Here is a 130,198-nt window from a genome sequence, read left to right on the forward strand (position 1 = left end):
CAATCTAGATCCAGGAGTTGCAGCTCTGAATCTAATATTTCAGAATGAAGATGAAAGTTAACTTTGTAGTACTTGTTTGTGTGTAAATGATTCCAAAGAGTGAGATTTATACTAATCAGGTGTAAATAAAGAACTTATAGACACTGGTTAAGAGCTGTAATTTTAATTTTAAGGCAAATCTAGCCTTCAAAACAGATACTTAAAGCAAAAAAAATAAAACTTGGCATAATTATACTATCACTGCATTTTCTACATCATGTAGTCATCTCATACATGAAAACACTAGCAGTTGTCATGAATCTTTCAGTTTTGGTGTGTTTTTTGCCATTCCCTTTGCTGCGCCATTTGTCCCCGGAAGCATTTCAGTTTGGCTCTATGTCATTTTTTATATAAACGCAAAGCTGATAAGGTAGAATTTTTTTATTTTGCTTTGAAAAAAAAATAATAGAGTATGCAGGCCATTTTTATGGTGCTGTCTTATATATATATAAACTTTACTTGGTCAGATTATTCCAATGCATGAGGAAATAATGGCTCTTTAAAAGTTTGCGGCTTACCGATTGATGGAAGTGGCTATTTCTGCTTTTTATGAAAACGCCACAGGTGCTTATACTCATTCGAAAACACCATAGGTGCTTATACAAATTCTAAAAGTGTTTAAAATAGCATTGCCAAACTTTCAGTATGTGTTGCATACAGCCTGAAATTGAACTATAGGAGTTTTGAATTCTGTTTTTGCAAAAATATTATATAAAAATACTGTTTTGAAGAGACACATTGTAAGCTCAAGGTTAGTGTCTATATGACACATATAGTTAGAATAACTGTGGTCTTAGGCCATATTTACATATTTGTAACAACGGTGACTTCATTTGTTAGTGTGATAGTCTCTTCATCTGCGTCAATGTAAACAAATTGACCCTTGTTTATTATATTCTGAGTTAGGTGTTAATCTGTTTCAGATCGGAATTCATCACTATAGTACCGTATTCACCAGTAAGGTTTTATCCAGGATACCAGAGTGGCATCTGGGATTGATCTCTTCAGTAAGTTGGATTCACCAGTAACGTTTAATCCAGGATACCAGAGTGGCATCAGGATTTGATCACTTCAGTACTGTATTCACCAGTAACATTTTATCCAGGATACATGAGTTGGCATATGGGACGATCACTTCAGTACCATATACCAGAGTGCATTATGTATCTTGGATCGATGACTTCAGTACTGTTATCATCATGCACAATTGAAATAAGAGACAAGAATTGCATATGTATCAAATGCAGAGAAATGTGTCAATTTTCTTGCAGAGTATTCCCCTATCAAAAGATCAATACATCATAGTTCATTACAGTCATCTTGTCAGTAGGCTGCTAAACTCTTGCTGGGGGGGGGGGATTTACCATGTCTAAAATACAGTGACATTGTTAAAATTAAAACAAAGCCTAAAACGTTCTGCACAATTAAGTGTATTGCCAAAGGATAAACATTTTGTAGTTTTAAACTGAATGAGCTAATGTAAGCATAATTATAGTTCATTTTTGTTCTGATAATGTTATGGACTGTTAAATTGTGGATATATTACAAGTTTACCATATATATATATATATATATATATATATATATATATATATATATATACTTAAACTCGCCAACTTATTGGGACTATAATCCTATCCATATTTATTGGGACCTACTAGATATAATAGTGATACAGGCGTCACTGTCCTATATACAGTATAGATTGACTGTTGGAATGCTATGTATATCAATATACATCAGAAAATCTTGAGACATAGGTACCTTTTTAGTGTCACCAACTTCTTGGGTCAGACCCATCATTTTACTGGGGCTTTAGACCCAATATGTTATATATAATATATAAAATGCATTAAGCTATTGGGTCGAATCGGTATGATTCCACGCTTATCTTTGACACTAGGGCTGAATGAATTTAAAATTTCAAAATGTATGGATTTAGATATAACATGTCTTACTTCTAGTAGACATGATGATCAGATCTGTTAACAAAATTGGATCAGGAACCAATTTCCAAATTGGCCCACCAAGAGGCTTAAGTCGTTTCCTGAAAGTGGGGACAGTTGGAGGCAATCAAAAACTGACAGCAAGACATTAGTTTTTTTTAACTGAATATTGTAAAAAGAACTTCTGGATATAAAGAAGTATGAACAATCAACCCTGTAACCAATTTGATATGTAAATAGTTTGGACCCCGTCGAGACAGCATCTGTAGTTGTTTCATCAGGATCCTATTTATTTGCTTTGAAGGTTTATATCACTTTGAAATATAAATAGGTAATTTTGCCTCCGACTTCTAGATAAAATAGAATGTTTGACAATATTGACAATATTGTCAGAAAAGAGCATCAAAATATTTTAGTGATAGTTCTATTATCAATTTTAATTATTACATAATGATTGTCCAATTTGTAGGGCTGTGGATCGCCGGTCAAGTGGCGATCCAATTCGATCCACGAGTCAGAGATGACGATTCACAGATCGAACCACGAATCATCAGCATTAATTAACGACCACATAAACACCTTACGAAAATCATTTTCTTTAAATTTGTGTTGTAAAATAATATCTATTTTGATATTTGTGTTATAGCTTTCATCATCTGTTCATCGAAATTCAGTTTGAAAACTAGATGGGTGTTGTTTTCGAGCATAGCGTCGAAAACAGATGTCTCCCCTAGCATATGTTTGACCTAAAGAATGGGAGACAACTTTGTCATGAAGTAAATTAGAGTAATGGTTCCTGTACAAAGCAATCCCTCTCATTGAACTTTATCATTCTATGAAGTTTTATCAAATTACATCCAATACTTTTCATGGTATGCTCCAAATAAGAAAAAGTAGCAAAGGGAAATAACTGTGTAATTAGGTAAAGTAGAGTTATGGCCCCTGCATAATGCATTTCCTCTCATTGAGCTTTACCATTCTATGAAGTTTTATAAAATTCCATCCAGTAATTGTCATAGTATGCTCTGGACAAAGTTTACACTATTTAACTATTGAACAAGGGGAGATAACTCTGCAACAAATTGGCTTAGAGTTATAACTCTTGCAGGATGCACAACTTTACATCGTCATCTATGTTGCAAGTTTCAATCAATTCCTTAAAGTAGTTTCTCAGTTATGCTCTGGACAAAGTACACTATAAAAATATTGAAAAAGGGGAGATAACTCTGCAACAAAATGGCCTAGAGTTATAACTCTTGCAAGGTGCACAACTTCACATCGCCGTCTATCTATGTTCCAAGTTTCAATCAATTCCTTCAAGTAGTTTCCGAGTTCTGCTCCGGACAACAAATTCCCAGAAGAATAAGAAGAAGAACTAGATAAGAAAAAGTAACAAAGGGACATAACTCTGTGATTATGTAATTAAGAGTTATGGCCCCTGAATAATGCATTTCCTCTCATTGAGCTTTACAATTGTATGAAGTTTTATAAAATTCCATCCAGTAGTTGTCATAGTATGCTCTGGACAAAGTTTACACTATTTAACTATTGAACAAGTGGAGATAACTTTGCAACAAAGTGGCCTAGAGTTATAACTCTTGCAGGATGCACAACTGCAGATCGCCATCTATTTATATTCCAAGTTTCCATCAATTCCTTCAAGTAGCTTCTGAGTTCTGCTCTGGACAAAGTACACCATTAAAAAATTGAAAAAGGGGAGATAACTCTGCAAAAAAATGGTCTAGAGTTATAACTCTTGCAAGGGGCACAACTTCACATCGCCATCTAGCTATGTTCCAAGTTTCAATCAATTCCTTCAAGTAGTTTCCGAGTTCTGCCTCGGACAAAAAAAATCCCAGAAGACTAAGAATAATAAGAATAAGAATAAGAATAACTACAAATACAATATGTCTCCCCCTTTCAGAGAAGGGGAGACATAATAATAACAACACAGCAATGGAAAGATAGCAAATACTAGCAATACCCTTATGACTGTTCTTACTCAGTAGTTTCTTTCTCCTAGTGAATAGCTCACATACGAATCATTTAAGTCAAACGTTAATGCTGGCAAATTATTTATTTTACAAAGCGTGTGTGTATCAGTCCTGTCAACCAATAAGCCCGATTTATTTATTTATTATTTTATATCCATAAAATTATAATTAATTTCTTGTTCATTGTCATTCTGATTTAAGATTTAATTTCAAAACATGTTTTTGTGTTTTGAAAATTCATACAAGAATATCATCGAATCTTATATAATGACAAAGGTTCGTTGCTACCTATAGATTGATTCTTTACTTTCTGTTCAGAAATGAACAGTTTAAAATGGCAAGATAATGAACAAAAACGTTATACTTTGTATAACTTATATAATGTGCAAAAGATTGCGATCCACCGATCTCGGCAATGACGAATATCCGTACACGATTTTTAGGCCTGATTCACGGATATCCGAGTACTCGGATACTCGTAACAGCTCTACCAATTTGGATGATTGGGTTAATCAGTGCAGATAATTCGAATTATGTATACTTTTTATCATGTTTTATACGTTAATAATTGTTACTGTATTGGATAGGGTTAGTATTAATGAAGCTCGTTGTGTTAATAAATCGCTAAACAATAAACATAACTTTTTGTCATTATTATCAACACCTAACCTTAATACGTGTACCACAGTATTTAACCTTTTAATCAATGATGCCATTAAAAACTTTAACAAACTAAGAAAATCCAGCGTTTTCAAACATTTTGTGGCCATTATACATGTATTTGAGCGTTGCAAATACCTACAGATGGAAACTTTGTGAGACACCGCCAGCTGTGAGAGTCCCAGCATCCAAACTATTTTGCATAAGAATTGACACATCCCATAATTCAATCAGTAATACCAAACCGGAACCGGAAGAGTTGTCAATTTAATCAAGTTCACTACTGTAACCATTATTTACCAGCAAACATTAACGAAACATTAACTCAATGTTAAGGAAATTTCGAAGTCCCTCTGTAACAGTCCCTAGGTCTTGAATGGACCGCTATTCTTGCACACAGTTTGGAGGTCTTAAGAACCTGTGTAAATTACATCGAATGATATCGAGGGATTACTGCCAGAAGGAGCTATGTGCTTCTGGCAGCAACCCCTCGATATACCGGTATAGTGGTATATCATAACAGCGGTAGTAACATTTGCTAGTATAATCGTGAACTTGCAGTTAGAATGAGGTAAAATATGAAAGAACCATTTTAAAAAAATAATTCGGTAATCACTTAACCTATTCATTAGTGATTGTAATCAGCCCCCAAAAAGTTCGTCGATTAATCAGTGGTCAAAGTTGACGATTAATCGACTAAAGTCAACTAAAAGATACAGTATTGTTATCCCCCGACACAAAAGTTGGGGGTATATAGGAGGATATAGAGAACTTATAGAAAAATACTTTCTTTCAATTAAAAACTAGTGATAAAAGTGCAGTATTTTTTCGAAGGCAAAGACGCATGCCTTCTACAGTACTAATGAAGCATTTTCGGGTTTGGGCAAATTTCGTCAACGAATATTTGCGGCCGTCATCGTCAAGTCAGAGGGCTACTCGTCAACGATTCGTTGACTTTCTGATTAATCAGTACATCACTACTATTCATGCCTGAATTAATAGTGGGATTTTCCAATTTATTCCACGGAACAGTCTATTTTGATACAATAAGGACAAACTTTCCAAAGTGTTAAGATTTTTGATTTTTTTGGAAATTTCAGGTTGAGCAAACATAGTCCGCTTATCTGGGTCTACACCATTTGCCTATGTCTACTTTTGTCGACTTTAGGCATAAGTGCGTTAAAACAAAAGTGCAGATAGTTCCTTGAGCATTAGCCTTAAAATGGACTTTTCCATGCGATCTATAAAGACAAATTCAGTCTGAGATTTTGGGGGATTTTTTTGAGAAAAAAATATGAATAAATCTAATTTTTTTACAAAAAGTGAAACCCTGATCAGAGGGCTCCATCAGGAGCCCTCTGATCTGGTTTACACGTTTTTGCAAAGGACGCTGAAACTCGTCGCTAGGGCTGAATGGGCTAAGCGAGCACGTGTCACACTGACCGTCTACGCAGTTTCATTTTTTTTCAGGACACTAAACATTTTAATGGCTTAGCTCTACAATAAGCTGAAAAGCACAGGACTGCAGATCTAAAACGGCTGAAAAATGACGTTGTGTGGGAAAAGGACCTTATGGAGGGACACAATGTGCAAGATTTGACCAGACGCCTCGTTCTGCCCGGCGGCTGATCAAAGCCTGCACTTTTTGTCACATAGGACTGTATAGTCTAGTAGAAAAACATTTTATCACTCTGTCTGCAGTATAAACTATAAATATCAACATAAACGTGTGAAAGCAGCTGCTTTATGACGTACGTCATGGTTTGTTCAGCAATAAGGTCCTTTTCGCAGATGACGTCAAATGTTTTTGTCGCTATATTAAGAGGCTGCGGCCACACATAATTTTGCTTACGATAGTTTAACCCTGAACCCGCCGATAAAATTATCGTCTGCTTAATCCAAACTGCTTCAATCTAGGAAATTGTGGAAATATGTCTTGGTATCTGTGAAGTTGCATAGGGGCATTTTCAATGCATCTAAAAACAAGAAAAATGTGTTTGTGAAACACGAATGCCCCCCAGGCGGCACTTTTGTAAAAAAACTCAAAATTTCAAAGGAGCATAACTCCATCAAAATTGCAAACAGAGTTACAAACCTTGCACAGCTGGAAAGCTCGTCACAAGGAAGACACATGCCAAGTATTAAAGCTCTATGATCAATGGTTGAAAAGTTATAGCCAAGGTTAAGTTTTCGGTTAAAGGGGCATAACTCCTTAAATATTGCAGACAGAGTTACAAATCTTGCACAGCTGGAAAGCTCTTGTCACAAGGAAGACACATGCCAAGTATGAAAGCTCTATGACCAATGGTTGAAAAGTTATAGCCAAGGTTAAGTTTTCGTGACACAGACAGACAAACAGACAGACAGGGCAAAACCTATATGCCCCCGAATCACAGATTCTGGGGGCATAAAAAGAGGTGGCGCCCACGTTTACAGGCCGTGTGACTATGATTGGAATTTTAAAAGTCTTCTTACGTGAGCTAGCCCCTTGAAGTACGTAAGTTCGGCCACCTAAGCTATAGCTAGTTTGTTTATTTGCACATGCTCGTAAGCCATGTCACCCTGAAATAATTGACCTAAACATGGAACAAAATATCAATTATTTGTCTAAATAGATCTAATAGTGAAGAAAAAAAAGCTTCCGGTCGAGATATTATCAATAGAAAACATTATGAGCAAGTTTGGCGACACAAGGTTCTAAATTCTGGCCTATAAAGTGGTTATTAGGTTATTAGCAAATTGTTGACCACGCTCGTTCACAAAAGCTCACCCCGAGCTGTGCTCAGGTGAGCTAAAAAAATAAAATCGAGAAACGCATTATGGACGGATTTTCCGGGGCAAAAAGAAGGGTCAAGGTCAATGTCACATGAAAGGGACTATCCAATGAAGCAACTGTCCAAATATGGAAGCAATCCATTGAAGGATAAAATAATTATAGCACTTTTACCAAAAGGTGGTCCTGTGCGGACGCCCGCCCGCCCGGACATCACTATTTTAATAGACGATTTTTTTCGTTGAAAAATCAGTCCAAAAATGTTTGCATGGGTCCTACTTTTTAAAGTCATCAGATGTGCGTTTCCTTCAGCTAGACTCTCAAAGTAAGAGGAAGTCAGAGGTAGATTTTAATCTTGCTTAAAAAGAAACGATCTAGCTTTTAGCAAAATGACCTTGCTTGCCTACGAAAGATTATTCCCCAACCTTTCCAAACCTAGGTGCTAGTTTTAAGCGGTCTGTAAACCTAGGTAGGGACTGGATTTCCTAGCCTCAAGAAACACACCTCCAAGTTAATAATACATAAAATTCAAATGATTTGGGAATAAATCAGACAAAGCTAAAATTTCATTTTAACTTTTATTCTTAAAGAACTCTTTTATGAACTAGAAAACGTGTCCATAGGACACAGATGCCCCCACTAGTGCTTTGTCAAAAATGCAGATTTTTCACTAAATCAAGGCCCATAACTCCGTAAAAATACATTTTAGCTGGCTAAAAATACTCAGGTGCACAAATTGACACCCTGAATAATACATCCATGCAGTTTTAAGTCACTACTACAAACGCTTTTAGAGTTATGGACGACACAAACTAAAAATGCCGCTTTTTCACTAAATCAAGGCCCATAACTCCGTAAATATAAATTTTGGCCGGATAAATACCCAGGTGCACAAGTTCATACCCTGAATAATACATCCATGAAATTTCAAGTCTGTACTACAAATACTTTTAGAGTTACGGATGACACAAACTAAAAATGCCGTTTTTTCACTAAATCAAGGCCCAAAACTCCGTAAATATAAATTTTGGCCGGATGAAAATACCCAGGTGCACAAGTTCACACCCTGAGTAATACATCCATGAAGTTCAAGTCTGCACTACAAAGGCTTTTAGAGTTACAGATGACACAAACTAAAAATGCCATTTTTTCACAAAATCAAGGCCCATAACTCCGTAAATATCAATTTTGGCCGGATGAAAATACCCAGGTGCGCAAGTTCCCACCCAGAGTATTACATCCATGAAGTTTCAAGTCTGAACTACTAACGGTTTTTGAGATACACGCGACACAAACTTTTCGGAACGTACAGACAGACGGAATGACAGACAGACAGACAGACAGACGGACGGACAAAGGCAAATCTATATGCCCCCCCCCCTTTTTTAAGAGAGGGGGCATAAAAATACATGTTGTACCATTTATACAACAAAAAGTAACAAAGAGCAAAGCTCGCCTAGAGCTAACTGTTTGAAATAAGTACATCCCCTCCATGTCTAGGTTTTTTGCCCTGGAGTTAGGCCGGACAAAGCTAATTTTGCCTACTTTAACACATCAAGGGGAGATAACTCTGGTCAGGGTCATGTGACCCGTACCAAATTCACAGAGGCGAAAGTTTACAACATGGCCATTAATTTCTGAAAGTTTGATAAAGATTTGTTGAATAATAACAAAGAAGAATCCCGGACAGGGCTTATTTTCCCTACTTTAACACATCAAGGGGAGATAACTATGGTCTGTAGTGGACATGGTGTTTATTATATTAACATATGATAATAAATATCATGTCCACTACACTGCTCTGTTTGCAACATAAAATATTGTAGTCTGGATATTGTTCTACAAATTACAAGTATAATTCACAAACTATGAAAATGATCCAATAATATATGCATAGTAGGCAGAGTTTTTTTTACATGAACATTAAACAGGTAAAGGGTTAAAATTTGGATAAAACATATTTTCATCATCTTTAATTATGAAGTATCTATATTCAGCCTTCCATTGCATCTTCATTTCAAATATAAGCTCCCTACAGCAAATATTTCAACTATCAATCAGATTTAAACTAAAAATGACTCAGTTCAAATCCTGTGAAATTTGACTAAAATTATCAATTGTTTGAAACAGTATCTATGCAGAATCTATGTTCAGCATACAGGGCACTTCCATTTCAAATATGTGACGTCGTCTGAGAAAATGGGACCAATTGCGGAAAACATGGTGACATTATATATCAGCTGTTTTCACACATGTGTCGTTATTTTTTAGTTTAATCTTCACACACACAGAGAGAAAATGTTTTCTCTACACGTCTATGGGTGACAAAAAGTGCAGACTTTGATCAGACGTCGCGCAGAATGAGCGGCGTCTGATCTAAGTTTGCATTTTTTGTCCCGCAATTGGTCCCATTTTTTCAAACGACGTCACATATAAGCTTCCTAGGGCAAATATTATTTCATGGAGCAACAGTGCATTACAACACTAACCCCAAAACCTTAACAGATTTCAGCCAAAAAGAATAAGTCCTATAGGCTATTACAGGTGTAATTATGAATAAAATTTAAAACTTAATTTCAATTAAGAAATGAACGCCTTCTCGCGTCTGTTCTCGGGTATATGAATACAACAGGTCGCGTGCAGAGTTCGTAAACCCCGAAGGGGTTTACATTAACTATGCATGCGACCTGTTGTATTCATATACCCGTTGAAATGTAGCGAGTAGGCGTTCATTTCTTATATTTATATTATCATTTATATTATTTCTAATTATATCAAAAGAATAATAGTCGATTTATTGGATGCCTCGAGCGATCACAGTAGCTCATCCTGAGCTTTGCTCAGGTGAGCTAAAACGCGTGACATGAAAAGTGTGACGGACAGACAGATGGACGGACTGACGGCTGGACAGACGGACTAAGACAGACGCCAGAGAAGTGATCGTTTAGTGTCACCTTCTGCCTACAGCAGGTGACACAAAAACCCTAGAACCATCAGTACTTCTGCCCCAGCTCCTGACACAACAAGGTTTTGTTATTATGGGCTATTACTCAATAATCGTCTTGAAGAGACAATTCAAAACTATAAGTCCCGTGCATGGAGGTCAACTCTCGTCTATTATTTCCCAAGACCATAAACATAATTCTGACAACAAAGCATCACAGAGTTATGGCTCTTGGTCAGATTAAAGCCCTTGTGATTGTAAACAGCTGTGTGAAGTTTCATTGCAGTAGCTTCAAGAACAAAGAAGTTATAGCCAAGGTTAAAGTTTTTCATGCCTACACCAACCATGACAATGACGACAACAACGACAATGCCAACTCCTATATACCCCTTCTCGAACTTGGTTTCTGGGGGTATAAAAATAAGCATCAACTACAGACCATGATCATCTATAACACCACATAAGGTAGTCCTTAGCTGAATGCGTTTCAATTAATGGTACTGACTAGATTAAAGATCACGGTGGCGATGACCTATTGATCGAGTTATTCAAGTTACGGTATTGAGCAGAAATGTTTGAGTGCACAGGCATTCTATATATCAGATAACTGTGACATTGACATTGATTTGGTCCCTAATTAAGTGTTGCCTTGGTGCCCGATAACATAACCTTCAAATTAAAGATAGCTACTGGTAGTATTTGAGATTGGTGACCCAACAATGTATTATACATTTTTTTATATATTCCATGAGAACTCTGAATAATTGTTGGGTCATAAAACAATTGACCCAACAATGTAATATATATATAACTTGCAAAACTCCAAGAATTGTTGGGTCATAATTTTTTAATCCATGGTTGCCCTAAGCTGAATAGTATTAAAGTTATTGAGCGGACAAGAATGGCTAACAGACAAAAAGACAATGTATTATACATTTTTTTTTATATATTCCATGAGAACTCTGAATAATTGTTGGGTCATAAAAAAATTAACCCAACAATGTAATATATATATAACTTGCAAAACCCTAAGAATTGTTGGGTCATAAATTTTTAATCCATGGTTGCCCTAAGCTGAATAGTATTAAAGTTATTGAGCGGACAAGAATGGCTGACAGACAAACAGACAGAGGGATGGACAAGCGGAAGATGCGCCATAACAAAATACAACCAAAGTTTCTTTGGGCATATAAAAAGAAATGATTAACAAGAGCTGTCACAGTCACATGACACATGCCCCAAAAGGACTGGGTCTAGCATGAAGGCACTTTTTCACAATTGTGCATGCAATAGGGGTTGGGAGTGCCCATTTACGCACTAATGTCAAAGGTGAAGGTTTGTGATTTTTTAAGATTTAACTTACTGACCTACTTTATGACCTGGCCCCACCCTTGATTGAACTTGATCAAGATATTATCAAGAAATAATCCTGAGCTAGTTTCAGGAAGATTGGGTAAAAAATGTGGCCCTTAAAGCCTAAATAGGATTTTTCAAAGATTTGACCTACTGACCTACTTTTTGACCTGGCCCAACCCATGGTCAAACTCGATTGAGATATCATCAAACAAATATTCTGACTGAATTTCAGGAAGATTGGGCAAAAAATGGGGCTCCTACAGGGTAAACAGGATTTTTCGAAGATTTGACCTACTGACCTATTTTTTGACCTTGCCCCATCCATGACTGAACTCGATCAAGACATCATCAAGAAAAACATCCTGAGCAAGTTTTTGGCCCGAGGTCTGACCAAAACTGTCACTTTTGTTTTGGCTTAAAGGGATTCAAAAGAGTTCCTATCCAATTTTGTCTACTATATATGATCATTTTCATCAGGTTTTGCAAAAAAATTAATGACCCAACAGTTCTTAGGGTTTTGTAAGTAGTATATATTACATTGTTGTGTCAATTCCATTTGGTTAGCACTGCCTGATACTTCACTAGTCTTGGTCTGAGATTAAACTGTCTCACTAGTCTTGGCCTGTGAGTAAACTGTCTCAATGGTCATGGTCTCTATGGGAACAGGACTTGTATGAAAACAATTTATGACCCAACAGGTATTCATGTATAATATGTTGTTGGATCACTGATCTCCATTACAGCTTGTAGCTTTCTTAGCTCTAAAGGTAACCTTAAGGGGCATCTAGGCAACATTGTTGGTTAATTCGGAACCATATTAACTGCCACTTTTGTTTTGGCTTAAAGGGACTCTTTTTGGGCCCCTAGCCAATTTTGTCTACTATATATCATCACTTTCACCAGGTTTTGCGAGAAAATTTATGACCCAACAATTCTAAGGGTTTTGCAAGTAATATATATAACATTGTTGGGTCAACTGTTTCCATCTGGTCAGCACTGCACTGCCTGCTGCCTCATTAGTCCAGGTCTAAGATTAAAATGTCCCACCAGTCCTGGTTTGAGAGTTAATTGTCTTACAAGCCTTGGTCTGAAGTTCAAACTACATTGTTTAGTGAACAGGGGTGCCAGGGGGCAAAGCCCCCGAAAGCTCCTGGGTTTAAATGGAAATCAAGACTCAAAATGCAATCTCCTGCTACCTTTTGAACTGTCAAGTGTTATGTATTCAGTTCACAGTTGGGACTTTTCAATCAAATGAATGAAATAACCATTTTGGTAGAAACTGATAATGATTATCAGCTTCTGTTCGAACGTTTTCTCCATTCACACAAGACTATTCCAAAGTCTTAACACTTTACTCCTAGGCCTGCAACAATACAGGTACTTCTCGGTTCGGTTCAGTTTCGATTATTACCCTCTCGGTTATCGATTATTCGGTTCGGAAATAGGGAACACAAGATAATTATAGAAACACTTTAAAACAACTCATTTACTTGCCAATATTCATCTAATAAGACTAATATATACATCTGTCAACTGTATCAACTATCAAGTTATGCTGCAAGCCTTCTTGAAGAAGCCGAAATGCTTCCAAAGTGCCGATTTTAAAGCAGCCAGTGGATCGCACAATTCAGACATTTTTACCTAACAACGGTAGGCAGAATATTATCGGCAAGCTGATTGGTCCAAATAAGCGGTATAGTCTAATGGGCCGTCATGGCCGTAAATTGACGCACCGAACCGAAATTTTGCGGCGCCAAACCGAAAATCGAACCGAGAAAAAAGAATCGAAAATAACCGAACTTCGGTGAACCGTTGCAGTCCTATTTACTTCATACATTAATTTTAGATCATCACTTCATTTTCTATAAATTTGTATTGTTTACAAATTTATAGAAAATGAAGTTAAAAAAAAAGAGCACAAAATGAACTTGAAAAAAATGATGGTCTGAATACCTTTAAAAATATCATGGGAAATGGAGCATTTTGCTCTATAGGAGCACATACTCTAATTTCATTTAAATTTTCAACCACTTTAAGTTTCAAAGGTTTCAATAGGTGCACTGTGCTTGTGTGGAGGAAGGGTGAAGTCTGAGCATGCAAGAATAAGAGACCTGGTCCAAATTTCATAAACAATATCCGACTCAAGCTTATGTGAAAACTTTATTTGAGCTGAGAAAAAAACATAATTTGTTTTTGACACTTGCCCACTAATTCTTAATGTGTTTTAGAAACATATTGAGAATGAGTGGGCAAGTGTCCAAAACATTTTTTTTATTTTTTTTGGACACTTGCCCAAAATCCGGAATTCTGGAATTTTGTCACCCCTGAGTGAAACAAGCAGAGCAGACCCAGATCTTTAGGAGCTGCCTGATCTGGGTCTACTCTGTTTGCAAGGGCGTGAAAACACGTGATAAACAGGTAAATGGTTGAGAAAGGTGCTAATGAAATTTTCACATGATGTCACATCGTCACCTTAAGTCCACAAAAATGTTACTCCTTCAAAAATGCGAGGGCGTTACATCTTTGTGGAATTATAAATGCGACAGCATGTTGTTATAAAATAGGCACAAGTGGCTAAAACTGCTTCTGGATAAGAGTGGGTGTATCCTTGAAATGTTCTCGAGATATTTTTATCCAGTTTTGAAATACTTTAAAATATGATTTAATAAAATGGAAAGCTTTCGTAACACTGACACGATACTACCAGGAAACACGCTGATTAAACCCGGAAGTGGTACTGTGGCCGTATCTGCGATGCCCATATATTAGACATTCCCCCTGTTCTAGGAATCCAAACATCCGGTTGCGATTCTAATAAGTGGTCAAACATAGGAATAGATTGAGAAATGGATATTTTAGAACATGCAATACACACCTTATCTTAAGCTCTGATTAATTATACACAATTGCTAGTCAGGACTCGTCAGGATTTGTCAGTGCTTTACAAACATCTTTCACAACCAGACAGCAGTGTTTGGAAAATTTAAACACATACACACTTGTTGACAGTTGTTAGATAATACTTAGTGACGACAAACTTGCTTTGCCTATGTGTTATTTTTGGTTGTCTTCGTCTGCTTTCGGATTATACACTGACGAGCAATGAAAACGCAACAAAGAATATATGCTTCAATATCTTTTGAATGCAAACATATACACATCTCTTAAGGTCGTCATTTCATCTAGCAAAGTGTTAAGATTTAATGCCTGCAGAAAAAGAATATTTAAACAAGGCATTGCCTGAGAGACGGGTGTGCAAGATGTGGTACCCAGAGCAACACAGTTACCACGCCTGTGTCAAGCTGACTGTAACTTCAATACGATGGCTACGGCGCAACACGACAATTTGCAAAGCCGATGACAACTTCCACCGTAGTCCCTAAGTCTTCTTGACACAGTTTCCAATGTTTTGGTTTACCACCGTGTCCTGACCAAGTCTTCTGTCGTCGATTGGGCTGCAAGGAATCGATTACGTTAACGTTGGTAGACATTCTGTCTTGACGGCGTTGCACGCTGTGTACCTTGTCATGGACAGTCTGAAACGGAGCCCGTGACGTTATACCGTTCAATTTGAAGACTGACTTTTCGATTGTTTTATCGTGTCATTGCCTATTTCTTAGAGATTTGCTATTTCAGGTGATTTTCATAAAGTAAATCAACGCACACGTGCAATAAAAGTAAAAACGAATTTTAAAAACGTCGCTAAGAAAGCGTGCGCGTCGCGGACGTTGAATACGCAAGAAGTCCGGCCGTAGTCAGTCATGGTTGATTTCAGAAAACAAAACCCATTTCAGGGAGTAGCATAGGTAACTAATATGAAATATGTCTTGGTCTGTTGTCTACGAAAATGCACGTTTTGTAGTTACACTCAAAAATACTTGTTGCATTTTCATTGCTCGTCAGTGTACCCACTCCCCTATTGTATGTTGATTGTTAACTCATATCAGAATGTCAACCAGCTTGGATCCGAATGGGACGTCCAATTACTCGGCGTCTCATTTGGATTCAAGTTGTATGCTTATGAAGTGATACGATGATGTACGGGAAAGAAATAAAAAAATAAACCATTATTTAGCATTTAAGAAACAGATTTTTAGGGAAGGAGCATTAAACTTCATAGAAAGTAATATTTAGAAAGTTTTCTTGCACTAGAATGCCTGATTTTTTTCCTGGGATCTATACTGGCTGACATAGGAGTTATTCTATGAATTAAATTATTTTGAGTTACATGTTAATGTTCACATCTACCCAATAACTGATAGAGACACATTCTAACGCATCTAGAGAATGTAGAATGTGATATTTAAAAACACGATGAAACATGGAAACTTTGCTCCTAAGGAGCAAATTCTCCATTTTACATCATATTTTCAAAGCTATTCACAAGCAAAAAAAAAAAATTGAATTATTTATAGAAAATGATGTCATCATCTATATAATAGTACATCAACTAAACGGTTAAGGTGTTATATTGCTACGTTAAGGTTTGTTGTTACTGTGTATGGAAAAAAATAAGTATAACATATACCAATAACGATAGCTTTTCCACTTTATTGTGATGTCCCAATATATTGCAATATTGGGTCAAAATATATAATATAATATACAAATATACACGAAACACGGTGCGTGTATATTTGGCGACCCAACAGTGAAATTGCGACCCAATAAATGTGTTTAGGAATACAGGTTGCAATCACGTATTTGACCCTGCAGATACATTTAAAACAAACAATTATGTTGGGTCCTTATATGTTGGGTCTTTGACCCAATATTGAGGTATGCCCCAATAAATACACCGTGGACCCAATAATTCGGGTGTAAATATAAACAGGGCCCCAATATTTTAGAGGTTTTAAAACTATATATATATATATATATATATATATATATATATATATATATATATATATATATATATATATATATATGAAGATGTTGATTTGTGATGATCACAAGTAAAATAAAATGAGTTCTTAACCTGAAATCCTGTTTCTTGTATGCTTACAAATCATTAAAAATCTTTTGAAGATTCATACTTTCTTGAACTTGGTCATAGAGAGTAACTGCAGTTCAAAAGGTTGACAAATAATCAGAAGAGCATCATTGAGTACATAATTCACAGTGAAATGCATATACACATGAAATTGAACACATCAACTGTTAGTGTTAGGCAAACCTATATCCTTGATGTAGGAGTAATGTTTAAAACTGACGTCGGCCTGTTCATCCGATCAAAACCATAATGCAGTGATAATCGATACCGAGAGTTTGCCGTCCGACAGGCAACAGCCAAATTAAAACGGCTGAAAAAGAATGAACTTTCAAATAAAACAAAGTTTTATGATCATAACAAACGTGTTAGCCAGTGATATCATGATCGTACTTCTGCATCTGATAGTACTTGGAAAGCATTACATCAACTTTATACGTTTGTAATCAACATCCATTAAGAATGCTGAACACATGATTTCAGTCAAAAACTCGGAACTATACAACCTCTACTCAAACCTCATTAAATGTGATCGGGTGGCCGGAAGCTAAAGACTAAAGAATCTAGTGCTGTTGCCATCAAGTGATTCAAAAGCCTTTAAATCGTTTTGTATAGCAAACCACGCATCTAATGCTTCTTCCCGCTAACATCACTCCACTCAACCAACAAAACCCTCAAGCAGACTTCGGTTTGTGAAATTCGAAAAGGAAATAATTTTATACTAAAGAACTATACACTTGGTCGAAATAGAAGCAGCAGAAATGTTTGATTGTAGGTGATATATAATTGCTACACATGTAATCAGCTGAGGACGAATGTGTTTTTGAACCCCTATGCCACGTTCCGCAGATATTCAAACTAACCTCTAACAAACGACAGTGGCATCTGACATGGTAATATACGTCTGGGTGTTGAAGCGTATATCAATCAATCGATAAGTGAAACTAAATATTAAGCAGGTAAGAATGTGTGAGGTGACATCACGTCGTGCTTACATATATTTACAGGAAATATAATATAATGGCCATGTTTAAGGACTGTGGTATTTATCTAACGTTCCTTACAGCTTCACTCTCTCTCAACTTGAAAATATCTCTTCTCGTTTCTGTGTATCGGTGTGTTAAGCAAATTTAACATACCGACCAATTTTATTTGATCAAATCTGAATGTTAATACTTGTATTCTATTTTTAATTACATTTTGAGTTTATGTTGACACATAAAAACCGCCTTGTCTGGCCATGATATCAATAGTTATAAATGTGTTGTATTAGCATCTTAAAAGCAAACACGGATTGTTGGTTCCACTATTTTGCCCCTAACATGTTCAAGATAATAGTTAAAGTTTCGTGATTTCTCAAATATCGAAGGTTTTCCTTTTTGGTCAATCAGTTTGTGTGATGTGAAATCCGAGGTATCTTTTATTACCCAATACATCATTTTTGAATGCGTATACAAGTCAAAAGTGCAGCTGCCTTCTGTCTAAGGGCCTATATAGTTACATTTTTCTTACCAACTACCGCGACGTTAGCTAGATGAACAACTTTAAACTATCAAATGCCGGTTAATTTCCAATTCATACTATATGACGGGGAATATGTCGCTGTGATGCATTACATTACTTTGTTTATTATTATCAAATCTTTAATAAATCATTTGTAGTAGAATCGCAGTGTTATTGCATTTAATAAAATAAAGGGGTACATCGGTACAATCTATCAGCCTTTAAATTTAAATATATCATGTTTAAAGTCCAAATTAATACCAAACAAGCACACAACGCTATCAAAAATCATTGAAAATATTTGGAGAAAAGGTATTGACAAAGTCAGTAAAACTACGCGCTGGGGTACAGGCTTTCGAATTTACAATTGCCCAAGCATTGATTCAAACGTGTAACATGTAGGCCTTATTACAGTCATTTGAGTTACCTTAATAAGACGAAAGTTGCCACAATATTCAACTATTAGATATAAGACGAAAGAGACTTAAATCAATAGTCCCGATAATTGATATATATATATATATATATATATTCATAGTGTGATAGTGTGATGGTGTGTGTGGTAATATACAGAAATAAAATAAATGAATAATTGCAGAAAAGATACCAAGTAAAATATTTCTGATAAGCAAGGATCATAAGTGAGCTCTAAGTTCGTCTATATCAAGTAGACATTGGGTTGTACAATAGAATACCTCAAATAATTAAAGTATATGAAAAGAAATGTAAAAAAACTTACCGGATGCATCTCCTGGTCAAATTCCTCTACGGACGCAAAAGCATCCACCATTTCCCTTAACTCATGAAGAGCTAAGGACACAGATTTATTTTTACGAGTATCACTAATATGAACATAGGTTACCCCCCTAAAGGAGTTAGCCGCCATTTTCTTCCCCTGTCCTACATTCATTAGTAATCTGTTTTCTTGACTAACTGGTGCCATTTTGATAAAAATGAATGATGATGAGAAGAGATGATGCGATTTATAGGACTGTTGAAAAGCATCAGCAAGGGGGGCGATCATTTTGACCTATGGATTGTGAAGTGTGGGATGATGGGTGGAGCTGTCATCACGATGCTTTGTTCTTAATACCTTATTAGCCAATAATAACGCTATGAGAGAATTTTGGGTACAGTTAATTGATGTTTATCTACGCACTATTGATATTTCTCTTTACTCTACACTACGCTACTCAAAAGAAACAAAGAACACTTTGTGTACTCTAGCATAGATCTAACTATTGAGGACTTTGACCCAAACCTCATACGTATCCAAATAATTGGATACGGGTGACTGTTATTACAGATGCAAGTGTGTTGTTATCAATATGATAACGCTTTCTGTATCTGCACAACCACTACCGTCACCACCTTCTCCACCACCTCCCTCAGCTACTCCACCACCGCCTCCACCACCTCCCTCAGCCCAAGCTTTGAGAAGATCGGGAAGACGAGGGAAACTTCCACAGAGATATTCCCCATAGACTTTTTTATTCTTTGTTGTCTACTTCAGATCAGGGAGTCCAGTGAATCGAGCGCTGGCATTTGACAATGGTTTAATAAGTGATTTGTTGTGATAGCTCACCACAATGGAAGAGCTTTAGTCACCCTGAATGATAAACTAGATGTATGATAACGACAATCTCGTCTTTTGAGCTGTCAGCAGCTCATTTAACTGTCTTCACTTTTAAGTTATTACAATGGGTACGTTGGAGAGTAATTGGGTGGCTATTAGATATGGTGTTGTTGTACGAATTGACACTAAACAGGCTTTAGTCTTTAAATTCCTTGAAATCACTTTCGATCACGCGATGGCTGGGTTCTGATGAACTTTTGTTTGTCAATGACCTGTGATCTTACATATAAAAGAATCCGTTTGATCACATATAAAGATGGTAGAGGTTATGATAAGTCCATCGTCTGATGAGGGAAAACAATACTATTAAATAGATTCTAGGTCGATGACCCTATGTTAGAAACTTTGGATGAGTTGTCCTTTGACATACAATACACTGATCTGATTAGTGTGACAATGCTATTGTTTATATCCCTTCTATTGAAAAGAATACTGTTAATCAATGGAGAACCAGTTAAACAATGACCCTTTGTCTTGGATTTCAAACAATGGTTAAACATGGCCGCTAACGCGGGAAACCGTCAAAACTGGCCGCGAGAGTCCCATGGCCGTTAACGCGGGAAATCGCCAAACATGTCCGCTAACGCGGGAAATCGCCAAACATGACCGCGAGAGTCCCATTTTTACCTTACTGTTACTTAGTATTTTAGTTTAAACTCTTCTGGCTACGCACATTTCAATGTCGAAAAGTCACCAAACGTTCGTAAACCATGGCCTCATTACGTGAATGCATGGTTATTATTAAATGGTTTCAATTATTGTTTCCAGATTTTTTTTCAGTTGTTTTTCTGGGGAGCAAAATTGTTTTGACCTAATGAATCTACCAATGGAAACCCTGCCAATGCTAGCCCTGCCAATGCGACTCATTAATCGTTATAGACTTACTTATTAGAAAAGAAATTCAAGCAGGCGGAATGACAATGCCTTAGATTTAACCTCCGTTTTAAGACCTTCATATATCGCCTTAAGGCCATATTACTTAATCAAAGTGTGTGCACCGTCTTATTACACATACAAGTTTTCGTATAAACTAGAATTAACTTAGGTATTAAAGACGGTTTATATACGTTAGTTGAAAAAAAAGATTGATATGAACCTTGATTTAAGTCCCAATTGACTTGCAAGAATATTAATAAAACCAGCATTTCGACTGCATCCAATAAAAACAAATGACTTAAATGTACTGGGAATCAACAAACAGGCGGTACTATCAAATCTTGACCTTCCATTTGGTGTAAGTTTGTTAGTTAAACCCCTTGAAATTCGAGGTTATCTAGACGATTTTAATTTTAGTGTGGCCCGCGAGGCAAACGATTGTGTCATATTGTCCTGAACCTTTCACACAGTCTTCACCGAAATTAAAGTTCATTAATGTAGATAAATTTTGGACCTACAACTGTGCTTATACCTTGGCCTCGAGATTCTTTCGCGCAAAACGATAAATTCCTTAATTTTAAGTTTTAATGTTGGAGGTTTTTGCGCAATTTGGGATGCGTAGTTCCTTGTTATTGACATTATCCTAACAAGATAAAAATACATTGAGTGATCGATCTCCAGTCATTATTGTGCTTTGTTTTTCTTTGGACAAGATATTCGCTAAAACAGTGCTTATTGAGATGGTTTTATGATGATATGTTCTGGTTTGAAACGAAAACAGAGTTGTTGTTGTTGTTTTACGTTTGGGATAACGCACGGTATGCTTAAACAATATTAAAATTCGGCTAGTTATTTTTGTCTTTACATGGCTTTTGTCCCATTGCTTAACAGATTGTCTGAGAACAAAAACCTTCAGTTGTTTACCGACATTATGTGCAGTGGAATTGGTTTGCGGGTGTTTTTTGCGGCAAATAACTTCATGAGATTTCTTTCAATTGCATCGGAATTGCGCAATTGGTAATGTTCTGCAGCCGGCGGTGTGAGACCGATTAATTATTTGGTCAAGTTAAAGTTTAAAGTCAATATATTTATTTGTTGGTCAATTTTTATCAAATAATGACTGCTGACCAGTTCAGTTGTTTGTACATGCAAACTGACCAAAATATAACATGATGATAAGCTATCCAGTTTGATACAATTGACTCCATATGGATTTTACTTTTCCTGAGATGGTTCCAGTTTTTTTCGCTGTAAACTGGGTATCGCCATTGGGTCACAAATGAATCATGTTTCGTATAGATAATTAAGCGTTGATACATACTAAAAACGATCAGCTAAATTACCGCGGGTAATGCAGCTTCATAGAAGCTTTGTTCTGGCATGTATGCTAGTCAATATATTGTTTTAAGCATTGCACATTGACACACATGCACACAGTTGCTAGATCTATTTCACGCAAAGAGTGGCAGAGATTCCACCAGGTAGCACAATGCTTACTCGTGCACAGATTTTTGTCGATTATCTCCGAAATAAAAGTACACGAATAATATGGTTGTCAGTGTCAGAAAATAAATGTAACCTATATATGTTTCAACTCTAAGATTTGGCAACTATATTTGAATATATTTGCTAGCTTGGCGTTCACAAGATATTACAGGAAACCAAAAAACAAAACTCGCATACTTCGTGGCATTCAAATACGTTAACCGCCTTCTCGAGAACAAGGTTGTCTATAATCCAATGCATATTTTTCAGTATTACCATCTGTTGCTAATAATTACTATCAAGTCTGCTTCTCTTTCCTAGGATTTTTTGTGTGGGTACCGCGTTCGTTAAATTACCGTTACAAAACAAGAGCCAGAGATGTGCAGCGTTAGCACATTTTTGGTTGCAGCGCTATTGGGGGTGAGCATCAAATGAATCAAATGGATAATGAAGGTGCTAATGCACCTTGTCACACGTTGTGGTAGAGATGACATCGTAAGCATAAAAAAATGACAAATTGACAAACCCATTGACAAACAGTAGTTGAATAGTTTTAGCAAAACATATTTTTCAAAAATGGGTGTTAATATTTAGTTTGCTGAATTTTCAATAAACATGTTGTGCACCTTACTGTAAGTCTGCCTATTTGCATTAGGCAAAAACGTTTAGCTTAAATAATTACTTTATAAACACATATAGACCTATGAAATGCTGTGAATGTTGCAAGTAAGTTACATTGCTTTAAATATGTTGAAAGAAGCGAGGCTCAACGTGATGCCGGGCTAACTTTTAATTTTTGATACATAGATACATTTCGGCAAGATCAGCTTAGTTTCTCTTCGCTTTACATTGGCGTCCGGCAGCACTATTTTGTTTCCAAAATATTGCGACAATAAAACAAAACAATTTTATGTGCTTTCCGAGCATCGATTTACCGTGACGGAATGCACATCTCATTGCGAATATAAAACGATATCTTTTCTGTTGAAAATTACTGTAAACTGATAATGACTCCTTGACAAAGGTCAGCGTTAAGTAGGTTCAGACGTTGGGAAGCTCCAATTTGAGTTTAAACGGGGCGGAAGGAACGGACGGCCATGCGTAAATGGTCTAGATTTTCACATCTTTTCCACGTAAGCCTGCTTTAAGCCTAGAGAAGACCAAAGTCCATGTGTGCAAGATTCGGACTGTACGGAGCGTATTGAAGTATGTTAAAGCCCAGAAAATCGATTGTGAGCAGAGTTTCCTGACTGCGGTAAGCTGGTGTATTATCTTGATGAATCAACTAAGCATCCAAATTCATTTTCTTTCGAAGTGCATTCATCAAAACTCGTCATATTAGCTAAACATTTACAGACGCATTTAATGGACAATTTAACACGATATAACAATTTTATTCTTTTAGAATATGCTTCTCTTCTGAACAAGTTTTGTTTTTACTTATATCTAAATGAAGTAAAAGAAAATGATTAGAAGGCATGAATTAGTTTAATACTTTTTGATAAAAAGCCGCATTTATATATCATAAAGTCTCTGTTTAGAGCTGCACTCTCACAGATTGACCGTTTTACAACTTTTTTTCTTCCTTTTTTTGTCATAGAATGAGCCATATTTGCGTGACTCTCATATAATATTACTGACATCCGATAAGATCACAGTTTTTAATATAAACGTTCGAAAAATTTAAGGCTAAAAACGTTACTAACGGTTTAATGAAAATGAAGTTTTCAGCAGTTTTTTAAACAATTGAGATGTGTTTATTTTGTTATCTTATATGACTTAACCGAAGATTGATTATGAAAAAAAGATAATGTCAAAACTGGTATTTTTTTGAGTGCAGATTTAAACAGAGAATTTCAGTTCCATTGTCGCCTTCTAAATAATATCGCATAGTAGTCCAGTCATATAATGACAAATATTTACCAAATTGTTCACTTTCGGTTAAAATTATAAGACTGCTGGTCAAAAAAAGATCAGGACCCACCTATATTTTGTCCAAGATGGCCCCCAAAATCCAAGATAGCCGACATCACCCTTATAAGTATGAAGAGGAACAGTCATAAATTAAGTAATTGTAATATTACCACAATCAAGACGTTATTGAAGCTGAATTATTTTTGTTAAAATCTTTTAAAGAAATCCTATAAAATTCAAATATTTTTTTGAATAAGGTTTTTTGTTGCCATGATAGCCATTTTCCGCATGTAAAGGTTTGTTCGCCAATGCAATGGACCAAAAAATGCTCGAAATGCATTTATTGATTTTTTTTATTTTTTTTTAAACATGCGCTTTTCAATATTCTTTTAAGTCTCTGATAAAGAAAAGAATTATGAAACGATTGAAATAGCAACAAAAAGTTTTTTTCATCTCATGTTTATATTCATTAGTTAAAATGACATCACATTTTGATAGTGACAGTCAGGCCAAAAGTTGCTGATTTAATGAGTAAGTGACAAGCAATGTTATATATCAACATGTTCGAAGTGATGGCATAAATTTCCAATGCGTGGTGTGGTTTGATAAATCCTAGATGGCGTCAAAAATGGCTGCCATGAAATATCAATTCAGTAAAAATGTTATTCTTAAATATAACATTTTTTTATTGAGATAAGGATGAATATCTACATTGATATTATTTCTCTCCCATAGTACTTCAAACATACATACAACATGGACCACGTATTGGTAATTGTCCTATCAAGGCCATAGTAATACCTCACATTTTCCCCCACATCCTTTTCTTTTTTTGTCTTTTAAATTTTAGGTTTTGTCAAAAGTGGGGATTTAAATAAGTATTTTCCTTCAATTAAAATAATATTAAGGGTAAAAAAAATAAAATAAGATTTTTTCATTGATTTTTAAAAAGCCAACGTTTCAAAGGATTACAGCACGCCTAAGGTGGTCACAACATTGCTATTTTTGTAATATTCTTATAGATAATTTAGCTAATGTCAATTAAAAGCAAATCTGTATCGCAGAGTCTATTTCTCACTGTTCTTAATGGTGACATAAATAACTGGGATCTTTTATATATAGGACAAGGTCAATGCAAAAAAAGGCAATAAAAGATTTTGTTTTATTTGCTTACACATGGGTCTGTAGAAACTGGCAATTCATGAAACTCTCTACAATCTTCTATATTCGGCCAATTTTTAATGAAATACTTAAACAAAAATGGAAACAATTTAGTGTTTTCCATAGAGATGTTACCCAAACCTATCGCCAAAAAAGTGTTGTTTCAAAGAAATTTAAATTTTTACTGTTTGACTCTTATATTGTAACGTTTATAAAACGATATTTTACCCTTAGGGGGAAATTGACCCCTGTGGGCTTTTGAACCCAAGGTGAAAATATGTACAAATTAACGCAAATACCTATGGGGGTAAATTTACCATTGGGCACAAACTTGCCCCAAGTCTGGAGGTCGTCGGGTTAATTATACCCGTAGCATTTCATGCCAGATAAGCACAACATATTCATTTTTGAGTATTTGTTTAAATTTGCATGGCTTTACAGTAAAAAGTAAAGAAGGAAAATCGATATTACAAAGAACTGAAATATCATGTTAATGTTTTTATTTAAACGCTTGTTTTCAAGTTTGGAGACACATGTAATATGTTAGTTGAAACAGAATATGTTTATTGAAACAGACAATATGTTTCATGCGCATGCACAATGATTGTATATTCTGTATCTTCTGTTAAAAGTCTTCAGTATTAAACTTGTAGTCGTACAGCACACTTGTGTGGTTATATCTCATTTGAGTTGTATCTATCATCTGCATTTAATTGATACTCACCAACACAAACACGAAAATATTACAACACATATGCTATCCAAATGGAAAGCTAAGCTTTCAAATTGATTTATTAATTAAACCTAATGCACTCCTATTTTAGCTGATACTTAAAAGTTACCAACTCAACACATGCTTTTCATTTCGAATATAATAGACGTGAAAACGTGCAGATAAAATATTTTCTAACAGTATGACATTTCTATTTTTAAAAGACAGATATTTCTTTTTTATTTTACTCTACCTTCCTTAAATTAACGCAACATGATATCGCTCAGTGAAAAAGAGTTTTACTAAATACAGAATTTGATATTTTAGCAATATTAGATTCATCACTGCCAAATGTTATTTTAACACAAACTATTTGAATTTAATTAAATAAATTTATGTTCAAAATTACCATATGAATACGTCCAAAGAATACCCAAGGTGAAAATTTTCCAACGTCGCATTTAAACTTATATTTTTATGGATATATGATATAACTGTTTTATGATGCATCTAAGCATTTCAAAATGAAGATTAAAATCATTTAAATGTCAAATATGATTAATGTCGACAGAGCCATTACATATTTCTTCATTTTATTTGAAAGGGCATAACGTTAATAAAATCACAAAACATTTTTATTACATTTCATCTCTTTCCAAATATTAAAATCTGATTTATGGAGTGATTTGCTTCGGTTGATGTATTTTTTATCGCCCATTAGTATATGCAACTAGCTATGTAAGAAAGTTAAAAGGCAACTTGAGATCAACAACGCTCGTTTCTTTAATCTTTAGCTCCCGGCCACCTTCTCCTATTTAATGAGGTTTGAACAGAGGATGTATGGTTTCGAGTATTTGACTGGAATAATGTGTTTCGAATTCTTAACGAATGTTGATTGTAAACGTATAAATTCATTTAATGTTTTCCAAATATTATCCGGAGCAGAAGTACGATCACAGAGTAGAAAAATAATTATAAACACGTGTGGTAATGTTTATTCAACTTGGTTTTAATTCAAACGCTTATACATTTTCAGCCGTTTATATTTGCTGTTTCCTGACGGATGGCAATCGGTCGGCTTCAATAATCATTGCTCTGTGGTTTCGATCGGATGGCCTAGCCGCCGTCAATTTTAACACCACTCCTTTGCCGGGGATATAAGTGTTCCTAACATTAACAGTTGATGTGTACAATTTCATGTGTACATGCATATTATTTATCACTGTGAATTATGAATTTCATGATGCTCTTCTGATGATTTGTCAACCTGTTAAATTACAATTACTCCTGATGACCAGTTCAGGAAAACATAATTCTTCAAACGATTTGTTTATAATGTTCTATAAGCATTAAAGAAACAGCAATTGTGATGATTTCTGGTTTAATTTTATCAATGGTCGTCAAAAAATAACATTTTCACATGTATATGAATGTAATGTTCAAACGTACCTATGAAAATAGGAAATTTAAACAGGGCCAATTTGCGAGTATGAGGTACCTTGTATTTTGCAAATGTAAACTTAACACAATTAATGTAATATGCTATGATCTTAAAACCTTTTTAACCGTTATTAGGCCAGCTCTTCCGGAAATCGGAGTTCATTGAAAAGAAAATTTATATAGTATAAGGAGTAACCGCCAGTTTGTAGAAATGGAAATTCAGGCCGAAGAGAATATAATTCCCCTTTAATCATTAACGATGTTGAACACACATTTACATCGACAGGAAATGAAGGAATGATGTACGGTGAACTAATTCAGACGAAACTCGTATTTATCTCAGGTTGTCAGGCTTTTTATCCATGACAATAGCTATGCAGTTTAATCGACTACGACCTAGTCTATCTATAACGTAGGAGAAAAAATAGATTAGGCTTTTAAAATATTTCACAAATCTGTCTATTTTTCATAATGTAACACACATCCGAAATAATGCCTCATTATAATGTTTTCTATATTGTATTCTGCTGTTTGCACATTAACTCATATATTATTTGTTGTATCAAATTTTGTTCAAATAAATACTGATCGAACTGAAGCTACAACATTTTTTCTTGTTAAAATGCCTTATAAAATTGCTATGCAATACAAAAATACCACGACTTTAATCCTAGGACATTTTCGATCAAGGTTTGATCTTATGTATAAAACAAAAAATGAACACATAACGAAGAAAAGGCCCGTTAACAACTATTACTATTTTTATTAGATTGATGTGAATATTTTCATCATGACAAACTCTATACTTCTTAGGTAAACAACCCTAAAACTTAAATTAAATACCCGAATGACCATGGAGTTCACATTTCGTCTTTTATTACATATCCCAAAGACGCGAGAACAATTATTGGAGGAACAAGACCGAACTTCGTTTGTAATACGTTTTGTTGTATCTGCCGTCTCCAGACAATAGTATATATTCATGGTCATCGCGTTTGTTTATACTAATGTGCACTGATAGCAATTATTGGTTGGACTGAAATTTTGCATTCAATTATACTATCAATATGTACTATTGGAAACCACGCACTATGCATTCATTCACGCAAATATCACTTCGTTAAACAACAAACTACTCAAGCAGACTTCGGTTCGTTATATTCGAAACGGAACTGATTTTATACAAATGGACTATAAACTTGGTCGAATAGAAGCAGCAGAAATGTTTGACTGTAGGTCAAATATAATTGCTACATATGTAAGTAGCTGAGGATGTATAGAATATTTAACCCCTATGGCATACATCTCACGATTAATGTGATATTCCTTAGGTTTACAAAATAACCTCATACTAACGACTGTGGTATCGAAAATGGTTATAAACGTATTGGTGATAAAATACATCAACCGAAGCAAATTACTCCATAAATCAGATTAAATATCGATACTTAGTATAAAATTCATTAAGCAGGAACGATTAATTCTAATATTACAGCACGTCACGTTTAGATATAACTGAGAAAACGTAATGGTCATATTTAAGTAAAATGGTATTTATTTAACGTACTTTGCAGCTTTACTCTTCCTAGTATTCGTACAATCTTCTGAATAATCATTTTTGTTTCTGTGTATCGGTGAGTTCAGCAAATTAATCATACCGACCAATTTTATCTGATCAAAACTGAATGAACTTGTATTCTATTTTTTTGTTTACATTTGACACGTACAAATCGCCATGTCTGGTCATGGTATCACTAGTTATAAAAATATTATGTTCACAAATTCAGCCTTTAAACCATAGTAAGGATCAACCATATTAAAATGAATACACGGACGTCTGGTTCCGCTGTATCTTTCCTATCTTGTTCATGGTTATGGTTAATGTTTTGTAATCACGAAATGGACTTCCTTTTTGGTCAGTCAATTTGTGCGATGTGAAATCCGCGGCTTCCGGTGTTGTAACAGAATAATAGAGTAATCAATTTAGTTATTCAAACAGTAGCATAAGGTAATTATATTACCAAATATGTCTCTTTTATGGCGTTAACAAGTCAAACGTGCAGCTGCATTCTGTCTAAGGGTATAAACAATCTACAGGTTTCTGACATTATTCTTACCAACTACGGGGACGGTAACCAGAATAACAATTATAAACTATATCACATGCTTGTTAATTTTCTACTGGTACTAGAGGATGAGAAATGCGTCGCCAGTGATGCACCAAAATACATTGCTTCTTTTCAAAGCCTTGCATCGATATTTTGTCCTATGCATGGAAATAACATAAGCAAATATATTTGTACTGTTTTATATCAAAACAGATTTTATATAACATGGTACTTTCAAGTTGTTAAAATGGTATCGTGGTAAAATCCATCCGGTTAACACCAGGGTTTGTGAATATTTCTACAATATATATTAATGGGATTGGATTTAAACGAAGCAATCTTATTGTACTTAAAAAAATACGCCATCAAAATAAAAAGTTGAAGGTGTATTTCCTTTTTCTAACGACATAGATTGTCATTAAGAAATCCAAAATGGTATACACACACATTAACGAACATGCAACTTATCTGCATGAAGTGTATTATGTATTCTAATTTGTAATAAAAGCAATTATATGTCTTTGACTTTGTATTTACACGGAGCAATTTCTAAGAGGTCCTTACATGTATACATGCTTAAGGCGCTATAGTCTTTGTCGTATGCTTTCAGAAAAATCACCAACAGACTAACATTGTTTCAGGATAATCCAATGCGATAAGGAAACCGACAATGGTATTGCTTGTATCGATGGCTAATTGTTATATTGAACGTTTTGAAAACTTTTTTATTTATTTTTTCTTGGAACGAGCCAATTCTTTCGAAAATGCATGGTAACCAGTAATATAAGACTGCTGACAAAAATTAGATCGCAGATTTTTAAATTTATGTTCAAAAATTGATGTTTCATGCATTTTTCTTAAACCGCTAGTAACCGTAAGTAACGGTATAAGCCATAAAACATTAATCATCGAACGGAAATTAAGGCAATCTGCGATCTGATCTTTTCTCAGCAATATTTTTGCATTGGTTTGCAGATATTTACGCAATAATTCGTTCTTTAAGGACAAAACATAAAAATGTGGTAAAACGGTATATCTGTGAGAGTGCAGCTTAAAACTTTATCAAAATATGGTTTAACGGCACAGGGGTCAAGTCCAAATTAATACCAAACAAACGACACAACGCTACAAGTATCAAAATATCATCATTGTTAATCTTTGAAGAAACGGTATTAGCAAGGTCAGTAAAAATTACGCAATCACTCACTTCCGGTTTCAACCCGTTTACTGGCTTTCAAATTTACAGTTGCTCAAGCATTGAGTCAAACATGCAAGAAACAGACTTTATTGCAGTTATTCAAGTTACCTTAATGTGACATGAGTTGCCACGGCATTAAACTATTAGATACAGGACAAAAATACCGCAACTGAAAGTCAAAGTGATATACGCAATGCATGAAAACATTTTAGAAGCCCTAAGCATATGAATGTTCATGTGATTTTCTATAACAAAAACAAGGTCAGTAATAAATGGTAAGGGTGGCCGTGACAGGTTTGCATGACGTTTGGACCAAATAAATTTGTCTTTCTTATCAAAGGTTGTGACACACTATATCGTGTTGTTGTTTTTTTACTTGAATGCGGGACCGACAACCTGCGTCATGATTATGTATATAAAAGCAGTATAATATATGACTTTAATGTCAATGGTTATCTTTTAAAGATACTGCACTTGTATGTTGTGTTTTCATTAAAAATAAGATAATACAATATGTCTCACACAAAACCTGGGTTTATTCTTATACTCATGCCAAACCTAATTCAATAAGAGAATTGACAGTATTAAAGAGGACATATTGAACTGTAAAATGTAAATTATCCTCAATGAGGCTAATATACCACGTCCGTCGGCTTATTCGTTTCCGTTTCTAGAACAAAACAACATTCAACAGGAAATGAACAAACCTGGGAGAATTTAGCAGGAGACAGAGTGTAGTAAGTTGACACTTGGGAAGAAAGACAAAACTAAATAGGATTTTAAATAATGGAAAATACCTTGTTACATTTTTTACGACAGCTGCGAAATGGAGATATTTTCTAAATTGTGACTCATAAAGGGCTGGTTCAATGATTTCAGCATTAAGCGTACAGGAACAAAGGTGCAATGGACAGTGTGTGTGATATCCCGAAAAAGTGGTTTATTTAAGTATAAAATACAGCATTGTGATTTTTTTTCAAACTAAAAGGAGTATAAAACAGTATATGCTGAAAACGAAAGGTGCTGGATGCGCAACTTGAATACGCTAGTGCTAACTTTTTATTATAGTAAAAGACAAGGTAGTAGTAGTGGTAGTTGTAGTAGTAGTAGTAGTAGTAGTAGTAGTAGGTGGTGGTGGTTGTTGTGGTGGTGGTGATGGTGGTGGTTGGGATGGAGGCGGTGGCGGTGGCGGTGGCGGTGGCAGTAACAGTAGCAGTAAAAGTAGTATTATAGCAGTAGAAGCAATAGTAGAAGAGCTACAAGAGCAGTAGCAGTAGCAGAGGCAGTAGTACTGTTGCAACGAATAACTTATCAAATATTGTGCAAACAATTCAAGGCCGTATGTTTGTTGAACCTTGTATCTGTTGTATAAAGTGTCGACTAATTCAGTTACATAAAACTTAATAAAGCAGTATAATTGGATCTGCCAAGTTGTACTATTGAGACATTTGCCTAGCTGTCTAGCCTTTTTCTGCAGAAATGGCATGAATTTGCAGTCCTGATGTCTTAAACGTAATGCTTGCTGGACTTAGTGTATACGGTAATTCTGTTGAATGGAGTGATTTGCGTTCCAATGTAACTTAATTAGCCGAGAAAACTAGCAAATAACAATAAAATATGCAAGAAGAATTAGAAGAAAAAGAATAACAAATGAATAATATTTATAATAGCAGACATTCTATTTTGGAAACGAAGTGAGACGCGATTATAATAGAACACTAAATCATTCCTTTTGAGAGGAAACACGCAAAGACCTTATATGTAATTAACAGTATTGCATGCAGACTGTTGAATTAACACGAAATAATTTTCCATGGCTCAATTTTTATTGTCGCAATATTGTGATAACGATTATATGTAACAGAAGAACTACCAGTTAGCAACATCTTTGATCAGTAACGTATTCATTTGGAAACATACACATCGCTATTTTAAATATTTTTACTCAAACAAACAATAAAATATACTATGCATATAGAGTGCATAATATTTGAGTTTTTACCTAATATATCAAATCCAATACGACTGATAGATCTTTACGCAATGATATATATTTTTTTCCAAGAAATGCTTGACGACAAACGTGTTCAATAGCTAAACAATATGTGGAAGGTTTTCAACTTACATTTCATAGTTTAATCTAGGAGAGGTATATATTGTGTCATTATAAAAATATCCAAATCAAATTAAAACAAGACACTTAGTATTAACAGTTTGGGACCTCATATAGTGTTCATAATATTTGGTTCTATTCGTGTATTTGTCATTTCCGAACAGCTTTCATTGGGTTGGTTGGTTGGTTGGCTGAATAATACATCTTGACTAAATGTATAATGTACCCCTACTACCGCAAATTAATCGTTAAGACCAACAGAGCTAGCATGGGTTGAATAGTAAGTGTGATACTTGAATACAGTTTCAATTTTCGAAATTCGTAATATCGGTGTAACTGAAATATCGAATCAGCATTTGACATACTATTTATTGAACTATAAAACAAATATTGAACAAGTAGTAAATTATTTATTTGTAGCTAAAAAGTATTCCTTAGAATCACCCGCAAACGATACATGACCAGCTGTGAATGTTTAAAACAAATTATCTGAATTGTGAGAGTCCGATGCACATGGTTTCTTCACTCGATTGTATAGACACGTATAGATCTCTCGAAATTGTGATCTTCTTTGTATTAACCAAATAATCTCTGACCAACAACAATTATTGTGACAGAGTCTAGTCAAGCAAGTATCCCCGTTCATTATCATTATAGTCTAGATTAAGTACACATAAAATTACGGGATAAAACACGACCCAGACACAAAATGTAGGAATAAAATAAGCTTGATAGGAAACAGATCATGACAGTCAAGCAAATGTGACAGATAATTTGGGTAATTTTAGCAATTGATATACCGTATTGAAGGAGTCTACAACTCAACAGTGCAGCTACCTACTGGCTCAAGGATCAAAACATCTTCAAGTTTTTAAAAGACATAAACAATTTTCTTACCGACAACAGCGAAGTAGCTATAAACTATCCAAGCCTGGTAAGTTATATGATATGTTTACGACATGAGTCTACGTAAGCATTACAACACATAGATTGTCCACAGAATGTTATGTTGAAAGTGCCTTTGAAAAAACATCAACAACAAAAACGGAATGTATATAAGTTCCGATGTTGTTTTTTTCAGGAAACGAAAGATGTCGCCATTTGGTTCATTCTGAAAAAAATAAATGTTTGTGTCGTGCAATTTCAACAATACATATGAATGAGACGTAACTTGCACGACACATTTCTATACGAACTGAATGAATGCGCCATCAAAATAACACATGCACAGCGAAGAATACGTTACTTTTAAAATTAACGAAAGTTTTGTAATCAGTAAGAAATATTGTGAAACGAACCCAATTAAGGTATCCGTTGTACAAATTATGTGACCTGAAAATGCATGCTAACTAACTTCTTTCACAACTCGAAAGGTTGATATGAGTGGAGGAATGCGTATGTACAAAATAAAGAAGTTAGTTGCCTTAGATATATTGCAAAATACGTTATTTCATGCCCAATTCCTGTAGTAACGAATACAAACTACAATAACTTTGTATATACTGATTTTTTGGTTACTTATCTTACATTATTAACTTTCAAATAATGCAAACATAATATTGTGTTACCTGTTTTCACATTGAGCATTATTGCAAATGGGTTAATAAAATGACATTCTTAACTATAAAACGAAAACCTTTAGCAAAATGCAACTTCTCTGCAATAGTCGATTACATATGATGATACGAATTGATTATTCTACCGAGGCATTTCAAGATATCGGGCAAATGTATGAATATGAAATTTAAGAAAAGACGACCAATTTTGTTTTTAAAATGACGCTTTATGATTCGGTAAACTAAGTTAGATCTGTTTTATTGCTGTATATCGTAAAACGTAATCACTACAGTATGATATAAACTTAGATACCTCATACCTACATTTTAACTTTATTTATAAAAGTATTAAATGTGTGTCCAGAAATGTCAACAAATTAACAAGAAAAAAATTGTAAAATGCTTTTTCTAGTGAACTGTAATAATCCTTGCGAAGATTAGATCTAATTGTATTTTTTGTATTTTTTATATTGGTTACGTACAGGCTAAATGAATTTCAATAAATTAATAAATCATCTTGTTTCCTTTGGCATTCCTTAGCTGATGTTTTCATTTAAGTGATTTGGAAATTAGTTTTATTTGATTTAGCGACTATGACAAGTAATAAACTAGAATTGTAACATCGTTCGTGTGATAACCCACATGCTAAAAGGTCAGAGTAAAACAGCAGCAAATTACTAATTCCCTGCAATAGCTGACATTCAATTACCCAAACGAAGTGAGGCGCGTGTAAAACAGAACCTCGTGTGGTTTAAGGAATTAACGTGACATACATGTTATTTATAAAGAAAGTACACACAAATCAGCTAACAGTCTTGCAATACTTTAGCTGAAATTGTTTTAAAGGAACGAGTTTATACGATACATTTTAGAACATGAATTTTCATTGCGTATTTTCCAATTACAAAATAAAACAATATGAGAACCGTTTACGATATGTTCAAAACACGTGTTGACAGAAATTGGTCCTTTCACATAGGGCGCGTATGTCTCGTTTTACTTTCACTTTCGTTTTCGGACTTCCGGGTACATCACCGCCATTTATGAAAATGGTGTATTGTTATGCTATTGGCTGTACGCATCGCACAGGGGCAGACAGGCTTGTGGACTCTACAGGTTTCCGACTAATGACAAGGACAGAAAGAAATGGATTGACAGATGCAGGTAATTGCAAAATCTTTGTCTACAAACACTAATTGTGACTAAATAATGTTCATTTTGTCAGTCGATCAGACGATGTTGCTGACATAAATGACCTTTGCTATTTATCACTGTTCATCAACAGTTGAATTTAAGATACACGATATGTTGTGTACTTTTTCCATGCTGATTCACCAATAGTGTGAATACTACGAGATAACGAAGGTAAAACTGATTAAACAGAACCGTCGTCTATCTGTTATATCATTACCCAACCCATCTCAATTAAAGAGATACGTTCATATATTTGTAATGTACAGTATGGTGGCAAGATCTTATAAATTTTCATTGAAAAGTGCATTTTGTTACTTGATTCAGTTACTTTACTTAATTGTATTAACAAAAACTTAAAAGTTACTGACAGAAGTGAGATACTCAATTGTATCTAAATGTGTATGGCCTAAAATCCACACGTCATTTATTGATGTAGTGACAGTACTGGTTGAGTTGTATAACCTGAGCAGTTTATGTCTTGCTATTGTACAGTATATCTATATTTAAATAATTGTTCTTACAAGGACGCCTGATCACTTTTTAAATGTTCAACTGCTCGGATTGTCCCAGTATTTTCAATAGTATGATTATAAACGTATTCATGACAACATTTCAGACGAGCAGACAGGCCATATAACAGCAACGACCGGGTATGTAGCTGTCATTTTGTTGATGGGAAGAAGGAGAGTGGTCCAACCATCTTCAGCTTCAGTAAAGATGTTGGCAGCTTTCCAGACCTACTAACCCCAACAAGGTAAATTTAATGAATATGTTGTGTAGTGTTATTGTTTTAAAACTTTTCACAGCTTATGCTAGACAGAGCTTCCTTGTACGATAATAACACTATTTGTTGTTCAATATCCTTAAAAAATCATAGTCACTGTGATTAATATCACAATCATAATGTGCTTTTTAGTAGTTTCAGTATGATTAAAATAATTAGACTACAGTTACTAAATTGCAACAAGGTCTGTAATTGTTATTTGAAATGATATTTATACATTTCATTTATTTATTAATTTTTTATCCAGACGTAAAAAACGCAAGGTGGAAGAGGCTGTCGAACCAGAAATTGACGTGCCTCATACAGCCACTGGCAGCAACCATGACCATAGCTACATAAAGCAGCCATTGTCATAAATGGATGATATGGAAGGCTCTACAGCGTGTTCAAAATCTGGCACATTTTTTAGTATTCATACAAATATTACAGACTCAAAAAAGAACGCGGTCAATCCAGAGATCAAACCCAAGATCCCCTTGCAATACAGATGCTCTTACAAACTGAGCTAACCAACCTCAATAAGTTTCATACTCTCTGACCAGTACTATGTCCTGAACCATTTGAACATACATGAAGACAAACTTATTTTTGCTGAATATATTATTTCATGTGAATTGTCACAACAAAATTCAAAAATCAATCCCTGCATCATTACTTTTATGTTGTCCTTTACTTTGTCCACCATTTACAAGTATATTTTAATAAATTTACTTTATATAAAATGTTCCAATTTGTAATTAATATTCGTTTTTCTTATTTTTTGCCATTCCAGGGGCATCTTGGACAAAAACATTTTACTCCCAGGTGTCATTGGCAGTTTTAGTTACTTTTGTCATACAAAATGTTTCAGTTGCACAGCTGGAGGAGCAGATTGCAGAGTTAGAGAATGAAATCAAAACTCTTAAACTGTCGAAACCAAGGCTGACGCTGCAAGATATAATTCATGATACAGATAAAGTAAGTTTGTTTACTTCAAGAGGATTTGTTCAGTGACATATTAAATTTATTTAATCAAGTGAACATCAAAAGTAATATTTTCACGAGTGAAAATGGGAAATGTTTGTGTTGACAATATGAATTAAGATTGATATCTCGATGAAACAAAACAATTGTTTTTATCATATGGTCAAAAGGACATTTACCAAATGATAAATATATAAATAGTATGAATACATATTTTGCCTTTAAAGTACTTAAAGTACCTCTTATTGTCAAAACAAGTGTGTTGTTTACATTGGTCATAAGCATTTTTACTTTTTGACAGATACTCAGATTTCATATATTGATATGTCTACTGAATGCCCAACATCATTTATCTTAACATAATATACAACAGTCGCATGGAATTAACTGATATATTGTTTCACTGTTTTGCAGATGCTGTTGTACACGTCATTCCCAACAGATGTTTTTCAAGTGCTGGCGAGCATGGTTCAGAGAATGGCCCCATTCAACTATTATGCTGGTTGGACAGTCACATGCTTTAGCATTCAGGATCAACTTCTGATGGCTTTTATGAAACTAAGGTTGAATTGTAAGGACCTAGATTAAGCTGTCCGGTTCAATACCAGCAGGGCAACTGTGTCTAACGTTATCAACACCTACATATCTGTATTGCATGAAATACTACATGATGGTGTTTTAAAGGCAGTAGGAATTCCAAGCCAGCTGAAATGCAAAGGCTCCATGCCAAAATCATTTGAAGATTTCACCTCTGCTAGAATCGCTATGGATGCTACAGAAATCATACTAAATGTGCCATCAGATATGAACAGCCAGTCGCTGTCTTACAGCAGCTACAAAAGCAGACACACTGTTAAGGCTGTAACCTGTGTTGCTCCAAATGGTGCACTTGTTTACAGTTCAGATTTATATCCAGGTTCCACATCTGATGCTACAATAGTCGAACATTGTCATATTTTAGACCAGCTTCAGCCTGTGATCAAATTCTAGCAGACAAAGGATTTAATATATTTGATAAACTTCCAGCTGGTGGTTTCTTTAAATATTCCACCATTTTTATCCAGTAAAGGACATTTTACTAAGGAAGAGGCTGAATTGTGTTTCAAAATAGGAAGAAGTAGAATCCATGTTGAAAGAGCAAACGAAAGAATAAAACATATGATATTTTAAATCATATCCCTGCTCAGTATAGACATTTGTCAACCAAAATATTTCAACTATGTTGCTGTTTGGTTAACCTTCAGGCACCATTATTGAAGGAAATTGCTGATAAATATGAGATTTTGGAGTGAAACATATTAAACAACTTAATGAAAAGATCTTTCTTTTACTTCAGTTTGTGTCCTGTGCATGATAGTCAAACACCACCTGTATGAAATTTTAAAAAAAACGGTATTATATTTATGACAAAAAAATGTAACACACCAAATTTCTGTTCATAAGGTCAAATTAAAAACGAGAAAAAAGATAAATTGTGCATACGCCATGTGATACGGTTTTTTGTACAAAAAGAGTTTCTGTAATAATCGCAGGACTTCCCTTTTGTTTAAAATAATTGATTCAATTAACAAATTTTCAAACTTTAAAATAGTTTTCAAAGATGACAGAAATTTGTTAAGGCATTGTTTGATAGTTAACATTGAATGTGATACACACTACTCAATCTCTTATCTTTTATCATGGCACAGTGTCAAACTCATTTTCAGTGTCAGCTATTACAATAGTACATTCATCATTTTCATGAAGAAAATAAACTCAATAAAGTATATCTTCATTTAAGAGATGGTAAAAATGTCAAAATGTAAAAATCAATCATAGAAGACATATTAATTGCCCAAGAATTGTCTTTAAATATTCTAACAATTTGCGTGTCTTTCGTTGTCCAAACAACCAAATCACAACACTGAGTGCCAGTAATATGAAGCTGTCCCTGAATTTGGTGCCAGTAGTCATGTGAGCGTTTCAAGCACATCCTGCCATCTGGAGATAAGTCTGGAAAAAAACAAAGCCGTCTTTTGATCATGTCTTATGAACAAAAAATGCTTGTTTCATTTTTAGTTAAAATGATTATTTAAAACTGCACTCTCACAGACTGACAGTTTTGACCTCTTGTTTGGTCTCAGAATCAGCTGATTTTGGAATCAATGCCTTCATTTCAGTCATAAGAGATAACTCACTATAGAACATATCTCAATTGGTTGGAAAACTGCCGAAAATTTCATTTCTCTTCGAGCAATATTAACGCTTATAGCCATAGTACATCAATTGTGAAAACGTAAATATGAAAACTGCGATCTGCTCTTTTGTCAGCAGTCTTACATCACTCGTTTCCTGGCATTTAAATGCAAAAATTGGCTCATTCCAAGACAAAACTAAAAAAAAATCAAAAAATCAATCTGTGACAATGCAGTTGTAGGTTAAATAAATAATAGTAGTTGATAGTTAACTGAAATATAATGGTATAAGCAACCAGCATCAACATCTTCCATCAAGCGATAAATCAAGTTAACAGTTTGTGATATGTGTTTACAGTTTATGTCCACCTTTTTCTGTGTCAACAATCCAGAGATAAAATTATCATTTTTCACTTATATTGAAAATCATCTTAGAGAATAAAATGAGTGAAAATACCTATGTAGAAGTCTTTGTTTGAATGGCATGCCTGCGTAATAGTCATGTCCTTGGCCGAGAAAGGGCACTTCACCTCGATGATGTCTGGTGACATTGCTGGCTGTTCCTTCTCTTGAAGGTGAACGCGGCCACAATAATCCCCTTGAACAAACTCATCAGGTGAAGCCCCAAGGATGCCTGATTCATGAAGCCAAATGCCTGTACAAAATTAGATACACATAAACAGTCATCAGCCACAATATGGTTTAACGACACTGGTCAATTAATGAATGTACCCATACTGGGGCTCAAATCACAAACCTCTTGATAACAAGGTTGATGCATTACACAGAGAGCTAAATCTCTACTTGTTTATTTATCAGCAAACTACAAATATTAAACTTCAATACTTTACAATCAAACATTATCGACAATAATACATAGACTAGTGATTCTTGAATATAGCAAGCACCATTAACAGTATTATACTCATTTTCATCTCAATACAAATGTAATATACATGAAGGTCAATGAAAAGTGGTGGGAACTTAAAATGTTCATTGAAATGAGCTTTGTAACACAGATGAAGATGAATCCAATTTTGAAATTAATTATTCATATCACATTATCATTTGTGCATTGTGTAATATATTAACATGCAGTAACTGGTTGATGTCATTAGGTACCAAATCACATTAAAACGTACAAAACTTTATAGTACCTTACAGCATTAAGCATTTTCAATAATTAGTATCATTGGATATTTTTCATGAATCAGAAAAAAAAGACATTTAAATATTTACCAGTTTGTACCAATGTCACACCTCCAGTTCTGCAATATGCATCTAACCCATTTTTCTCATGAGTTATCCCCCACTGGATAGGCGCCCTCTTCTGAAGATTGTAGGCGCTCAGTAGCCGTTTCTTCAGGGATGCACATAATCTGTAAATACATTATCAAACTTAAGTGACATCACACATGTTATTAACAGTTGTATATAACTGAATACAAAGGTTATTGCTATCATAATGCTTGGATAAAAGGGTAAAATAGTAATAAAGATAGTTTTACAAGAGACCAATTGCTTAGTTTATCATCCATAGCTTTACCGATTGCGTTTGGAAGCAGCAATTATTTGTCCAAAGTTGGAGGCAGTGAATCGCAGCTTTCTGGTGGCTGCCCAAAGGGAGTTTTCCCTCTGCCCGGTTGTCATGAAGGCTATCTGGGTGATCTTCTCTCGGGACAGAACAAGTGATAGCCTAAAATATGTGCGTGGATCTTCTGATGAAAGGTATCCTTCGCTGACTAACACATCTTCAATCAGTGGTAATGGAAGTTGTGGCGGCTTGGGTTCCTCCAGCAGAATCCAGTGTAAAGCTACAAGTAGATAGTAAATAATAAATTTCATTAATTAAAGGAAAATTGCAAAAGTTAACTATTATATAAATAACATGCATACAATGCAAAATCGTGTGAATAGGTTTATATCATTATTTTACAAGATCCTTGTGTATCAATATTAATTTAATTATTATACTAAACATTATTATTTTGTCATTTGCAATTTCAGCAAATTTTATCAAAGTTTAGACCAAATATTTTGAGTGCAGAACATTTTTTATCAGAAGAAACAAATGAAAGTATCAAAATATGGTAAATAATAAAAATGACAACGTCAATGAACAGACATATTATTCAATCCCAACTGTACAACAGTAACAAAAATCAACATTTAAATCCAACAATTTCGCAACCTGTGAAACGCCCTAACTGCCCTAGGCAGTTATATAGAAATGATCTGTCGTCTGCTGTGACAGTCCTCTTAAGAGCCCTGGATAAGAACATTTTCAACAGACATCGATACAGACCTCCAGCTTTTACCAGACCAAAGTTTTTTTTGTCAACTTGGTTCTTTGCTGTTGTAAAATAGCCAAGTTTTTTACCAGTCGTGCTCAAATCATACCAAACATGACTGATGGGTCAGGCAGTATCTGCAAATTGTGGTATTTAATGTTAAATGTTCTAGTTAATCAATAAAATTTATGTTAGCATTTCATATTAATAATGTAATTATAATATTTTTACCTGTACTCTTGTTGCCTTGGGGGATATAAGTCAGTCATTGTAACTGTAGTCTTTGGAGGTGCTGACTTTGGATGTTTGAGCCAACTGCATTTTATATCTGTTTTGCTAGCTCTCTTGTACCTGCAAACAAATCTACCAATGATGACCACATTTGAACAACATTTAAGAAGCATTTATTTTACTATTGGAGACATATTATTGTATTTCAAATGATAAATCACTGCTATGATTTCCGTTCAACACTAAAAATGTATTTTTAGTCTCAATTAGTAATGTTCATATAGCCTTAGAGTAAAATAATCTGTATTTTGTCCCAGATATAGCAAAGAATAATATCATTGAAAGTTAAGAGCTTTTTACGTGTACATATGGATATTTCGGATAAAAATTTAATTATATTAAAAATATATATCACACCTGGACAAAAAGTGATTAAAATATTTACCCAAACAACAAGACTGCTGCTACATGATGGCATTTATACTCAGCCATAGGGCATTGGCAACGTGTAGACTGCACTGCATCATTGTTTTCTTGCTCTAGGAATATCTGGGGGAAAACACAGAAGAGCCTACTATAAATGTAATACATACTATATAGGGTGATTTTAGCATTACTAAATTTCATAGAGAGAGAGAGGGAGAGAGAGGGAGAGAGAGAGAGAGAGAGTATATATATTTACTCTCTATATATACGTATTGGATAGGAAAGCTTGCAAATAATTTGCTTCTGCCCCCTGTGTTTTTTTTTCTGTCAACTGTCAAATATGTTTTCATCTATGTTTAAATATGTCGATGAACAATAAAAAAGTAAATATTTGATAAATACACAATATTGTATAGATGCATAAGGGTAATCATATATACACATGAATGGACAGGTGTACTTCACCCTCAAACTCAATCTTAATTGTTGTTTTCCATCCAAATGGACATTTTATTGCATTTCTTCTCCAGGCAAATATTCTGTCATATGGGCCAATTTCTCATCATTGACCGATTGCTATGTCATTTCGCTAAATTCAACTTGATCCCGTGTTGCCTTTTTGCAAGCAAGGGATGTTACATACGTGGTTTCGTTTGTAGAACATATACACATATATTATCATATGAATATAGGAAATCTAACTGCACATTAAATTTCATGAGTCCAACAATCATGTATTTGTCAAATGTTTTATTTTCTATGAATGGCTTTGAAAGTAATTTCGTAGAAGGGTCGGCGCAAAGGAAATTTGATATTAACTTTTTTCGCGCTAGATTTTAGCAGTATACCACAAATATTATAGATTTTAAATGGACTCAGTGTTTTATCAGCAGCATAAGTGGTGTAAAAAGAGATTGGCGCATATGGTGTCTTCACTGCTCAGAAATAATTTATGTGTTCTATTGTGGATGTTGCCATATATAAATCGCTTTGTCTGACGATTATTTCCTGTTTTGTCTAGTATAATCCGCCTTAAAAATCCCGCTTGGTATTGGTGTAATCAATATGTCCTAATAAGGAACTCAAACAGCTTAACGTGGTTCTTTTATTACACAATATATCTAGGTAATGGCGGTTAGAACTGCCATTGTCGCCAGATTTAGGGAACGGTAAGTCTATAGGTGTCTGAGAAGACAAGCAATTATTTTCTTACCGATTATAACGACGGGTACTGGAAAGGTAGATAAGCAACTTTAAACTGTCCAGTCACTGATAACTTACTTCCGGTGCCAAAGTATGCGGAATGAGTATGTTGTGTTTTTTCTGATAGCTTTTCATCTCTCAAACCGTTGTTGATTTTTTTGTTTTGACATGGAAATAGCCTATGAAAGCAATATAATTTTATGTACTGTTATGTGTTGGCATAAATGGCTTTTTTCAAAATTAATCGCTGCTGTCTATCAAAGAATCTATTGTTATTTACTAGGTCTGTAAGTAATTCATTGTTAAGATCCATTTACTTGTAACCGTTCTGATGGGGTATAATGCATGGACAAAATAATGTAATAAACTAAATTGTAGACTCAGTATAGTTAAGTCTCGAACGGACACAGTTACATACGAATTCAAAATGGCGTCACATGGCAGTGGTGCTCCAACTAAAAAAAACTAAGAAAAAATTATTCTTGTTAAATTCAAGATGCCATTGATTTTTTGCCAAAGATAATAAGGTGAGACCTGTGAACATCATATGCCTGTGAACATTATATGTGCAAATTTTGAACTTCCTTTTTGTTTGAAAAAATTGCGCGCTCTTGCTGCCATGTTCTTACATGTATGTCTTTACTTACCTATACATATGAAACTGTTGCTATTGCTGCATTTTGTCGGACTTTTTTCCATTCATCATTTAATTTTGTATTTAAGTTTGTATATTTAAGTTTGTACATGTATATGTTTTGGATTCACGAATAAAGACATTTCAAACCTCAATGTCCATTCAATGCTTTATAAAAATGTAATGTATGGAAATATCCAACAGGATCACTTACTTGATAACTTATTTGTGAATGCAATATATGCGCTAAATTTAGAATATACTTTCAGTTTTGTTGAAAGTTTTGTAATTGCAATACATGCATTTCTTTTATTATCCTGTGTGTTAAATATTTCGAGAGAGTAAAGAGAAGTTATTTGTATACAGATACGCGTTGTTTAAACTTCTAAAACATACTGGGTCTTTACAAAAGCCACGTGATATAAAAAATAATTTTGACTTTTTCCGTGCTAAATTCAGAATATACTCAGTTTTGCTGCATATTTGTTATTGCAATAAATCCAGTTATACTTTTTTCATACTGGGAGTTAATTCTTTTTAGTATATTAAGCGAGGTCATTTGTATATGCATAAACTTAGATAAGTTAATATTTACGAAACTATATAATATTTCGGGCCTTTAGAAGCATTAAAATTTTAACATGCACTTATTCATACAGATGTAAAAAAATAAACCTTTCTATTGGAAGGCATGACAAAAAGGTTACTGTGAATGATGTTAATTTCTAAAGAATACATGTGTACATGCATATTTTACTGTTCAATATCTTATACAGATTTCTTTTAGTATATTCCTGATTTAAGCAGGGCTGTTGAATGGAATAAAATTTATACTGTTAACATGATGTTTGTCAAATTCATTTATCATTTCAAACACTTTAAGGTATTTTTAAAGCTTTAAGAGCTTTAAGAGCTCATTGTTTAGATTATTCTGCTGTATTGGTTTTAAAGATAGCAGTATTTGTCTTTGTCTTTAAAATCTAACCATCACATTTTTTCTTATTTAACATTTTGAAAATGTTTAGGGTCATGTTATTTTTGTAGCAAACAAAAAGGAATATATTCTGTATTTGTACTGAGATGTTTTGCAGAGTTGCTTGGCTACAAATTCATTTACAATCAATAATTTATTCAATTTTTAGGGTTAGGGATCTTTTCGTTTCATTAATATTAGTTATTGAGTATTTCATTATCATATTTATATGGAATTTCGCCCATTTAATTCTTGTAAATAATGCAATTATTTCTGATTGTAATATTCTGCTGTGCGGTTTATATTGTTGTGTGATATTTTTTAATTATTTTCTGGTTGTTACAATTTATTCTTATGCGTTTTTGTACTTTATCTCAAATGCACAGTTGCTCTATTTGAGTTGAAATGAGTATGACTAATCAAAAATTGATGTTTAGTATAATGCATAATATATAATGTAAACTATACAATATTATTGTAGATGTAAGTGTATATAAATTGTATAAAAAAATTACTCCTAGTATATTTTACTTAGTCAATAAATACTTCAATATTTAACGTGTATATCATACACGTATACTTCAAGCCCCTTCTAAAGGCAGCGCATTAATTCATATTATTCATGTTTTCTTTGTGTGTTTTATTTTAACTTATTACCATTACTGTTTGATTGTGATTACGTGATTGTTACAATTGCATTATAATACAAAGACATCATTTGGCCGAACAAGATATCTTGACTAAATGTAAATTGTACCCTTACTACCGCAAATTAGTCGTTGCGACCGACAGAGCTAGCTTTGGTTGAATAGCAGGTGAACTGTAATACAGTTTCAAGTTTCATAATTCATAATATCGGTGTAGTTGATACTTCGATTCAGTAATTCGGAAACTATATATTTGCACTATACAACAAATAGTGAACAAGCAGTAAATGGACCATTAATTTGCAAACATTTCTTAGAATCATCCGCAAATGATTCTTGGCCTGGTTATTCAAAACAAATGATCTGAATGGTGTAAATGGTCGACGCACATGGTTTCTTCTCTTGTTTAATATGGGCACATATATAAATTTCGAACGACAGTTCTTGGGACAGGGACACAGAAAGGATATCCTGTCAAGCAATTATTCCCATTTATCCGCATTACCGTCTAGACTAAGTACACAGAGAGTAACGCCAAAAAATGACTCAGACACAAAATTCACACATTGAATCAGCATGACAGGAAACAGGTCATAGAAGTCAAGCAAATGTGACAGAACATTAGGGTAATTTTAGTAATGGATACATCTTATTGATCGAGTCTGCAACCCACACATGCAGCCACCTACTGTCCTAATGATCGAAACATCTACAGGTTTACGAAAGACATATGTAATTTTCTTATCTACTTAGGCGAAACATATATACACTTTCAAATGCTGGCTAGTTATATGATGATACTTACGACATGAGTCTATGAGTCTATGTTAGCCTTAAAACACATGTGTTTGCAGATTCAAATGTTGATTGTGCCTTTGACAATAAATAAACCACAACAAAAACGTGATGTATAATATATAAGCATGCTTTAGTTCCGATGTGATTTCTTTACTTCTTCAAAAAAAAGATGTGACCATTTGGTTCATTCTGATAAACAACAACACTACAAAAAATGTGTCATGCAATTTCAACAGTACATATTAATGAGACTGAACTGGCACGGCAGATTTCTATACGAACTGAACTAATGCGCCATCAAATTAAGACATTCAAAGTGCAGAAGTCGCAACTTTTGAATTTAACGAAAGGCTTTTAATCAACAGATTATACAGTTAAACAAACTTATGCAAGTAAAATTACACTTATAGGCTATAACAGAAAAAAATGTTGTTTTTCCCTAGTAAATTGTTATAGTTCTTGCGAAAACTCACTCTGAATATTTCTTTATTTTACGCATTCCTTAGCTGACGTTGTTGTTCCAATTATATGGAAATTCTTTTTATTTGATTTTGCGACCATGGCAAATAATACAGTTGTACTGCTACAACATTAGCCAAGACAACATGCGTTCGCGTGATAACACACATGCGTAAAAGGTCAAACAAACGCAACAACAACTAACTATCCCTGCAATAGCTTTCTTTCAATTACCGAATCGAAGTGAGACGTGAGTAAAACAGAACCATGAAGTTTTAGAAATTTACGTGACATACATGTTATTTTAAGGGAAAGTACACAAAATCAGCTAACAAACATGGCATATTTAAGCTGAACGTATTTAAAAGCAAACGAATTATAACGGTTTATGTTATAACATAACTATTTGCCAAAAAACAAACTCAATATAAGAATCGTATATTATATGTTTTAAAAACATGTTGACAGAAATTGAAACCTTCACAATCTCAAGGCAACCGATAATTATCCTTGCGAGTAAACATTCCCGCGAAACTTATCTCGTTATTTTCATAATAACATGGGAACTAGACATATATCACAATAAATTTGTATTTACAATTTCTGTATAACAGATAATTGTTGTCTGAGACACATTATTATCGAAAAGATCTTAAATAAACATTATTGCATGACAACTGTCGATATATAAACACAAAGATATATCAAAAACGAATCTGTTTAGTCTCCTAAATAATTGTTGTCGCGTTTTTGCCATAACAAAGAAACGTTGCAGAAGTGCTAAATGTTTATTCCACGGCCATTTGCATGTCCTTTGAGCCTTTGTATAGAAGCGAAAATTATTTTTTTTGAACAACATTCATTTAGTTACACGTATGCACTTTTGACACTGACGTCTAGATCGATCATTTTCCGTTTGCTGTCTGGTGTTTTCAAACAGTAGCCATGACTTGTACTTGATAATACCGGATAGTTTCGCGAAGTTTGAGGATCGAAAAGTATTTCTTTATGGTCAGTCAGAGAGATTGAAATCCGCTAAGGACGCTTAATTTAAACATTTCTATTTTACAACGATTGTGAAACAAGTTATTACAACATTATATAATCACTCTCGTTGTCACGACTTTATGCAAGAGTGTGGTCTTATGTTGTGGAGAACCTGGAGAAAACCCACTTGTCCAGATCGGTGACAACCAAACTTACATGAGCCTAGCCGGGAACCGAACCTGGGTCGCCTATAAAAAGCGAGTGCGCTATCCACTGCGCTTACCAGACAAACTTTAGAGCGCTGAAGCGTGTGCGTCTGGCTGTGCACTATTTCATCCAGTGTCGTATTGCAGTAATCAGTATGTCTTAATAAGGAACACAAACACTTAAACGTGGTATTTTATTACACAATTTATCTTGTTAATGGCTGCTAGAAGTAACAACTGCCACAGTATTCAGCCTTAGGGAACGCCAAGTCTACAGGTGTCTAAAAAGACAAGCGATTACTTTCTTACCAATTATAACGATAGGTGCTGGATAAGCTAGATAGGCAGCTATAAACTGTCCAATAACCGATAATTTAGGTCTGGTGAAAAAGTATGCGCAATGACTCTGTTTTCTGTTGTTTTTCCCATAGCTTTACATCTCTAAAACCGTTGTTGAATTTTGCTTTTGACCCGGAAATGGCCTATGAAAACATTATATGTACTGTTTTGTGGTTACATGCATGAATATTGTTATTTATTAAGTCTCCACTTAATTTATTGTTCAGATCCATTTATTTGTAACCCTTCTGATATTGGAAATAATGCATGGACAAAATAATGTAATAAACTTCGACGCCTTGCTGTCAATTTGGGTGACCTCAGAACTAGAAGGTTGAAAATGGGCTTTCTAGCGCCATTGGTTCTGCTACCTTTTATTATAATATAGGTGCTGCGGTAAAACTTTTCAAGCTTTTTTTGGAAACCGATCATCATCATCATTATTATTATTATTATTATTATTATTATTATTATTATTATTATTATTATTATTATTATTATTATTATTATTATTATCAAATGAAAAGTAAAGCCTAAACAAATGGAATCGAACAAAATGTCGCGACAATATTGACATGATTTATGATTTAGTTACCATTCAGTTTGTATCAACAATAATTGATAACATAAATAAAAATATTATTGATTCCCTATCGTAGGAATTTATATGCAATATTATGCAATTATGTGCACTTAAGGCAAGATCACTGCATTTAACATTCATAACTAGCACGTACGTGATTTAACCTTCGGAACAGGATAGTTGCTATAATTCTCATATGACCGCCGTTTTAGACAGACGAACAATGACCAATATGACCAAATATTTTACGGTTATGACACGACAAAGAGGTTGTAAAGCACGTTTACGCTTAATCGTGGGCTTCTTGCTGTGCACTACTTTATCCAGGTCTGAGTTCAGTGCGCACATTGAATTGTAGGCACGATAGCAAATTTTAAAACATATGCGAGTATCAGTTTGACTACTTATACGTGTTAAAAGTGAACAACAAAGGACATTTAAAAATAACTACTTCTTTACATGTAAGAGTAGCTACACATACAATATATTCCGTACTCGTGGTGTTTCTAATGTCACAGAACACATATCCGGTAGTGATATACCCGTTATGAGTTGGTCTTTGAGTGAGAGTGTCATTCCGGCGTTAAGGGTCGATAGCAAAACAATATTACTCTTGTAAATTGTAAATGCATTTAACAATCAAATACATTATATTAAAATGAACTCCCTTTGACTTTCTCAGACTCTTTCTTGTAATCGAAAATGTATTCACTTTTTAAACATGTAACAATTGTATAATAGTTGTTGCTTACAGCGCTCGCTGTTCAATTTTACTTCAAGGCATTCCATTAGGCATGTACAGAACGGCATCGAGACGAATATATAAGCAATGCTCAGTTTTTAATATTTATATGAAAAACCTACAGAAACAAGAACAGTATACGAAGGTTTTAACATAAACCTCTTTAATGACACAGGGTAAACGCCAAGCCTATCAAAGGGTAATTATGTCGGGTTTGCTTTTCCGGCACGGCATTTGAACATTTAATCATATTTGATAACTACCAAGTTCAAAATAGATATGGCAAGAAAGAGACAAATTAGGGTATAGATAAAACCATGAGTTATTATCTATTGACAAAATTTTGTTTCTATATGAGGCAATCACCTTGAAAAATAAACAGTTTCTTCTTAATTACACAATATTCTGTCTATTACGAAACCTTGTTTTATCTGATTTTTTACTAAGTACATATACGATAAAAAGATACCTTAACAAAGGCAAACATTATACGGTAGAAATTTAAATGATCATAGATGACGTTAATATAATACTTAAATCGGCTTAGTGAACAACTTTAGTAGTAGTAGTAGCAGTAGCAGAAGCAGTAGCAGTAGTAGTAGTAGTAGTAGTAGTAGTATTAGTAGTAGTAGTAGTAGTAGTAGTAGTAGTAGTAGTAGTAGTAGTAGTAGTAGTAGTAGTAGTAGTAGTAGTAGAAGTAGTAGTAGTAGTAGTAGTAGTAGTAGTAGTAGTAGTAGTAGTAGTAGTAGTAGTAGTAGTAGTAGTAGTAGTAGTAGTAGTAGTAGTAGTAGTAGTAGTAGAAGTAGTAGTAGTAGTAGAAGTAGAAGTAGTAGTAGTAGCAGCAGCAGCAGCAGAAGCAGAAGCATTAACAGTTAAACCGGTTTCTATTTACCGTCATAGAACTTAAAATTTAAATAGATTTCCTTAGCCTTATTTCCACAAAACATATCATATAAGTAAGACTTTGACCTTTTTCTGTTAAATCGTAAATTACTGTTTTTCTACTGAGCATCCCTACAATAAACTTTGGAAAGAACCAATATGAATACTCAAGTTGAGAGGTGTTCATCATTTCCAATCAGTTATTACGTTGCAATATAAAACACTTTATTTTTTGGCAAGATTAAACGTCTTTATTTATTGTATCCTAATTAACAGACCACACAGCTAATGTGATGCCAGCAGATCAAGCTTTCGTTTAATATTTTACAGCTGTAATACTGCCAAGCAGTTTCAAGTTTTATCTTTTATTGGTAGTATCGATGTTATAGAAATTCGGAATAAGCATTTGATAAGTACATTTAAAGATAATGACAAAATGAAACCAAGTGAAACAATGGCAAGCCATGTAATCAAAAGTAATTCCTAATTAAAATGACCTACTGATATATCCTTGTAACCAATTGTACAAATTATAATAAGATATCAACAGGTTATTCTTGTCTAGTTTACACAAGTTGATGCTTTGTTTTTGTCATATTATTCTTATCAGTCTTCGTTTGCGTTTTTTGCGATTTTAGCTATTGACCCATACATAAACATTTTGGTAAACTTTTTTCATATCAAAGATCAAACCAGGTTTGTACGATTAGCTGCTGATCTTTTACTTTACAGGGAACGAATATCATGAAACAATATCCAACTGTATGAAAATGGATTTTATTTATATTTTTGTACAATATCTTGAAGATAACTTTAATACACATTAGTGTTCTTGATTTAACTGTTATTCTTGTAATGGTGAATAAAGCGTATTTCAAAATTAGTAGATTGTACTTGGAGGGAGTTCCATTTAAGAAATTTTGAACACTTGCTTCGAACATAGTTATTAAAAGAGAAACATTTCTTAAGTAGAGATTATTTTATTCATAAAATAAACCAATAGAAACGTTAAATAGTTGACTGTTTATAATCAAGTCTTTAGATTTTACAATATTTGTTTCAATGTTCAAATGTATTAAGTAGTTATATATGGTTAACTACAACAACTAAAGTGTAATACTGGTTACTTAAAGGTTTTGCTTTTGAAACTGAATCGAATGAAATATCGAAAAAACTTTGCAATTAATTGAAACACCTGTATACATGTAATTATAGTTTTTTGACCAAGATAGAGTTTGTCATATACACTTAGAAAACTCATTTAACGCTTATGTCTAGGTACGTCCGGGCGTACATAAGTATGTCTAGGTACGCCTCTGTACGTATAGTTACTTAACTCAGATTTACACGGATAACTCAAAAAAGATGCTATCGTAGTTGTTCCCATTATGTCTAGGTACGCCCGTGCATACATGAGTATGTCTAGGTACACACTGGCGTACAGTTTCCTAATCCAGATATAGTTCGTCATGTACACCAAAAAGAAGCTATCATTACACTCTTATGTCTAGGTACGCCCAGGCGTACAGTTTCTCGGATAGAGTGAGACATGTACACTAATAACAATCCATCATTTAACGCTTATTTATAAGTACGCCTGAGCGAACAAGAGTGTGTCTTGGTATCCCCAGGCTTACAGGAAAATGCATAGGGCGCGCATGGGCGTACATGACTATGTCTATGTATAAAGCTGTACTAACAGTCGGATAAAATAAGTATTATACACTGTTATATGACTTACATGAAGATATCATTAAACTTTTATACTGTCATAGTAAAAAGCCATTTCAATTGTCCGGATTGGAGTAAATGGATAGAAATAGAAGAATTCAAATATAAGGCATTTTATATAAATATCTATTGTGTGGCTAATTTTGTTGAAACATTGTCATTGTTAGTCACCATCTATGTAAGCGACATGTACGTATATTAGAAAACGTATGTTCAAGTCTCGACAATTAATGGTGCTTATCTTTTTAACAGCGATTTTGACTTCAAAGCAAAATGCGTTAAAGCAGTGTGCAAAGCACCTTCATAAAGTTATCAATATAGTTGAGCTACATGGAACCCTTCAATTTCAACTCGATTTTTGGACGAAAGGCCATGGCCTATCGTGCTTACGTGAGGCTACGCCAGTGCACTCTGAACTGCCTTGTGCAGCAGTGTTCTTTTGCATATGACCTTGGAGCATAGTATGAGCAAATTGGTTGTGGTCCTTTAAGCAACCGTACATACCAAATGCTTAAGCGTTATGCCTTGCCGCTACTGGAATCAAGAAAAATATAGCGCAAAATCATGTGTATCGTTACATAACATTTGGGCCTGATATATTTGGACCCTAAAACCAGGATTTAGCAAAATTGGAAGATAACTACAAGGCAAAGATATCAACTATTAAATAATCAGGAACATTGATTTCTGGCAAGACGAAGTGTTTTATTCCGGTGAAGGCCAATTGTAAAATTTAAGAACAACTAGGTGTAGCCAGTGCAATAATTTGAACACAATTGGCACAAAACCGTTTATTAATTGTGCATACGATATTTGTTCTAAACTCGACATACGAAGTCGTAGCCATGAAATATTAAGTCGTTAGAGTGAGCAAGTCAGTCGTGGCAACGAAATAAAAAAATGTTCAAAAATGTCACCTTTTTCCACCGTAGTTTTCTGACAATATTAAGGATATTTAAAGTGTTTTTTTTCAAAAGCGTATGTAAATAACGAGGCTTGTCAACTCAATGCCTTGACTGTTAGACACGAGTAGTTGAACTCATTTTATCCCTCTTAAAGCTGATGTAAAATAAAATATCCCCGAGATATTGCAAAAGATGGATCCTGTGAGCACGACTTGAACACACTTTGTAGAGGACCTCTATATCCTGCTTCAAACCAATTATCTAAGCTTTAGGGCTTAATGCATCAGCAGAATGAGAGAGGCCTGGTTACTTAGTTTCCTGTCTCTCATCAAAGAGGTCATTGGATCCCTCCAATGTATATGAAAGACTAGACATGCCCGGTTTTGGATATCATTCTAAAACAATAAAAAATAAAATGGATAAACTATCTTAGTTATACATTAAATACAAACTGGAAAGTTATACCATCATTAATATTAGATCGATTTGGGGAAAAGTTTCTTAAATTCCATATAAATGTAGACAGCCTCAAATCCCTGGCGAATATAAATAAAATAACTTTGTTTTATAAACAGCTTCTTATATGATGGATCCAGTTTAAACAACTGCCAATCAATCAAACTAAAAGTTCCGACACTTATTTCAATATTATATATAAATAATATGTGGTAGTAAATAAATAAAATTTGAAAATAAAAGTCTTTTATTAAAGAACTTGATCGATTCTAACATACTTTACATTAATGACATTTTATCAAATTTGGGCAACATCGACACAAATACGATTCTTTAAAAGTTAAAGTATAAACTCAATTCGTTAGCAGAAGTAAAAATATTAAAACAAGCAATACCTTACACTTGGAAAGAAACCTTAAGAACAAATGTATCTACAAGGACTATGGTTTAAACAGTACTTTTAATTAGTTGTCAATACAAATGTCTCGAAATCTAAACAGATATATCAGATATATATTAAGCAATTCTATGAAAAGCCAAATATTCATGGTTATTGGGAAAGACGATTACAAAAGCATATTTGCTGGAACTCTTGGTACTACATAATTCATAAATCCATTTTTGACAATAAAGTCAAACAGTTTGAAATAAAGTTATTACATAATATCATAGCATCAAATTTGAAAATATATATTATATATTTACATGGAAAGTGAAAGATTGTCCTATATGCATATATTGCAGGGCGGTAGAAGATTATGAGCAAATCTTTGTTACATGTTAGGCATTGTCAACTTTTTGGAGTGATATTCCGACAGTCTTTAAACGATGTGGAAAAGAGAACATATTAAGAATATAAACCACTTTGTAATGGAGTATAGAATTACTCAAAAAGAATATAAAAGTGATAACATTGTTTTAAGTCAGGTTTCTTATTGTATTTACAAGACTCGGTACATATACAGAACTTAAAGCATAGTAAAACGATTAAAAAAGGTTCGCAGTTCTACTCGTAGTATTTATTCACTATCACACAAGTTTAACGAGGGCTTTCGAAATTTATTATTTTTGCGAATAAGGTGACATTAGTCTAAATACTTCCACAGTTGCAAGCATTATTTTCAGGGATCATACTTTTGAGATTACGGGTCGAGTTTGTATGAATTTAATAAAACACTGAATTATATTTAAGGACTGGTCCAAAGAAAAAGACTTCAGAAAGTGGACAGCTACCTTAATTACCACTTCGCAACGCCGCGTATTCTATTGACTCGACGCGGTCGAACGCGGGAAAAAAATATAGGAATGAACGCAGTGGACATTATGCTTCAATCGTGGCGTAATATTAAATATTTACACCTCAACTTCCATTCCTTAAATGAACTGCCTTTCGGCAATTGCGTCCATCAATCGATGAACGCAACATCTTCGGATATGTTCGGATCACAATTCATCGCATAACAATATACATGAAAACTATTGATATTGTTATTGTTTGTATTGTGTTTGCAGGTCCCGTAAAATATAAATCAACATTTTAGAAAGTGCTAAGTTATTATATTTTAAACGTTTTGTTGCCAAAAGTGTTTCAATTTTACGTTTAAAAGTGATTTCAAGTGGTTGATCTTTTCCCGCGTTATTGTGAGGTCATTTGATAACAAAATGTTTCCGGGAACAGTCGGGTCGTCCTATTTACAGAATGGGCAAGAAAGGATTACTGAAAGGTAATCCGAAATAAAACGAAGTATTTTTTAACGTTTCTTGAATAAAAAATGAACTATTGGTGTAAATATAAGGAATGAATTGCGGGGTTGATATCATTATCGGGGATATGAACGCAATTGGGCTGGTCAAAGTACGCGTGGAGTCCTCTGACTCCACACTCATAGACCAGCCAAATTGCGTTCATGCCCCGATAATGACATCAACCCCGCAATTCATTCTTTAAGTGAAAATTGAATTAACAAAATAACGTCCGCGGTAAAATAAACTCGCGGGGATATGCGATATGTGCAAATACAACGCGTAGTTTGTAGTTTTTGTTGAACCATTATGTGTTAAGGAGCTTTTAGTGTCCTTTTTACATGAATATCAGTATCCCTGTTTGGGTCACAGCATCACCCTTTTGCCAAAAGTGCGACTCAAATGGTTGCTTAAACATTTCGGTATCAAATCTTACGAGAACGCGTTTACATATTACACATATTGTTACTTCAAATAGTGGGTGTTTTAGATTATAAACCAAAGACCAAATATAAAAATATAATATTTTAAAAAGCTGATGTAATAATATAAATGTATGTAATCTGGGTCCAAAAATAGATCCATTTAAATCCTACTCCCAGGTGTTATGTAGTAAATATTTATGGTTTACTTTTGTTTGTACATACCAGGTACCGTAAATTGTGATTACTATTTAGCTTGCTTTATTTATATTCACCATTTACATTGATGATATTTTTCATTGAAACATTGTTGTTGTGTAGCAGGTTTACTTATTGGCTGCTAGGTAATAGCAGATTCCTTTAACATTTCTTGTTTCGTGGTAAAAGTACTTATTGGCTGCTGTTATTGGCTGCTAACTTGCTCTCAGTGGTCTTTAAACTACTACGTCTTTAGTGGCAATGATAATTTGTTGTCTACAGATTAGATAGGACGTGCAGACAAGCACAGATTAAGTTAGATTGATTGTAAACATTTATATGTGCTTTCGTGTTAAGAACCTCAATCGTACTTGAACATATCGCTTTGATAAAGTTTTTTTTTAGAAATGCTTTATAGAAAAATGATTTGGACTTTACGCATAATTAACAGTATTAAATCTGGAGTATGCCGTGCGAGTACATGGGCTGATTTTAGCAAGGTTTCGGACGACTATGACAAATTTCGTATACCAGTCGGCAGGGATTTTATAGCCGGAATGAGTCAGTTGTACACCGGAAAACGTTTACAGGTATGCTGTTTACAAAACGCATAGGATTGCTTATAATATAATCATAGTATGACGTTTATATTATGTTAAAGATGCACTCTTGCTCACAAATAAGATTTTCCACAATTAATACTACTGTTTTGATATTCAAAAAAGGATGGATAAATGTCGAAAAAAAAAACGATTCTAATGAAGGATAGCGAGATTAATTTGAATGAAATGAACATTAAACATTTTTTATACCTTATGAGACTATGTTTGCCTTTTCAGCTATTAAAAACACGGTTAAAATCTTGTTATCAGTAATTATAATTTTCGATAAATGCAATATTTAGTAAGTAGTAAAAGGTTTAACACATAAAATGTATGTTTGTTATACATGTGTATGTATTGATTTTAAATAAGAGCGTCACTTTAATATTATCATTGAAGAGTTATAATCTTCTTGAACTTGCATTCCTAGCCAACTCGATAAAGAAAGTGTTATTAAAAATCATATTCATTTGATTCTTATGCTAAATTTCAATTTGTGTTCAATGATGATCATAAAAACATTCCTGCAATACACTGGTTACCTTAAATGCATAAAAATCCATATAAATCACGATTTATATTTAATTCCATTCCTTGTTCTTCTAAGCAGGTTTCAATTTTACTAACATCCTGATTAACTGCTATAAATTTCATGTGAAAAAGTGCTGTCGCAAAGTTTTTGAGAATTCTCGAATTAATCTCTTTTGATCTATCAATAATTCTTATGATTTTGAAAGAAGACGATACAAGGTCTCAGTGCTTAATACTTATGACTTTCCAACGATCCATACATTAACTCCGCAATCTCAAATTGATTTCTCTTATCGAAAAAACTTTGCGAGGGAGAAATCTACTCATATGGCAGTTAATGATAAAAAAGCATTTTTTACCTATGATCGCTCAGATAAATATATCATTTGGACATGCACAGATGTCATTGAAATTTGGTACTAAATAGTTATTTTTTTTTAAATTTCGGTACATGTTTATATAAGCAAACAATAGGCATTCCAATTGGTGCCAATTATGCATCTTGCAGACCTCTTTTTATAATATTATGAAAGTGAATATATGTTGAAATAGTCTTTGCCTGGAGATCTCGCCCTTGTTGATGAATTCAATAGCACTTTTAGATATATTGATGATATTTTCAATTTGGATAATCAGGTGTTTACATATGATATTAAATCGATATTCCCTTCACAATTGCAACTTAATAAATCTCATACATCCAATAAAAGAGCATCCTAATTAGATCTGCAACTCGAAGTTAAGGAGGATATATTGCTCATCCCAATTTTTATGGTGATGTTTTAAAATGTTTCCAGCAGGTGGTTGGGCAGATAGACTTTATGAATTGCTTGGGTTTTATTTCAACCGTGGATATAAAGGCAATATTTTGATGAGTAATTGCCTTTTTTAACATTAATTCCTGAAACAAATTATAAGGTTGATATATAGCATTTTTACATAACTAAACTTTCAGTCCTTTGATTTAATGAAAATTTTGCAGATTCATGATATCTTTAAAACCGTCTTTGGCTGGCTCGGAATGTTCCGGCATGTGACGTCATTTTCTTCCAATATTTTACCTAGGTAATCATTTGGAATAAAAGTTGAGATAATATATGTCGCTTTTATTTTGAAATAATGTTTTCTTTATTTGTTCCCAATTTTAGTACAATGATACTCTATGATCACATAGCTCTAAACTATTCATTATCTATGGCAGACTGTGTGTGATGCTTATAGTTTCAAACAATGACTGCATGGTATCTTTGTCTTAAGTTTTTACATTAGGTACTCTGAATTGTATTCCTCAGTCTGCAGATAGAGTTGGGATTTCAAATCATTGAAGTACTTGGAGTTTATCAATCAGTTTAATATTATTTGTTTTATTATAAAGTTTCCTCAAGATAATGCATACTTTGATAAGATTTACCTTTTACGTGTTTTCTTTCTTCAGAATTGTTGGGATAAAAGTGTGCACGTAAACTGGTTTAAACCCCAGTAAATTTACAGTTTTGTGACCGTTCCAAGGCGGTACCTAACAATCCTCGATAAACAAACCTAGTTTTCTTTATATAGTATATATGCACTGTGATGTTTGTGGAGTTTTGTGCTGTTGTTCCATGTTCCTTGTTTGTAATTTTGTGTTCTGTGTCTTTAGCCTTTAACCAGTGCCATTTAACCGGGTTTATGTTTAAACTTTTTGCTACTGAGCTTGTTTCTGTTTTTCGCATAAATATTTACATATCTCAAAACACATGCATTCATCAGAGTACTAATCTTAAGAGTGCTGAATTTGACCATGTCTTTATTAAACGGAGAGTCAATTTCGTTAAATAAAAAAAAATGTAATGAGGCTTAGATCCTGGAAAGTTGATATAAACAATAAAATATCTACACTAAATCATTGATTGCTATGAATGAAGGGAGTTTGTAAGATTGTCATGTTTGCGAAGGACGTCTTTGGAAGGAAGTAAGGTGTTACTAAGGAGGTGATGGGATGAATGAACGTAGCTGCAAAGGTTGTCATTTGTAACTACGAAGTCATGGTTGCTATGGAAGTAGGTTGCAAGTAAGGAAGTAAGTAGTTGCTATGGAAGTCGTTGGCTTAAGATGCTAAAGAAGAAAGTGGTCGCTAAGAAAGTAAAAGTTTCAATGGAGATCAATGGTTGCTATGGATGCGGTTTGTAAGGAAAACATTTGTTGCTAAGAAGGTCATCGGTTGCTAAGGAAGAAGATCGTTGCGACGAAAGTCATCCCTTCCTAAAACTGATGATTAAGATATTAGTTGCTAAGAAAGCCATTTGTTGTTATGGAGGTTGCTGCTTGATAAAGAAGGAATTTGTTGCTAAAGAAGTCATACCTTTGCTAAGGAAGTCACTGGTTTTAAGGTAGTTTAATCTACTAAAGAAGGCGACATATCAAAAATCTACACAGGAGGCTACATATCAATCATCAAGGGTAGACCCCTTGTGGTTCCAGTCAAGAAAATCTTCAAAGACTTTACTACATCAGTATAAAAAGAAGAACCCACAGGGACAGGATTTAAACAATATTGATAAAGAGACACTAAAATTATGAGGCTACATGTATATATTCAAAATATTAAAAGTCTTCGTCTTGCGGATTGGGAGAAGATCATATTTAAAAGCTTTAAGTATTTAGGTATATAGAAAAAATCAGGGTCATGGGGCTGGGACAAGATTCAACCCAATATTCATTATTTAAAGAAACTTAGTAAAGCATCACTTAATGATATTTTACATCATTATATCAAAGGTCTGTGCGATTTCGGAGAAGATGATTGTCAAAGATGTAGTAATATAGAAATCCTATCACCCCTTGGGCTTTAGACCACAGGGCCATAATTTGAACAACCTTTGTAAAGGACATATACATGTATGTCGGACTGCATACAAAATGCAAAGGAAATATTTTGGAAAAGTGAAGAATTATTTTCCCTGTCTTAATTTGTATTCATCGAAGATCAATAAATACACTGGATTGACCATAATTGTATTGTCGTCTGTAACTGGTCCGATAGCTCAGTACCTCATTGGGTGCGAAAGGTTGCAGGTTCGTGATCCTCCTGGTCCAACGTGTCATACACGAAGAAGACGTGGAAAGTAGAATCCAGTAGCTTTCTTTTCCGGCACAATGAATTAAATGGTACCGTGATATTTGGAGTGCTCAGTATTGATTCAAAACAAAGAAAACGTGTATAACGTGTTGCAGTACATTGGCAGCTACTTTACACCCGGCCAAGTATATTTAAAAAAGCTTTAGTTTCGCAACAGTAATTCCTTGTATTCTGCTACAACAGTACTGTTATTTAGATGTGACTGGAACTGCAGCAACGTTAAACTCAAGTCTTAATGGCATCTCAACTGGTAAAGCCACACTGCAGTTTCTAGGTTAGGGGATTGCTCATTTACATTGAATAAACAAACGGTTCTTGCTCTGGAAAGTACAATTTATGTACATGCATTTTTTTCTGCAGTAGTGTAATGCATTGTTTGCTTTGTACTTATTTTCCTAAACTACGAAAACAACTGCATTAAATAAAAATTATTCCTTATCACTGAAATAAAGTTAAAAAAATAAGACAAGCCAAGTTACCTTTAGTAGAATATCTTATCCTCGAAAAGGATTCATCGTTCCATGTAACCGTTATATAGTAAATGTCAAATGTTCAATAGACTTAAAATAGGAAATATAATTTATTGTATATGGCAGAACATTTGTGTGTAATTTTTTGATGACATTTTGCAATTAATTTATATTTCGAAATTTGTACCACTTTAATGCATCAGAAAAGAATTCAAACACAAGAATTGACTTGTTCTCATATGTTTAGCGGCAAGGAAAGTCCGTTTACAATTTTTTAAATCACAAATATTTGACATTTAGAGTAATAATTAAAATTATTAACATCTGAGGTCACATAAATGATATATTGCGCTAAATAAAGATCACTTTTTTCCGCTCGCAGTATTCTCGCTCGGAGTTTGGGTACTTTGTACTGTTTTGATTTTGTTCTTTATCGAATAACAGCATTAGCTTCAATTGTTGTTAATTGAATTACCGCTTCTTATAATGACTGTGTCTTATCAAATATTTTCATCGTTATTGTCTGTGACCAAGATGTGTTTTAATTACCCAGGTTTCAAACTGCATTTATAAAGTGTCTATAATTTCGAGAGCTGTCTGAAAACCTCACTAAGTATCATCTTTACAAATAACTTTCACCCTTATACGTGGATGAAACCTTAAGATTCACACAGTCTATGTCATTCTTGCAGATAGTTTACATAAAGAAAAAAGGAGAATCTTTAATGTGCATAAAATGTAAACTTTTATCATTGTCGCAAATGCTTTTAAGTACATTGTGTAGTTTAGGTAATTCCGAATTGTCAGGATTTTTTAAAAAAAGTGTTTCATTCTATTCAAAGAAACCTATTTATCAGTAATTGATATAACCATGAATTAAATTACTGTATATCATTGTTTTACCATTGTGTGATACATTTCTTGGACAATAGGAGCCAATCCCTCATTAAAAATCTGACTCTGTAAATATGGTCATAAAATGTATTAACCTTCATTTTGCTTGCGACGGCATTTTTGCATTTCATTTAATTTGGATATAACTACATTACCAAGAAACAAAATGGTTATCAAATTAATTATGATAATTCATTAAAATTGTATAAAGCATAGTATTTATCATGAAGAAAAGAAGTAAACAAAGATTTATTTAAGATATGTGGTTGTATACTTTAGTTTCATAAAAACGAATGTTTTGTTTACCTAACAGCTGGAACAGGGACCAATAACATCTGACTCTCAGATGACTTTGAGTTTTCAACACAAAAGGTTTCTTTCCAAGTTGTTTCCAAAATTCTATTTTATAAATTCAGTTAACGATTTAACATATGTCTTACTGTACCGAAAAAGATTATTCCATTATGATTAATAATGAGTTAATTTACAAGGGTAATGTTAACTTGCATTTATTTATACAGGTTACCGTTTTCAATGCCTTGTTTTATTTGGTTGCCAATTATATCTTATAAATACTGTAATCGGTCAATAACTATAATTCATAGATAATGTTTCTTCGTTACGTCATACTGATTGAAAATAAAATTTGATTTGATTCAAAACTTCTACTTTAGGTCGGATTGCCCTTACTAAAGGATCACCTGTCAAAGTAGGGATAATCACTGTTGGGTGGGAGTAAATTTGTCAACTGCGCACCCTGGTACCCTTAATCTGAAAACACAAGCCAATGATCCAATCACAAGCCAAGATGATTACTGGTTTGACATCGCCTGGTAAGTCATTCTGAAATGCCCTCCAGGCTTGTTTAACAATATTTAGCCCTGTTTGAAGCAGAACACCTTTCATTTTTAACAGATAGTTCCAAATTTAGCTGTCAAGACCGTTTAACTAATGGCGATGGTGTATCCCAATGTCTGTGTTAAATGTATGAAGTAAATATGTACTTACACTGAAAATGTTTCCGAAGACTTTTCAAGGCGCCAGTAAACATACATCACTTTCATAATCTAGGTGCTATGCACATATTAATACATTCGGCTTCATACATACTGGTTAAAAACCCCAGTAAATTTACATTTTACTGACCCTTGCAAGGCTGAACCTAACGATTCTTGATGAACATTTCTAGTTTTATTACATAGTACTTATGCACTGTGTTGTTTGTGGAGTATTGTGCTGTTTTCCATGTTTCTGGTCTGTGATTTTTTTGTTCTATGTCGTTGGCGTTTAGCCAGTGCCATGAAATGTGACTTATGTTTGAAATAATGGCTACTGAGCTTGTTTCTGTAGTTTTTTCACATAAGTTTTCATTTAGGCTTCATGAATAATTATGCGCATATTGGAAATGTCTTATTCCGTTTGCGAAAAAAATGAAATAAGTTTGATTTGACACATATTTAATCGGGATCCAACGAAATAATAATAATATTTCGTGTCAATTTATACATGCTACCCACAGTATGATGTTATTAAATCCGTATGACGGTGATAATCATTCCGTGGGCGGCCTTTTTGATATATACCTTCAATTGAACACGTATAAAATTCACATTATCCGCATCCGGGAGTTGACATGTCAAATTTTGCATGACTTGATTGACCGTTGTTTATCATTTAATCGATTACTTTTATTTATTCAAATTCGCATTCGGAACTTCTTGGCCATGTTCAAATTCGCTAACGGACATCTAATCAAAATACAGCGTAGGGATACTTTACGTCAGTTAGACCCTTTATGCGGCCTGAAGTTGCAGATATCGTGTGCATCATAACGAACTATGACACAAGTGATCTAGTATAAAAATAATTAATACTAAATATGACAAATATAGCAGCAGCAGCAGTAGTAGCAGTAGCAGAATAATGCGGTGGTTAGAGTATTATATGAGCTAAAGAAGTATTAGTGGTAGAAAACATAAACACTTTTGTTACTAATGGTGATCAGTATATTTCACATAGGATCTACACATTCTTGACATTGGCTGCGGCACTGGTCAGTACGCTAAGGAGATGCTGGATCTCGGAGTCGGTAGAATATCGTTGATTGATGCCTCACCTGATATGCTGAACGCGGCAAAATATAAACTGGCCAATGAAATTGAGCAAGGTAACAGTTTATGAAACGTTATGTACTGTATATTTTATCAATTTATTTTTACTGATTTGTTTATTTTGGCATAATTTTAAATAATACTTGTTATAATTAATGCAATGCTAATCAAAGCGCGAATGCACTGAACGACTCTCTGAGGGCAAGTATGTGAGTGTTGTGATTTTTATTTGAACAATGGAAATGAGGAGGATAACATCAATGTTTGTAAAATTTAAAAAGCGAATTGTGTGTTGGCATATGGCCAAGAGCGCTAGGGTCTACATTGGGCGAGGATACACTATAAGCTTTTATTCTAATAAATGAAAAATATCTTGTGTAGCTGGCAAGTTATAATATCTGAAACATGAGCAAAGCAATTGATACAACCTGGAAGTAGTTATAGGTCCAATCATATTGTTTCTTATCTCATAAAAGTGCTATCAACATTACACCATAAATAATAATTGTGCTTCAGGGTAATGACTGGTAATTTCTTGATATGTCTGGGTAAAACTTTAAATGCTTTCTTCCAGAACTTCTATAATGTTAAAGAACACTTATCTGTAACATATAGCGATCTAATAATAGTTATATTCTGCTAAAATTAAAACGTCCAGCTAGAAGAGTACAGCACTTAAATAGTCGAACTAGTAAGAATTCGTATTCGGGCCGCATTTCTACCAATCTGTTTTTTATGGTTTCGACGTCATTTTGCTAATCATAGAGCGCATTGACACAAAATTGTTCTAAAACCGGACACGAAAAAAGTAGTTCTTCGGAGTTTGCAGTCCTAAGACTTTCTGTGCGTGCATTAACACTTTCTTTCAATAAGCAAAGACACTGACAATATGTAAGCTCTAATAGTCTATATATTCATGTTCCTTCTTTCCTTCTGCTATAGGACGTGTACAATGTTTGGAAACGATCAAGGCACCTCCTTTGCCATTCAACAGCGATTGCTTTGATGTGATTCTTCTGACTGCGGTAAAGTATATTGATATGCATTAAAACACGCAATTTACAAAATGTAAAAAATATAAGTACATAGTTGTAGGGTGTTACATTTTGATAACTTGTCTATATGAACTAAAGCTATTTATTAACAACATGGTAAAAAAGTTTTTGTCATTCGTTTACCACTCAACAACGATCGTTTCGGTGTAATTCTACTGAATGCTGTGAGGTATGCTGACACATATTGAAAACGCACCATTTAAAGATAAAAAAATCAAATCAAGAATCAAGCATATATGACGTAATTTATCACGTGGTATACACACACTGTCTGCCGGTTGTGCAGAAATGAGCAAGCCAATGTGCTGTCCTTTGACGTATTGTAAACACCAGGTCCAAATTTCTCGACATACCTTAAGCCATCAGATTAAAGCATCAAACAGTTTAATTAGCCAAATAACTTGTTGTAATCAACCAAAGCATAGATACTTTCACTCTCCGTTTTCTTCTCGTTATTTTCTATCTCGCTTTCTGTTTTAACATATCACCACCGATCATAAATTGCCCACTCACGTAACTTCAAAATCAAAGATCGATTAAAAAAAACTCAATACATCGATACTGTATAGCTTTAATGTGCTAAAACAAGTAAAATGATTCTTAGATAGTTTGTTAAACCTATATGGTAACTATATTTATACTTAAAACAGTATTTAGTAACATTATATTCATCTTTTTCGTCTATGGCATGTAAAATTATTTGTAATTAATATGTTTCTAGCAAGATTTAGACAATGATTACCGTTTTTGAAATTTATTATTTAGGTTTCATTCTATACAGTATATAAACGCTTTTCACTGGATTTCATCAATTCATACGATTGTTCATACATGTAGCAAGGCCAGGGGTTCCATATAAGCCTGAGGCTTTCTCAACGATCCGTTACTTGTATATGTTATGTTGTATGTATAGAATGTATTACAATACATACTGTTAAAAACAAAGCATAGTCTACAATAACAATTTTAAATTATTTCCTTCAGTAAGTCAACACTCCGAATAAGTATCGTAAACAATGCAGTTTATACCAACTTAAAAACAAAAAACCTAAGTTTGATCCTATTAAAAAGGAAATGAGCTTGTTTAAGAAATTGAATCGAGTTTTGGATCCATACGATAAGGTTTTCCCTGCAACGCTGGCGTCTTCATGGCGTTCATCTCATGTGAGCCAGAATACCAATATATCGGTTTTTGGTTGTTATAAGGTTTTTTATAGGAATTGCTTATATTTAGAATTTTACTGTTTTTTCAACTTTAAAAAAATAAACAAGATACGCCAAACTCCGTGTTTTTTTATGATTGATACTGACGACACTGATGTCTTTAAGGTAAACGAAAGGAATTTGACGTTCGTTATGAGTTAGATTAAAACAACAACAAGAAAAACAATTCTTAGTCAAAAACATTTCTCTTCTATACTCTAGTGGTGCGTTTTTATTGACTGACAGTATATATCATGCATATGCAAACACTTAAAACACACACACACGCACGCACGCAGGTACACAATCACGCTGGCACGCACACATGCACGCAAACACACACGCGCACGCATGCACGCATGCACGCACGCACGCACACACACACACACACACACACACACACACAAACACACACACATATAACCGTTATATATATATATGCCTATTCACAGTAGATGCTACCAAAAATAATTACTTTCTTATTCTTTCTTAAATTTAAATCAAAGATATAACGTCGAAATCCGTTGGCTGGATATCGCTTGGCTCGATTTCTTCGTTGGCACGAACTTGATGTAAAGAACCAATTTCTTTACTCCTTGTAAGCATTCCTGCTTGGGTCGATATTTGCGAGACTCGAAGTATTTTGGCCAATCCCTTGGATATAAAGCTAACGGGCTTCGACTGAATTTCTTATTCTGCTGTAAACGAATACATTCAAAGGTATATGTAAAATGAGGAGAATTATTATTCCCCTAAAGAGGCACGGTCTGCCTTTTTTCCTTTGATGAAGTACCATAACCATTCCTTACAATTCATGTGCTTTATATGCAGGTATTACCCCACCTTGACTGTGCAGGTGACAAAACATACCAAAACGCAGTGAAGATGTTAGAGGAAGCCAACAGAGTACTGACTAAAAATGGTACCATTGTCATTACCACTTCATTTTTTAGCACGTTTTCCCGTTATTGGTTCTGTAAAGTGTGTCCAGAACTATGCCAAAGGCTATGTGAATATTTCCCGAGTGCAAGTGATTTTGAAATTATGTTTACCAGAGCGAACCTGAAATGCGTTCAGAAATTTACAGTCATCGGCGCTGGATTTATGAGCTACGAGGGAATGGTCAACTCTGAAGGTTATGTTGATCAAGCATGGATTAATAGTGCATGTTGCTTTGACTTAGCGACCGAGGAGGAGCTAACTGCAATTCAAGATAAAGTGCACACTCTGTACCAAAATGGAAAGTGGAAAGAATGGTTAGCAGAAAACGATTCAACCAATGAGCTTGGCATCGCCACATTTTTTGTCTGCCAGCGAAAGGATAATGAGGGACAGGCGCAATGAACGCACATTGAGAAGGGATATTCGAGGATATCAGTATGTATACGTTAGCGTTTATCAAAATATTTCTTCGTGAATAAGTAACTTTGGAAGCGGGGCACAGCGAACCGACCGGGGTTTCTTATTTACGAAGAAAATACTTAATAAATTCTAACCGACTTATTGTTAGCCCCTCCCAAATTGCTTCAGCTTTAAAATTAAGCCGTGCGTCTGTCAAAAAGACTTGTCAATCAATTCAATATATTGTGACGTCATTTAAATCAGCGTTGACATTGAAATTGCGCCTTTGCATAATTATGTAAACACTAGACGTGGCTATATGCGCATGCGCTGTTATAGTAATGTACTTAATCCTGATGAGTCATCTTCAAAAATAAGTAACTATTCTTCACAACTAAGAAACGAAACATTTTAAAGATCTAGCGCCCCTGATTGGCTGGAATATAGTGCAATACTAAATTACAGATTTAGAAATATACCTAGGCAAGATAGAAAATGTAAATATTGCAATATGAATATGATTGAAAATGAACCATTTTATTTTTGTAATTCCTTTTGTACAGATATAAGACAAAAGTGCTTAAAACGATATTATTGTCATAAGCCATCTAAGAAAAAATGTAATTTGTTAAGTTCTAAAAACGCAGCGTTGTTGAAGACTTGCTAAATTTGTTTATATTGCCACTGAAAAACGCAAAAGTGCTTTCATAAGATTTATTGTTGCGATAATTTTTTGAATAGCTATATTTATATTTTTTCTTGAAATTATGCTCTTTTCATTCAACATAAATGCCAGTAATGTTTTATATAGCCGCCTAGAGTGAATATATATGCATTTGACTACGAACATGTAAACGTTTATGCCTAATAAAAGTTCTGTTCTGTTCCGTTCAGTGTCCACAATATATTTTACTTATTGCCACTGTTACAGTGACAACAGTAATAATTCATAGTGTCATTGACAAGAGTAATCATCCACTAATACATTGACAACAGTAATCATCCACTGTAACATTGACAACAGTAATAATCCACTGTTACATTGACAACAGTAATAACCCACTGTTACATTGACAACAGTAATAACCCACTGTTACATTGACAACAGTAATAATCCACTGTTACATTGACAGCAGTAATAATCAACTGTCACATTGACAACAGTAATAATCAACTGTCACATTGACAGCAGTAATAATCCACTGTTACATTGACAACAGTAATAACCCACTGTTACATTGACAGCAGTAATAATCCACTGTTACATTGACACCAGTAATAATCCACTGTTACATTGACAACAGTAATAATCAACAGCAGTTATACTCCACTGTATCATTGACAGCAGTAATAATCCCTGTTACATTGACAACAGTAATGATCCACTGCTTCATTGACAACAGTAATCATCCACTGTTACATTGACAACAGTAATAATTCATAGTGTCATTGACAAGAGTAATCATCCACTAATACATTGACAACAGTAATCATCCACTGTAACATTGACAACAGTAATAATCCACTGTTACATTGACAACAGTAATAACCCACTGTTACATTGACAACAGTAAATACCCACTGTTACATTGACAACAGTAATAATCCACTGTTACATTGACAGCAGTAATAATCAACTGTCACATTGACAACAGTAATAATCCACTGTCACATTGACAGCAGTAATAATCCACTGTTACATTGACAACAGTAATAACCCACTGTTACATTGACAGCAGTAATAATCCACTGTTACATTGACAACAGTAATAATCCACTGTTACATTGACAACAGTAATAATCAACAGCAGTTATACTCCACTGTATCATTGACAGCAGTAATAATCCCTGTTACATTGACAACAGTAATGATCCACTGCTTCATTGACAACAGTAATCATCCACTGTTACATTGACAACAGTAATTATTCATAGTGTCATTGACAAGAGTAATAATCCACTGTTACATTGACAACAGTAATACCCCACTGTTACATTGACAGCAGTAATAATCCACTGTTACATTGACAACAGTAATAATCCACTGTTACATTGACAACAGTAATAACCCACTGTTACATTGACAACAGTAATAACCCACTGTTACATTGACAACAGTAATAATCCACTGTTACATTGACAACAGTAATAACCCACTGTCACATTGACAACAGTAATAATCAACTGTCACATTGACAGCAGTAATAATCCACTGTTACATTGACAACAGTAATAACCCACTGTTACATTGACAACAGTAATAATCCACTGTTACATTGACAACAGTAATAATCCACTGTTACATTGACAGCAGTAATAATCCACTGTTACATTGACAGCAGTAATAATCTACTGTTACATTGACAGCAGTAATAATCAACTGTCACATTGACAACAGTAATAATCAACTGTCACATTGACAACAGTAATAATCAACTGTTACGTTGACAGCAGTAATAACCCACTGTTACATTGACAGCAGTAATAATCTACTGTTACATTGACAACAGTAATAATCAACTGTCACATTGACAACAGTAATAATCAACTGTCACATTGACAGCAGTAATAATCTACTGTTACATTGACAGCAGTAATAATCAACTGTCACATTGACAACAGTAATAATCCACTGTTACGTTGACAGCAGTAATAATCCACTGTTACATTGACAACAGTAATAATCCACTGTTACATTGACAACAGTAATAATCCACTGTTACATTGACAGCAGTAATAACCCACTGTTACGTTGACATAAGTAATAATCCACTGTTACATTGACAGCAGTAATAATCCACTGTTACATTGACAGCAGTAATAATCCACTGTTACATTGACAACAGTAATAATCAACTGTTACATTGACAATAGTAATAATCAACTGTTACATTGACAACAGTAATAATCCACTGTTACATTGACAAAAGTAATAATCAACAGCAGTTATACTCCACTGTATCATTGACAGCAGTAATAATCCCTGTTACATTGACAACAGTAATGATCCACTGCTTCATTGACAACAGTAATCATCCACTGTTACATTGACAACAGTAATAATCCACTGTTGCATTGACTTCAGTAATAATCCACTGTTACATTAGTAATGATCCACTGTTACATTGACAACAATTATAATCCACTGTTACATAAGTAATAATCCACTGTTACATTGACAACAGTTATACTCCACTCTATCATTGACAACAGTAATAATCCACTTTCACATTTACTAAAGTAATAATCCACTTTTAAATTGACAGCAGTAATATAATCCACTGATACATTGGCAACAGTGATAATCCACTTTAACAATTAATGACGTAATAATCTACTGTGATATTGACAGAATTTATAATCCACTGTATCATTGACAAACGTAATACTCCACTGTTGCATTGACAACAGAAATATTCTACTGTTACATTGACAACAGTAATAATCCACTGTTACATTGACAACAGTAATAATCAACTGTTACATTGACAACAGTAATAATCCACTGTTACATTGACAACAGTAATAATCCACTGTTACATTGACAACAGTAATAATCCACTGTTACGTTGACATAAGTAATAATCCACTGTTACATTGACAGCAGTAATAATCCACTGTTACATTGACAGCAGTAATAATCCACTGTTACATTGACAACAGTAATAATCAACTGTTACATTGACAATAGTAATAATCCACTGTTACATTGACAACAGTAATAATCCACTGTTACATTGACAAAATTAATAATCAACAGCAGTTATACTCCACTGTATCATTGACAGCAGTAATAATCCCTGTTACATTGACAACAGTAATGATCCACTGCTTCATTGACAACAGTAATCATCCACTGTTACATTGACAACAGTAATAATCCACTGTTGCATTGACTTCAGTAATAATACACTGTTACATTAGTAATAATCAACTGTTACATTGACAACAATTATAATCCACTGTTACATTAGTAATAATCCACTGTTACATTGACAACAGTTATACTCCACTCTATCATTGACAACAGTAATAATCCACTTTCACATTTACTAAAGTAATAATCCACTTTTAAATTGACAGCAGTAATATAATTCACTGATACATTGGCAACAGTGATAATCCACTTTAACAATTAATGACGTAATAATCTAATGTTATATTGACAGAATTTATAATCCACTGTATCATTGACAAACGTAATACTCCACTAATGCATTGACAACAGAAATATTCTACTGTTATATTGAAAACTGTAATAATTCACTGTAATATTGACAGAATTATTAACGACTGTATCGTTGACAACAGTAATACTCCACTGTTACATTGACAACAGTAATAACCTACTGTTATATTGAAAACTGTAATACTCCACTGTTGTATTGACAGCAGTAATATTCCACTGTATCATTAACAATTAATAATCCACTGAGACATTTACAGCAGTAATAGTCCACTGTTACATAAATAAAAGTAATTAGTTTCACGTACTTTAACAACCGGAATAGTCCACTGTTACATTTCCAACCGTAATAATCCACTGTTACAATGACAGCAGTAATAATCCAATGTAACATTGACATAAGTAATAGTCCACTGTTACATTGACAACAGTAATAATCCACTGTTATTTTGACAACAATAATACTCCACTGTTACATTGACTACAGTAATAATCCACTGCTACATTGACATAAGTTATTTTCCACTGTTGCATTGACCACCACTGTTAAATTGACAACAGTAATAATCCACTGTTACATTGACAAAAGCAATAATCCACTGTATCATTGACAGCAGTAGTAATCCACTGTTACATTGACATAAGTAATTTTCCACTGTTGCATTGACCACAGTAATAATCCACTGGTACATTGACAACAATAACAATCCACTGTTATATTGACCACAGTAATAATCAACTGGTACATTGACAACAGTAATATAATCCACTGTTGCATTGACCACAGTAATAATCCACTGGTACATTGACAACAAAAACAATCCACTGTTACATTTACTGAAGTATTAGTTCGCTGTTATATTGACTACTGTAATAATCAATCATAACATTGACAACAGTAATATTCCACTGTTACATTGACAACAGTATTATAATCCACTGTTGCATTGACAACTTTAATAATCCACTTTATCATTGACAGCAGTAATAATCCATTGGTACATTGAAAACAATAACAATCCACTGTTACATTGACAACATTAATAATCAACTGTTATATTGACAACAGTAATACTACACTGTTACATTGATAACAATAAATTGACAACAGTAGTAATCTTCTGATACATTGGCAGAAGAATTAATCCACTGTTACATTGACAACAGTATTAATCCACTGATACGTTGACATAAGTAATTATCCACTGTTAAATTGACTGAAGCTATATTCCACTGTTCCATTGAAAACAGTATTAATCCACTGTTACATCGATAGCAGTAATAATTACCTGTAACATTGACAACAGTAATAATCCAATATATCATTGACAACAGTAACAATCCACTGTTCCATTGACAGCAGTATTTTTCCACGATTACATTGACAACAATAACAATCCACTGTGACATTGAGAACAATAATTATCCACTGTTATATTGACAACAGTAATAATCAGTTGTATCATTGACAACAGTAATAATCCACTGTTACATTGGCAGAAAAATTAATCCACTGTTACATTGACAACAGTATTAATCCACTAATACGTTGACAACAGTAATTATCCACTGTTAACTGTTAAATTGACTGAAGCAATAATCCACTGTTCCATTGAAAACAGTATTAATCCACTGTGACATCGACAGCAGAAATACTGACCTGTTACATTGATATAAGTAATAATCAAATGTCTCATTGACAACAGTAACAGTCCACTGTTCCATTGACAGCAGTAATATTCCACAGTTACATTGACAACAGTAATATTCCACGGTCCCAGTGACAACAGTAATATTCCGCGGTTACATTGACAACAGTAATAATCCACAGTTACATTGACAACAGTAATAATCCCCTGTTATATTGACTACAGTAATAATCCACTGTTACATGAGTAATAATCCACGGTTGCATTGACAACAGTAATAATCCACTGTTACATTGACATCAGTAATAATCCACGGTTACATTTACATCAGTAATGATCCACTGTTACATTGACAACAGTAATAATCCACTGTTACATTGACAACAGAAATAATCTGGAGATGTTTTACCTACACGTGTGCAAGCAGCCCACCACCAACCGCCCGCACTCTCGCCAACTCTATGTGATCCTGACTCCACATCTCACGCTGAAATCTAATAAGAGGTAATTGGTTTGTGCAATGGTACAAACCATAATTGGTACTTTGAAATCTCCATATATAGGTTGAAATTCAATAACTGTAACAAAATCAAACGTTTGCAATAGAAATATGTAACGCATTTTATCAAAGAGGAATACAAAATATGACTTGGCATGTGTAAGAAATGTCAACAAGAAATGTGTGTTATAAACAGGCAATCAAAAAATGTATAAAAATAAAGAAGCATACATCAAATTATGATAGAATATGTCGGATAGGATATGAAATATCTTTACTTTGTAGGATATTAATTTTAATCAACAAATGTTATAGGAAATACAAGTAAATTCGAAGATCCACTTACTTTAAGCAGATCCCCAACGAGGTCCACGCTTCCGAGTACTCTCTGAACGTGGATGCGAGAGGATGTTCCACCCCAACATCCGCTGGCAGACGCCCCAATCGGAACACCTCTTAACATCCGCGAAGTGTCACCTCCAAAGACTGGAGTGCTTCCGGTATATACATGTAAAGAAGCAGTTACTGTATAAATCGCGTGGACAGATGGAAGAGCAAATATGAACGAAGAATTTCTTAATCTATAGATTCTGAGACCTACTAGCATTTCAAGGACACTTCGTTGCTTACACACAACGTAAGATCAAATACAACTGATATGTAAGTACTAACGCCGGAACACAACATAACTAGTAAGCCCTACCTGAAAAGGAAATATGCAAGTAATAAAAAGAGATAGAGATAGTTTATTCACTATAAGCTTACAGCCAATGAGTAATACATATCTCAAACAAAAATATAGAGAATAAAACATTTCCAGTATGCAAAATGATAATAATATCTCATACATTGTTCATCAATTTCTATATCAGACAAATATATATTTTCAAAACGTTTAACTCAATTGAATGTGAGAAGATGCAATGCAATTGGATTTTCAACGGAATATAATATTTTCAACAATAGAATTACAAGTGAAAGTTAATTCGGTTGAATAATGATTTATAGAAGCTTTGCTTTATTAGAGGACATTTAAATTTAAAATATCTATATCATATAAGATATATCTTAACATGTTTTATTTGTATTTAATGTTTGCAACACCTTGATTTAGACAAATGTCGTTAAACCCCATTGATTCTAGCATAGGTTTTATTTTATATGCCCAATTGAATTGACCAACATTGTTTTGTATATCTGATATCATTGAATTGTATAAAAGTTTTATGTGTTTTCTGTCATTTGACATTGTCAATCTTAATTAGTATCTGATGATATACGTCATTTGATAAACAAAGAGATGGGTTCTTCCAAAATTCTCTATAAGTAAAGTTGTTTTTTGTTGATAATTTTACTTTAAGTAAGTTTTCAAAGAAATTAAGTTGTATTTTTTCTAGTGAATCTGCACTTAGGTATTGTCATACCATGAAACGATGTGGCTTTTTTATGTCAGTAAATTTAGATAAGTATGTCTTTAATTTAAAAATAGCGTTAGGGACTTTCCCTCCAATTGCTTCAATTTATTTATTAAATGAACCACCGGTAGAAAATGTAATTCCTAAATATTTGAATTTGACAACAATCACAATTTCGAAATCTCTGTAAAAGAATTTGATATTATTTCGTGATCTTCCGCCTTTTCGGAATACCATGACTTTAGTTTTATTGACATTTACAACCAGCTTCCAGGTTTGACAGTAATTTCTGAGAATTTTTGGTCCGTTTTGCAGTTCTACTTCTGAATTTGCAAATACCACTATGTCGTCTGCGTAAAGAAGTAACAATAGTTTTAATAGTTTTATCTTTGTTCTTAGATTGATTCCCTGAAAGCCTTTGAGTATAAATTCTTCCGCTTAATCTTTATTGTACTAGGAAAATATAAAAGGGGATAAACAATCTTGTTTCAGGTGAGGAGACAAATGCCTCACTTACTTAAAGCGAGTGTATTGTTTTCATCATATTTCCACGTATTCCGTATCTATTAAGTTTGCAGAAGATGTTACCTCTCACCAAAAGGTCAAAGGCCTTTGTAAAATCTACGTAGCAAACATACAGTTTCTTATTTTGGTTTAGAATATGTTCAACGACACCATTAAGGACATAGATAGTGTTCCCATAGGTTTCCTTAATCCTGCTTGACCTTCAGTATAAATAGAATAATTTTCGGCCCATGTATTTTAATCGATTACTTATTATTCTTGTAAAAAGTTTCCCTGAAGTGCTTAGTAAGTGCCCTGTTGTTTTCTGAAAGGTTTTGGTCCCCCTTCTTAAATAATGGTATAATGTAGCATTCCGTGCATTATTAGGGAAGTAACCTTGTCTCAATACATTATTAAATAATGCACTAAAATAATGCGATAAGTATGGAAAACCATATTTAAGGAATTCATTTAATATAAGATCGGGTCCTCCCGAATGCCCGTTACTTAAATGAGAACATGCTTGTTTGATTTCATCATTTGCGATTTCAATGTCTAACTCTGAAAACTTTATTTGTAATTCCCAATTTAGAAAAAATGTTTTTGAAATATTCTGTATCTTCATCCTCTTGATAGTAGACTGAGTTTGGGTCGTTGAACGATTTGAAATATTGCTCAAATTGGAATAGAGTTGGTTCTAAAGAATTCTGTTTGTGATTATTACAATATTAACATGTTCCAATTCATTTTTGCATTTTGATATCTGGCATGCACTAGCTTCTCGGTGACGCTTTTGTCGAATCGATAACGTTTAGACCGCAGAAGTGTTCTATATTCGGTTCTAGTTTTAGTCATAGCTTACCTATTGTTTTTCGAATCGTCGTCTCTGTATTCATTTTAAAAAAATCTATGCGCGTATTCTCGCATTCATTTTCAAAGCATTTATTAGTTTCGTTACTGGACGACCTGTTGCGATGACCTGTCGTTTTCTTCAAAACAGGGTCACATGAAAATTATGCTACCCAACTCTGCGTAAAACGTACTTAAGTTTTCTTCTAGGCTTTCAATATGAGAAACTCATAACAAATTGGTTGCCAATGTATCTTATTTTAATTGGAAAATTGAACTTTTGTCATTGTCCAATCTATATAAATAATCTATATTTTGGTTTGCACTTTTTACCTTCCTTTCATCTACTGTGTCGCGATAGTTTGTACCTCTTAGTAATGAAAAACATATTGCACAATGGTAACTCATAATGTTTGGATCGTGTATAGTAAAAGACGATAAATGTGGCATTAATGTCGGTTTACATTAAACATAATTGACCACACTACGACCATTATTTTGCATACAAGTAAAGTTCCCGATACCCTTATCACTACCATCCTACCATGCATTAATCGCAGACCCGTTATTTTACACAAGTTAATTAATAATCTACCGTTTTCGTTTATAATTGAGTCTTGGGTATTTCTAGACAAAAAAATCATCTTCCATAATCAGCCATGCATTTAATTGATGTTTTGTTAAAATTATTCCTGTACAAAATCCTTTCGCTTTCCTAAATAGTGGTGGCGCCGTTGCTGTAGTGGTGGCGCTGTGGATTACTTTTTGGGACCGAAAAACATAAATGTTTTGACTTGTAACACATATCTTTATTTTCGAGAATAGTGTTAATTGCTCCAGTGATGGCGCTGTCGAGTTCGTTTTACGTCCGAAGTAACACAACTGTTTTGACATGTAACACATATGGGTTTTTTTCAAGAATAGTGTTCATTGGAGCTGTTTGTGAAAGTCATGCACCGATTTATGCCCGTAGCAATTGTATCATGCCTCCAAATTCATTAAAATATACTACATGTATTGCCCTTATATAGCTACCTATCCTAAATTTAAAAAGTCTTTAGAGGTCTGTCAGGATGTTTTCAATGCATTGTACTGCAGGGTGATATACATGTAGTTCAGTATCTAAAAATGAAAGAAAAATGTTGCCTTTGTATAAACAACTCATAGATAAGGCCTTATAACCGTTTGTACATAAAAGACCGGGATTTTCGAAAGTTGAGAGAATCGAGGCCTTTTTCTGAAAACCAGAACAAAATAAAAACAGTTTCTGAGTAAAATGTTTAGCAGAATTTATGTTACTGAATGCGCACTATTTTCTAATCAAACGCATTTCATTTCAGAACATATTTTGTTATTTTGTGGTTTGAACACTTCTTCAAGGCAGTGTTTACTTCAAAACAATAATAAGAAATGATATCAGGTTTCCGATCATTTACGCTCAGTGACCAAAGTCAAGTAAATATTTCATGACGGAACAACGATACCGACATTTTCTCAGCAGACAATGGCTCGATTTTTACCGCATATGTAATTGACACCACGCCGAAAGCGATAAGGCTACGCCTACAATGTCACGTAACTCCTACGCAAGGAACCTGCGACAGCCGGGTGAAAGAATGTACAGTAATATTATGCATCGATGTTGAATAAGTATGACAAAATTGTCCAATATATACCCGACAGTGATCTAAACTGGATTTAATTTGTCATAAGAGTCGTTATTTTCACTTATATATTCGGGGTCACGAAAACCGTTTTATACATGTACTATACACAACCTGTCAGATTTGTCTCAGATTTACTGATATCTGGATACTTGATAAACAATTTACACATGTAAGTGTTTTATGATATCTTACATGTTTTTTGGCATAATGACATAAATAAATATGTGTTTAATAAGTAGGCAATAATATTATCGTAGAAATTTGAATTTATAACGGAGATAATTTCAAAATTGTGGCCGCGAGGATTCTTTGCGCAAGTACCGTTCGCTACTTTTTGCTGGGATGGTGGACATCACGAGTTTGCCATAGTAAAACAAATAGTCAAAAGACTCGTTGAAGGCCTTTTAGGTGGACTACACTGGGACCAAATGATGTTCTGTTTTTACTAGATTAGCAGAATTTGACATTTATGACTGATCGGATGGCATTAATAACTAGTTGACTGATAGTTAAGCTTAAGTAGAGGCAATCTTAAAGCAAGACTTCCTTGTAGCTAAAACGTTCGCTACGCCCCTAACTACGGTTGTAAAAGAAACACTAAGTTATGCTCATTGGCATAATGTTGTGCTTGAGTGTGGTCTTTTGTTGTGGAGAAAACTGTGGAAAACTCAGTTGTCCAGCTCGGTGACCACCAACGAATGCAGCCTCATGTAGTGATCCTTCACTAAGATCAGGGCCTTCCCCAGAAAACATTTCAGGCGCAAGTATTGGTGGGGGTGGGTGCGGGAGGCGTTGTTCCCCCTTCCGCGTGTCAATGATTTTTTTTTTACATTTTCAATACCAAATGACACAATAAGAATAAATAATGGCTCTGTGGTCCAAAGTGGCCCTGCCCATGCTGTCCCTGGTTTCCTTTATACTCATATAGAAAAACTTGGAAATCTTCTCTAAAACAAGTGTTTTGATAGTTTGTACATGTAGCCTCGTGTAATGGCTGTTAACTTAAATAGTTCAAATTATGTTCATGTGGCCAAAGCATGCCTTGCCCTGGGGGGTCCCAATATTTATTTAGAACTTATGAAGGTAAAATATATGGGGTTTTTTCTGTTAATCCCCAGTAATATACTTAACTTTGAAATGGCTTATGGTTATGTGAGGAAATATCTGAAGATGTTTTATACCACTCAGGGATCCCAATTATATCTCGTCTAAAATCTCGTCTAAAATCACCATGCCAACACCGTAATATTGGTATATAGCTTCATGTTTTGCTTAGTTACACTAACAACAACCATATCAACCAATGTCTTTCTTAGTTTTTTTACTTCCCTATCAACCACTCACTTAAAAAGCATCCAATGATTTCTTGAGAAACCAAGCTCTTTCGTAGCAACCACTTTCTTCTTTAGCAATTAGTGAACTCCCTAGTAACCGATTGCATCCTTAGCAACCAATCATTTCCTTATCAAATATATACTTATTAAGCAATGAATAATCTTCTAAGCAACCCATCACTTCCTCAGCAACCACTTTCTTACTTAGCAACCAATGGCTTCCTTAGCAACATTAAACTTCTTAAGCAAACACTTACTTCTTAAGCATCTGATGACTTTCCTGGCAACCACTGGCTAACTTAAGAACCAATGACTCTCTGAACAATCACTTACTTCCATTGCAGCTACATTCACCAAACATTACTGAAGGCACAAGTGATAATCTTCGCAATTATCAATATTTATAGCAACAAATGACTTCCTCAGCAACCAGTGAATTCCTTAGCAACCAGAAAATGATCGAGCATCCACGTAAATCCTTAGTATACAATTGTTATACCATATCATTGATGAACTTATCGTCAACCACTTACTTCCTAGGTAAGCAAGAACAATTCATACTTCATGTAAGTCTAACTAAAGTTCAAGACAATATTATATTCGCTTTTAATCAACAAACCATTGATATAACCAAGGCATTGCCGCATTCAGCACATTAAGTGCTTTGATTAATGGCTTCTACGAGACAACGATTCACTGATATAAAGGAGCTCACCCTGGTCGTACGATCTACGGATGCTACATAAGACAAGTCGTGGGACCGTGACAGTTACAAAAAATGGGTTGATCGCCACAACAAGTGCGTGAGCTACATGGGAGAATATTTCGAAAAAATGTGACGTGTGATAAGGTATACTGTGAAACCGCTGTAAAACTGTTAATGTTCTATGTATTTTGACAAGTGTTCGTGTATCCAGTGTGGTACTAAATGTATTTTTTGACTGTATCATTTTATTTTCTCTATCTCAACGTACTTATCATACTTAAATATTGTCCACGAACTTTACGAACTGCCCTCGCAAGCCTCATGTACAGCTGGTACGAATGGAGTCCTTCGGACTCCACACACTTAGACCAGCCCAATTGCGTTCATACCCCGATAATGACATCAACCCCGCAATTCATTCCTTAAATGAGACTAATCTTGCACGCCATGTTTTCATAAGAAGTTATTTAACATGGAATCAAAACAGGACCAGCTAGTGCAAATTAGTGATTTAAGTATAATACTCGACAGCTATATTGGTAGTAGTATTCGTAGTAGAAGTAGGTAGGGTAGATGGGGGGGGGGGGGGCGGTGAGAGAACGAGGAAAGGAAGAAGCAGAAATAGTAGCAGTAGCAAGAAATATAACTACAAGTAACCCTCAAAGTACAAACATATTTCAATACAGAATAAACATCATTTTAACGACGAATTTTCTTTTTCATATTACGTGATTTCTCACAATATCTGCTGTTCAATCGACACAGGCGAAAGTAGTTGGCGTATTTGATTGTTTGTATGTGTTTGTTAAAAAGATTCAGATGTCTACAGCATAAATTACTATGCAAATATCCAATTTGTAAGCATTTTCGTATGCTAATTCAAATAGAATAAATAGAAGATGAATCCCGCAAGGTAAGTGGTACTTTTAAATGTCGGTTAAAAAAAACAACATACGCGGAAGCATGCTTCAAAAAAATCAAATTAATTGTATTTTGTTATGGAATTGTCTTGAAATTAGCTTTTGATCATTCGTAATGCAAAACAAAGATTGTTGTGTTGTCACCTTAACCAATTGTTATTTATATTTTGTTCTCTAAGGCTGAGAAGTGATATGTAAATGAACGATCGAGCTGTCTCCGGCATTCTTCAACTAATTTACTAAATTGAAATGGAAATTGGTTTTTTCGATAAGGCGATTGGGGCAACAAAAAAAGGTTCAAGTGTAATAAGATTATTCAATGAAACCTACAAGCGTAGGACAAAAAAGGCATGCGATAGTGAGATAATAAATAATCACGTAATAGTACAGTAAGAACTTAACATGTGATAGTGAGACATGAAATTAGAAGTATTATGGATAACGTAACATATCGATTAATCGCACATCAAATACAACTGAAGCATTTTATGACTTATCCATATGAATATGAACAGAGAATCCAAGACAGTGTTTTTGCTGTCAGCTTGATATCAAAACAGCGAAAAATGCCTGTCAATAAAAGCAGTTAAATGTATTTATTTAAGATTTAGTCGCAGGTCTACGTGCGTCCGCGCTTTTTGGATTAAAGAGGACGCGCTGTATAATTCCATACAGCGGTTTTTTGTACTTGTTTGTATCTTAGCCACTTTATAAGTTTAATCGTTTATGATGTTCATTTCTTACACTTTCATTTTACTGGTTGTTTCAAATGATAATTCATATTTATACTTTTAAAAGTCAGTATGTTTGTTCTTTAATTTTGCATTTTATATAAATAAGGCTATTTACTGACTAGGCATACAACTGGATACCACTGTTTATAATTGACCTTACGACAGGATTTGATTGACAGGTCCTATCAGCCAATCAGAATGTAGGGCTGATAAGCCGTGTTGCTATCCGCCATTTTGTCCGTCAAACTGACCAGAGTCCGTCATATACATGCGCTGGCAATTCCTCGCCTTTTTAAGTATTATGGTAAAAAGGTGTTGTCATGGCACTTGTAATTCGGATACAAGGTAGCCAGGCCGACTAAAGATGGCTTCCAATTCGTTCCGTATTCGAAACCAGCGAGTTATTTAGAAAAATGCAAGTGCTGTATCAGACTCTGTGGAAGGACCTCATCAACAGCTGAACTTGGAAATTTTGAAAGATCGTTCAAAGGCGAAACATCTATACGTCTGTACAAAAGTATTTTTTGAACAAAACTACTTATTTCAATCCGCTCAAAATTTATTTAATACTGAAATTGTCCGTGCATGACCTAAATAAGTGTTACTATTTTTAAACTATAAACATCGTACATTTACGCTTTGGCTTGTGTTGTCAAATCGGCATTAATGGCCATTTAATATCAGGTCCAACATGGACACGATTGATTTCATTCAAGATAGAGGTATTTTTGTTGATACCGTTATGTAGTTTTTATAAACCGCTTTGCTTTCAAAGTAAATCAGTAAATATCGTACTCCTGAATTTTTGTCCGAACCATCGCATGCTTCCGAATCTGATCTACTCGTATGGTTCCTATGTAAACAATGGCTTTTGTAGCTGTCATTCCGACACATTTCGTAGATTTCTTATTTTCATATCAGCACTTTGTCGACGGGAAATCCAATCAAGAAAACCCTGACCCTCAAGCAGCTACTGTATTTGACCAGCTCACACCAGTTAGGCCTCCTCCAAAACTCAGATAAATATTTGAGCCACCAAAAAAAAACGAGAACAGATCGGTCTGAATCGTTAAGGTATTATTTTCTGTATAAAACAATTTATTTCACTGTACATTTAAAAATCAATTATTATGTTCATTAGAACTTGATTCTGCCAAACATGTACTGTAAAGACTTAGACTTATTATGAATAAAGAACAAGTCAAACATGTACATATTTTCATTGTTATTCTTATATTTTGGGCCATTTACGTAAATCTACAATATTTAATGATAGTTCATCCAATGTTCAGAGTCCGGATCACATGCACACTCGATTAACAGTATTCTTAAAGTTGCACTCTCACAGAATTCTAGTTTGACACTTTTTGTCTCAGAATCGGCTTATTTTGGCATTCTTTAAATTAAGACCTAATATATAAATCACAAAGCAAACTTCTCCGAGCCAAAATATGATAAATGCAATCGAATCCTGTGTAAGTTGTCAAAGTGATCAATCTGTGAAAGTGCAGCTTTAACAGTGAAAAATAACTTCTGCTAATGCTATATATTTTAAAATATATTTGCCATTGCAATAAAGAGATATTCACCTACAATATCATACATAAACACCAAAGAAATATCAAAGTGTAAGTAATATTTGCAAAACAACAATGTATTTAATAAATCTGATATTAAATATGCAACAACTGGTGTTAAACTCCAGAACTGAAGCTAACATCATAGAGGTACATCCTTCCAAGAATCCATCAAAACAACATGCTGAACAACTTCAAGAACTCTCTTCAAAAGACCACACTTTCCTGAAATAAATAAAAGATGCCAATATTAAAATAAATCAGTTACTTGTATTGTTAAATATTTTAATACTAGCTGTAAATGCTACTGCCTTTGATGTTTGCTTTCTACATGTATATCATAATGAAATATTGACAAGATAATAGCTAATGTTTTGTGGTTGTTGTTTTTCTCTGGACAAATAGTCCATTACTTTTGTACAGCAAAGTAAAACTAAATGTTATAAAAAGCTTTAAAATAGGTCCTACCGATTAATTGTAAAACTTGTCATCACTGGTTTTCTCTTGCGGTTGACATTGCCTGGACTGGCAAATATCATGCGTGTGTGTGGGGGGGGGCGGTTTCCGGTCTTATGCTAGGTCCCCTGTGGCGGTAGGCTTGTTGAAGACAATAATAAGGGGACTTCCTTATCTCCATCAATCAGAATACTTTAATGGTGTCAACGGTAAATAGCAGGAGACCCTCCACCAACCTTAACCGGTAAATGGGGGAGGGTAGTGTGTGTGGGTTAGAACCAGCTGCCCGGTCAGCTTAGTAGGTTAGAGCGCCGGGCTAGTGTTCTGGTGGTTGTGAGTTCGAGCACCACACCGGGGGCACTTTTCCTCCAAGGTCTACTTTTACAGCCAGAGTGTGTGAACATATTCCACAATTTCTGTAAGAACAAAAATCAAAGCATGTGAATGTTTGAGCAATGCAAAAGTTACAGATTGGTATCACCCACGATTGTCACTTGTCAACTATTACATTATTATTCATCAGGGGGAGTGTTCAATCGCTTAGAACTGAAACTTTTTATGCATAACCCCAATAAACCATTTCTGCTCATACTATAGAATACAAGGTTATACGGTATAGCTGGCATGTAACTGTTATTTAATGTCACTTCCGGGTTCCCCATTCGGGCCATTTATGATTTACTCATATTGTGCGATGATTTAATCTTTGTTTCAACAATACTGTAAGAAGGACCGGTGTTATTAAAAGTTAAACTTACCCTTGTTTGCATTTACAGTATGCGTCACACACACGCTTTTCCTTTGTATCGATGTCAATGTTGACAACATGGCGGCTATCCGATTTTCTCTGACTTGGATAGATTTCACCCCGTAAATGTTAGATATCGTCATTTTCTAAAGATATATAGAGCCTTCCGATGTAGCAGCCAGTTACAAATTCCTTTGACTTCTATTTTTTTCGCATTGTAATGTCACATTTATGATAATTTGTCAGGATTATCGGAAAGCGAAACGACGCGAGACGCCATTACTTCCTCGTTTGTTTGACGGACATAGACAGAGTTCGCCCCCTTGATATCAGGGGGCGTGGCTTAGAAGCCGCTGTCGTAAGGTCAATTATTTTGTTGAATTTATCAAGAGCATGCTTGCTCCAGTATTTTTTCTTTATAACCTTAAATAATGGTGTTTATAAACATAATTTATAAGAATAATATGGTGTTTTGCTACTGCCATTTCGTTTTTTTACATTTTCGGAAGTGGATGGACAATAATTCGGCACATATCCGTTCCGCTCCTTCAACCGTCTTCGTATTGTATCTTATTCGCCGAGCCACTTGGTGCATTATCGCCAACTACTTACCGCCCCCCCCCCCCCGCCGCCCCACCCCTCAAATTTTTCACTCATTTATCGAATAAGAAAAAAACGAAACCACGACATGTACTTACGTTTCCGCATATTTGCCTTCCGGTAAGCATGCCCAGAACAGTACCAAAGTATTATAGCCCAGCATTTTTAAACCTGTGCATGTATATACATTTTAAGTAAGCAACTGTAATTATTATTATTGAATTAAACTGTATTGGAGCGGCTTTATATCTTTAATATTTCTTTACAAAAAAGATGCACTCTTACTCCCAAAAAGGATTTACCACAATGAATAATACTGTTTTAATATTCCAAAAGGGATGAATTAATGTCGAAAACAATGGTTCTGATGAAGGATACTGATTTTGATTTGAACGCAATGAAAATATAACACGATACTTCTACCTTATGAGACTATATTATCTTTGAGCATTCATTAATCATTCAATATTTTTGCGCTTTTTGCTATTCAAAACACGGTTACAATCTTGTTATCAGTAATTAATATTTTCCATAAATGCATTATTTAGTAAGTAGTCAATGGTTTATCAATCAAAATTAATGTTTGTTATACATGTGTATCTATTGATTTTGAATAAGAGCGTCACTTTAATATACTGGGAACTACAGAGGCGAGTCAAACTTATTGTTGATTTCACAATAAAACATGAAAATACTGGGTTCAGAAGTTCGCTGAGTATTGAGTTCGCATGGCACAGGTGTTTTACAACTGTATGAACAATATACCACAAAAAACGCTAGTTTAACAACAAATTTAAACATGGTATCCGCATAATTATAGAGGCTCTTCAGTTAAGATACCTGTTTTTTATCATTGCCTTTCAAGTGGTCTTTGAATCCAACACTTTTCTATAAAGTTTGATTATCCTAGTTTTGAAAATGTTTGTATTCTCAGCAACCTAAAATAAACCACATCATTTTTTTCTGTTGCATTACATTTCATGCCAAACATAAATTATTTATTATTGACCTAGGAAAGGATAATAATATAAGAAAAAGACAATATTGTTGTGCCACAGACGAGATACTTTAATCAAATTTAAACTCACATTCAAAGCAAATGGTTCCAAAAAAACTGCGCCAGTGTTAACACCTGGCTTTAATTATCTTAAACTCAAATCGAATGGCAAAAACACACTACTAAAGAGCAGTCGTAAAGTGTCCGGAACCACTGCTGCGCCCACCCTCAGACTTTACATCACTTGCCCTGTCATGGTTACAGAAATTTACCAAACTGGAAAGATAAATATGCATGAGACAATATTCAAAAATAATACTCGCGAGAAATATTCTAGTTAAATACATCCGTAATAAATGAAAATGTTTTTATATCCCGTCTGAGCGTCGAATGACCAGTTCAATACTATAGATGCATGAGGAAAAATACTACAGTCGAACCCCGTTGGCTCGAAGTCCTAGGGACCGGCGACATAACCTCGAGCCTCGGAAATTTCGAGCCAAGCGGGAATAATTACACTCAGTATATAGAAATCGGTACCTTATATCCAGTTCGAGCCAACGAGGTATTCGAGCCAAGCGAGTTCGAGCCAACGGGGTTTGACTGTAGTTTACGCACTGAGTAACCAAATCTATACCAAATTGTACTCTTATGATATTTAATACCTTGATATATATGATTTGATTTCCTTTCAGAAAAAAAATAAGAAGATAAATGTATTTATTGAAGTTGCCGTATAGGGTTATAAGAGTACAATTTGTTATAGATGTGTGTATAATAACCGACATAAAACCCAAAGTAATCAATGGCACAAATATTGTTTCCATACGCAAACGTTTAGCAATGAGCGATAATAAACTGGTGCAAGTCGCACGATAATTTCTGTATTACCTCTCTTACTGGAACTACTAAAGCGAGTACATATAAGCGTTTTATTCTTAGATTCCATATTCAAGAAAATCAGCCAGCATGAGCTAGCTTAATTGCGTGAATTAACGAATACTAACTAACGAAGGTACGGAAACGTGAGCACCATTTTGGATCGATGTTTTTTTGTTTAATAGCGTTTTTATTATTTGAGGAATGAAGATTGACTTTTTTGATACTGTCTGTTTAATAAAACTGTTATCTTTATTCGACTCTCGTCCATATTTCAACTAACAGAAAGGACGTTTTTTTTAAAATCTTCCATTTTAACATTTTATTTAAAAACCTATTCATATATTAATTCGTGTACATATACTTTGCATATGCCTTTCAAACCTGTAGTGTGATGTTTCAGATAACTTATGAATTCTGTTTCCATGTAACTGTTTTTGTCCATATACGTTTACAACATAATAGTTAGTATAATTGATCCATACAGCTATAATTCCGTATGCAATGCAACTGAGGCTCATAAAGGATTATCATTTTAGTAAGTAGCTTCGTACTACTTTATTTTAGTGAACTTATTTCTAGTATACGGAATAAATCGAGTTCCACAACGTTGAAAATTTTAACTGGCCCCTTTGCACCCACTCACCACACAGACACCGCACTGTGACAATGTTTTTTTCGTATTATTTGAATAAAAAGTATATATATTACCGGGGCGGATGCAGGATTTCGCGTTAGGGGGGGGGGGGCGCTCTTTGGAACTGCAACAAAGAAAGAACACTCCCTCACAAAGAAAAAGATCAATACACGGTTTAATGTGTAAATTGGAATTTGATTGATTTCAAGGGCATCTATATCCTCGGATATTGATATTAATAATTAACTTTAACAATTTTAGAGGGGGGCGCACGCCGGGTGCACCTCCGTTTAAAGCCGCTAGTGCATTATATAGTTAATAGAAGTCCGGTAAATCCTGAGAAGAATGCTTGTGTCTACTGAACAGGTATTGTGCTTGTCGCGATTTCATTATATATTGAGGTTAATTTGTTAAATGTTATCCATTTTGAAGACTATAAACAGCGTTTGATTTAATTATATGTCAATGGTTTTTAAAACAAAACATTATTTCCTGTATGCTTCAATAAAGAAGATATATTTAAACTGCAGAACAGGAAGCACTATTTAGCCACACACATTTTGTTTCGTGTTTACAAGAGTGGAAAAGAAAGCATTTAAATGTCCGTTATTTTGATGTTGCTGATTTTTTCAAGATGCACATTTATTCCCAAAAAAGATTCACCACAAAAAGGATGAATTAATGTCGGAAACAATGATTCTTATGAAGGATACCGAGTTTAATTTGAAAGAAATGTACATAAAACACGGTATTTCTACCTTATGACACTATTGTAAACCACAGTTAATCTTTTAGCATTCACCAATCATTTAATATTTTTGCTTTTTCTGCTAATAATTACATGGTTACAATCTTTTTATCAGTAATTAATATTTCCATAAAATTATGCATCCATTGGTAAGTAGTTATAAAGGTTTATTAGTCAAAATGTATGTTTTGTAAATGAATGTAACATTTGTATGTATGGATTTTGAATAAGAGTGTCACTCTAAAATTATATTTAACACTTTATTGAAAGTGTATAAGATTAATTCTCAAACGGTCTCATAAAGTCAACATAGTATCGTTCCAATTGTATCAGATACTGAATGCATCGTGTTTGTGGCAGGAGTAGTAATCCACAAGCATGCGTTTCTATATAATTATAGAGTTTATGTCCCTTTGTAATACAGAACGTCCTTCGTAAAGTGTCAAGGTTATAACTATCATCAATATGTGTTCCCTCTTGAAAGCATGTTTACATCACAGTGTTATATGGTTTATATCCAAGTTCTGATAAGCGCTGGTGTGCGCTGTAAGTATATATTTTATTCATTTATTTATTATTTGGTTTCGTGGACATTATAGTAATTTCGCAAGCTCGGTCAAACATTAAACAGTTAAATAGGACAGATATACTTTACATGCTGTATAAATTATGTTTACAATCATTTTGTTTAAGTCGATACATGTAAAACTTGCTTTCATGGTAAACTTGATTGTTAAATGGTTTCTCTTCCGTTTATATACCAGGTATACATTCTTTTCTTCATTTTCGTACAGATTCAAAACTGTTACCGACATGTAAACAGGGGCGGATCCATGAGTATAGGTTAGAGGGGGCGTAACTGAGAGGCGTAACCTTTTAACTAATTCCCATCCCTCTGAATTATTTCTTATTTAGTGGATTTAACGTGTTGTTAGAAAGGGGGGGGGGGGGGTGTACTCTTCTTAGAAATTTAAAAATAATCTAGTCCGATAGGGTACATTTGGTGCGTATTTTTCCCACTTTAATGTAATTAAAAGCAAACTAGCATAATTTTAGGGCGCCACATCCTGGATCCGCCGGTGGTAAAAGTAACATATGATTTAGCTTTAAAAAAGTTTATCATACGAACATATTAAGCAAATATGAACGTATATACATGCGTGAAAATTCAACTCTTGTAAATTAAGTACTATTAGATACGTTCTGTTTCACCATAAACACGTGCGACAAAACTCCGAATAGTCACAAAGAAGCGTGACATGTTTGAATATTATGTTCAAATCCAAATGTATCTATAATGTAAATAGTAACTAGGTAAAACTTACTTCATCTGGTTTGTGCGTCTATCAGTGATTTTTAAGAGTAATTTAGTCTTCGCCTTTTTAAAACTTATTTACTTCGTATATTGTGACAGCAAAAATATGAATCCCTTACTTATTCGTTCATAAGTTTAACATTAAAAAAAATAATTCAGTAAAATTATCGTGTACCGTTTGTCGTGTCACCATTTGACCAATGGCGGAGTTTACATGGTTATTCTTTTTGTTTGTTTTATTTTTCATATCAATCGAAATACTTTATAATTATTTTATGTTAAACTGTTTTAACATACATAGTTTTTCCTAGTCAAAAAATATTACGATTGGCAATGTAAAGTTGACCGTACTTAAGCTATGACAAGTCTGGGGCGTACCTAAAGACATTCGGCATGTACTCGCGCAACCCGTTTGTTGGGGGTCCGGGCATCCTCTCCCGGGACTTTGCTTTTTGACGGTGCAATTCGGCGTATATTTTATGACTTTTTGTGATTTAAAAACGCAAATAATTTACACATGTAGAATTCAAACAAAGATAGAACATTTATCATGAAAATTGAAACGCTCCATTGTCAAAAATTCGACTATTATGGGTACCACTGTGCCTTATCCGTGTAAGGGCTGGGTTTTTACATCAAATTTCGCAATTAACACGTTTGTTATATTTTCAGTTATTTTTTCAATAAAACGCGCTCGAGTATTTGCGAATCGCTAGGTACGCCGCTGCAAGTTAAATTTATAAAATGATCTCGTCCCTTCCGAAGATGTCCTGGATAGCTTTTCGTTGTCATTTGTGCATTTGTTTAAACGTTATATTTGTCACATATTCTCTCTTCACGTATCAGTACTTAAGTGCATTTTCAATTGCAGTGCAGACTGGCTGATAATGGAGAAGAACATGGACCAGGATTTAGACGAGATAGGACCCTACAGCTTGACCGACCTGTTTGAATGCCTTAAAAGGGTATCACTGAATGAGGCTAAGGAAATTAGTGATATCCTGTCTGTGCGTCGATTAAACGGTCTGGTAGAAGTCACCGAGAACTACCACATGACAGCGCTGTATTTCGCCGTCAAAAATAACTTCAACGGTATCGTAAAAAGTTTGCTGGACAAGGGCGTAGATGTCGACAGGGGGCAGGGGTGTTACAGCAATTATTTGGGCCAATTTATCTGGAAGGAAACACCATTACTTAATGCATTGTTCATGACTAAATTTGAAATGATAGAAATGTTGTTACAGCATGGTGCGGATCCTTTATATGATTCGTCGAAGGCGAGGTTGGTCGATCCAATGAATGGGCAAACATTTAGTAGTGGACTCACTCATGTCGCCTTTGACGTTGCTCTTACACGGGGAAAATATATCGTAGACATGTTTTTGAAATACGTAAATGTAAAGCGTGAATATGGTGAACGAAGCCACACATGTCTCTGCAACGCTGTGAAATACTATTTGGAGGAATCTTGTTCCTCACAGAGTATGGAGTATATACGTCAAATTATACAGAAAGGTGGAATCATTTGCAGGGGCGACTGTAGCACTATTGCTGAGGGTACGGGCAGTTTCATTTCAGGGAGAATATGCAGCATTATTACTCTTTGTCTGAATAATATTGTAAACGTAAAAGAAGAAACACTGTATGGGTTCCATTGTTCCAATAGTAAGGCGGCATTACATTGTCTTAAACTGGTTTGTACATCAGATTACGTACACTCGGACTCAACTATATACAGGACATTATCTAAATATAGCGAAAAGGTTCTAGAAGAAAATGACCTGTCACCAGAGATAGAAAACAGCAAGCAACAGAATATCATGTGGATTATCAATTACACTCGAAACCCGTCCACATTGAAGCACATATGTAGCGTTGTTATCAGACAATACATTCCCGGCGTGTGTTCCGGTAAATGTGACAGGCTACCAATTCCTAATGAATTGAGGAAATACATGAATATTGATGAATTTACCTGAATGGAAATTAAAATAAACATAAACAGCATGTTTAAGAGTTTTCTTTTCTTATGCAAACTTATCCCCACTTGTCAAATGTCGATCGTTGAATAATGCACCAGTCATTTGTAACCACAGCCACCGCAGGTCCGGGAAATAGCGGGGACTTATACATTCGGTCCAGCCAAGCCCGGGCAAAGTCTCCGCCCTGCGGGGACAATCTGCTGGTAAAACCCCCGCCAAATGCCCCCGCACCCAAGGGACCCAAGATAATGCCACTTTCCCGCTAAATTTGGCGTGAAGACAAAACCACTTCAGTCACCCGGCACTGCGGTGCCACCTGGAAAGTAAAAACACGGCCCATTTCCCCGGCTATCCCCGGTATACCCCCGGACCTTGGGGGAGGGGCGTGGTTACAATTGACTGGTGCATAAGGCTTGATTAACTTTGTCCGGAGCAGAAATCGGAAAGTACGTAAAGGATTTGATTGCAACTTTGAACAGAGATGAACGTTTCATGAGAGTTTGAAACAAAACAATGGGCCGAATGATCTGGGGCCGTATTAAAAAAGCATCTTTGTTACAATTTTCAACTTTAAGTTATTAAAAACTTGCCTTTATATTATTTGATTTTTAAGAAAACGAACAATGTTTGCACACCAAAAATATGAAAAAAAGTAAGAACATGGTTTAAGCAATACATGCGTGCGAATAAATCTGATTAAAATAGCGGTTATTTAGAATAATCGATGTCAAACATTGCGAAATTCTTACTCAGTTGAAAATATTTACTTAGATGCTTATTGAATACGGCCCATGGGTTTAAATAAACATCACGATGAACGAAAACCTTGTTAACTCATATATGTCTACAATTAGATGATATGCTCATAGAATTCAATAAAACAAGTACAGTCGAACCCGATGGCTCGAAATCGCCTGGCTCGAATTCTTCGTTGGCTCGAACTGGATGTAAAGGAGCGATTTCTTAATACTGTAGGTAAGCATTTCCGCTTGGCTCGAATTTTTCGAGGCTCGAAGTATTTTCGCCGGTCCCTGAAGGTTCGAGCCAACGGGATTCGACTGTACAGTTAAAACTTTTGTTAGGAATACGGCTAATCATATGTGTATCCATTAAATTTCTTGAGCAGTGAAGAATTGGAAGTTAACAACGTTGACGAAAATAACGTTGTTAACTGTGAAACAGTTCTAAAAAATCGGTCCAATTTTTGAAAGAAAATCTTAAATCATTTAATGATAATAACTAAGTATGGTTTTAATATTACACTCGTCGTAAAGCAATATGGTGACCATAATATATCAAATCTTTAATATGATATATACGATATACTTATATATAATTGTGTTTCTGCAAATGTATTTCCACATATAACACATACACTTATAGAAACATGTGTGTTAAAGTTGTTAACATAATTCTTAATATACCATTCTATCTTAAGAAAGAGAACATCGTTCGAAATCTAAAAAGCTTTATTTTGTTAAAACAATGTTATTATAACATTTACTATTTTCCTATTCTTTGGCAATTATATAGAAAATCTTACAGTGTAGACATGTTCTAAGCAAAATAATCCCGACGGAAAAGCAAATGAAGTATTGTAACATACAGTATGTCTAGCATCTGTCATATACATTGTGAATAAGTTTACTTCACATCTTAATTTCATTCTCATTCATCAGAGGTTTGATAATGATAAATCTAACATGTTGTACGCATAGCATCATCACTCTGGTGTACGAGAATGCTGATTTAAGATGAACAAAAAATACAATACAGAAATCAATATTATGAGTTGGACATTTCATTATTTGATGGTAAGTTCATCAAAGTCGGACGGAGTACCCGAGCAAAGGTGAAATGATTTCAAAGCGTATTCTTTACATTCAACTAATACGTCACTGTTTAAAAGCGACCTTTGATAGCTGAACGTCACCGTCAATTCTTAAATAGCAGAATTTAGGCAAGGGTTGTTCTTTGTAGCGGTGTTTGAATTCCATAACATCTCCGCTATTAACACAAACCTGAAATAAGATAGAACGATGACAATATATAATTATAGTTAACTTGCACACAATGGGTAAATTGGTTTGGTTGACGCTTACATGAACTGATTTCTTGTGTGTCTTGTGTGTCAGTTGGAATTTTACCAGTTTGCCATCAAACGATACCTCATTTGTTTCTTCTTCTACTGTTAGTGTACATTAAGTTTCTATTGCATGGCACACTATTCAATGTTGGTGTTCAATTTAGGACACCAGTACCGTGTCCTTCTTGAGAGGCAGCATTGAAAGAATGTTGGGGTCGAAATGACAACCTCTTTCCCGAAAGATGGACACATATACAATCAGAAACTAAATGACGAAAATATATATTTAAGAAAAGATTCGCTTTGTTCGTGCATTCTTTCAGTATTAACGCTCGGGTCTAATTTTGCAACTCCTCGAAACGAAATAGTGCTTACTGGATAATTTGCAAAATCGAGCTAGAGCTTTAATACTGCATTAATGCACTCAAATACGGATGACGCCGTACATCTCAAAGCTTCGATCTTTGGTATACTCGTTTGTATGCGAAAAGTAAAGCAAGTCAGTTAAAATTAGGCAGAGAAATCTTTAAATCAGTATTTTACATCTACGAATCTTAGCGCAGGTATTTGAATCGCATTTTACCAGTTAAATTGCCGTCGAGCATTCAAAACATGAATGAAACAATGAGTTATGATACCAGACAGAGAAGACTAGAGTTTCTGTGTCACGTGATATCAACGTTGTTCTTTTTGGACATAAAGTACTTGATATATCAATTACCCTGAATCCACCCCGGAAAATGTTGACAGTAATTTCAAAGAATTTCTCCGTTTGAAATGGAAAATGCGGGATAGCCCTCTCTTCGTGTCCCCAGCAGCCGTACTGTTGAGAGTTCCTCACAATCACCTGTTTATCTGTTCCGAAATTGAAGCGGACGTCGTAAACGAAGGCCGTATCACTGGAACCCGGTCCGTTAGGTGAGTTATCAAAACTAATGTTGAATCTAGAATAACCAATAGAACGATCAGATGATCTCACATTTCTTATGATAATGTACGTGTGTTGTATATTATGATGCTGAATCTACAGAATATCCAATAGAATTATCAGATGATCTCACATTTCTTATGATAATGTACGTGTGTTGTATATTATGATGCTGAATCTAGAATAACCAATAGAACGATCAGATGATCTCACATTTCTTATGATAATGTACGTGTGTTGTATATTATGATGCTGAATCTACAGAATATCCAATAGAATTATCAGATGATCTCACATTTCTTATGATAATGTACGTGTGTTGTATATTATGATGCTGAATCTACAGAATATCCAATAGAATTATCAGATGATCTCACATTTCTTATGATCAGTTATGTGTGTTGTATATTATGTTAATATTTTCTGCCGACAACGTGGTTGTAACATTAGAATACAACCTACGTCTACAGCCAATCAAATTGCAGACAGGTAATGATAAGTACTTATAAGTACTAGGCTTAATCATTTCATTAATTCTAACTTCGCATGTGTTTAAAGGTCGGCCAATTGCGTCAGATTTTGCATTGACAATGTGTCAGTCAATGAGGTTGTATTCTAAGTCAGTTAGATGACCTGAATTAAAATCGTAATGATAAAGAAGGGCTCGTTCACTGCGCCTCGCTTCCCCCTAATCATTAAGGTTCTATTTCATGTGATCTAACTATGACATAAATGGCTTTTTATAACTACATGAGAAAGTTTCTCTTTGCTTCACTTGATTAAGTAAAACTAGCTTATCTCTTAATTTCTAGCTGTGATAAAACCTTAAGTATGACAATATTTGAGTAACCGTAATCAATTCATAACAAATGTTACGCTTTATGTCAATAAAGAAACTAAGAAATTACTTACCTTGATGCGTTTGATCTCGGCATTCCGCTTATAATTATCTGCTGTCCAGCATGCAGGGTGCCGAGATTGTGAACAAATGGTGTGGACTGAAATCGGTTGAAACAGAATTGCTGTGGTGATAATATACAGAACAGAACAGAACAAAACAGAACAGAACAGAACATTATATACGATGGACATGCAATAAATGATAAATCTGAATCTATCAAATATTTGCTGTTGACAATTGATACAATTAGAATTAAAACCCTTACAACAGTTCTTTTAAATCAAATTCAAATTTCTTAAAATTTACTTGATCGATTTCATTTTTACAAAACATTAACTAACATCCGATAATTATTTCTATATATGTTCATCTCTTAACCAGTCTGTACAAATCAACGGTAAATATTTATTAGTAACAGTGAATTATTTGAATCTAGAAAAAAATATTAAATCTAGAATGCTTAGACCAAGTTGAGATTGATATCTTATATCAACACAGTGCATAGACTCTATACACTATATGGATATGCACGATACACCGTGACAGTACATACACTGGTGTTGTATTCTATACCAGTATATACTGTGCACGGTATATATTCTATTTATTCTCAGAGGTGTTGAAGCACTGCTTCAACACCCCTGTTCTCTATGCAATGTATACAGCCAGAGATTATGAAGATTTACTTCAACTTCTCTGTTATAGTCTCTATACATTGTGGTAGCGTGCGCTATACTCTATTCATTCTCAGAGGTGTTGAAGCAGTGCTTCAACACCTCTGTTCTCTATGCAATGTAGATTTTGAAACTTTACTTCAACTCCTCTGTTATAGTCTATATACATTGTGGTAGCGTGGACTATTCTCTATCTGTAGATTTGAACCCCTGTAATAGTCTATATACATGGTGGTGACGTGCACTATTCTCTATTTGAATAGAGAGGTGTTGAAGCAGAGTTTCAACACCTCATCACCTTTATTTATTCTTTGTCCAGTGAAAATGAAAAATGGGAGAAAAATGCTTAGATTTTTTTTTTTTTGGTTTTGTGTTATATCAGACACCACATTTAATATACTATAAGTATAATACAATCACATTGTAATATAATTTTTGGGCAAAATGTTTTAAAAGTTAAATGAAAATGAGAATTTCTGGACTTAGCTTCAACTCTGCCAAATTTAGCAATAAAATTACCAAAACAACTTTTTAAAACAGATATTATATAACATTATAAGATACTTGAAATATACAAACTATGTATTTTGTAAAATATGATTTTTAGGTAAATTTGTTAGAAAAAAAAAATGAAAATTTCTGCATTTTGCCAATTACTTTGTCAAATTTTGCAATAAAATTAACAGAATTACTGTTTTTAAATATATTTTATATTGCAGTATAATAGACCTTAAGTAAAGAAACTACATACTTATGTGAAATGTGCTTTTGGGGCACAATGTTTGACAAATGAAATGAAAAATTTTGAAATTTGGTCACCTAGGCATCAATGAATTTTAAGTTTTTATATTGCAGATATTTACCAGTCGCGCAAAATGCACAATTGCAAATAACATGCAAAAGCACTTTGTAACCAATATAATGAAACATGCGCTTTGGTTTGCCAAGCCTTGCCTTGCAAACATCTACATAAGCCTAAAAATGTCTGTCTGAGATACCAGGCGTGAAGCTGCATATAACACTAGTATGCGGATGAATCCACATGATCCTGATAAAAACATAAAAAAATCAGCCAAAGTTGCAGTATGCGTACTTGACAACATGATCCTTTAAATGTCATTTTTATTTTCCAGTACAAAATAAAGCACCTCAAAACGCCCAGAATGCACCATGTTTTTCAAAATATTCTGAGGGGGCATGCTCCGAGACCCACCTAGCAATTATGAATCCACATATAAAGGGCTAGCTAAGCCCCTTACTTCTGTATGCAAAACAAGACTACATGCTCATCTTTTCTTTATCTATTCTGCCTGTTAATTTGCTTGTAAGCTTATGTTAGTCAACAATATAATAACATTAGCTGGGCCAAAATACAAAAGTCTCTTCTTATGTTGAGAAAAATTCGAAAAATGGTCTGAAACAGCCCTAAAACACACAAAAGCCTTAAATGAAACAAACATATATTACATATTAAAGAGAATTGGAGTACTGTCTATAAAACATACACCTTAAAACACAATCTATGAACAGTTTTTGCCAATGTCTCTTATAAAAAAAAGCTACAACAAAAATATCGCTGGAAGTGATGGTACTTCCCATATGCCCGTTTTCTTTGAAAAAGCAGAACTTGTAATTCAATGTGCTAGTAGAAGGTAAATTGTTGTTGCATTATTATACACAGTTGGAAATACCATTATTAATAATTGTTTTCATTGTTAATGCTGCACTCTCACAGATATATGAATTTTTATTATTTTTAACTTGGAATGAAAAACTTTTGTGCACATGTCTGATAACAGTTATATGAGACTGCATACAAAATCACAGTTTTTCCTATTACCATTTAAAACTCTATGTTTAATGGTTAGTAATGCTTGAGAAGAAATGAAAATTTTGGCAGTTTTTCAGACAATTGAATTCTGTTTCATTGAGAGTTATCTTATATGACTGGATTGAAGGCATTCATGCAAAAGTCAGACTATTTTAATTATTTTTTTTCAAAGCAAATGTGAAAACTCTTAATCAGTGACAGTGCAGCTTTAACATCCTTTTAGATTTAATCACTATGATTTCAAAATTATCAGACAAACATGATACTAGATGTATACTGTCTTGTTTGGAATTCTTGCCCTTATTCAGTATTTGTTCAATCATAGCAGTATTTATTTGAACTGCCTCTAGGTTAAAGTGTGATAAAATTCATAAGATGTCAAATACATAATTATATAAGATTCACAATTCTTTGAAGGAATGAACTCCTGCTTACATGTCATATGATGACAAATTATGGACAAATACAGAACCTAATCCTAATGGTTTTTCTCCAGAATTATCAAAGGGGTCACTCTTAACAAAGATTTAGTATAAACTTAATAATAATTTCTTTAGTTTAACAATGTTATAAAATCTTGAAAGGCCATAGGCAGGTAGTTCTGACGTTCATACCCTTCAAAACCTTTGACAAGAGGCATGTCTATCAAATATAATTATGAATTACTGGTGTAAATGGGTAGTGGGTAATGCACATGTCAATTGTAACCACCACCACCCCAATCTGGGGGTATACTGGGTGTGAATGCGGTGGTTTTGTCTTACCTATGGTATGTTGGATGCGGGGGAATTTGGCAGGGATTTTAGTTCAGGATCAGTTCAGGGAATTTAACCTGGGGTAGGCTGGACCAAAAGTCAAAAGTCCCCGGACCTGGGGGCGGGATGTGGTTACAATTGACTGGAGCATTATGCTATTCATTTTGTTGCCCACTCTTTTGTTTTTCTTTGATAATCCATTGCACACAACTATAGATCAGGATCTCAAATACTATATATGTTGAAAATTGACTTTTGACATCAATGTTTTAGTTATAGTTATGAATAATGAGCGTTCATTCATTGCTTTTTTATCGAATCACAATCTTAAGTGTTAGCAAAGCACACCACTTTGTGCAGTAATGTTTAATGCTGTGGCTCCTCTTATCAACCAAGCACTTGGGCTGTTGGTGGAAAACCATTTCTCTAGTTTCCTCCCTGTCTGGTCACCTGTTTGAAAATTAAAACATTGATAATATATGATAATGACAAAACTTGAAAGTATCCAGAATTGTACACTATGTTTATACATTTGCTAAATTAAATGAATAAGCTAAGGAAATGTACATTCAAAACAAAAGGGCCAGCATGGCCCTTAATTGATCACCTGATTAAAATGACCATGAACAAGTCAGTCAGGTAACAACTGGTTATGAAAGGTGTTGCTATTTGCTTAGCAGGTTAGTGGTTGCTGTGTTATTTGATGGTTGATAAGGACTCCTCAAAGAAGGCTGCTCTTTGTTAACAGAAATGAGAAGTATGGTAAGCTGGTTGTTCCCATGGTCAATGGATGTTACGGTAATGAACCAGAATGTTGCTATGGAAGTAAATGATTACTAAGGAAGTAATTGGTTGCTATGAATGTTGGCTGTTGCTCAGGAAAAAAGTGGTTGCTAAATAAGGCATTGGTGCCTATAAAGGTAGTTAATGGATGCGTTGGAAGGAATTGGATGCTAAGGAAGTCATTGGTTGAATGGGAATTCATTTGTTGCTATGGATGAAGGTAGTTGCTAAGGCAATCATTGGTTGATAAAGAAGCCAAGGATTGTTTAGGAAGTCATCATTTTTTATGGAAGTCATTGGCTGCTGTAAATGAAGTATTTGATAAGGATGTCCTTGGTTGCTTATAAAGTGGTTGTTAAGGAAGACATTGTGAGTTTGGATTGTAGTCACTAAGTCAGACAAGTGGGTTCCTTAAGGGTACTACGAGGTCTACGATTTCCTCAACAAGACAAAACCTTGCTTAACATCCTGCCAAAAGGTGATTATTATATTGTTGTAACAACTGGTTTCATAATCTTTGAAACTAAATACCTTTTAGTTTAGACATCAGTTTCTAAGGAATTCATACATTACTGCAGAAGTCATTGCCTGATTTGAATGTGTATCAATTTTTGTTCTAGAAGTCTATCAGTAACAGGGGAACTCTGGTTGGGACAACTTTGACCCCAAGGACGAAACTTGAACAACATTCATAAAAAAAACACTTAACAACAATCAGTGATTTTTTATGAATTCTTTTTACTGCCTGTACAATGTACCTCGCAAATTCGGTAAAAAGTCAACTTTGGGAAAAATACAAAATCAGGCTAAAATTGCTTATATAATGGCAAATATACATTTTTTAACTTTTTAATGCATACCTTATGCTGTGAAAGAGTAAGACTTGTCAAGATTTTGTTTATATTTCAAGAAATTCATTGCTATTTTAATCCGGAATGTAATGTAATTTTTTTTAATTTTGGGGAAAATGGAGTTTTTCACAATAAAAAAATCACTGACAATGAACTACAAACTCCAACATATAAACACCACATACACAAAAACAAATTGATTACATATATAAATTACTGAATATTCACATGGTCTTATGATATTATTGATGAATATTATAATGTTATTTTTAGATACCAGTTACGGGTAGTAGTAATGAAGAATACCAGATTACAAAATCAAAGTGGAAATTGGAACTATTAGAGAATCACATTATTTGTGGGTAGGTCACTTAAATATTCATTGAGGTGAAAAGAAATTACCATATGATGTAATGCATATGTTTAACCGCTGTTGCACAATCATCATTTCCAAGTGACTGTCTTCATGTCCAGTACTAGCTTACAAAATCCCTTTCTAGATAGTCAAAGACTTCATCTGATGCATCTTAAAAAGGAAGAATACAACACAATCATGAACACAATAAATGCAAATAATGGTGGGTATGCTTTAAACATGATTCAAATGCAAAACATCTTGGCAATTATTTCTAGAGCAATCTAAATGTCCTACATGAGATTTATTCTCTTATGAAAAAGTGATGTTTATGTACAAGCCAAATATACTAGAAATGTGTCAAGTGGACATTAAGTCTTGTGTTACTTGGTGAATTGCATATACTGTGAATGAACATAATTAACAAAAAAACAGGGATTTCTCATAATATGACAAAGTTTTTTTTTACCAAGTTTGGTAAAGATTATTGAGCCATACAATGTTTTTATCTGGACTGCATCGTCTTTTATTCTGGGCAGCATAATATGGAAATCCAGGCCATGTATACATCTGGGTATTATCTGTAATGGACCACATTTTCCAAAATGTATGTAGGCAAATGAGTTACATGGAAATAAAAACTATCTATACATAATAATAAGTGATGTGTGTACATGTGTTTACCTTGGTATTATATACCCATAGATATATTATATGACATAATATTGGGTTAATACAAAAAAAATGAAATAATATATAATTAGGTTAATGATAAATCAAGCAAATTCAAACTAACACAAACAATTATATGTATATATTTACATTATTTCACAGTAAAATATAATAGAAATTTATAAACATTGGCATAATGCTTAAATCAGGTATCTATTTCAAGGCAGTTGTCATTAAATCATAAAATTTAAAGCTGCACTCTCACAGATATACCATTTTTACAACTTTTTTATTTTGTCTTGGAAAGAACAAATTTTTGCATAAATATCTGCAAACCAATGATATAAGATTGCTGCCAAAAAATCAGATCGTAGATTTCCATATTTCCGTTCGAAAATTAATGTTTTATGGCTTAAACCATTACTAATGGTTTAAGAAAAATGCATAAAACATTACTTTTTAAACTTAAATATAAAAATCTGCTATCTAATTTTTTGTCAGCTGTCTTAAATAACTGGTTTCCATGGATTTTCGCAAAAATTGCCTCATTCCAAGACAAAAAAAATTGTCAAAACGTTCAATCTGTGAGAGTGCACCTTTAAGGTTAAAACAACTAGAAAATGGAACTTTAAACAATAAACTTAAAAACCATGACTTATGGTACAAGTATTTCCACATCGGAGCGGCTGGTTCTTACACACTGACAGTGACACACAATACACTCCACTCCTCTCCATTAACCCTTTATATATATATATATATTACAGTCGAAACTCGTTGGCTCGATATCTCATGGCTCGATATCCTCGTTGGCTTGAACCAGATTAAAAGAACTGATTTTGTTTAACTCTTTGTTCATATAAAATTTGATCGGATGGCTCGATATATTGTCTCAGGGTCGATATTTCTCCATTTTCGCGGTTCCAAGTAAGAATTTTACAATTTTGTTTGCTTGGGTCGATGTCATTTTTGCGGGTTCAGGTAAGAACCTCACACCTTGATTTGTTTTGTTGCCTTCATTTAGCACACGGCGCTAATCGATAAAAATTAATTCAATTTATTATAATTATTATCAAATTTGAATGACTTAACAGTTTGAATAAACATGCCATCACTTTATCTAAGTTCTTTCCCTAATTGTTATACATGTATAAATTTCAATGCATCCTGCATATAACTAATAAGCTATGTTTTTGTTACCCACTGTTTAAAATTACTTGTTTGTTGTTTTCGCATAATTTTTATAATTAATAAAAACAATCAAATAATATTTTCTAAGTATCGAATAAGTGATGTTACGAACTTTACGACGTGTAACTATGTCCAATTAATACTCTTCTCTTGCGGAGATAGCATAGCCAATAACAAACGAGGTAAACAAGACTTTTTGTAACGAATAATAAAAAAATAACATTCTGTAAGCAATCCCGCTTGGCTCGATATTCTCGAGGCTCGAAGTATTTTGGCTGGTCCCTAGAATATCGAGCCATCGAGTTTCGACTGTAGTTTAAAGCTGACGGAGGCACTCCTGCCATGTACCACTGCCACCATTTAAGAAAACCTGGGAGGAGAAGTGCCCCAGTGTGGAGCTTGAACCAACAACAACTGCTGGAACACTATCATGGCGCTGTAACCAACTGAGCTAACTGAACGGCTGGTTCTCATCGACACGATCTACATCTACAATAACTTTACAATGTACATGAATACATAAATAACTAAAGTATGAATGCAATGTATTCATGTACATTGTAAAGTTGATGTCTACTGTTCTACTTTAAAAGACACATGCATGTACCCCAAAATTAGTTTTGACAGGCATGACTCACTAATGCCAGTTGTGAGCTTGTTCCTAGCTTCGATCAAGATATTTCTGTCTGAAAATGACATTGAATACACTCTAAAGCCTAAAAGGCTGTAAAATATGCATTCAACATCTTGATAAGCAACTATCTTAAATAAATTAAAATATTAGGATACAGAATGATGTGAAAGAGACTTTAAAAATATCACTGCATTGTTGGATGTTGGTGCTGTCATCTGATGATCTGTCAGCGGCAATGATTGAGGCAAGCATCAAGTATATTTAAATAAACATTGCACTTTAACAGATTAAATGTTTTGACAACTGTTTTATTTTTTGTCTTTATACAAGCCAATTAATGCATAAGTGCAAGAAAAACAGTGACACAAGACTGCTTAAAAAAACATTGGATTGCATACAGTATATATTTAAGTTAAAGCTTCACTCTCAAAGATATACCATTTTTACAACTTTTTTATTTTTTGTCTTGGAAAGAGCAAATTTTTGTATAAATATCTGCAAACCAATGATATAGGATTGCTTACGAAAACCCAGATCATAAATTTTCATATTTCCATTTGAAAATTAATGTTTTATGGCTAAAACCATTAATAAACGTTTTAGAAAAATGAACAAAATATCAATTTTTGAACTGGTATATATAAAAATCTGCGATCTATATTTGTCAGCAGTCTTATATAACTGCTTTCCATGGATTTTCGCCAAAATTAGTACATTCCAAGACAAAACATAAAAAAGTTGCCAAAATGTTCAATCTGTGAGAGTGCAGCTTTAAGAAAATGATGTTTTATGCATTTTTCTTCCAACTGTTAGTAGCACTTTTAGCCATAAAACATTTTTTTTAACGGAATATGTTAATCTGCGATCTGATCTTTTGTCAGCAGACTTATATCACTTATTTGCATATATTTACACAGAAACTGGCTCATTCAAACTCCAAGACAAAAATAAAAAATAACAAAGTTGTCAAAATACATGTACATGTATCATTGTATGTGAGAGTGCAGCTTTAAGGAGTACTTCGTTATATCAATAAAATATACTCGTTAAACTGTCAATTGTTTACGTATCTACATAAATTCAATTACCTTTTGAACTAGAAAGTGTTATATTTTCAAATAACCATTTACCTCTGTTCAGTGTCGGTCAAATTCGATGTTTTGAATCACTCTAGCGCGTGCTAAATACTAAATGACGCAATGTTTTGGACTGGTCTTCATTTTCTTCGATACAGGCACAACCGAGCGTAAATATTAAGCGAGAAAGTCTAGTGGAACGATGCAGGGTTCATTGGGTTTGTTTACAAAAATTCAAGCATCCGGTTAAGAAGACGACAAATAAGAATGGTATTAAGTTGGTAGAATGGAACTCCTTCCTGATTCCTGCACATGTAAGTTGTAAGTATTGACTATATCGGGATACCATACAGGACACTCAAGTGTTATTTTATATTTTCTTAGTTATCATGCAAATGAAAATAATCACTATCATTTAAAAGTTATTCATGGAGAGTTGCAAATGGTTTGTTTACATTAATTAGTTTTATGAATTTAATTGAATACACAAATTTTTATTAGAGCTTTGCACCAAATTAAATTCAGTTCATTTTACGGGAGTAACCCACACTAGCGGATCCAGAAAGGGGGTGGGACCCCCCCCCCCCAAAAAAAAAAAAAAAAATATTCTGTAAAGAATCTCAAGACAATTATTCAAAAAATCTTTTGATCTTTGATGTCATAATGGTAAAAAAAATTACCAAAATGCAAAATGTAAAAAAAATATCAAGTCAGAGAATGGGTTGGAACCGGTGTCGCCAAAATTGCAGTCCAGTGTTGTATCCACTGTGCTATAAAGGCTTATCCTAAACAGTTGGAATATTTAATCTTTATACCTAACTTGTAATATATTGGCGAATTTTTTTTATTGTAAATTATGTGGTACTTCAGTTAGTAAGTTTTAATGCATTGTACACATAGATACCAAGTTTATGTCAGTTTTTGTCAATTTTCTTTTTTTCCGCTATTTCATTAAACAGATTACAGCCCCTTTTAAACAAGTCTTTGGGAGGAACTGTTGGGGATTGTTATTAAAGCTGCATTTTCACAGATTTACCATTCTGACAACTTTTTTTTCATCATGGAATGAATCATGCAATGTTAGTGCATAAATTATGTCCGCGAACTATGATTTAAAACTGCTGAAAAAATATCAGATAGCTGTTTTTCATATGTACGTTCATAATTGTTGTTCTGTGACTTAAATTTGAACACTTTCAGAAAAATGAAATATTAAGCAGATTTCTCAATACATGACATCTGTTTTATTGTCAGCAATTAAAGGCATTGATTCTCTGAGATAATAATAATGTTAAAACAGTCAATCTGTGAGAGTGCAGCTTTAAGACTCATTTTTCCTAAGATCAGCCAAGTTAGTATTATAGCTAATTTTAGCTTAAAAGTAGGTGAATTTTATATTTATTTCAGACCAGATACTTTTGAGGGACCAATTTAAGGGCAAACAGACAAACGTTTTGATGCAAAGAAAGCATTGGATTTGAAAGGTAGATTTTTAACACATATTTATATGTACTCAATGTCATTTACTAGTATAACATAATGTATTCAAGTATAAGATATTTCAAGAATTTGGTCAGGTTGTTAGGTTTAATTGAAACTGTTAAGCAAATAAATGAAAGTCCATGCAATTTTGCATGCACATGTTTGTTGCATGCAGATTTTACTCAGATGGCATAGGGTACAGTTACTCTTGTAACTTGCTTAAAATAAATGCAAATAATTCTGCATGTGTCTGAACTCATGTTTTATTTTTCTCTACAAATTGTTTTAAAAAATGCAATTGTTTTATTTCCTTTCTTATGTGTTATGCATTGCAGTTCCCATGGAGAAGAAAAATGGAGAGATTCTAAAAGTATGAAGATACTCCTGTGTATAATGAGGAAATCTTGTCAGTGAATGGTAAGTTCTCTTTGGATTAATTCTATGTATAACAATATAAATATGAGGTAAGCCAAGAAATGAGAATTAACATAATTATTCTGTTCAAACATACATTGACATATTAAATATAAAGACATATGTATGATTTGTCTCTGCTATTATACTCCTACCACTTGATGGTTAGGGTTCATTTGGACAAGTCTTCTTTTATCCATAATTCCAAATGCTTCTGAGATTTCTAACACATATTAAATATGTTGAGGAGAAGTGCTGTGCAAAAAACATTTTTGTTTATGGTATTTTAGAGTTATTGGTCTTTGATTATTTTTCTTTCACTTTTCTATGTTTTTGAGGTATTAACTTCAAACTTCATGCACATATTGGACGTGATAAGAAAAATAGCTGTGCATATGAATCATTAAATTGTGTATGGTAGTCAAAGAATTGTAAACCTTTGATTATTATCTTTATATTTTTTTATTTTTTTCTTCTCTTCATAACTTTTTTTCATTTTTTACTTTAATTTAACAAAACACTATTCTGTTTTTGGTATATTAAGGATTATTTTCTTATGTTTATTTTGTGCTTGGCAGTTTTAAAATTATTGCCTAATTGGTGACTGTATGCTTAAAAGCAAACATCACTCTCAGTGAAACCTCTTATTACAATAGGTGATAGCTGTAGTTTTTCATGGAAACAAGTGTTTGACAGTATGAGTCATTTTTTAGTAGCAATATATTATGTACATTTAAGGTATAAGTTCTCTTTTGCTAATTGTTCAGTTGTTTTTCAGTTGTTGCAATTGTGGACCAGGCCAGAGTTGTACTAAACCAACTAAGACACAATGAGATACAGGAATGACACAATGAGAAACAGGAAACAGGAAAGTGATGAATGATCGCCACCTGTTACAAATTCATCTAGGTACAGTTTTTATTCCAGATTATGTTCATCATGTTTGTTTAAGACCGTGATGATGAGGACTAATCTATTGATTATCCCTTGCCAAAAGGCAAAGTGGATACAGTAATTGTGTAATTGTGCACGTGTGTGTGCGTGTGCACGGAATGTAATCTTGAGCATAAATCCCCCAGGTATTAACTTCAAACTTCATATACAGATAGATCCCTATTGAGAAGAAGTGCAGTGTTAAGGGACCATAACTCTGTTTACAGTTCTTTTTGTAATAACCCTTTGTTATATTTCATACTGAGTTTTTGTCTGCAGCAGAACTTGAAAAGTCTTTGAGGTGTTGATCTCAAACTTCAAATATGTACAGATAGATCTCATTTAGCAGAAGTGCAGTGCACAGAAACCATAACTCAAGAATTTTTTGTAGTAGTTGCCCTTTGTTAGTTTTCAATGTTATCCTTTGTTGTAATGCACAGTTGTGATCATGCTCAAATATGCTCATTCACATTAAAATTAATTGTCCAGGTTCAAATCCTGTAATAGAAACAATTATTTTCTTTCTGTGTTTAGCAAAGTTTATATGAACTATCTATCAATGTAAAATAAACTAAGATTTGTGTGTTTTTATCATTTCTTATTTATTTGTATATTTTTTGTTACATATTTTTATGTGCATATATATAAAATCTATATCACAAAAAGTGTGGCTAATTTTTAATATTAAGATATAATATGTATAAGAACTATCATATTTCAAAATCAACCATAGAGCTTTTGCAAGATAGATAATAACTTAATGTATCTGATGAACAATAATGTGATTTTGGGATGCCAGCAATAACTTTTCAAGGTGAAAATATGTTCTTGTCATTGATTTTACATATAAGTAATCAGTATGCAAAGCCCTTTCAAATGATAGTTATATGGGGTAACTATCAAATTTTAACATTGAAGCCAATGGCACAAATGAATGAAAAGCTCCTTAATAGTTCAATATTTGAAGCCAACAATGGAACTGTGTTTATGTATTGCTTAATGTTCCTTTTTCTTTCAGAAAACTCCCCACATCCAACAAGAGACAGTCTGACTTCAAAATCTTCATTGAAGGCAACTTAATGGACAAGACATCCATCACATAAAGATTCACTAAAATTGGAATGATATACCAATTTTAACTTTTAACAGACAAATACATTATAGATTTGAAAATAGATTACCCTTAAATAAGTTGGATGATTAACATTTACCTCAACACAGTACAAAGTGCTCATTTTGAACTATTGTGATTGATCATAGTCTGTCCTTCATTTTTATTAACAGTTTCATACAGTGTTAACACTTTAGTATGGGGACTCATTTTTAGCTCAACTTTTCAAAGAATATGGAGAGCTAAACTACTCACCGAAGCGTCGGCGTCACCCCTTGGTTAAGGGTTTGCGTGCAAGCACACATAGGTTAATATCTCAGCAACTACTTGAGGTATTGCATTGAGACTTTATACAATAGTACTCAACCATCCAACCTACTTAATTAACCAAGTTTGATAACTCTACTTTGCATTTAATGCCAATAATAGGCCTTTAATATTTGACTTAGAAATTCTGGATAAGGTTTTGTATGCAAGCACACATAGGTTAATATCTCAGCAACTACTTGAGGTATTGCATTGAGACTTGATACAATGGTACTCAACCATCCAACCTACTTATTTAAACAAGTAAGATAACTCTTGTTTGCATTTAATGTAAATAATAGGCCTTTATTATTTGACTTAGAAATTCTGGTTAAGGGTTTGCGTGCAAGCACACATAGGTTAATATCTCAGCAACTACTTGAGGTATTGCATTGAGACTTTATACAATAGTACTCAACCATCCAACCTACTTAATTAACCAAGTTTGATAACTCTACTTTGCATTTAATGCCAATAATAGGCCTTTAATATTTGACTTAGAAATTCTGGATAAGGTTTTGTATGCAAGCACACATAGGTTAATATCTCAGCAACTACTTGAGGTATTGCATTGAGACTTGATACAATGGTACTCAACCATCCAACCTACTTATTTAAACAAGTAAGATAACTCTAGTTTGCATTTAATGTAAATAATAGGCCTTTATTATTTGACTTAGAAATTCTGGTTAAGGTTTTGCATGCAAGCACACATAGGTTAATATCTCAGCAACTGCTTGAGGTATTGCATTGAGACTTGATACAATGGTACTCAACCATCCAACCTACTTATTTAAACAAGTAAGATAACTCTTGTTTGCATTTAATGTAAATAATAGGCCTTTATTATTTGACTTAGAAATTCTGGTTAAGGTTTTGCATGCAAGCACACATAGGTTAATATCTCAGCAACTGCTTGAGGTATTGCATTGAGACTTGATACAATGGTACTCAACCATCCAACCTACTTAATTTTCCAAGTTATATAACTATAGTTTGCATTTAATGCAAATACTTGCCTTTATTATTTCACTCAGAAATTCTGGTTAAGGTTTTGCATGTAAGCACACATAGGTTAATATCTCAGCAACTACTGGATGAATTGCATTGAGACTTTATACAACCACCCAACCTAATTGAATAATCAAGTTAGATAAAAATTCTGGTTAAAATTTTGCATGTAACCACATTTATGTTAATATCTCCGCACATCATGTATTGCATTGAAATCTAATCTAACAATGATCCATGCATGTTTCGCCAAAACTTTTCAATCCTTACACTGAAAAGCAGCGGAATAGTCGAGAGCGCTGTCTCTGTGACAGCTCTTGTCTCTTTGGTCTTTATTCATACTGGCCAGAATATGTTTACCAAAAAAATCTTAGTAGAGATTGATAACTGTTCAGGTTGGACAAAAAGCATGTAGGTTGTTTGTTCTAATAATATAAACTGTAAATGCTTCAGAAACTATATATATAATTTTTCATGATATTTGTCAGTATTTATTCTCGTCAACATTTAAATAATATTAGGTGAAACTTGTTTATTGGTCAAAATGTGTTTGATTAGAGTGGCCTCAAGTTCCACTTCATATGAATGAAATTTGGTCAAGTTTTAGAAAAAAACTATGTTCTAGTTTTATAGGCCATATTCTCTTCCCAAGCTTTCCTTAAAGAATGAATGTAGGTAATATGAAACAGGAGTCACTAAGTCAAGTATTAAAAACCTTAAAAATTGCTATTCATAGAGGTATTGTTTCCTCATCATAAATCACAACTTAGCCAGCAAGACTTTTCAACAAATAAGGCATAACATGTAAAAAGTTAATAATTAGGCACATATTTTAGTGAATAAAAGCTTGTGAACATATTATTGAAACAAATAATGTGTCTGGTTCTGAGGTGAGCAATAAAGCACATTGCTTAGTAACAATTGAGCTAGCTCATTATTAAAAGTTTGTTTTAAACTTGAATTAAATGAATGCAAATCATATATTCTTATTTTTAATCTATATTTTTTTTAGTTACATTGTTCTGTTGTTAATTTCCATACTGACTTGGTCAATTATGGCTAATTGTCTAATTATATTTTAACTTCTAACCTAAATGTTTCATTGTACTTTTGAGTGTTCTGTTAACTATATTGCACATTACCCTATATGACAGTATAAATTCAATAAAACCTTGGTTATTAAGTTCCATACATATTGGAGCACATGGTAAGCCTCTAGAAATGTCACTTCTTAAACCTAGATTCTTGATCTGTTCGCCACATTGTTTTGTTAATTTTTTGTTTATAAAAACAAATGATTGTTTAATGTCAAGGAAACCTTTTTAAAGTTAAAATGTAGATGTACATAGATAACTGTCAAATATTATTTACCATTTAATAACTGTCTAAAGGCAAAATTTCCATTCATTTTTATACGCCCATCTTACGATGGCCGTATTATGGGAACACCCATGGCGGGCGGGCGGGTGGCGGGCGGGCGGGTGGCGGGCGGGCGGCTCCACAATGTTGTCCGCTCTCTAACTTGAACATTTCTCATCCAATTTCCACCAAACTTCATGAAAGTGTTTGTTGGTGAAATATCTAGGTCAAGTTCGATAACCAGCCAAATCGCTTTAGGCACTCCAGAGTTATGGCCCCCTGAATTTGTCAAAATTGGCCATTTTAGCTTTGTCCGCTCTTTTACTTGATCATTTCTCATCCAATTTCCACCAAACGTCATGAAAGTGTTTGTTGGTGAAATATCTCGGTCAAGTTCAATAACCAGCCAAATCGCTTTAGGCACTCCAGAGTTATGGCCCCCTGAATTTGTCAAAATTGTCCATTTTAGCTTTGTCCGCTCTCTAACTTGAACATTTCTCATCCAATTTCCACCAAACTTCATGAAAGTGTTTGAGGTGAAATATCTAGGTCAAGTTCGATAACCAGCCTAATCGCTTTAGGCACTCCAGAGTTATGGCCCCCTGAATTTATCAAAATTGGCCATTTTAGCTTTGTCTACTCTCAAACTTGAACAGTTTTTATCCGAATTTCACCAAACTTGCTACTATAAATGTTTGTTGGTATATATTCTTGGCAAAGTTCTATAACCAGCCAGGCTCTTCAGGATTATGGCCCTTGAATTGGTCAAAATTTGCCATTTTTGCTTTGTCCACTGTAATTTGAACAGTTATCATCTGATCTTCACCAAACTTGCTGAAAATATATGTTGGTAAAATAAATCGGTCAAGTATGATAATCAGCCAAATGCCCCGAAGCACTTCAGGATTACTGCCCTTGCCATTTAAGCTTTGTCTACTCTCTAACTTGAACAATTCTCATCTGACCTTCACCAAACTTGCTGAAAATGTTTGTAGCTATAAAATCTTTACCAAGAATGTTTGCCGGTATAAATGCTTTGCCAAGTACACACTGATTGTCTCTTGGGTACGATTAAGGATGAATTTAGAATCCAAGAAATTATTGATTGGCGAATTTTGTGAGTGTCACTCTTGTTATATTTGATTTGGGTCCCTAGGTCACTGTAACTAAAAATAGAAAAATGCTTGGTACTGAATAACTTCAGTTTTAATACATTTAAAACTGAATCTCACAATAAAGGCTGAAGTTCTTGTTGCATTGCAGCATTTCTAGTTAACTTTTTAATTTGACTCTTTTTATTGCTTTCGACAGGCACATATTACATCATTATTGTATTCATTTTTAAGACAAAGCCTCATTTAATTGAGTGTGCTGTCCAAAGACAGCTCTTGTTGACATAATTATAAGACACCTTATGTTATGGTTTATATGAACAATAGCTGTTTCTGTGTATGTTTTAGAAGAAACTTCCATTTCTTATCATATTGATGGACATAGATATACATACATGTACGGGATTATTGACATCAGATTCTTAGGATTAAATTTACTAATGTTCTGTTCATGTTCAAAATAGATACAGTTATGGTAAATGCATAGTCTTGTTTGTTTATAACATAGACAACCATGTCTTTTGGTTGTCCTGGTCTCCTGTCCTGTTATGTGAATTGGGTTTTATGGACATCTTCGATATTGTAGGTCCAATTCTAGTGTCTAGCTGGAAAAGTATTTAGCCTAGGGAGACCTTAGTTTGGGTTATCATGTTGGATATGTCTAAATGTTGGCATGTCGGGAAATGACAATTTTAGGCTATGATTTTAGGCTATGACAATTTAAAAATGTAGACGTTGCTGGGCAAGGCTCCACACCCAAGTGACTGTCGCATTATATTCTTGAAAAAATGCCTTGGGCTTTTGGTTTGTTATGAATTTTGCGAGTCTGGCAAATATCTGCATTATAAAATTCATCGACATACAGGTGACAGAGAAAAAGGTCAATTTTCAATGATTTCAAAAGATTTATTAACTAAAAGGGGATCATCATAAATGAATACAGAGAACAAGGTTAATTGATTTGACAGAGGATTGATGCAGAGCTTCAAAAATTAAGGAGACAATTTCAGAAAAATGCACATAAATGATTTTTGTTTATTTGTGTTGTTTGATAACTGCTGTGTGTCGATTTTTATTTAATTTCATTTTACCCCCCAAATCACACTTCACACAATACATGGTTTCTACACTTTAGGTTTGTTATACTGTTTTATAGTATCTATTGAATACAGTAAAATTTCTGGTCATTGTATTGCAAAATTTGTGCTAATAATTTGCAATTTCAGAAATTCTCATTTTTATTTAATTTTTCAAACATTTTCCCCAAAATTCACATTTCACAAAATTACATAGTTTCTTTACTTTTGATATATTAAACTGTAATATTTATGAAATACAGTAATTCTGGTCATTCTATTGCAATATTTAAAAAAGTTATTGGCAAATTCCAGAAATTCTCATTTCCATTTAATTTTTCATACATTTTACCTCGAAAATCATATTTTAAAAAAAAAACTGTGTTTCTATATAATATATAATAATGTTAAATGATATATATTAGCTGCAGTAGTTCTGGTGTTTTTATTGCAAAATAAGGCAGAGTTATTGGCAAAATTCATAAATTGTCATTTTCATTTAATTTTTCCAACATTTTACCCCAAAAATCATTTTTTGCGCCATATAATTGTTCTATGATTTAAGTATATTAAATATGTTGCCTGATATGACATAAATTCATCAAAATTATTTTTGTGCAGTTTTCTCCATTTTTTGTTCAAAAATCTCCGTTTGTATACATTGAATAGAGAACAGAGGTGTTGAAGGACTGCTTCAACACCTCTGAGAATGAGTATAGTATAGTGCACGCTACCACAATGTATATAGACTATAACACAGGTTCAAATTTACAGATAAAGAATAGTGCACGCCACCACAATGTATATAGACTATAACAGAGGAATTGATGTAAAGTTTCAAAATCTCTGGTTGATACATTGCATAGAGAACAGGGGTGTTGAAGCACTGCTTCAACACCTCTTGACAATGAATAGAGTATAGCGCACGCTTCCACAATGTATATAGACTATAACAGAGGAGTTGAAGTAAATCTTCAAAATCTCTGGCTGTATACATTGTATAGAGAACAGGGGTGTTGAAGCACTGCTTCAACACCTCTTGACAATGAATAGAGTATAGTGCACGCTTCCACAATGTATATAGACTATATCAGAGGAGTTGAAGTAAATCTTCAAAATCTCTGGCTGTATACATTGTATAGAGAACAGGGGTGTTGAAGCACTGCTTCAACACCTCTTGACAATGAATAGAGTATAGTGCACGCTTCCACAATGTATATAGACTATAACAGAGAAGTTGAAGTAAATCTTCATAATCTCTGGCTGTATACATTGTATAGAGAACAGGGGTGTTGAAGCACTGCTTCAACACCTCTGAGAATAAATAGAATATATACCGTGCACAGTATATACTGGTATAGAATACAACACCAGTGTATGTACTGTCACGGTGTATCGTGCATATCCATATAGTGTATAGAGTCTATGCACTGTGTTGATATAAGATATCAATCTCAACTTGGTCTAAGCATTCTAGATTTAATATTTTTTTCTAGATTCAAATAATTCACTGTTTAGTGGTTAATTGTTCAAATAATCTTCTTTTAAACAGTCAACTCCAACATGGACATTAACTCATTACTATACGCGTTTAAACTTCTTGTATTCCGATATATTATATATGTTATATGTTTTAACATGCATTAATACGTGTATTTTATAGCAGATCTGAATAACAAAATGTTATAAGTATTGTTGTGACGACGCTTTGTCACTTAGTTGTATGTAACCCAGCCGACAATAAGGAAGCTTTATGTAGAGCTTCACGGTGCGACCTAAAGTTTACGCATGCGCTCTCTTGAGATTGATCCCGCGCTGATATAAAATGTGAAAAACATACTCGGAACTCCCAAGAGAAATAAGAGTGTTTTTGTGTGGTTTGAACGGCTCAGATTTAGTAATTAAGGTTATTTAGGACTAGGTGAACCAGGAGACCATCGAAACACTTTAGTATGTTTGAACGAAAGAGATAGGTACGTACCGGGTTAAAGATGGGTGCAGAAGTTTTGCTAGAAGCGCCATGTTTTCTAGAACTCTGAAAATGCAATGATTCATTAGTTATACGTAATGCTGCCTTTATTTCTTAGATGAAGTACAAACTTAATTGCAGAATTGCTATGTAAGGTTTGCTATAAATATATACATATGCATTTCATAACAATTATTAAACAATTAATGGCGGTTCGCATTCAACCACTCAATTGAACGCATCTGTAAAATTCAATATATTAATTTGACCACATCATGCAAGCGAACAGATGAATAGTCCATTTTTCTCGTCATGTCAATTATCTGATTGAGTAGTAATATTATTTTATATTATTATTAATTCAAGGTATAAAGAAAGACGTACCGCCATTGAGAGTAGTCCAGAGATATTACGCTGTCCCCTCTAACGCATGTCCTACACAACAGTTAGTTAACTTCCTTCTATTCGACAGGATGTGTATAGCGATAAGGAGAGGTACACATTGTTCACAATGAGTAATCAAATAATTTATTGTCCTTTAAATATTTTGTTACTGATAACGCTACATAACGCTCAAAATCAAAGCAAGTTAAACGATTGGGTTTAAACAAATAATTTCAACGCGTTTTGAAACTTTTAAGTATGTCTTATAAACCTCTTTAACATGTATAAATAAAATGTTTATTACCGATGAAAGCTTATGTTCAAATAAACAGGGAAAGAAAATGGCAACAAACGGAATAGCTGTTAATCCTTGTATTATAAGTTGAATATACGGATATTGTAATATCCTGCATCTTATCACTAAAAAGTGCGAATTGAAGCAAAAGGAAACACTAACAGATTCAGGGATCCGCATCCGGATATCGCCCCACCCCCTTACTCCTACCCACCCCCTTACTCCTACCCAACCCTTACTCCAACCCGACCCTTGCTCTAGCCACGTACACACACAACCTTAAATGCCTGATAAACCTCTAAATTTCAGTATTACAGAAACAATGTTCATACAATAGACAATAACGTTCCATTTGATACTAAAATTAGGCAATATTTCATTTTTAGAAATGTTAAGCATTTCCAGTTGAAGGAAATAATTAACATTGAGAAAACCAGGTTTATGACACATGACTCCACTGTGACCGATTTAACCTATTTCATTTCTGCGTTTGTCTCCCTAAATATTATTGAAGTAAACTCGTTGGGAAAAGATAATACTGAACGATTGCATCTGCTGATATAACATTAAGTGTTTAAGGTGAAATATTTACCTGTGTTAAATCTGCCCGACGTGTGATTAATTTAGATGTATACACTTCGACAATTGCACTTAACATTTGTGTTTTATCATCAACGAAGAATATTCAAATTAGCTGCAATTTACGAAAAATACGCCCAAAATCTAGACACTTTGATGAGTTTCAGTGGTTTAACTGACTATATATTTTCCGATAATACTTTAATATTGAACTTTCGTTAATACATTTCTATTAGATTTCAACTTTTTAAGGAACTTCAGAATAATTCAACTCCTCCCAGTTAGCATATGACTACAATATTAAACAAACGTGTTTACACCCTAAAAATCATTCCGTTCTTGATATTTCGTGAAGGGGTACTTATAACGAGACATATAAGGCACGGAATCATGGTGCTTCTAGATAATTATTGAATTCTTACAGGATCCAAGGATGATAGCCATAAAAAGCAAACTGTTTGAACAATAGCATACTGTTATGCACCAGTCCTTTGTAACCACGCCCCCCCCCCCCCCAGGTCCGGGGCATAGCGGGGACTTTGACTTTCGGTCCAGCCAAGCCCGGGCAAAGTCTCCGCCCTGCGGGAACAATCTGCTGGTAAAACCCCCGCCAAATGCCCCCGCATCCAAGGGACCCTAGATAATGCCAATTTCAAGCTAAATTTGGCGTGAAGACAAAACCACCGCAGTCACCCGGCACTGCGGGGCCACCTTAAAAGTAAAAACACGGCCCATTTCCCCGGTTATCCCCGGTATACTCCCGGACCTGGGCGGGCCGTGGTTACAATTGACTGGTGCATTAGTATAAAAGGACCAACGTACACACACTGGGTGTGCCTGGATCATCGTATCAGCGGGGCAAGCACCCGGAATGATTCTTTTATTTGAAATTTGATAGTGAGGGGCAAGGGGAAAGATATGCCTGCCACCTTTTTTTTACAAGTAAATAAATTATATTGATCTAAGTCATATCTTGATATTGTACTAGACAAATCAGTTAATTCACCGGCCACTAAGATACATATTCAAAGCCCTGCCTATAGTAACACGACATTTATTTAAGAAAGAGTTAGGCCTTCTTGCACATGTGCAGAATCTCACTGGTAATATGTTTACTCTTTTTCATGTATTTCAACTGTTATTCACTTCTATATTGACTGCATATTTCCCCTTATAGTTAGTTTACAAAGATCCATGTATATATATAAAATAATGTCTAATTTAAGTAAAACAAATGCAAGACTTGTTTCAAACTATCATGGGGCACAAATTGACAAATATTAGACCTGGTTATCGGCTATGATGCAACGACAAGAAGGCAATGATCGTAACTGGACTTTCATTTCTCAAAAAACAACATACTAGCAATAAACATAATTAAGAAAAACGGATACTAAATGAAATCAATCGTTTCGATTTAACCAATAATACTTTATTTAAATGACAGAAACCGTATGTACACAAACAGTACATTATATTATATAATTAAGCTAACCAGGATTCACAACATACTCCAAAGCAGCCGCACTTCCTGGCTGTTTTTTAACCATTAGGCCCAGTTGTTGTGCAAAGTGTTGGAAGAAAACTTGTCATAGGACATAGTCGAAGCTGTAATGGATTGTCGTTCCATAAACAGCAGGTGCTTGTCCTAAAATTAACTAACAAATATCAACACACTCACAATGACATTTATTCAAAAACTATGCATGAAATTAGGCAATACAAGTTTTCAAATAATTTTAGGTTATGTTTAAGGATCTTTGTTATTTCTATTAATGTACCTCTTATCTTGTTTGATTCTGGAAAAGTTTTCAATGTTAACTTCAGAAATGTTACATTGTTGACGATATGAACCTTTGCCAGTGTTTACATTCTAATGTTGATCTTTGAACATTTGTAAGTTTGCCATTTGACCTTGAACTATCAGCAAGGTCTTGTGTGGACCTCTAGCATTGTGCACAGAGGTCAGATGATAGCTTCACGACAAGTATGTCTAAGGCATATCAGTAGCCCTTGTTTGCGAAATTATGTAAGGCATTCAGCTCGGTAATATGCGTCTCTGGGAAAACATGTGCATGTATATCTGCCTTTGTATTGTCAGATGTTAGCAACATCAAGTTCTTAACTGTGTGCAACTCGGGTAACGCCCCCAGTAGACTAACATCATTGTGCTTGCAATAATTATTTATGTATTTTCTGGTTTTATTACCACCATGCATAGTCGAGACAGGTTTAAGAAATCTACAGGAATGGCTATATGTTCTAGGATCAAGGCTTATCCGATAGATCACGCTCGATGTCATATTTTACTTCCGTTTCCGTTTTGCAATATATAAAAGATACAAGAATTGGTAAATATATATGATAACACATTAACAAGAATGTTACCTACCTTTAGCTTACAGATATCTTTATAAATCTTTCGTTTATGCTCGACCTACTTCCCCCGAATGTTTAGTTTGCAAATAAATAATACGAAGGAATGTCATCAAAAACCTACTTTATTTTCACCAACATATTTGCAGGCGTATTTTTGACTGTAGCATATAGCGTTATTAAACGGCCTTTTTCGTGATTAATACTTCGTTAGTTTGTTATTTCGTAACGCTAAAATACAGACTATCGGTCTCGTGACGAATTATATATAATCGAACAACTTACAGTCCTAACGTCGCAACGTGTTTAAAAAGGGGAATTGTAAAACACAAAACAGATTGTTTAGAAATAAATCCGGTTCAGAATTATTAAAGATGCACTATTACTCAAAAATAAGAACACATTTAATACAATTGATTTATTATGCCAAAAAAGATGAACAAATGTCGAAAACAATAGACCTTATGGAGGATATCGAGTTTAATTTGAAAGAAATGTGAAGAAAACACAGTATTGCTACCTTATGAGACTATAGTAGATCGCAGTAAATCTTTCAGCATTCACCAATCATTTAATGTGTTTGCGCTTTCAGCTATTAATACACGGTAATACTATTGTTAATAGTAATTAATATTTTCCATAAATGCATTATCTCGTAAGTATTTGAGGATGTATCACTCAAAATTTATGCTTGTTTTACATGTGTATGTATTGATTTTGAATAAGAGTGTCACTTTAAGTACAAATGGAAGTTTTATAAATACAGTCAGGTTCAGAATGGTTTATCTTCAAAGCATTCCAGTCCTTTTACTCCGTTTTGTCCGTTTACGATGCATAATATGCTCTTGTTTAATGAAGGGATAAGTTAAACAATACGCAAACCATTATTAAAAGTATTTTACAAATGCATAAGGGCAACAACGACTTAATTTATGTAATGTTTGAAAAATATCTCTTAACTTAAATATGTTAAGTTAGACCGTCAACAGCAATATAGTGATAAGTGGCATTAAGGTTGACTATTTAAAAACAAGTTGTCTATTGAATAGCGATAAGTTCACAATGGTATGAAAGCTTTAAAAATATTCAAAATTGCCGCATAGACTTATACCTCACGTGACTTGCCCATGTTAAATTATCTTATACTCGACATAAGCCATTCCATACCGTTACCTTAACATACCGTTTTTCACCGAGTGATCTGAATAGTATTACCCTCGCATGAGTGTTAGAATAGACCCTTGAACTTTCTAATTGATCGAGTCGACCTTTTGCACAAAAATTATTTTCGACCAACAACTATCTCCCTTTTGAAAAAAACTGCTTGTGAACTGATCAACAAACTTGTAATTAATTTCATATTTCATTTATTTTTAAGTGAATAAATAAAAATGAAGTTAGTCATTATGTGCTTGGTGTGTGCAAATTTTCGGTAGCTCCGTGACTGTAAATACAAACATTTATTTCGTAGAGCGTATTTTGTCGATGTGCATGATTTGGTAAAGTCGTCTAATTTTCATTGATCGCTCAGCCCTTTGCGCATGCACGAAGTCAAAATGATTGACAGTTAAGGGTGCCGAAGTCTACAGACAATTAAAGCTTACGTCATGCATCCGAATTTGAAATAGATGTGTAATCAAATCGTATTGATATCTTTACAGTACACAATTTAAATATTTAAGTTACAATATTCAAATACAAATCTAATTTATGTTTCTTCCATCAATATACACTTTATAATAAACAATAATTTTAGAAATTCAGTACTAAAATGATTATTATGAATCAAAACCTGAACGATGTCATCCCAGTAAGGTGTTGTACTATGCAAACACACCTAGATAATTCTAATAAACTAACTATCAACAATTTGTTGATTTTTAAACAAAAAGTGTAATAAAGGCTTTTGATTGGGTGCTTTTCCAAAACATGTTTAGACTTATATCGATAAATATTTGTTGTTTTCGAAAGTGCATTCAAAGAGATCATATATGGAATTGTTTTAAAATTGGTTCTACCTATCTTGAACACCCTTACCAAAAGACATGAACACACATTATAAATGGCCTCTTATGTACATAAATATGATAAGTTGTTCATTGTTGACAAACAAATTGTCCAATGGTGGGCACATGTTCTTTTTTGAAGAAAATACACATGAACAGCATTCTTTGAAATCTGATGGCTTCTTGTGCAAATTGCCATTATTCATCCGTAGTTTTACGAAAAAAGACCTTAGCCAAATAGCATTGCAAACCTGGAGTTTATCTTATTGCGTGTGACAAAATTATATATTTACACAGTAAACAAAACACATATACTGTAAACACTAGTTAATTGAAGAAAGACAGTAGTACATAATCTGAATTACTGTCTAGAACAAATACATAATGTGCAAATATAGCGTTTATTAGTGCTGTCAGTTGATTCCATCGATTATAACACTTCCATCACACGTTTCTGTTATGAATTTTCGGTGTTCATGTCAAAGGGGGCTTCAAAACATGGACTGGGCATGTAACTATGTCATTGCTATCCATTTACTTCTTTTTTGTATGTGAACGTCTTTTGAGCCGTTTTTTATAAACCTGCTCGTAGTTGAGTGCATGATCTTTTATGATTTTAAAGTCAGAAACAAAGACGGAAGTAAGAATTGCGCAAACAATAGCTACGCTTACTATTCCAATAAGCTTGGACATCAACCGGTCGTCCTTTCTACATACAAGCTTGGACTTATACAATGATGTAGAGTTCCTAGGAATAGTCATGTTTTCTATCAGTGAGCTTATAATCTCGCTGTCTGTCATTCCAATGAACGTTCTGTTATGACATAGGCAAGGCATAATGTACAGCGGACGCAACGGTTTCTTTGTCGTGAGTCCTGAAAATACACAAATTACATGATGGGTTCATGTCATAACTTTGTTCAATTTGCTCTTATATAGTCACATATTATACTAATGGATTGAATGTGAAAAACGTATGATTTCACACGTGTTCCGTTTTTCCGTCACATTGAGCACAAGTGAGGTCAAACAAGGTATTATTGAGTACAAGTAAGGTAAAAAGGTGTCTCATTGAGCACAGGTGAGATCAAACAGGGTCACATTGAGCACAAGTAAGGTCAAACAGGGTCACATTGAGCACAAGTGAGATCAAACAGGGTCACATTGAGCACAAGTGAGGTCAAACAAGGTATTATTGAGTACAAGTAAGGTAAAAAGGGGTCACATTGAACACTAGTAAGGTCAAACAGGTTCACATTGAGCACAAAAGAGGTCAAACAGGGTCACATTGAGAACAAAAGAGGTCAAAAAGGGTCACATTGAGCACAAAAGAGGTCAAATAGGGTCTCATTGTGTACAAGTAAGGTCAAACTTGGTCACAATGAGCACAAGTGAGGTCAAATAGGGTCACATTGAGCACAAGTGAGGTCAAACAGGGTCACGTTGTGTTCAAGTAAGGCCAAACGGGGTCATAATTTGTACAAATAAGGTAAACCAGGGTCACATTGAGCACAAGTGAGGTAACATTTTTATTTAATTAACTTACATTTTAATTAGTTATATTTTTATTCCATACACCTATACTTTGTTACGTAAATTTCTTATTTGATACACTTATAGTTTATTAAGTACGAAGTCCAGTTTGGGCCATTGCGTCCTCATCCCTAACCCCTTGAAACTGCCCAAGAAAAAACACGCGAGGTTTGAACGTTAAATCAAAGCGTCTTTGTGTCGATGCAGAAAATCATATGAGTTCACACATAAAAATGCATGAAAAAGACGTGAAATTACATTTTAATTCCACTTAATGGAGGTGTTCTAAAAACAATAATAACAGACAATACGGTGGCCCATTTCTTTTTTGAATTCGATTACCTTACAGAAAGAAATCAACAAAAGGTACGTCAATTTTACAATCGTCACATTTCCTGCTTTTTCACATTGACATATCTTAGTGTAGACTATCGCAGAGTCTAGGTCAAATTCACCCATGCAGTACATTACCAATCATGGTGTTGGCGACCACCGCAACTAAGCAATAGTTTATTATATTAGCAATCGTGGATGACCATCGCCCGTTTTTTACTGTTGTGATGTTAATAAATCAAATATTCGCTACCATTAAACGGAACCATATGTTGGACGCCATGAAAGACCTTGTAGCCGTATATGTGTTGCATACATCAACGTGACATGGACCAAGTCGTAGCAATGTGTTTAACTGGTGTATTGTGAATAAAAACGCGTTAAAATTACCCAAGTAAACTTGAATTCCATTCATGTATAAAGCGATGTTGCTGCCAAGTTTTAGCTCTGAATGTTCGCCTACTATGCTTGCCTCTGTATATTAATTATTATTATTATTATTATTATTATTATTATTATTATTATTATTATTATTATTAGCATCCTAAATATTATAATTAGATTAAAAGTCTTGAACAGAGCATAAAACCATACAAGTTCAAATTTAAACAAAGCACATATTTAAAGGCATTTGTGCGACAAAAGGGCAAGAAAGAACCCTAACCAGTAAATTTACACGACGGTGGTGTTTCTTCCCATATTCCATCGCTGTTACAGAAGTTGGTAGAAGAACCAGTGAGCAAAAAGCCGTTCTTACAGTAGTACACCGCTGTTCTGCCAAACGTTGTACCTACGAATTAGATGAACGTGGTTGCATTAGGCCTTCTTGCAAAACCGTTTTGACCGAAATCGCTATATTAAGACTATCAATTACCAGATAGTATGATGCAGCAACCCATGGTAAGCGCTAAAGAACTTCCTGACGTGTATAAGCCATTCCAAATAAGTGTTTTAGTTCATCTGAACACGAGATACCATCTCCTCCCTTAACAACTATAAACCTCTTTACCCACCACATGTGATCTAAGTCACCTATGACGACCTCGCCAATGGCTTGCTATACAAGATTTATGACTACTACGCTTGTCCCTATAGCATTATTGTATTATTCCCTATTTACCTTCGCATTCTTTAGCAACCTTCGACTTCCTTAGCAACAACTTAATGCCTTCGCAATCGCTTTTTGTCTTAGCAAAAAATGATATCATTCGCAATGACTTTCTTCCATACAGAAGATTGAAACTCCTTTTACATGATACTTGACGTTACTTGACGTATACAACAAGTGGCGTGAATAAATACCTGACGGTATGTGCACGTGGCCATTCGATGGTGGGTCTAATGGCCCACAGTTAAGCGGCGAGCATGTAGGTGCAGGTGAATTCCACGTCTCCTTTTCCGTGCATGTAGAAACATTTTGACCTGATAAAATGAAGCCCACGTCGCACGAGTATGCAACGGAATTATTCAATAAGGTGGTACTATCAATCAAGGTGTATAACCCGTCCGGTATTTCTTGCGGGCGTCCACAATCGATTATTAAACAATTAGATGCGGGGCCACTCCATGTTCCATTTTCCAGGCATTCTCTAAATACATACCCAACTACTTTGTACCCAAAATTACATGTGTAGTAAGCCTTATCCATAAAGCTTGTTCCAAGACTATGATTAACGTTACCATTTAATGGGTCCACGAGATTAGGACATTCAACGGGATCACAAGTGGGTATATTTCCATTCCATTGACCGCCGTTACTACACTGAGTATCAGTCTGTCCATTTATTATATAGCCTGGGTCACAAATAAACTCAGCAGTCGATTTCACATTTCGGGTTGTGTAAATTACCTTGCCATGCAGTGGATCAGTCAAAACCGGACAATTAATTGCTGTACAAGACGGGGGCACGCCTGACCAAATTTTGTTGGCATTACATTGAACACGTTCTGTTGAGTCTGTAATGATATATCCCGTACCACAAGTGTACGAAGCAACACTTCCAAATTCCAGTCCTGACGATAGCGAATAATTTGCGTTTAAAACCAAAGGTGGGTCAATGCAGATAATTATTGAACATCTCGGCACATCACCAATCCAACTACCGTTTGAAATGCATTCTAAAGTTAGGGATCCGTCTGTTTCATATCCATCCTGACACGAGTAATTAGCAATTCTTCCGTCATTTATCGAGAGCGATAACTCGTATTGTGCAAACGACACATTAGGAGGGAAACCACAACCCAGAACCAGACATTGAAATGGTTCTTCGGCCATTCCATCGTTTACCCATTCACCACTTGCGTCGCAACGCTTTAACATCGATCCTGTCATGTTGTACCCTGGCTCACAAAAGTACTCAGCGATGCTGTTGTATGTTGTTCCCGGTGAAAGTGTAAGCGTTGCATGCGAAAACTGTGGAGGGGTTGGGCAGTTAACTAAGTGACATTCAGGATCAGTTCCATTCCAAGTATGTGTATCCTGGCATATCCTTGAAAGAAAAGTCACAGCTAAACATGTATTCTTCTAGTTAAATAATGAAATAAAGGGAAAAAAAATAAGAAAAAAGTAGAACTGATGACGTTCTTATATGTTATGTTATAATGCCAGTGAAATAAAATCCATCCGACTATACTATTCAAGACAGATATTTGTTGAAAACATTTAATATGTGTATTATTCACTAAACGGGCTAACCCTAATGCTTTGATTAGATCAAAATAGCATTTGCCTATGATAAAACAATACGGAAAGTGGGAAAATGTATTATGTAAATAGTGTGAAATGTCCTGACATACACATAAAATACGTATTTACCATGAGAAGTGTGAAAGATGAATTGACAGTTCACTGTGGGTCAGTATTATTGTAAAGTGAAAACATATTTGTTCCTTAATCGTTATGGGCTAATTCTATCAAACTGGGAAATGAAAGGCACCAAGTGTTTGTCCGAACCAAATATTGGTTTGGGCATCGTCCTTAGGCTATTCTTGGGCGTTGGCAACACTACGCTATGTCAAAAGGGTATCGCTCGTGGTAACGCACGGGCCAACAGCAACAGTAAGGCATGCTTATCGCTGCCAGGATTACCCCGTCCAATGCCCGCTGATGGGCGGGATGTAGATGGTTTGCCGGACCGAGATAGGCCGAATTAACAACGAAAGCATTCATAATCAAATTTAAAAAAGACAACAAAAAACAACGACAAATTTTGGTTTTAATATTCTATCATTTTGTCTCCAAAAGCAAACATAGATTGGCCTTATGTGTTAAGTCATAAGCAATTTTAAGACGTTACCGATACGCCAACGGTAGAACATCTCTTCATCGGCATAAACAATTAATCCTTACGTCCAGTACTGGACAAAGCAATGGTTATGATTATTGTGCTCACTGTTATCAAACTGATGATGGGTGTCCTTACATTAAGAAAAGTTTGCCGACCATACAAACGGTGGATTCACCCATAGAAAAAAGAATGCCTCGTGCAAATACTCTTTCCGAATTGTTTATTAAACACGCATACAATGTTCACGTTAAATGCAAAACTGGGAACATAATCTGCGCCGATTCCAATCTTGAATGAGCGACGCCTACACGTCAACTAGTTATACGATACTCCTGTTACTGTTTCAACGGAAAACATGCACGGGATTATTGGGAACCGATTTACCAAGACAATGCATTTAATTCCATCATCTATGTGATGTATTCCGGCCAATTTTCCTTTGAAAAAATAAATCAGTTGGAAATTATTTAACATAACCAGTATGTCTCCCTAAACGAATAGCAGACTTGATAATACAACATAGTATTAGGCTGCTTTTTAAGAACTTAATTTATATTGATTGATTGAAATAGTCTGTATCTGTATAGTCTATAGCAGGGTAAATAATGAATTTACGAGTGGGTATTCAAAACTCATTATTGTCGGAAACCTTTATTTTAAGTTAATCAATAGTTAATAGTTAACACTGATATATCAAATAAATATAATGCAATACAATAAGGATCGTGAAGGAGTGTGTCTGCAAATGCAAAGACTACGAATTGTGCTAATTCATATTTAACAAAACTGAATATTTATTTAATATTGTATGCATAATGCTGTCTCCCTGCCGTTAGAGGCAAAACGCCTATGAATGCTTTTTTTGTAATAAAATATATGATTTTATGTTAAACCGGCAACGCCCTGGTATCAAAGTTATACTTGGTGAACACATTATTTGGCTATTGTTTTATAGTGTAATATGTGAATATAAATGCTTATAATAATATAACAGTAAATAAACAGGAAAGCTTTAAGTGTTTCACAAAGGAAATGTCAATGTCGGCATAAAAACATAAGCAATGCAAGCCTGGTAACGTCCCCTAGCAACGGTAACGATCGGGAAATCACTTTATCAATTTGCGTAATAATAAATTACGTAATCCCATTAAATCAGGTACTAATTGTGCAGTCACACCTTCCGCTAAATGATGACACCTAACTAAAAGTTCCTACCTGATCAAATCACCTGAGGCGAACGTGTACCCATGGTTACAGATTATTTCAGCTTTTCCTCCAACCGTCAGCCCTCCCTCGAATTTGACTGAATACGCGGTAGTGTTCGCAATAAATGGGCATTCTAGATACAGTATAATAACAAAACTTATTAGACACATATTGTATGACCATACAATGGCGAATATTTAGGTATAAGACACATGCCGCATAATCGAGTCAGTGTTTATCGCTTAGCATTCATATATGTTCAGATAATACGGTTTGTCTTTACGTCTTTTGTTAAGTAATTTAAAGTACATTGTTATTAAAGACAGACTATATTTTCATTCATGACCAATGTCATGCAATCTTAAAAAATGCAGTACACAGAACAGAGCGTTTAAGGAGTTACAGTCGTAACAAATTTTCCTGTAAACTGTAGATGATCCTTTGGTTATTTCACAAGCGAACCCACAATGATACTGATGGCATATCCCGTTTATGTATGCGCATGTATGACAATCGGGATTGTCGAAACATTCCTTAAGGCAATAACCCTCTGAGGTTAATGTCGTGTCATTGCTGCTGTAACTTACTTCAGAGTTATTATGTCTGGATAACTCGAACACAAGACACCCTAAAAAATCAACAACAATAACTTTAAACAAAAAATATAAATTCGGAAAAAAAAAATGTACATGATAAAAATAATAAAGAACATTTTAGATACATTAGGCAATAAGTTTCTTTTTTCCGGAAAAAGAAAAGTTTTACTATTTTATAGAAGTTCGTTTCAATACTTATTTAGAATAATATGTAACTGAGATTTTTCATATAAAAACGGTTCATTATTCGAGTGAGTTGTCCATACAAATAGGCCAATGCATAGTTGCTAAATATATTGACTTATTAAAGTAGACAGTTCATACTTGTATTACACGTGGTCCATGCTTGCCAACGACCCACGGGACTAGGTGTGTACTCTATATTGTCAGCTACATCGTGGCACCAGCATTTGGGACCATTTTGACTTGTAAATTTGTTAAAGTGCGTCGAATTGTGCGACAGTCTCCTAAATAACACAAACAGGGTCACTTTTAGAAAAACGCCTTATTTACGGAGTAAAATCTGGGTATTTTTAATGCGTTTCAAGACAATTGACCAATAATCTGTAACAGTTGAAGCATCCCCTAACATTACAAAGAATAGAGAAGGAAGCCAAAATGATATTTCTTAAATAATAGCAATAAATAAATATTATGAAATCGATTGTATTTGTTTGATTCAAAACCTGAAAAAAACTAATATAATATTTTTAAGCCTCAGTGCCACTTAGGATTAAATAATTACAGAGATCATTACTATGGTAGAGTCTCATATAATTTCTGATAAATGTTCTTAAGATACTTTATTGAAAAGATATGTATGGAAAATACCAAAGAAATTAAAAACTGAGGCAGAGAAGTGGGCGAAGCATAGCATCAGTGTTGTGTATGAAGAAATATAGTGTGACAAATCATTAGGAGTGTTAAAGCTAAGATACTAAAAGCTGAAACCCTTCTGCAAATGTTGATATTTACTAAAATATCGTTCTTTTTTTCAAATTAGTTTAGCTTCAACAACTTTGTTGTTTTGTAATTGGTTGATTGACAGTAGCGCGTGATGTAATCAATGTAAATGCACTTAAGTATTCGTGGTCTTATGGATCAGGTATTGTTTTATTCTATATTTTCTTGTCTTTACCGCCGTGGGTTCGCAACCGACTTAAACCAAAATACTTTTTTTTACTATGACTGTCTTTTCTGCAATTTCGATGTCATAGAGTAAAATTATGATAAAATACTTTATTCATCACGGGTAACTATTTAAGCCAAAAACTTCTTAGTTAAAATGCTTATAATTAGTATACAAAGCAACATAGTAAATCCCGTGATATACAGATTTCGAAATGACGACGTGCACGGTTAATCGAGATTTGCTTTCGGTTTTGTTGAATTTTGTAATTAGGATAAAAGCATTTTTTATCATTAAAAAGGTAAAATAAGGTAAAAAAGAATAAGATTATTCAATTGGATATGCATGGTAATAATTAATTTTACATCACTTAAACATAACTTAAATGTTTGAAGTTATTCATTTAAAAATTATTTTAATTGATTAATTTACAAAGCCACCATTCGTTCAAAATCAATATTGTAGAACTTACAAGTCGTGCAGGCATTCGGTTTCGTTGCTTCCACATTCTGTACCTTGATCAATGTCACCTCTACATTGGATACATCTGAGAATGTTGGTACAAACTTGTACCGATGTAACACCTGCAAGGATTTGCAAGAACGTTTTTAAGAATAAACATATTATGATCCTTGCGTAACAACACGATGCATGCTAAATCATTTATTTAGAAGGTTATATGTGTGTAACAAGAATGCTGCAATGGTAATTGTGTATTATCAGTCTAGGTTATGCTTTCATTTATTTGCAAAAGTAGGCTGTTTAAATTATTAGACATTGCTAATTTGAAAGAATCGAAGAGTAATCTGGCATTCTAGAAACAAAATTTATATTTATATATTGAAACAGTATAATACTT

At 34.1% G+C, this 130,198-nt stretch overlaps 3 protein-coding genes, 2 long non-coding RNA genes and 1 pseudogene across 8 annotated transcripts; 3 read left to right on the top strand and 3 right to left on the bottom strand.

Moving 5' to 3' along the window:
- The first annotated feature begins 35,456 nt into the window (after positions 1-35,456).
- Positions 35,457-36,741, top strand: LOC128219402 (52 kDa repressor of the inhibitor of the protein kinase-like; annotated as a pseudogene).
- A 2,313-nt stretch (positions 36,742-39,054) lies between these two features.
- LOC128220782 (uncharacterized) lies at positions 39,055-42,608 on the bottom strand. Its single transcript, XM_052929308.1, has 7 exons — positions 42,490-42,608; positions 42,045-42,164; positions 41,714-41,790; positions 41,069-41,336; positions 40,762-40,901; positions 39,980-40,177; positions 39,055-39,340 (listed from the first exon to the last, which is right to left on the bottom strand). Exons 1-7 carry the CDS (start codon positions 42,534-42,536, stop codon positions 39,120-39,122), a joined length of 1,071 nt encoding a protein of 356 aa, XP_052785268.1. The 5' UTR covers positions 42,537-42,608; the 3' UTR covers positions 39,055-39,119.
- Positions 42,609-56,647: 14,039 nt separating this feature from the next.
- LOC128220218 (demethylmenaquinone methyltransferase-like) lies at positions 56,648-92,132 on the top strand. Of its 3 annotated transcripts, XR_008258730.1 has the most exons (6): positions 56,648-56,968; positions 64,013-64,160; positions 65,047-65,129; positions 67,194-67,739; positions 73,926-74,042; positions 74,393-74,694. XR_008258730.1 is itself a non-coding variant. In XM_052928513.1 (5 exons), the coding sequence occupies exons 1-4, from the start codon at positions 56,786-56,788 to the stop codon at positions 67,704-67,706; spliced, it is 927 nt and encodes a 308-aa protein (XP_052784473.1). In that variant the 5' UTR covers positions 56,648-56,785; the 3' UTR covers positions 67,707-67,739; positions 90,995-91,133. The 3 variants fall into 3 exon arrangements, 2 of the variants coding, with proteins under 2 accessions (XP_052784473.1, XP_052784472.1); XM_052928513.1 differs by lacking the exons at positions 73,926-74,042; positions 74,393-74,694 and adding an exon at positions 90,995-91,133; XM_052928512.1 differs by lacking the exons at positions 56,648-56,968; positions 64,013-64,160; positions 65,047-65,129; ... (1 more) ...; positions 73,926-74,042; positions 74,393-74,694 and adding exons at positions 89,050-89,354; positions 90,995-92,132.
- LOC128220219 (uncharacterized) lies at positions 83,377-85,238 on the bottom strand. Its single transcript, XR_008258731.1, has 3 exons — positions 84,958-85,238; positions 84,212-84,615; positions 83,377-83,968 (listed from the first exon to the last, which is right to left on the bottom strand). It is a non-coding gene; the product is annotated as an uncharacterized LOC128220219 (long non-coding RNA).
- Positions 92,133-93,560: 1,428 nt separating the features above from the next.
- LOC128220534 (galectin-4-like) lies at positions 93,561-116,299 on the bottom strand. The gene is made up of 5 exons (XM_052928968.1): positions 116,000-116,299; positions 115,628-115,681; positions 96,032-96,117; positions 94,913-95,135; positions 93,561-94,126 (listed from the first exon to the last, which is right to left on the bottom strand). Exons 1-5 carry the CDS (start codon positions 116,003-116,005, stop codon positions 94,001-94,003), a joined length of 495 nt encoding a protein of 164 aa, XP_052784928.1. The 5' UTR covers positions 116,006-116,299; the 3' UTR covers positions 93,561-94,000.
- LOC128220535 (uncharacterized) lies at positions 104,822-108,894 on the top strand. Of its 2 annotated transcripts, none has more exons than XR_008258806.1 (5): positions 104,822-105,156; positions 106,250-106,326; positions 106,660-106,741; positions 107,517-107,647; positions 108,690-108,894. It is a non-coding gene; the product is annotated as an uncharacterized LOC128220535 (long non-coding RNA). The 2 variants fall into 2 exon arrangements; XR_008258805.1 differs by having other exon boundaries at positions 104,824-105,163; positions 108,690-108,893.
- Positions 116,300-130,198: the final 13,899 nt, after the last annotated feature.

Source organism: Mya arenaria, chromosome 15 (assembly GCF_026914265.1).
Source record: "Mya arenaria isolate MELC-2E11 chromosome 15, ASM2691426v1".
In the NCBI taxonomy this organism is placed as follows: domain Eukaryota; kingdom Metazoa; phylum Mollusca; class Bivalvia; order Myida; family Myidae; genus Mya; species Mya arenaria.

Bases quoted from the DNA above. Each gene is read 5' to 3' on its own strand.
- LOC128220782 (XM_052929308.1), bottom strand. From the start codon at position 42,536: ATGGCTGAGTATAAATGCCATCATGTAGCAGCAGTCTTGTTGTTTGG. The intron at 41,791-42,044 runs GTAAAAATATTA...GTTCTTATCCAG, and splicing joins CCAAGGCAACAAGAGTACAG to GGCTCTTAAGAGGACTGTCA. The intron at 39,341-39,979 runs GTATTTTCACTC...GTTTTTTTCCAG, and splicing joins AAACAAAGACTTCTACATAG to ACTTATCTCCAGATGGCAGG.
- LOC128220218 (XM_052928512.1), top strand. From the start codon at position 91,011: ATGGAGAAGAACATGGACCAGGATTTAGACGAGATAGGACCCTACAGC.
- LOC128220534 (XM_052928968.1), bottom strand. The intron at 96,118-115,627 runs GTACGTACCTAT...AACCGATTTCAG, and splicing joins CTGCACCCATCTTTAACCCG to TCCACACCATTTGTTCACAA. The intron at 95,136-96,031 runs GTAAGTAATTTC...TGGTTATTCTAG, and splicing joins CCGAGATCAAACGCATCAAG to ATTCAACATTAGTTTTGATA.